Here is a 144,179-nt window from a genome sequence, read left to right as displayed (position 1 = left end):
TCTCTTCATGTGTAAACAAAACAAATGAATGAAAGTTACTTTCAAATTTAACATGTAGTAAACTGGTAATTTTCCCCTCTCAACGGCTCCCCTCCCCCTCCTACAAACCAATGCCAGGCATCCACATTGCAGTGAATGGTTCTACTGTTTACTGAGTCATTCAAGCTGCAAATTGAGGAATCACATTGGATTCCACTCTTCCCCTCCCAGAGACCCCTCTATCACCACTAATTACGCCAAAGTGCCTCCAAAATCAAACTTACATTCTTTCCAGTGTCCTACCTCTCCTAATCACACCAGTCCTCACCACCAACACTAATCTGGCTAATTTTAATAAGCCACTAATTTGTGTCCCCCTTTCACTCTGGCTATATTTCCATACAGATAACATCAATATTTTTATAAGTGTAAAATAAATCTTGTAACACCTTGGCTTAGTGTTTTCTGTGTTTCTCCGTGACACTCATACAGGAATTTAAACTCCTTAATGTAGATTGCATGACCTATCTGATGCGGCCTGGGCTTATTTCTCCAACTTCAAGCCAAGTCGCTCTTCTGCTTAATACCATCCATCCTCATTGCCCGTCTCTCAGTGGAGTCAGACTGTTTATGCTAGTCTCTTGAGTGAATCATTCTCTCTCAGAAGCACACTCATTCTTTTCCATGGGTGTCTCCTCCTCTTGCTCAAGTATCAGTTTAAAGTGCTACTTTCTCAGAGAAGCATTCTTTACTATTCTATCTAATGTTGTAGCTGCACTCTATAACTATTAATCTATTTCAAAATCTTTGGCTATTGACTTCACTGCACTTGCCACAGTATACAATATAAAACATACCAAAAGTCTATTTATATACAATTTTGATAGTTTCCTGTTGTCCCCTTAGACTCTAAGCAATGTGAAAAGAAGGGTCACAATAATTGCATCGTCCACTGTATCCCATGTCTTAGCATTTGACCCAGCAATAAAATAGTACTCATTTAGGAAGGAAGGAAGGAAGGAAGGAAGGAAGGAAGGGAGGAAGGCAGGCAAGAAGGAATCACTACCCACAATCCTTAAATCATATATTTATAAAATGTGCATTATCAATAGATAATTGTAAGGAAAAGAAAATACTAAAGTATTAATTTCAAATATGTGTCAAGAATAAAAAATAATCTTTTTTTGATGTTTATTTTGAGAGGGAGAGAAAGTATGAGCAGGGGAGGAGCAGAGAGAGAGCAAGAGAGGGAATCCCAAACAGGCTCTGCAGTGTCAGCACAGAGGCTGACATGGGGCTCAAACTCATGAACTGTGAGATCGTGACTGGAGCTGAAATCAAGAGTTGGACATGTAACCGATCGAGCCACCCAGGCGCTCCCCAAAATTCATCTTTTGATGAACCAATTTCTCTGATCAAACTGCAGATTTTGGAAAAGAAAGTATCCAGTTCTTACTGACTGTGGATAAGCAGGATGGGAGAAATTATCTGAGTTACACTCAGTCTCCAAGTTATGCTAGTAACATAGTTGCCTAGTTAATTTTTTATACATTTAAAGAATTATGGAAAGATTAAATATTTTCCATATTACATGGATTAGGAAGAAGTGATAGGATTTATTCCTCCAATTTATTTCTACTCTTCTGAATTGTTTGTTCTATTTCTGAGATGCAAAAACAAGAATCAAGGAAAGGATAGCAGATTAAAACAGTATTTTAGAAACCTACCCCTGATTAACTAGGCAACTTTCATTCAGGAAAGTTCAGAAAGCAGATGGTACACCCTCAAAACATCTTCATGAACTAAGGTAGTGCAAGGAAGCAACAAAATAGGTTTTAATGCTTTAGTCATGAGTGTTTTACCAGGAGGTCTTAGACAAACCAAAAGCACTGAGCTTTATGGAGCCCAGAGGTCATGTTTATTAGTCACTATAAACCTTTCCCCAATAAAATGAAGGAAAACTAAAAAAAATTAAATAACACTTATAGATGAATTTAGTGCTCTTCTTATTTATGGATTCTGATCAGGTAAGCATTAAGAATCATGGACAGTGTACTTTTTCTGGAAAAGACTGCTTGAGGTGATCTAATAAGTCCTGAAAGCTCTATTAAATATAGATTCAGAATAAGGTTTAAATTATATAGCTACTAGCAAAACGTCATCTGAAAAGTGAACAAGACTGAGTCTAAACTACTTATCTATGATTTATTAGTGCTTTATTCGATTGAGGAAAAATTTTTTCCTCTGATAGTTTACAGTTTCTACCATTTTTCCACAATTGGAAAAAAATAACTAAAACTACATATCTCAGGGATCCATAATGAATGCAGATTTAATGTTGAACAATGTCAATGAATGGGAAAATGCAATCATTCTTTTTACAGGAATTGCTAATTTAGGTTATCTCCTAACAAACTGTGGGCAATTTCAAAAAATTAAAATACTCAATCCAAAGAATTTAAAACCATCTTGGCATATGTATGGTAATGCTAGACTTTTCCTCATAGCCTTGAAGTTAGAGCTAATTTTCTTAAAATTCTTTATGTTTCTCAGCAAATTGGCAGTGCTATTGGCTTACAAAAATTGCTAAATTTCTGAAAAGACCATGTGTCTATTTTTTTTAATGTTCATCATATGTATCTTTTGCAGGAAAAATAGTTAAAATTTGGCTCCTACACTTATAGAGATGAAGGAAGCTTAGAGGCAATTTGGTTCATTCTTCTCTGCTAAGCAATGACTATTTCCACTGAGCAATTTCAGATTGATAAAAATCAATCCTGTTTTTCACAGAAGTCTATAACAAGTGATGGTAAGCCCTCTTTATCTAATAACAGTGTGCAAATTTCTTCCTTGTATGGAAATTATTTTTCAGTTGATTGCTACCATCACTAAGCCAAAAAGAAATTCCAGGGATAATTTATTCACCCTAGTGTTTTCATGTGAGAAAGTAGCTGAATAATTAAGATCACTTACTGTCTATTCTACTTTTAAAGATCATTTCCTGATAGATTGTGGAAGAAACATCACTCATATCTGACTTCATAAGAAAGTAGTAGGAATTTTAGGACAGACTCTGAAGGCAAAACATTTGAGTCTTACCCATTTTTTTAAATTTTGATCTTGGACAAGTTATTTCAATTACCTGATACATGGTTTTCTTATTTGTAAAATCACAATAATAGTATGCCCCATATGTTTATTGTAAGAATTAACTGTTGTAATTCATGTTGATTCTTTAAGAACATCATGTATATTTATAATATTGCCATAGCCTTCCTAACAAAGATTGCACTTTCTAAAGATATGATGTTACCCAATCTTTTGTATAGGCAAGCTGGGCATTTATCTATGAGATATGATTTAGGGGGGAAAAAGTTGTAGCACTTAACAGTATTTTATACTTAAATCATAGTTGCCACACTATATTCCAATAGGGGATATTAATAGTTTGAACCAGATTAAATTCTGAAAGAGCATATGATCTTGTCTAATTTGTGAAACAGATTACACTTTTCAACATATATTGTATAAAACATTATATCATATGAACATTCACAAAAAAAGATTCTAGGGGTGCTTGGGTGACTCAGTTGGTTATGCATTTGACTCTTGATAACCTGCTCAGGTCATGATCTTGCAGTCATGAGATTGAGCCCCACATAGGGCTCTGTGCTGAGCGTGGGGCCTGCTGGGACCCTCTCTCTCTTTCTCTCTCTCTGCCCCTCCCCTGTGCACATGTACACATGCACATGTGCTCTTTCTCTCTTACACAATAAGTAAATAAACTTAAAAAAATACAAAAAAGGATTCCATAGTTACCTACCTTTAAAAAGCACTATTTCCCACTGGTGATTTGAGTAATGTGTCATTACTCTAAAGATGAGGAGAAGATGTATGTTAAAGTTGCATGATTAACTTTACTCAAATGCCATTTACTGCTGTTATTTGACAATAGAATCTGTTTCCCCTTTAGAGATAATAGATAGTATCCTTTGGAATTAACATTGTGTGGAATACTTCTTATAAATGTTAGTCTAAGTGCTAATTTTAGGCCAGAAATCTGTTTACATATTTTTCTGACAATGTCTGTCCAAACTCTACTTTCAAGGGTGAAAACTTTCAAGGGTGAAAGTTTGCAGAAACTCTAGAAACACATGATTCTGTCTTTTCACAGCTATAAATGTTAAGAAGTTTATGTTGGTATTATTTATAATTTATTTTTTTAATTTCTACTTATTTGTGTTGATTTTAATCCTTTGACATCCTGGTAATCATTCTAATATTTGCAGATGTTGTCATACTTCACTCTCTAGCTTTTTTTTTTTTTTTTTTTCTCTTCAAACTATATCTTCCTAATTCAGTCAGTTTGTACCTCTCATAATTGGAATTCAAATAATCTCATCATCACCTTAATCCATGAAATGTAATCTAGTTCACCAAACACTTGAGTTAGCAGCTAGGAATTGTTCTTTCCTTCTCTGATCCCATTCCCTTCCTCAAAGACAAGTCTCTAGCCCCATGGACTTTATGTTCTATTCTGTGGGTTTAGGCTATAAACCAATCTGAGTTATTATATTAGCTAATGACAAATATAAAGTATGGTGCATCCTAACGGTTATTTGATTTTTCAGGGGAATCTTGATAAGCAAAGCCCATTAAAGTACAAGGTAATTAAATTCTAATGGTGAAGTTATATGAGATTCTATTTTAGAAAGAGTTTAAACCTACATCAAATCACAACTTGAAAAACTTCTGATTCTAACTACCCACAAGGGGTCATACTCTTTTCAAGATTCATTGAGACAGACTCTCAATTTCTCTACTTTTCCATAGAGTTTGTTTTAGATTCAAAAGCCCACGGCCATTTCAGTCAGAGAGCATTAAGAGTATGAGACCTTTGTGATTATCTACTCTACCTTATCTTTTTATAGCTGACAAAAGTAATGCCCAGAGAAATTTAGAAATTTGCACAGGGTCATGCCATTAGTTCACTATGAAGATGTCTCTTACTTAAATCTATTCTTCCTGAGTCTTATGCCCATTTTTTTATTATAACTCCACAAAACCCCTATCAGCCAATGTTTGTGGGGATAAGGTGTTGTTTTAAACGGTAGGAAACTCATTCTGAAGTTAGTATGTAGTCCATGCATAGCATACTTATGCATGGAGAGACCAGTTTTATTTCTTTCATATTTTAAAACACACATTACCAGAAATGTATATGACCTCTGGAATACAAAATTTGCTAATGATATTAGAACTATCCAAGTTGCCTTTGAAATGTGTGTTTATCTTTTTGAGAGTTAATTTCTATGCAATCACAAATTTAATTGGAACTTACAGTTAGTAGGCAGGTGTATGCTTTAGTGAGCCATCCAAATTCAATAGCATTTAATGGCTATTTGATTGGCATCATCCATACAATATGTCTTTTCAAGCAGAGACCTATATCATGCACAGTCATTTCAAAAATTAGCACAAATTACATTTTAAGCCAAAGGGTTAATCATTGTCCCTTCTTTCAGAATACAATTGAGAATAGTTGTTCAGGCAACTGTGAGATACATTGCTTGGTGCCCGCGTTACTGTGCGTAAAACAATGGGCTTCAGTTTGCAGTGCCATCAGCCTGGTACATGTCACTAATACTGAATTCATTTTTTAGAGCAAAACCATATACCCATCTTCCATTGCAATTACTGCAGAGGAGGAGAGATTGAAAAGTAAAAATGAAACATTTCAAGGATGAATGGGCACTGAAAATTGGTAAAGTGGCAGGAAAGTCCAAGTTTGAAGAATGAAGAAGTGAATGTACATAGAAAAAGCAGTTTGGAAAACATGAAAAAAATGATATTTTGCAGAAACATCTGTTTGCTGTTGCTGAAAAATTTTAGCATTTAAATGTTCTCATTTGGGCTCTGAAGTTAGCACTTCCCTGAAGTAGTTCACACCTTTGCTATTGCTCCTGTTCAGCTACAGATCATTTTATGCAAGGCTGATTTTAACAAGAAAATGGTGCATTAATTTACAGTGTGTTGAGTATTTTAGAAGTGGCAAAATCTAGGCCTTTGTGAAATTTTAGAATCTGAAGAAAATAGAAATACTTATGTAAAGCTCTTTAAAAATACCAGAATGGCTTCATGCACAAGAAATTACACTCTGATTAAGATCATTAGAAAATACAGTTGTATATAAAAAATCAACCTCCGAACTAGTGGATTTTCTATGAGTCTGCAGAGTTTCTATTTAATAACGAAGCAGATATAATCTTAGACATGATCTGACAAGACTTTTTTATAATGTTTTTCTCTCTTACCTACTTGCTCTCACTTTCCCTTCCCTTTCTTTACCTTCTGTCTCCTCTCTCTGCTCACTTCAATTCTTTTTTCATTCTGTTATTTGTCATTTTTCTATTTTCCCTTCTTCTTATTCTCTCCATTGTTCCTCTTCTTTTTTTTCCCTGTCTCTAAGCCTTTTCTAAAAATGTCAAATATTTTAAATGTGTCTCTATTAAAAAGAGCAAACTTAATAATGGCAGCCTATTCACTCTCTTATCTCCCTCATTAGAGTAGTTGATATTTTGGAGTCATGTATTTCTGAAATAGCTCAATATTTTATATGCAGTTAAGATAAGCAATGGAACTACATGGGCATTATAAATGTATCTTGATATATGGTGTCTTACAAATACCAAAACTAAAAGGCCAAATTAATTCAAATTTAGAGATTCTGTTTTCATTGTGTAACTGCATAAAGTACTCCAAATTAAAACCATAGATATGAAGTTGTGTCCTTTTATTTAAAACATTTGTTTAATGTTTATTTATTTTCAAGAGAGAGAAACACAGAGTGTGAGCAGGGAAGGGTCAGAGAGAGAGAGGAAGACACAGAATCTGAAGCAGACACCAGGCTCTGAGCTGTCAGCACAGAGCCAGAAGTGGGGCTTGAACCCATGAACTGTGAAATCATGACCTAAGCCAAAATTGGATGCTTTACCAACTGAGCCACCCAGGCACCCCTGGATCTTTTTATTTTAAATTATAAGTATTGAAGCTGTGAAAGAACACTCTTCTGATGTGTTATGGACTCCCTCTTGCCGTAAGTACCATGATAATTGAGTAACCAATGGTTTTATTAATAATCCATATGGATTGATTTTTTAAGCTATTTTCCCTTAGCTTAAAGGACAACGCTCTTATACTGTTATGTAAGGTTGGGATGCTGGAAAACAAGTTTCAGTTTTTCCAGCAGGCTTCTTGTTGGACTCTGCTAACAGAGGGCATTTGAAGGAGGGAGAAGGGACACCCTACTTCCTGCAAAACTCCAGCAGTTCTTTACCCTGACATAGCAGTTTGTCCCTCCAGCGGCCGTAGGTTCCGGGTTGGGATTTTCTTTTATTCTTGGAATAACCCCTTCATCCCCCTTCAGAAGAACAAGCCACAACCCATTGATCCCCTTTCTCAGAAATCTAGCACCCAGCTCCATAGGGCTTCTTGTCCAAGTTTGCAAGGCTTAATAATTCCAACCCCTTCTCACCCCGGTGGTAGTAGGTATCTTTTATAGTTACTACCATAGTGTTTCCTCCTTGTCTGTTCATTTTTCTAATCCTTGGATAAGAATTCCTCATATGAAATTCTCTTTGTTAAAGTAATGATGTCGTCTCTGATCTCCTGACCGGATGATGTCTGATATACCATTTCTTATTTCAGGCCACTAACTCCTAGCTATATGTAGTTAAGTGGAAATAACTAGAGAGATAAAAGCTGGGAGTTCATTTCTCTCCTCAACTCCCCTGCATGTACAATTTCCCCTAGAAAACACTGGATCATAGGACTGATTTATAGTATTTTTCTAAGGTGAAAAAAAAAAGCTGCATCTTACAGTTACCCTACTAGGTTTTATTTCAACATACATCATTGTTATAAAAAAAAAAGGTATCATTTTGATTATAATCTACTTCAAGTAATCGTACTGGAAAAAAGATAGATTCGAGTTTATAAAGTTACTACAGTGAGCTATATTTAAGGACAAAAACTATATAGACCCACTGAATAAGAACCTTAAGCAAAGCAGTATTTAGAGCATTCGTTCATTCAAAAATAAACATTGATTATGTGACAAATATGTTCCTTTGAGAGATTAAAAACATGGTTCTTATTTTCAAAGATTTTATATCCTGTGTAGACAACAGCTTGATACCAGATCATATGAGGTTGAAAATATCTCAAACATACACTATAACTTTTTAGAGTACTAAGCCACGAGGAATACAAAAAATACAGGGGGAAAATTAAAGGAATTTGTGCAGTCATATACACTATTAGTGGAGGCATCAAGCAAGACACAGATCACTCCACAAACGCACACTTTGATGTTTTAATGGTGATAGTAATATCTGAGAATACAGTATAAACATCAGAAATAGCTCTCCTTCATACAGCCTATTACCTAAAGTAAATTGTGTGGAGATTTATTCTGCTAGGATTATTTAATGCTTTATAAAAAACAAAACCTAGTGGTTTAAATAGTTATCAGTTATTCTGCTCCTGAATCTACAACTAAAGACACTTCATCCTTGCTTTAATCAATTTGAGATACAACGTCTCCGCTTGAATTAGAGGACCACTTCTAGGGTGGTTGGTTTGTATAGCAAGTAAATTGGTGCAGGCAGCTCATCTGAAAGTTTAGCTATGGTTAGAAGCAGGGCCTGCGTTCCTTTCACTGGGCCCTTTCACATGGGGAAGCTTGAGCTTCCTCACAAGATGGTGGCTAAGTTCCAAAATATTCTAAGAGACAAGAAATAGAAGTCACCAATCCTACAAGGGATCATCCCCAAATGAGACACAATCTACTTTCCCTGTATTTTTTCTGATTAATTAGTCACAGAGCCTTCATAGATTCTAAAATAGGGTTTGGCACAGACCCCACTTTTCAGTGGGAGGATTGTCCAGAAATGTGAAGCCATCTTTAGTGTACTATATATTCATTCTATAATATTTGTATTTATCTCTTACTTAAGCTAGCATATATTCAGGAAATCAATTTAAAAATGTCAACATCAAGACATGAAGAACAGCTCCTAATCGGGGTGCGTGGGTGGCTCAGTTCATTGAGTCTTGATTTCAGCTCAGGTCATGATCCCAGGTGGTGGCTCTGTGTGGAGCTTACTTAAGATTCATTTTCTCCCTCCGCCCCTCCCATCTGCTCTGTACTCACTCTCTTAAAAACAAAAAAAACAAACAAAAAACAGCTCACAATTAAAAATTATGTCCCGATGGGGCACCTGGGAGGCCTAGTCATTTAAGCATTTGACTTTGGCTCAGGTCACAATCTCATGGTTCCTGAGTTTGAACCCCACATCCGCTTTGGATTCTCTGTCCCCCTCTCTCTGCCCCTACCCTTCTCATTCTCTCTCTCTCTCTCTCTCTCTCAAATAAACATTAAAAAAATATGTCCAGAAATTACATCGCTTATTTAAAAAAGTTTGTTAGATATATCCATGGGAAGTACCACTAAAAAATGGGTATGGGCATTGGCTACTACATCTTGAACTGCAACTTCTGCATCTACTCAAAGATAGATAAGAAGACTTGATAATAAGTAAGGAGTTGGGATTTTTCTCTTTCAATCATCTTGCCTTAGTGTTTTTAAAAGTCACAGCATGTGTTTGATATATAGCTTATCATCATTGCTGTTTTCTTATCCATCTATGTACCTTTCTACAATGTAAATTCCAGAATGGCAAGATTTGTCTTGCAATATATTTCTTAACTACTGATATTAGTAAGTTGCTGAGGTAAAGTTGATAAATTATGGTAGACTGACAAAGTGATAATTATTCCTAATTAGTCATTCTAAGGCAGAGAAACAGCAAGCATTCAGTATATATATACACACAAACTGGATATTATTGTGGAAGATATACATATATATTTTCTTATAACTCTCTTCTTACTGATAGTCCTTGTTATTTGCCATAATTCTAATTCTGCTTAAGCCATTGATTTAAGGAAATTTTATGACATCTGGGATTTACTTCAAATTAATTTAGGGGGAAGAAAAATGGGTGGGGATACAAATCAGACAATATTGGCCAAGAATTGATACTTGAGGGTTAGTTACACTATTCATTATCCTTTTGTATATGTTTGAAATTTTCCATAATAAAAAGTCAAATGCAGAAGTTTTACTCATGGTAAAAGGCTAAGATAGATAAAGAGGGTTAAGAGTACACTTAATGTGATGAGCACTGGGCAATGTATAGAAATGTTGAATCTCTATATTGTACATCTGAAATTAATAGAACACTGAATGTTAATTATACTTCAATAAAAGAAATTTAAAGGTTAAGAAAAGGCATATGAGTAATATTTCTGGGTTTGACTTTCTGATAGAAATTTGTTAAATAGTACTAATCCTGAAAGAGTTTGAGAACATCAATTTTCAATCGTGTTAGTTTAATGATGATCTCTTATAATTAAGAAGCTGATATGTATTGCTTAATCAAAAAGAAGAATCTTTAGACATACCAAAATATTTCATATCCAACAGTGATTTGAAATCCATAGATCCTAACAATTTTCTCTTATTCCTTTCAAAACACCTATGCTTAAATGTGAAATTTTAGTACCATTCAGCAGCAAAAAATAATCTTCACTATGTAAATTGATGCAAGATTGTAACACTAAGCCTGCAGCCAAATAGACTAAAACAATATGACCAAAGGTGATGTTATATTTCACATATTAATGAAGCGTTACTTTAGAAATAAAAGAGGAACTATTTAAATATTAACACTATTAATCCAGTATATCAAAACAAACACCTACCCTTCATACATATTTAAAGACTGGGAAGGAGATAAACTATTTCAACATTGAGTTCTATTCTTCCTTAAGTAGACAAGGATCACCCTTCAGAGAATAGGGCTGTTGAGGTCTTCTCTCACTGCAATTTAGTCAGTTGGTATGTGCTGTAACATTTAGATAGAAAATAATAGTGATTTTGGGGGTTTTTTTTCTAGAGAGAAAGATAATACATTTTTGTAGCCATGCTTAAGAAAAATGTACTGTATTTATGTAGCTACTTGTGTTTATGTACTATTCACACAAATTTACTTACACCTTAGCACTTGGTAGATAAAAATGTGTTGAATGTTCATAGTACTTACAATATTATGTTGTCTTCTTTGGAGAAGAAATTCTCCTTAACTTTATAAAAAGAATTTAAGGTAACAGAAAGGGAAAACATTAGACTTTGTGAAAACTAAGTTATGGTTTCTATTTTGCTGTGTCTATATACTTCCTGGAGCTTCAGATCCATCAAAAAAAAAAAAAAAAGGAAAATTGTGAGATTATATGGCTACTAGCTGTAATAGTTTCTGTGGGTCCTGTAATAGAATAATGATGATTGTTCCAACAGATAAACCCCAGTGGAATTTTCTTTCTCACTTATTGAACATTGCAATGTAGATTTTCAGTAAGCAACCTTCTATGAGGCAATTCAAGGAGTCAGGTTTCTTCCAAATCTTGTCTCTATCATCAATGTTTCCTCAAGTTGCTAGTTAATAAGTAAGCAGGTGGGCTTATTTTTTAACAACTTCAGCCCCCAAATTACACTTATAACAACTACAATACCCCAAATAGAGGTAGAAATTCCATTAGTAATGGATAGAGGAGAATGACATTCCCAAGATGGCAAAGACCCCAGCTTACATTCTTCCACAAAGGTCAATATTTAGACATGTATAAAGAAACAAATCAGTTCTGGGAGAGCTCCAGAGTCCACTTAAGAAGCTTCAGCAATACACTGGAAGGAAAAAAAAGTTGAGAATAACAGCACAGAATGGGAAAACAGAGCAGCTTTATTTTCTCTGTACCATCCCATCCCCAAGGCCAGGACTACTCATTGCAAAAATACATACACACACATTGTACCAGTGTCAGAATCCTGGTTTTGATCCTGTACTACAATTATGCAAATGTTAACACTGGGGGAAACTGGGTGAAGAATACATGAGCTGTTTCCCTGTCTTTGCAATGATGCGTGCACTTATAATTTCAAAATTTTAAAATTTTTGAATGGTATATGTGATTTGCTTTTTTCAAACTGTTCTATATACAGTAACCATACTCAAAGTCCTTTCCTGTACATAATTTTAAAGTCCCTTTTATTATTTTTGGCTTCCTTGCATCCATGTTCACTCACTGCCCTTATTTTGTGATGGCTACTTTAAGTGATCTGAAAGGCTCAAGTCTTTAACAATAAATTCTAATATGAAACAATACGTTTTAATATTTTCTGTGATATATGTCATCTGCTTAAATAAAAAGTCTTACAAAACCTTTGTCCCTCAAAACCCCTTCAGTCCTTAGTCATTAACACTGTTAACACAAGTGGAGTTATTCTGTAATATAAAACTAAAATGTGACACTGGTGTAATGGACAGGCAGTGTGAAGAAACAGATACCAGGTGTTGGAAATCTACCTATCTTTGTTGTGAACTGACAAATTTTGGGGCAACTCATTATTACTAATGACTTGGAAGGCAGACCACATGCCTATTGAGCTTGAAGTTTTATTGAAAATGGCAGTAAAGAGCCAGAGTTAGAGTCAGGCCACTGCTCTTGGTTGAGTGGCCTCCGTGCCATAGATATCAACTAGCATTTGTTTTATTTGGCTTTGGTATTTTAAAGACATCATATCTTATTTGTAGTGTAGTAGAAATTGTTTCTAAAGGTTAATCACCCTATTTCCAAGAGGCTACAGATTATTTCAAGTACTATTAAATACTCCTTAGTGCAATGATCATTTATATGACAATGTAGCCATATTAAAATTACTATTTGTGTCAATTATGTTTTTCCTGCAAATAACAGAATAGTTATCTTTAAGTAAGTCTTAAGTATAAAAGATTTATTATCACAACATAATAGCTATACATAGGTCAGAAGATTCAGAGTTTGTTCTGTGGCTCAATAATGTCAGGAATCTGGGTCAACTTCTCTGCAAAGCTCTTGCCCTTCTCCTCGTGGTTACGAAATGGCTTCTAGCATCTCTAAGCCATATACAAAAATATCCTAAACGAAGAAAGAAGTGTGAGACGAAGTATGGTGAGATAGCTTACATAGCATTTCTCTCTTTCTTAAATAAATAAATATTTTGCAGAAGTCTCTCTGCCAGTAAAAATTCCCCTTATATTTTGCCATATCTGGTCATATAACCACCCTTAAACCAATCATGAGCACAAGAGTTCATCCTCTAGAGATAATTGTTCAAATATCTGACTAGCTCCAGAACAAACACTGCAATTCCTTTAGCCAGAAAGAAGGGGAGTTAGATCATCAACAGTGACTACCACAAATGACAGGACAGAATTAAAGACAGTTATGAGTACTAATAAAACCCAGTGTACCTTAATAAATATAACAGAAATTGTGGGTGACAAATGTATTAGTTTTATTGAACTTGGTTAGAGTTTCACTCAGATACCACTACTTAGTACATATTAAAGATTAGAATCTCATAAAAATATCTGATAGACAAGCTTTTTTTTTTTTCCATTCAGTGTCACTAAATATGACCTTGGTAGGTGGTCCTATCTCCATCTCACTTTCCTCTACTGGTAATGGAAGGTTTGAGGGACAAATTGTCATTTGTGATAAACATAGTACCAAACCTACTTTGATAATCATAACTACTCCATTTTATTAATCCCTAAAATAACAGTGAACTTTAGATAACATATCCTAAATATAGATTCCATAATCTTCCATAAAGATTCTCCATTTTACCCTACCCAACATATGCATGGTATCATTGAGCACAATGATCCTTAAATTCATAAGAAAGGGAAGGAACTACATTGATGGGGAAGCTATATCTTACCACCCTCTTCAGGAAAGTTGAAAATTATCACAATAGTTCAAAAGAAATACTAAGGGGATAAAAAGTTGTGAATATTTATTGAAATAATATATTTAAGCAATAAAGATTTACTTGTTATTTTTCAAAAATATGCTGTGCGATTACTATACATTGAATGGGCACTTACTATGAACAATACAGAGTATGATCACTGAGTAATAGGAAGGTTTTTTAAAAGTTTTTGTATAATTCCAATTAGTTAGCATACAGTATTATATTAACTTCAGGTGTATAATATAGTGAAGCAACAGTTCTGTATGTCACCCAGGGCTTGTTATAACAAGCGTGCTCCTTAATACCCATCACCCACTTAACCCATTACCCCCACTCCCTGAGTAATAGAAAGATTTATCAGACTTTAAAATCATCTTAAAATGTTTATATTCTAATACAGAAGTTAAGTCAATAAAAGCAATTCAACAGTTCCGCCCAATTCACCTCCAGAAGAGGTAAAAATCCTATAAATATTCAGAGAAATAAAAGATATTCCCCACCTTCTGTCTTTCCCCCACTCCATTGAGGATAGTTAGGGCAGAGAAAAATACAAAGAAAATTTCAAGAATCAAGGATATCTCAGTGTTACAAGAGGCACTTTATCAGAACTTTGAAACTCAAATAAAATTTGTATTTGTGAAAACAAAGATAAAAGAACTTTAGGTGGAGAATTCTGCATAAGGAACATAATAAACTTAGGGGCACATTATAGAAGGTCGTAACTGCTAGCCCAAGTTGTTTGGAACCTATGCAGTTCCAAATTGTTTGGACTTAGTTCAAAATTCACATTTTGAATTCATCAGGAGCTAGGTTGAAAAATCTGTCAAATAGAGACACATTATGAGCAATATGTCAGGAGATTAGAACACGACTCTTGTTTCTTAAATACTGATTTTTTTCTCCCCTTTTTAGAGTCTCCTTATTTTTACCTTTCTGCTTTGACATGTGATGTCTTTCATGCTGTTTTTTTTTCTATATTTTTTCTAATTTTTCTATCAGTGACAATACTCAACAATATTAAAAGATAGGTGATAAATTACTTGTGTGTAAGACAGTAAAGTTTTTTAATTTAATGAACAAATGCATAACTCCTTTGCATTAAAAACCCGACATGAATTCTTATGCTAATGATGCTTATTTATTTGGTAGAGTTATAAACAAAAGGTATTCAGAGATTGTATTTCTCTGAACAGTGAAAGTCCAAGCTGGCTTTTTTTTTGTCTCCCCCCATAGAAACCAATTTTCTGACCTGTTGGAGGACACCCCACCTCTCTACTAATAAGTACAGAAGTGATGGGGTGGGGAGATTGGGAGTTGGAAGAGGGCTGACTTCTTCCTCAAAGCAACTGGACAGGCGGGCGCATTCTCGGGCTCATTCTTTTTACTTTTCTCAGCATAATGCGACAGAAGTGCACAGCATGGGGGAGCTGGAAAATAGCAAAATATGAGCCAGGCAGCTGCTTCCCCATCCCGCAGGTTTAGAAGCCCATAAATTGGGGGGGGGGGGGGTGGAAATCTAGTAACAAGTGATTTCTTGAGAAATTTAAGGCGCCACACAGAACTAAACCCTAATCTATAATCGTTACCTCAAGGGAAAGACGTAGTTTATACATTTTTAATGCATGGACTAGTTTAACATGAAGTTGAAAGTAATTGTGGTTGTACTACATACATTTTTTCATTGCTCAAAGTAGGAGAAAAAAAATCGCAGATGTGTCCTTAAACCAACTATTAAAGGTACTATACCATTAAAATGATTTTGATTATTAAGAAAAGAAATAATTTATTTTTGCTGGATTTATTCAAATGTGTGTTTAATTGTCTAGACTTATTTTTATCACGACAATCATATTATTATATATCATGTTGAACACTAACGTCATTTTGAAGCAAACTTTTAAAATGGCCATTTTTAAAGGGCAACAAAATAGTTCCAAAAACACAAAGCAAAAAACCAGGGTTGTAAGCAACAAGGCAAAACCACGGGGGAGTGGGGGCTTTGTAACATATGCTATTTCCAGGCAAATGTTTACCAACTGTCATTGGGAGAACAAAAAAGTTATGTTTGTTTTAAAGTAAAGCCTTTTTTAGAAAAAAATTTATGGTGGTGAATACATCGAGGCATAGTTTCTTGAGTTTTCAAAATGGGGACCCGTGATGAAAGATTTAGTAGCATGGAAAATTATCATCACTCTCCTTTGCATTGATGGAAGTTAACTCATGAAATCAGCGCGATTCAGGAAATAACTGAGTTGCTTTGTTGAAGTTTCATGAAAATACTGACAGAAAAAAACTAGCTGGAGAAAGAACAGAGGGAATGAAATGTCTTCTACTTTGCTTTTCTTATTCTTGTCCTTATCTAATGGGACCAGCCTAAGCATTTGCTGTGTCCTCTTACCAAATCTTGGATTGTCTGATATTAACATTCAGCTTGACCACCCAAGTGTATAAATCTTAGGCTAGATAAGCACTAGCTAATGCAGCTTCTTCGGCCTTCTATTGCTTACTCTGATTTATATCACTGAGTTCAAACATAATCTTTTACAGTCACTAATACTATGTCTGAATGGTTTGAAAATTTTTATTCCTCCATTTCTGATTGCTCAGCCACTGACATTCTATAGAGAAGGTGACACATAGAGGTTTAAGCAGAGCATAAAAATGGAGGCATGTTATCTGAACAGTCACAGTGATCACAACAAATAAAACATACTGCAAAAATAGATAAAGTGTTTAGTCTAATAGCAGCTCAGATCCTAATTCCCCAATGACCTTCTCAGTCGAAAAGGATTACCTTTGGGAGTAAATACTCTGAGACAACACATTCTTACATTCAGTTGTTATTCAAAAATAACAAAAAAAATTTTTTGACATCCCATTAAATAATGGATTTGACTAAAACCTAGAGGCTTATTAGTAAGTCAACAGCATAAAAATTAGATTCCTTTAAACTCTGTTTCCCTATTCTTGTTGAATTTCCTGTTCTAAAACCATAAGAAGTAAAACATTGCAAACAGCTTCCGAACTTTGTTGAAATTCCTTCCACAATTAAAAAAAAAAGTGAAATGCACAGTTACTACAATTTTATCAGAAATATTAAAATGTGTTATCATACAGAGTTATAAAGTTTCATTATATTTTTCAATTAATAATATTGCTCATTTAATGTCTGATATATTAAGGTTTTCTTATAAAGTATTTCAGTTCTTGACCAAGATTATTAGCAGTTGAAATGGCATGTCATGTTTTGTCAACTACAAAGACAGCTAACCTGCTCACACATGAAATTATGGCAGCAATTATTAAAAGCAGCAAGGCAAAACCAAAATAAAACACATAAGTTAGTGTTAAGAATAATTGGCTTGACAAGTCATGATGAAAGAAAATTTATAAATTAAATGAAATTTATTACATGCAAAAAATAGCATATAATTGTTAATAAGGTAATGACATAGTCCTATTGAAGCATTGCTCAAATATATATGAATGATGCCACTTCCCTAAGAAGAGATGATTTTGTAAATCCTCGAGTATTGCTATATTTTTTACTTATTTTATTTTATTAATGTTTATTTTTGAGAGAAAGAGAGAGAGAGAGAGTGGGGCAGGGGCAGAGAGAGAGGGAGACATAGAATCCGAAGCAGGCTCCAGGCTCTGAGCCATCAGCACAGAGCCCAGTGCGGAACTCGAAACCACAAACAGTGAGATCTTGACCTGAGCTGAAGCTGGCCGCTTAACCAACTGAACCAACCAGGTGCCACATTGAGTATTGCAGTCTTTGAGAGCATGGAAGTCTAGCTTAATGAGGAACTTTGTATAAAAAGAGGGATGGGGATAAAGAAAATAAAAACTTTCACAGAACATGTCTCTTTTTTTTTTTTTTGCTATTTCTAAAACCAAAAGTTAATAGACAAACTATAAGCCTTCTAATAATTTTGACTCATATTTTGGCATAATCAGTGCATAGTAAGAACATCTGATGTTGGCCATTCACAAGTCTCATGAATGTGCAGTCCACAGAAGTTGAGAGAAAGAGAGAGAGAAGAAATAATAAATGATGAGCATAGGAAATCTGGAATTCACTTTAGCAGTTGACTGAAAGAAGACATGGCATTGGTGTGTGAAATTGACACCCTTTCCTTTTCTCTGCTGTATAAAAAAATTTCTCCACCCACAAAAAGTCTGGGGTCTTTTGAAGAATGAATATATTAAGAGTACTAACCAAACTCTTGCTATCATCTTAACTGGTTTATTCAGTATTCCATTTTCTTTTGCCAAAATTGAATAGAATATATCATGGTTCACGTTTAGCATCACAAAACTCTGATATCATGAGAGTAACATTTATTTTTACTATGTATAGCTCAAACATTAATTGCACTAGTCTGTTAGACTATTTATATATGGGATATGTGTAGCTTTTACCCAGGGGGTGTTGTAATGCTTCGGTGTATTTATAGCAAGAAAATTTTCTGACACCAGGAGGTTATAGACTAATAGTTATGAGGAATGAAAAAACTCAACTAGTAATCAGGTACAGGGCCTCTAGGTAGTTAGATCATGCTCAGACATACTGGCATATGACTAACATGGACATAAATTCCCAAGGTTTCCTGAGTAACTGTCTCCTATAGGTGTAGATAATAAATTGCACGTCTGAATCAAATCCAGGACTGTGATAACACAGATACTTTTGGTATATTTGATACCTTCTTTTCCCCCATTTACTTTTACATACTTTTCTAATAACATCTCATTTTTAAAATAAAAACACTCATATCATTCAAAAACATTAGTGTTCTTTTTTTGTTTTGTCTTGTTTTTGTTTTTGGTAGAAATGTTTCATTAAACAGATGTTAGAGTGCATGCCAGGCTCAAAATAGGCACTTCAGTTTTATAGTCTTTCTACACTGGTTGTCAGAAATACCAGGAAGTTGACACACTTAGATATCTATTAAATATGAAACATCTCTGTGTTATAATACAGTTTTTCTTTCAGTCTTTATATCCATTGTAAATGAAACTAGGTAAGTCATCAATGAGAATAGAGAAGAACAAGATCTGAGTATCATTATAAGTATTTGCTTTTAGCCTCTTTTTTTAAAAAAAAATTAAAAGGACAAAGCATATTAGACTAGAAGAGCAAAGTATGTATTACTAAGATGACTTTCTACATTCAGAAACTGTAAAACAGAACAGAAAAATGTTTTGGGCAGCTGACAAAGGAGAGGCAAAACCCCCCATAAATTTACAGTGATTCATAAGTAACAGCATAACCAGAGAAGTAAACTTTGTTAATGCTGAGTTCTATATGATGTGTTTTTAACTGTATTTGTTCACTCTATATACTGGTATGCAGATAATAATTGTAAAGTAGAATCCTTTACAAAAGTCAAAATAATATCTGAAAATCTTCTAAAATATTTTGATGTCAAAAAAACTTACCAATAATGTTTGAACATTCTCTTAATTTTCTACAAATTCATTGACAACTAACTATAAATCATATTTAATGACTTCTGTTGTAAAGATCCATTTCCCCCTCCCCCAAAAAATCACTCAGAAACTGTATACTGGTGAAAGTATAGGCTATAATCTGATATAAATTAATTTTGAGTGAGTAAAAATGTTCTTTATCCACTTGACTTTTTGTATCAAGAATCATATAAATATCCATATTATATGCTTTGTTTTTGCACTAATTTATTTCTTAAAAATAAATTTATAAAGTACTAAATCTTCTTCAAATGAGTTTTATGGAAATCCTTATTTCCTCCCAGAATATCCTCCAGAATGTTTCCTACTTACTTTGCAAAATAACTAGAAGGGCTATACAAAGTCACTCTTTCCATGTTTCCTACTTCTCTTTACAAGGGTATTCTGATTAAAAACTGTAAAATTCAGCATGTAAGTTTACATTTTGCAAGAAGCATTTTGTTTTTGGAAGTTCAAGCAGAGACTGATTCCTGTATTGCGTAATTCCTTCATACTCCTTGAGTAATATTTTAAAACTTTTACTAGTAGATATAGCTCTAAACATAGGAGTAAGTTGGTTTTTTTTAATTAATACCCTTAATAATATTGCAATACAAACTTACATTTAAGTAGAATCACCACAGTTTCTCTGAATATATATATGTAATATTTATATTTAAATATAATGTAAATATATTTAAATATAAATATTAGAAATATAAATATTTATAAATATATATTATATATAAATATACATTTATATATCTATTTAGCAACAAAACATGTTTCATTTTTTATTACCTTGTGCCTTTGATCTGTTAGGTTTGGTCTCATAGATACACACATAATCTTGATGTAAACATTTCTATATCTCAGCTGTTCTTCTTTGATAAAACAGGCAGCTTAGAGAAGAAAAATACCAGAGGACAAGACTCCCCAATAGTTTTAGTCTAGTGTAATACTCCTCAAACTATAGTCTAGGCATCAGTATCACCTGAGAGTAAGAAATCCAAATTAATGGCAGGCCTCCAAACCTACTAGAAGAAAATCATTGAGAGTTGAACTCAGGAACCTGCAGTTTAAAATGATCCCCCCTAGTGATTTATGTGCACTTTAATGTGTGAGAAGTATCGGTCTAATAGACTTGTAGTAAATTTTAAATTAAATTATAAAATAATTTCCCATAGTGTTGTATAATAAAAATATTTTATAATCTTCATTTGTCCCAATATGTATATCATAATATACAATAAATAGATACATAATACATAGGAAATACTGTATTTATGTTGTATATAGCATATATAATGCAAACGGTAAAAATATAACATTTTATTCATAAGAATTTAAATTTCTGAAGTCCTAGGAGAGTAAGAGATCAGTTGTTTAAATCTGTTAATCTAAACCTTATAACTCTAAGTTTCCCAATTGCTCTTCAAGTAAATGATGAGTAGTACTTTAGGTAACTATCAAAGGAAAAATTCAAATAAATCTTGTTCAAGTAAGTAGTAAAGTAAGTAAGCAATGGTTTGTTACATTACATGCCATTTAGCTAAGCTGAAAGTAAGAAAGCAAGTGGTTTTTTCTCATAACAAATCTAATTTATATTAGCTGATAGGTGACATGAACACAGGCTATGTCCCATATTTACTAAGATTCAAAAGTTAAATAATAACAAGCATTAATGGATAGTAAATATCTTATTTCAGAGCTAAATATTCATTAAAATTTTTAGTCCATGAAATTCCTTACCTTTAGCTTTTTGAAAGAAAAACATTTCCCAGATTGTGAATTCCATAAGAATAAGGATCAGATTATTCATGTTCTTAATACTAGTCCCAACACTAAACATACAACCTGACATGTTGAAGGTTCTAAATAGGTATCGACTATATGACTGTATACAAATTTGTGTCTGTTTGGAATTACATGTTTAGAGAGTGTCTTATATGCTTGGAAAATGTTTTTGCAAAACAGTAGTTGTTTAATAAATATCTCAACTTGAATTGGGTCTGATTTATGTTACCATATTTGAAAGAAAACGAATCAATAGTAAAATTTGTCAATAGATGGTCTAGTACTTACAAAACACTCACAGTTTCATCCATTAAATACTTATAGCGTATATTATTTTTAAGGGATAAACAATATTGCATGTAGTAATTTTCAGTTATGATTATTACAGAAACCTGTATTTCTGCCTTCGTGACAATTCATGTGCAACACATATATCTAGACGGAATGCATGGACACACACTTTCATTCTAATTGCTTTTCCAAATGCAAAAGAGTCCCATGAAATAAATCAGACTCAGGTAAGAGTAAATTGCTTTTTTATGATAAATTTTTTTGAGAACTGCATTCATGTATGAGATTTGAAATGACATTGTCTGAAAATACACTCGATTTAGTTAATAGATTGTGGTTTATCGAATTACTGACTTATGAATGATATAGTTTGAGAACACTACTTAAAATTAAATAAAATCCAATATATGACTTAAGAGACCATTCCAAAATAGAATCACCTTTAAGTTAGTTTGCTGTATTTTCTGCTTATAAAACAAATACATAAAGAAACTAGAGCAGAAAATCAGTCACGTTAAATTTACTACCATCAGAAAAACCAAGGTAAGCTAAAAAAGCACCTTTAGCTTTCATATGCAGGTAAGTTTCACAGGATAATAGAGGCAAGTAAAAATTATTGCTAGTTCTAGTAAAATCTTCTGCTCAAAATGGAGCTTAAAGATAGTTGAAACATCTTAAATATAGTTATTTACATATATATATTTATTTTCCCATGCTAAAAAAATAAATAAAATAAGCGACCTGGCAGAGTTAGTATCTCTCCTTCTGAAATGAATTATTATTGTCTACATTATATGACATTAAAATGTTAATGATACTTGCAATTTATGTTAAAAAACATAGCATGGTTCAGTAGGCTTTCAATTGCCTGTTTCCTGCACTTTACATATTAGTAAGTACAAATACAGATTTCATAAGCCATACTGTTTCATTTTATTAATGATTCCCATCTTGCCATGTAGACAACTAATGTTTAACTAAAGATTGTTGTTGTTGTTTTTTAAAAAGAAAATCATGATAAACTCTGGGGGTAGGACACTATAACTGTCAAGAAGCAAATGTCTATGATAGTACAGCTGGAAACTTTTGAAAATATTGGTATGGGGAACACCAAAGCAGTCTGACCCTGGTGAAAAAAGCTTGTTATGTAGGCCTTTTCTAACATACAAGTCTCCCTAATAAAGCATAAAAAGTACAAAACAATTTGTTCCAAGCATCAATCCACTGTTAATTTAATCTGTGTTATATTTGAATAGATATCCATCAACACTGTTTTATCACCATGCCAAGCTATTTTACTGTCTTTACAGTAGAATTGCAGAATTTAGATGAAAAATGTTTCAAAAAGCAGTATGTATGCTTTGGTGATTTCTGTTTTTTAGCCATTTTTAAAGGATTCAACGTGTACTGCTTTAGGTGATAATGAATTAGTTAGACTAATGTTCTTGAATATGGCCCACAAATGTTGTCCAATAGTATATAAGAGTTCTTAGAAAAATATTATTTTCTAAGTTTAAGAAGAAAACAAGGCCAAAAGTGGTTGCCAATTTTCTCATACTAATTATCCATATAACTGGATTATTCCCTTAAATGGTCTTGGTGTCAGCTGACTCATTTATAAAAAATGATAATTAGACTAAAGTGACTTTAAGGTGACTAACAGTTCTTTAAAGCTGTGAAATATGTATTATTGTACATCTCATCTTTGGTGGATAAAATTATTCAAGACCTAGTTCCTCTGCTAGAACTCTTGAGGAGAGAATGTAGTATGGTTTCCATAAGAAGAGCTCCTATACACAGAAATATGTGAGATGGGGGTTGAAATCTCTTATGGTTCTCAGCCCTCATAAACTAGCCATAAAATAATTTATTAATTATCAGCCTCTAATGTCAAGTTTAAAAACATCTGGTTTATGTAAACATGTTCTCTAAAATACTCATGCAGTAAAGAGATTAGCATAGACAAGAAATTTGCTCTACTGAATGAGAATTAGTGTGCATAAATTTAATCCAAGGTTAAGGAGTTGTAAAATGGAATGTTCTTGAAAATGAAATGGTAGTCTCTCAAGTTATCTGGAACAGTCTTCCAATGAACCTGAGTCAGCTTTTCAGAAAGGAAGAAATACACCAAGGTAAAGGTCCAGTGAAAGAGTTGCATCTCCTGTAAAAACATGATTTACACAGGGCCAATGTTGGTATTCACCCTTGGCTAAATAAGGTCACATCCTCTTCTCGTCTGGAGGAACCATTGGAGCAGTGAAGGGCCTAGATCATGCCAACAGATTATGTGGAAAGAGAAAACACAATAATACAATAATAGAAAAGACTATGGCGCCAGATATAGAAGCTTACTGTCTGGGAAACTTGCAGTGAACCTCTCTGGGGAAAATGAAAATAGAGCCACTGGGTAGAAAAGCATCATAGAATTTTAAGAGAACTTTGGAAATATTGCACGATATTGAATACCTTTTAAAAAGGAAGGGTTTGGGAACACTACTTCCTTGCATTTCACAACAATCTAGGAAGAGTAAGAGGTGATATAGTATGAACACATTCTCTGCACTACAATCAGACAGTACTGCCTTCCTGGTGTGTACTTACTCCTTGTGTGATCCCTGAAACTTACCTTTCAGTTCTTTCCTTGCAAAATGTGGGTAATAAAAGCTATCTGAGAACATTTTTGTAATGATTAAATGTGGCAATAAAAGCGCAAAATATTCAGTTATTGCCACTGCTGTAAATATCACTGCTGTCATTTCTTTCAGTAAAATGAGAGGTAAAACAATTGGTGCTCCCAAGTTCTATGCAAGAACATAACATTTCAGAGCCATCCAGACTGTTGGAACACCACCAGTTTTCCCCAATGTCTGTTCAGTAACGTGCACTTTAAGGCATTTCCTCTCACCATCATAATATTTATCTTAAGTTTTCAGGCTGGTAAAAATATTAACTAGGTACATGTACATTTTCTAGGAAAATTCATGTAACTATTTCACAAAATTCTTGATTACTTAATCCTCTAAACTAATTCACAGTTTAAGCAAAAGACAGTAAATGTGGATCAAATTACCATATTTCTTGATTTTGCTCACAAATTCCTTAAGGATCATTTACAAGTAACCTGGATTAAGAAATGAGAATCTGTGGGAGCCAGAGCTGACAAACCTAGAATGAGATATGTAGGGGTGTGAAATAGACCTTGTCTTTGACTTTCAAAATCACACTGTTTAGTCTTACTTTTCCATACATCCCACTGCATTTTTTCCACACAAACTTGATTCCAAGGAACTTTTTAAAGTTTTTATGTATTTTGAGAGAATGAGAGAGAAAGTGCACAGGAGGGGCAGAGAGAGAGAGACAGAGAGAGAGAGAGAATCCCAAGCAGGCTCTGCACTGTCAGCACAGAGCCTGATGCTGGACTCAAACTCACAAACCCTGAGACTGTGACTTGAGCAGAAATCAAGAATCAGACGTTTAACCGACTGAGCCACCCAGGAGCCCACAAGGAAGTTTATATAATGTATTTAGACAAAAATGAAAATGACTGATAACAGCTTCAAGTCTTCAAGTATTACCTTTGCTAAAAATACTGAAAAACCCTATTTTAATTTACCTTAATGCTTTAAAGCCATGGTATATAGCCACAATGAAGCAATGGGTTTAGAAGTGGTAAACAGATGGGGAACGCAAGGGGTTATACGCTAAGTGTCTTTTTGCCTGTTTTCTATCTAATCGGATCTGGGTGGAAGATCTCCTTTACACCACACCTTGTGAGGTAGAACTTCCATTACAGCAAAACCTGAGGAAATCCAGCCCGCAAGTGAAGGTATATGTCAAAAGTAACTTGGCTCGTAAGTGGCTGAGACAGTATCTCAACTGAAGTGTACCAGACCTCAAAGCTGATGCTCTTTTTCCACTATTCATGATGCCTCTATGTTCAAAGAGCAAGGATGGTTATGTTTTCACAACCCTGAGGGGGCAATATATTATTTAAAAAAAAAGTTTCACGTGTTTCAAGAATATATTTACTGGCAAAGTTCATTCTTGTGATCTAAGCTTTAAATCTCCAGAAAATACACACGTGCAGCATGAGTAATGTTTCTTTTTTGCCTTTGAGTCATATTCCCAAAGCCTGAAGTGCTCTTGCCCTTCCTCCTGGCCTCCTTTTCATCCATGAATATTCCTATTCATCTTTCAAAGTGGGGTCTAATATTGCCTCTTCTACAAAGCCTTCCATATTCAACCCCTAGCTCTTCTCAACCCATGAGAAACATTGAGTACTTCCTCCATATTTCTAGCAAACAGAACATTGTTGCCCGAGAGCATTCCTTGGTGCACTGTACTCATTTGTTGACACATCCGTCTTCCCCTACTAGGCTGTGACCTTTACAAGGGCAGGTACGTTGGTTTATTCATGTCTCTTTGTCTTTAGTGACTAGCAACGTGAACAATATCTAAGTGCCTAATAAATGCCTGATGATGACTGCATGGATATTTGTTCTGCTTACATAAGAGAAAATACTTAACTAATTCACTTGCTCAGAGATGGAAGCCAAAAACGAATTTGAACTTAGCGGTGCTTCTTTCTTTTTTCTTGCTTCCCCACAATTGGGATGTACCTAAGGGAAATTTTCAACGGAATCTGAGTAAAAATAATTTCAGTTCTGAGTAATCACTTTCTGGAAATGGATCCTTTGTGCTCTTTTTTTCCCCCCTAGTATTTCTAAAAGGAATGGAGAGTAACAACTTATTAAGAATATCTAATTACTTTTATTTTCAGACACTGAGAATGCTTGGATACCATATAGATAGTTTCATTATCTTCTTTGTGGAGGCACGCTGAATGTGAATTGTATCTGAGTCAGTCTATCCTTCCAGGAACGGAATTAGTTTTCCTCACACTCTCGGGGAAGGCGATGCATAACACAGGTTACATGTCAGAAGTGCTCCCCAGAGATGATGTTTTTGATTCAGCATCCTACTGTTTCAAAATACAGCTATATAATTATAATAGTCATTGGACCTATGTGCTGGGAGCAGTTACTGCCTTGAAAAGAATCAGATTAAATAAAATGTCTTTTATTAGAGGTCAAAATCAGCCGCAGGCATTCATTCTTACAACATAAATAATCTTATTTCAGATTTTATGTATTAGATTTATTAAATTGGATCCTTCCTGATAAAACTGCCTCACAGTAAGTACAAAGGATAAAAATATATAAATAAATAAACTTCCCTGGGCCTTTCCTATTATTCAAAGATGATGTTACTGTCAGTGATTGCTATTTGTGTGTGTGGGTGAAGCGGAAAAGACCAATCTGTAACCTCCAGTCCCTTCCACACGGTGCACACATGGAGATTGCTCTTTGATTTGCAGCTGTTATTTGCAGACCTTGTCATTGTGTGCAACTCTGCTTCTGTGGCTCACCTTAGGCCCAGATCCTCTTGCTCTAAAATCTCCGCAGTCCCTGATTGCAACAAGGGGGCTTGCTCTGTCTGCAGTTCTCTCAAAGTTGACTTTCATGACAAAGTACTGGAAACTCTTTTTAGTGCACATTTGTGTGCTGACTTCTTGTACCTCCCTTCACTCCGCCATCCTACAGTTGTTGCAACAGGCTGCTCTCAGTAGTCTTTATACTTAGCTCTAGTATTTTTTTTTTTTCCTTTCAAGGGACAGTCTTTCCATTTTGGTGTCCTTATCACTTGGTTACGAGAAAAATTATTTCTGCTTTGATGTCAAAAACAAGACATTGTCCTAGCTTGACTTTTTCATTTTATTTATTTATTTTTAATCTTTTAAATGTTTTATTTATTTTTGAATGAGAGAGAGAGAGACAGAGAGTGAGCAGGAGTGAGAGAGAGGGAGACACAGAATCTGAAGCAGGCTCCAGGCTCCAAGCTGTCAGCACAGAGCCTACGTGGAGCTTGAATTCACAAACTGTGAGATCATGACCTGAGCCAAAGTTGGTCGCTTAATGGATTAGGCCACCCAGTCACCCCTTGACTCTTTTTTTTAAACCATGAATCATCAGGGGACTCTGATGAAGTAGATGAAAAAGGATAGGCATAATATGAGTTGTATATCCAGGTCCTACTTATTTAATAGGCATTAATAGGGATTCTGCTATTTGTAAGGCATTCTGATAAATTCTGAAGCTATGAAAAACCACAAGGTATAGGCCCTTTTGTGTACTTATCAACATAATAGTAGGGAAGACAAATGTGTAATAACAAATGAAGACAAGGCTGTACATATTATAAGAATAGAGAGTATAATCTAACATGGTAGAATCCCAAAGGTTTTCGAAAGGGGAGTTAAAAGTTGAGACACAATGAGGGGCTCCTGGGTGGCTCAGTCAGTTAAGATCCAACCCTTGATTTTGGCTCAGGTCACGGTCTCATGGTTCGTGGGATCAAGCTCCATGTCGGGCTCTGTGTTGACACTGTGAAGGCTTCTTGGGATTTTCTCTCTCCCTCTCTCTCTGCCCTGCTCTGTATCTCTCTCTCTCTCTCTCTCTCTCTCAAAAATAAATAAATAAACATTTTTATTAAAAAAGTTGACATATAATGATATATTAGTTTCACGTGTACAACAGTGATTTGACAGTTGTTTACATTACTCAGTGCTTACCATGATAAGTGTAGTTGCCCCTGTCACTATAAAAGGTTATTACAGTATTATTGACTACATTCCCTATGTTGTACATTTCATCTCTCTCTCTATTTTTTTAAGTTTATTTATTTATTTTGAGAGAGAGTGCCAGTGGAGGAGGGGCAGAGAGGGAGGGAGAGAATTCTAAGCAGGCTCAGCACTGTCAGCACAGACCCTGACACAGGGCTGGATCTCAGGACTATGAGATCACAACGTGTGCCGATACCGAGTCTGATGCTTTAACTGACTGAGCCCCCCGGGCGCCCCTTTCTCTCTGTACTGTTTATTAACTATACTTCAGTAATAAAGGGTAGTTAAAGGATACCAACAAATGATTGCATGTCATTTTGTATTTGTCAAAACCCACAGGATACGCACCAAGAATGAGTTCTAAGGTAAAATGTGGACTTCGGTTGATAATGATGTGTCAGTGTGGTTCGTCCATTATAACAAATGTATCAATCTGTGGGAGATGTCGATAGTGGAGAAAGGTTGTGTGTGGATGCAGGGAATATATGGAAACTATTTTCTGCTGATTTTTGCAGGGAACCTAAAACTGCTCTAAAGAAAAAAGTCTGTTAATTCTTTTTTTTTAAAAATGCTACATTAGCTCTGATAAATATATGACTCATAAACTTGCAGAATGGTTTACCACACCTAACCCAGAAAACAGTTTTATCTTTTCCCCTCCAGCTTCTTGTGTCCACAACATAGAGAAAGAGAAGGCTGCAATAGTAAATGGCACAATTGTATGCACCGTCCTGGTGAAAACCTTTTGGGGGCAGGGCGGAGGGGGGGGACGTCTGACTAGGTATGACTTATATTCCTTCACTGCATGTTCAAGTGTGTGATATTAACATGGAAGTCTAAAATAATACCACAAAAACAGAGAGACAAAGGGATAGAGAAATAGTTTTTAAGCCCATATAAGATAAAGAATACCTGTTTTAGTGTACGCAGTTACATAAATAATATAACGGTGTGATACAAAAAATTTTTAAAGTGTTATTGAGGTATGGGAGGAGGCAGCTACTCTTCCACAGTTATTAATTTTCAATGGTTGCTCATTATTCAGAACTGATTAATCAAAATCTTTGATTTACAAAATATTTTAATCAATTGCCTAGGTATGATTGGCTTATATGTCTTGTTTATGTACTAGTATATTTTAAATGTGTAATTAACAATCTTAAACATCATCCAAAATAACATCTAGTACTTTGAAAATAAACGATATCTAACCAAATGGTTTTTTGCTCTCATACCAATTCCTCCCTCCACTATTCATTCTAAATCTTCAGCTCCATATATGTCTAAAAAATGTATCTTGAGTTTTCTTTCACTACAAAAGGATATCACTTCAAAAAATTTTTTCACTTGGTGTTATATTGGTAAAATTCATCCATAGTCTTAGATTTAGCTTTAATTGTTGTGTAATATACCATTTTCTGGTTATACAATGATAATTTATTTCTTAAATGTCAGGTCCATTAATGGGCACTTGAGTTGTTTCCAAGTTTTTGTTGTTGTGAACTTTAGTGGTATCATACTTCTGAGCCTGTCTTTGATATGCAGGCACAAAAGAATCTTTTGTGGACATAGCTAGATAGGGTTTTCTGTGTTGCAGGATGTAAGAACAATCAACCTATGAAAATAATGCTGTTTATTTTATAAATCAAACTGTTTTGGTGGTAAATCAATGAACTCTCCAACAAATAACATATAAGGGATTCTGTGGATCCTCTTGTCCCTAACACCTGGTAATGCCAGATTAAATTTTGCCAGTGTAATAGAAATATGACAGAATGTCATAAAGTTGTTTTTGTATATTTTGCTGATCATAGATGAGGTTGTCTTTTTTTTTTAGACCTTAAGTAATATACACATTTGTGTCTTTTGTCCATTTTTTCTATTTTGTGTCTGTGTTCTTTTCATTGATTAGCTGATGTTTTTATGTAGTTTTGATAGAAAACAATTATAACTATATTTTTTCAGTGTATAGGATCCTTTTTCACCTTCTTTTAATGTGTATTTTAATAAACAAGAGTTCTTAATTTTAATAGAGTCAAATTTGTTAAGCTTTTTTTGTATCTTATTCAATAAGTGTTTTTCTACACAATATTCAAAAGATAATTAATTAAAAAATTTACTGACAAATTTAAAGTTTTATATTTTGACATTTCATCTTGAACCTACCTGGTGCCTTATTTGTCTGAGGCAGGGATCCAATTTCATCTTTTCCACTTGAATAACCTGTTTCTTCTTTTAACTTCCCAAAAAGCCCTTGCAGATGTGATGAAGAATTTTCAAGTACTTATGGACATTGTAGCACTTCAAAATCCTTTGAATAGAAAACAATAGTGTTCCCATATCTTAAGGTAGATAATATCTCAGATATGAAAAATGATACTCAAGAAAGACAAAGGCAGAATTAGAAAAGTATTTTAACAAGGATCAGAGTTGTGAATTATAATTTTTTATGAAATAAACTTAATGATCTATATAGTTACTATGATCTATTCAAGACAGTGTTTTCATTTGGTTAAAACATCATGGGAGTTCACCACAAGGACCTATAACCCTGAATACTTACCTAACTTTCAGTTTATAAAATACTCACTACTAAAAGCTTTATGTTACAGATATTGAAGAAAGCAATTTGTGCTAAAAATATCTACCCTGAACGTAATTAGTGTTCCTTAATCGTCTGGAGAAAACCCTATTGAAGAGATATAGAACATATCATACGTATTCATTTTGTCAGATAATGAGAAAAAAATTGCTTTCTTTGGCAATGTCATACCTGAATAGAAAAAAAAGAACAATTTTTTTAACTCACATAAATATAAATGCTAGAGATACAGCTTTAAGAAAGTCTTTGATTAGCAAATAAAATAGTAAAAAAAGTTGGTTGCTTCTTGTTTGTTATTAATTTAGCTCAAAATATTATTTCTTGTGTTTTATTTTTTTTTTCAATACATGAAATCTATTGTCAAATTGGTTTCCATACAACACCCAGTGCTCATCCCAAAAGGTGCCCTCCTCAATACCCATCACCCACCCTCCCCTCCCACCACCCCCCATCAACCCTCAGTTTGTTTTCAGTTTTTAACAGTCTCTTATGCTTTGGCTCTCTCCCACTCTAACCTCTTTTTTTCCCTTCCCCTCCCCCATGGGTTTCTGTTAAGTTTCTCAGAATCCACATAAGAGTGAACACATATGGTATCTGTCTTTCTCTGTATGGCTTATTTCACTTAACATCACACTCTCCAGTTCCATCCACGTTGCTACAAAAGGCCATATTTCATTCTTTCTCATTGCCACGTAGTACTCTATTATGTATATAAACCACAATTTCTTTATCCATTCATCAGTTGATGGACATTTAGGCTCTTTCCATAATTTGGATATTGTTGAGAGTGCTGCTATAAACATTGGGATACAAGTGCCCCTATGCCTCAGCACTCCTGTATCCCTTGGGTAAATTCCTAGCAGTGCTATTGCTGGGTCATGGGGTAGGTCTATTTTTAATTTTTTGAGGAACCTCCACACTGTTTTCCAGAGTGGCTGCACCAATTTGCATTCCCACCAACAGTGCAAGAGGGTTCCTGTTTCTCCACATCCTCTCCAGCATCTATAGTCTCCTGATTTGTTCATTTTGGCCACTCTGACTGGCGTGAGGTGATATCTGAGTGTGGTTTTGATTTGTATTTCCCTGATAAGGAGCGACGTTGAGCATCTTTTCATGTGCCTGTTGGCCATCCGGATGTCTTCTTTAGAGAAGTGTCTGTTCGTGTTTTCTGCCCATTTCTTCACTGGGTTATTTGTTTTTCGGGTGTGGAGTTTGGTGAGCTCTTTATAGATTTTGGATACTAGCCCTTTGTCTGATATGTCATTTGCAAATATCTTTTCCCATTCCGTCGATTGCCTTTTAGTTTTGTTGGTTGTTTCCTTTGCTGTGCAGAAGCTTTTTATCTTCATAAGGTCCCAGTAGTTCATTTTTGCTTTTAATTCCCTTGCCTTTGGGGATGTGTATTTCTTGTGTTTAAACAACAAACAAGATGTTCATTTTCTATAAAATTTACAACTTGAAATCACAGGATATAATGTATTTTTTACTAACAGTTTTATATATAGAAGGCACCTCATCAGATTGAAAATTAGTGTGTTATAGTATTGCATATGCTAGATCAGAGATTTTAACTTATGTACCAAAAAAGAAAAAATGCTAACAGATAAAACTTTAAATTTCTATGATACACCCTTATTCTCAAGAACCAGAAAACTCTGAGGCTGTTTATGCAAAGGACAGCCAAAGAAGCATATAATGTATATTTTATCCTGTGTTTATGTGACATAATCTATTACTTCGTAGCACAGCAATGTATCTGGTTTATCACTTTGAAATTTAGTGCTAACTGCCTTAAGAGTTCCCAGGTGCTCATGGAAGTTATTTTCTGCTTTGAAACATCAAGGTATGGAGGGATATATCTATTTCTTTCATTTCACTTTTAACTATATGAAATGAAGTGTTATAAGTCAACCTTATTATCTGGCTTTTAAGATGACTATATCCACTCTTATGTTAAGGAAGGATGAAATTGTTTGTCTATAATTAACATTATTTTCACTATCAAAGCAGAAATATTTCACTTTTCATTTCATAATTTTTGGCCAGGTGAGTAATTTATAACACCATTATTATTTGCATGATTTTTATAGCATATATTAGAGTTCAGGAAAAAGCAGGCATTCAAGTTTCAAATTTTACGTAAGACAATGCTTAATTGTGAAAAAATAAAACATAAATTGACATCATAGCTTAAGTATAAAAATTAACCTTAAAAAATGTGGACCAAGAGAACAAAAAGACAATGCAATAAACACTGTAATTTAACATGCCTGTCATAAAAATATTACCCGTTCCATGCTTAAGTCTTAACGCCCTCAATTTGTTGTTGAGGCTTCCCTGATGTTACAGTTCAGTGTATTATTTCCCCATTTGATCTGATGTTATGAACAACTTAGTTCAGTTACAAAGTCAAAATCCTTAGCTTCACCACAGATAGCTAAATAAATATTAATATCCAGGTGTAAGGCTTGGAATTGTATCATTTAATACATTCATCATCTAATTCTTATCAGGGAAGTTTGATAATGTCTGTACAAATGTATTCTCAGTCATGATTGGTGTCAGCTTTGAATTCAATTTTTTTTAACATTTTATTTATTTTTGAGACAGAGAGAGAGACAGAGCATGAACAGGGGAGGGTGAGAGAGAGAGGGAGACAGAATCTGAAACAGGCTCCAGGGTCTGAGCTATCAGCCCAGAGCCCAACGCGGGGCTCGAACTCACGGACCACAAGATCATGACCTGAGCTGAAGTCGGATGCTTAACCAACTGAGCCACCCAGGAGCCCCTAAATTCAAAAGAAGCTATACCAAGGAAATGTTTTTACATTTCCCATAGTTTTTGGTCCTAGTGAGTATCCACATTTGGTTTGAAACTACTATTTCAGATAATTCTAGAAAAAAAATATATAGACATATTTAATTTCCAAAATGTTAAACATAAGAAAGCTAAAATATACAAAGAATATATTTACCACAAACCTTTACTGATAGAATTAAATCTAATATATTCATTTTAAATAAAGTGTAATACTCCATTGTAATATACCACAATTTTTTTTTTTACATATTTCCCACTGATGCACATTGGGCTGTAAAATAAAAGCATTATACATGTCTATTTTTCCATAAGTGGAATACATGTTTTCTGTGCTTGCTATCTTCAGTGTTCTGTAAGCCCTTGTTACCGTATTCTGAAGTGTTGCAGGTAAGGGATGCAATCCATGTCCAGAGTTTTTGTCAGTTTCAGTAGGGACAAAATCATCATTCCTTTCAAGGGAGAAGGAGCCTATGTAATCAATCTGCTGGTAAATCTCACTAAGTAATAGTGTGAATCAAAGCTCAGCCACATTCTCTGCTACTGACATTTGGATATCCATCGGTGACAGCAGCTAGAAGATTCTTGGCAGGGTTAATTCCATATTTCTGAGCCAATGCATAATATCCATCCCTGCACCTATGTGCCTATGCTCATGTACCTACTGCACTAGCATTGGGATGACCAAGAAGAGACATTGGTTGTCAGCCCCGGGACAAATCTGTTTGAATTGGTCAATGTGTTGGAGCAGGATTTCTATTTTTATTTTTTTGAGCAAGATTTTTAAATAAGATAAATGTTGCCATGGCAATCCAAAGAGGTCTACCAAAAGGACCAAAACTGAGAGTTTTAGTGGTACCAACTTTCAAGATTCAAATCATTTTCATTAAGTTTAAAAGATATGTCTCAGCAAGACCTATATCATTGGATTTTACTTATTTAGCAGACCCCTGAACCATTGAAGTATTTATCTTATTGCTGCTAACAGGCATGTTTGTTACTAGGCTACCTAAAATACTTACTAGTTCCTGCTTGGCAGGTCCAATTATTTTGCGTGTTAAAAATATAGCGGATCAGTTGGTGTTTACTGAATACTAATATAATTAAAGTATCTGTAGGTGATCAGGAGAGTTAACATGAAAAATGGGCAAAAAAGTAAATGTATATTTCTGTCCTTGCCATATGAGAACTAACAAGATTTTCTTTCTTTCTTTCTTTCTTTCTTTCTTTCTTTCTTTCTCTCCCTTCCTTCCTTCCTTCCTCCCTCCCTCCCTCCCTCCCTCCCTCCCTCCCTCCCTCTTCTTTCTTTCTTTCTTTCTTTCTTTCTTTCTTTCTTTCTTTCTCTTTCTTTCTTTCTCTTTCTTCCTTCCTTCCTTCCTCCCTCCCTCCCTCCTTCCCTCCCTCTTCTCTTTCTCTCTCCCTTTTTCTTTCTTTCTTTCTTTCTTTCTTTCTTTCTTTCTTGCTTTCTTTCTTTCTTCTCTTAGCCTTCTGCCTCTTCCTAAATAAAATGCCAAAGAACTTCTAGTAATTACATCATATTGATATAAATCCATCATCATTTCCATGCCTTAATAAAAGAATGCAGACAAATCATTAGAACCACTCAAATATCCTGGCTAGACCAGTGAATCCAGGGTAAAGAATAACTGCCTCCATATCTTTAACTTTTCCTTATAACCTACAGTCCACTCCCACCCATGTTCTCATGATTCCCACTGATACTTACCCAGAACCTGCAATTTTTTGGCATACACTATTTTCTTCTATCCAGGAACTCTTTTCCCCTATTCACACAACTGAGACACGACCAAAAGTAATACACATAGAGTCAATTAGAAGTGGCAAAGGTAGGGGGCGCCTGGGTGGCTCAGTCGGTTGAGTGTCCAACTGTGGCTCAGGTCATGATCTTGCAGTTTGTGAGTTCAAGCCCCACTTTGGGCTCTGTGCTGACAGCTCAGAGCCTGGAGCTTGCTTTGGATTCTGTGTCACCCTCTCTCTCTGCCCCTCCCCAGCTTGTGCTCTCTCTCTCTCTCTCTCTCTCTCTCTCTCAAAAATAAATTCACATTAAAGAAATTTTTTTTAAGTAGCAAAGGGAAGTATTAGAGAAAACTAGCATCATTTTTTAAGTAATTGTTTTGGTTAATTGTTGCATGGGAGCGGTGTAAATTGGAGGTTCTAAGAATCTCAGGCTTATTATACACAAAACCATCATCTCAGATCTCAAGGATGTACTCATTCCCAATTATATCAGAGATTTCCAATGCTGAGAAGAGCTTCACTAATTCCTAGGATATTTTTTCAAGTTACTAGACCTTGAAAAGTCTTCAGAGGATCAATCAATGTCCAAGAAAGTAAAGTTTGTGTAGCTTGACTGGAGGTTTGGATGTCAGAAATTATCTAGAATATATGCATTTTGTACATCATCAGAACTCAATGATGAAGAGTGTTTCCTTCACTTTAAAAAAAAAAAGTATTCATACTAAAATAAGTTCTCTTAACTTTAATTTTATTGTATATATCATATAGAATGTTTCCTTGGGGCTATAAAAATGTCAGGTTTTTGTTCTCTCAAGAAGAATCTTTTTAACTTTTCATTATGAACTCCACCCACAAGGGCTCTTTGGCAGATATCAAGAAATACCCTAAATTGTAGTGTTGAGATAAAGATCAAACATTTATATTAGAAACAAAAAAGTTTTTTGTAGGATATAAATTCAAACTGAGAGATTTAAATTCTGTATACCTGATATATGTTAATAGAAGCAGGGATAGATGCCTCTGTTTTGTTAAGAATTAGAATGAAAATAGGGGCACCTGAGTGGCTCAGTTGGTTGAGCGTCTGACATCAGCTCAGATTAAGACAAGATCCCATGGTTCATGGGTTTGAGCCCCACACTGGGCTCTCTATTAGTGCAAAGCCCTTTTCAGACCCTCTGTCCCCCTCTCTCTTTGTCCCTCCCCAACCTGCACACACGTTCCCTCTCTGTCTCTCTCTCTCTCTCAAAAAAAAAAAAAAAAAAAAAAAAAACATTAAAAAAGAGAATTCAAATGAAAATATACCAGTATATTTCAACTGAATAGGCAGTGGCATGAAAATCTACAACATGCCTAAACTATTGTTAAAGAGAAAGTAATCTCCTGGGGAACCTGGGTGGTTCAGTTTGTTGAGTGTTTGACTTTGGCTCAAGTCATGATCTCATCGTCTGTGAGCCCAAGACCCGCGTCAGGCCCTGTGCTAACATCTCAGAGCCTGGAGCCTGCTTCAGATTCTGTGTCTCCCTCTCTCTCTGCACCTCCCTCACTTGTGCTTGTGTGTGTCTCTCTCTCAAAAATAAATAAACATTGAAAAAAATTATAAACAAAATAAAAAGTAATCTCAAAAGTTATAACAGAAACTTTATTCAATTGATTAAAGTAGTCCCTAAGAGTAGTTTTGTTGTATTTCGGTTGAGTTTTGTTTGCTAGTTTTGTTTTATGGTATAACAGAATAAAAATGACATTATAAGGAAAGGCAATATGTTGATTGATAGGAGGAAAAAGTGAAAAATAGACATGAGAAAAAAAGGAGGGCTTTCTTCAAAAATAAAGTATTTTCTGTTAAGCCTCTCTTCTAAGCCCTGATCCTGTAAAATACTACCACAATATAAGCGGGCCTCAAATTTTAGGATTCAACCCCAGTCCCCGGGCCTTATTTAACAGAAAGTGCTCTTTTTTACCTCTTTTATTCTCACTTCTTGGGGGTCACCCTTGACTGCACGTGAAGCAAAGAGCTCTAGAAACACTCTAACTTCCTTTACACTGTTGTCAATTCCAGGGGCCTCTCCTCTCTCTCTTGCCATTCCTGGGTGTGGTTTGCAGAGTCCATTGCGGTTTTTTGGCAAGAGTGTGAAGCTTCTGCAGTTTTCATAAAACGAGAAGAAACAAACATATAATATTGTCTGAAGAAGACAAGAAAAGAGAAGCCAGAGGGTTTTTTTAATCTTTTTTTCCCCCACTACTACACTACAGTTCAGAGAAACATTTCTTGAATATAGTAGGTACTCAATAAATATATCCAAGGGAAAAGATGCACATTCATACTTCGCACAACCCTCTAATCGCTAAAATACAGGTCACAAATGGTTGTACTCTAAGCCTGACATTGTTTTGACATCAAATATCTTGATATTCTTTTCATATCCAATAAGGTGCTAAACACTAAATACAAAGCAAACAAAAACCCATGAAAAAACTCAACACAATATTTCTATATATGAGATATATCTATACAGTTTCATGTGCTTAATACAAAGTCATTAAATCCCACTGAAAAGAATTACCTACAAAAAATTAATTCAACTCTGCTTAATCAAGACTAAATAGCTTTCTCCCAGCTCACATCCCCGATTAAGTGAAATCTCCATTCCTTTTATACCTTCTTAGATTTTTATATTTTGTAGATTAAGCCAGTTTATTGCCTCTATAAAATCCAATTATAATAGTCGTCAGTGTAATCTTTTCGAAGGATTCCTTTTGTGAGCAAATCTTAGACCACTACCATCTCTTACAAACCAGAAGGGAGGTATTTGAATACTGTGATTATTTTAAATTATCAGGTAAGGTAGCAGGAAGGTAACGTGTGTTACTATCTTTGTAACGATAAAACCCTTTCCTTAGCTAGTATGGTGTAGAACAAATGGGTTACATATAGCCAGACTGTTTTCTGTCCAACTGCATGTTTAAGAGAGGAGGCAGGGTCTGTGCCAGCAGGAGGGAAACCCCTCAGCATAGATTTCCCAACCTAAGACTTGTTGTGAAGGTCATGTATGATGTTATATAATTGTCACCTTGAAAACTTCTTTGATAGCTTGAACTTTATGACTTGCAAGCAGTGCTGGGCTGCCAAGTAGAGCACATTTTCCAGGTTTCTGAGTCCATGCTTGAGCTAAATAAAGTGTGACAAATCCCCTGAGGCCAGCCCAGGCTTTTCATGCCATGAGAACCTCTGACTCAAAAGTTACACACTCTTAAAGTAATATAAGACTGCACAGCCAACTACAGAGGTTGCCTGCAGTAGGAAAGAAACTCTCCTGAGACCATGTCTACGTGATATCTCCAGAATCCTTCAGAAGTGACCATAAAATAAAACCTCTGATGTTTTCTTCCTAAAAAAAATAGCTAATTAAATAAAATGAAGAGAGTGTGATGGTCTGGATTTTGAATTTTTTCTTTGTCCTTGCCAGCTGACTTACCTGACATTTGCAGGAAACCAATTTGAGATGAATTGATGACTATACAAAGCAAGTTTTAACCTTGAAAAACCAGCACTGAACCAGCATCTCCTCATATCCTGGGGTGCTCGAGACATGAACTCTTGACTGTAAGCCTTCTCAACTCCCAGTAAAAAAACACAAAAACAAACAACAAACACAAAAGCTTGTTGCCTTTTGAAATGGTTTTTTTAGCTACCATAATAACACCGGTGGGTTTCTTAACATTTTTTGGCCAGCTTTTAAATCTAGCTTTCTCTGACAATTTGTTATGAAAGTGAAATGAGGGTGTGGCTAGCATATCCATCCATCACCAAAAAACTTTTTTTTTCATATTTCAAATATCAAAACCCAGGAAGAATTAGCATCATTGCAACTAGCTGGTTAAGAAATGTTAATAAAAGTGGTGACTAAAAACGTACATTATTGGTTTTCTTTTAAAAGGGAGCTACAGCATTCACGCACAGTCTCAGAGGCTGGGACAATGAAATGGCTCAATGTGAAGCCAATTTTTGATACCACATTTTTCTACCCATTTTTCACATAACACATAATAATTTGGCAATTATTTTCAGAGTCAACTTCAGGTGTAGCCAGTGAAATTAACAATTATGCCGTATAACCACTGGGTTTCTAGGTAAACCTCCCACCCCCTTCCCACTTTAGGCCCATCCAAATAGGTGTTGCATCAGGAGCCCCATGTCTCTCAGACCTGCCTGAAACCTCAGGAGTTTATTCAGAGGAGAAAGTTCCATCAAAGCAGGAATGGATATGAAGATTCACCATGTGACAAATAGAGAGCCAACTGTACTTTATATATTATTTAATTACATTAGACAGGTATTAAAAAGAATATTCTGCCAGCAAATAACTTCCCAGACATTTCCAGAGGGTGGAAAATGCATTTTTTGTTGAAGTAAGTTTGAAAATGTATTGTTATTGTTGTTGATTTACCAGACACATTTACATATTAAAGGCTTTGGAAAATTTGCAGTAAGAAAAATTGTGTAATAGAGTTAAAGCAATCATTTTTCCAAATGCATTTGACAAATTCATCTATCTCATTATTGTTTTTCAAACAATACTTATGAGCATCCTATTGTTTCCTGTCCCATGAAGCGGGAGCTGGGAAAATCAAGAAAAGAATATTCCTGACTTCTGCCTGACTTTTGGAATCACTCCATCCCCAGGACTTATTACAAAGTGACCAAACAATACTAAAGAACACTTACAAGCTAATATTTTCTCAAATTTAAAAGGAAATAATCCAATTCCAATTTTATTTTTATTTTTTTTCTTTATCCAATGTGGGGCTTGAATTCATAACCTGTATCAAGAGTCACATGTTCTACTGACTGAGCCAGCCAGGGGCCCCACTTCCAATTTACTTCAGAGATACAAGGAAATGAAGAGTGTCACTTCCCACTGTTCCAAAAGAAAACACTGGACAATCTTCAAACTAATGGTTTTCTGAAGCTCATCAAAGAACTGAGGTCGCAGAACAAACTAACCTGAAATCTGGAGAGGGTGCCATGAGGTAGAAAGAAACTTAAGCAATTCCTTATGCAGGTCAGATGCCACTGGCCATCATATAAGTAGGAAAGAAGATTCAGTAAGAATTTATTTATTTATTTATTTATTTATTTATTTATTTATTTTAGAGAGAGAGAGAGAGAGAGAGAGAGTAGGAGCAGGGGAGAGGGGCAGAGAGAGAGAGAGAGAGAGAGAGAGAGAGAATCTTAAGCAGGGTCCACATTCAGCATGGAGCCTGAGGCGGGCTTCATCTCACGACCCTAGGATCATGACCTGAGTTACAATCAAGAGTCGGACATTCAGCCAGCTGAGCCAACCAGGTGCTTCCAGTGAAGAATTTTTAATAAATTGCTAAACCTCTAACTGTGGGCTCTCAAGACAGTGTAAGGCACCTGAGGACCACGGGCATAGGTAGGATTCCCAGCCACATTCAGGCTTCCTCTCTCAGGAGCTCCACTAATTGATCAATGAGAATATCAGGATGAATCCTGAGAAAGCTTTCTTCATGGTGTTGGCTGGATGAGGGGACACATACCCACTACAGATACTCTGTCCAGATCCAATCCTTATGCACTAAAGAAAAAAAAAGAAGAAAAAGAAAACACCTTAGGAAGGAAAACAAAAACAGTAGCCTGTGGGCTCTGGTAGAAATCTTCAGTGGCTAGAGGAAAGGAGAGAAACCCTGTCCATACCCATTTGTCTTATATCACCTGAGGCACAAAAGCCTTAATCTACAGGAAGGAAAGAAACGAAAACTGAAGGCCTGGCAGACACTTAACTGCTGAAAGAGGGGGATATGAATAAAAAACTCTCTATCCTTGGGGGAAGAGTAGTGGTATATGTTGGGTCCAAGCCTACAGTAGAAGAGAAGTAATGACAGTTGTGCAGGCTTTACCTGGAGACCCAGGTTCAAGTTCCAGTCTAATGGGTTCAATAAACTGCCCAATATTAAGGCTCACTCAAACAAGAGAGTGCATTCCTCACTCCCATCACCCTTCCACGCTAACAATTATTAGGAAATAATGGCAGTGGAATATGGCTGAAAGTGCTGCAAGGCATAGAATCTCTCTAAGAAGCAAAAAGACTTAAAATCAAGTTCAGTGCAAGCAGAGAGAAAAACATGTGACACATAAATCAATATCATAAACATAAGATAATACTGGAATAATTTGAAGCTTCTGGTGCAGTGATGTTAAGTATAACAATATGCTTCAAACCCCACTCCTGATCCTATTAGCCACAATACTCCCAAATTAAAAGTTTACAGGAAGGAAAGGCATATTCAGCTCCAAACATAAACATGAGATACATCAGTATAAATGGTCCTATACACCATGTCTGGCATGCAAAAAAAAAAAAAATATGTTGCATATAAAAAGGCAAGAAAAAACACAGTCTAAAGAAATAAATCAACCATCAGATCAAGACTCATATAGGACAAAAATCTTGGAACTTTCAGGTAAGGAAGTTAAAATGCCACAATTAACAGTTAAAGATTTTGATTAAAAAATGTAAAGATATGCAAGAACAGGCAAAGAATTTCAGCAGAGATAGAAACTTTAAGAAAAAGTCAATTGGAAATACTAGAAATCAAGAACATTAGGTGGAGGTAACGAATGTCTTTGAAGTGCTCATCTGCAGACTAAACACAACCAAGAAAATAACCAGTAAGAATGAAAATAGTTCAGTAGATATTATCCAAACTGAAGACTATAGAGAAGTTAGTGGAATGGGGTGGGGGGAGAAAACACAACAGAGCATTCATTAACAATACCATATGATCTAAAGAATACATCATCAGAATTCCAGAAGGAGGAAAAAACAAAAAAAAACAAAACAGAAAAATTATCTTAAGAAATAATGGCTGATAATTTCCAAAGTTAGTAATAGTGTTAAACTTCAGATCCAAGAAGCTCGGGTAAAGTCAAACAGGATAAATACAAAGTGCACACACAAGTATATATCTTCAAACTGTTGAAAACAAAGACAAAGAGGAAATCTTGAAGACAGCCAGAGAAAAGCATATTTACAGGTTCTGGGGATTAGGAAAGGGACATCTTTGAAGGATATCATTTTGCATAACACAGTACTCCTCTCTCCAGGAGGTGGATCTTAATTAAATCCACCCCTCCTTTAAGGGTGGGCTCAATTCAGTGATCAATTCATGCTAATAGTGTGGAAATGGAAAAAAGAATAATTATGCAGTGGAGAAATCATGCAGAAACCATCGTAATCAAGTGATCAAGTTTAACACCAACAGTAATCAGTTATGTTGATATCATGTACCCTCTGATGTTATGCAATGAGAAGGTAGCTTCACCTCTGTGGTGGTCTTTTTATTTATTTCTTTTAAAAAATTTTTAATGTTTATTTTTGAAAGAGAGAGAGAGTGTGAGTGGGGGAAGGGCAGAGAGAGAGAGAGAGAGAGAGAAAGAGAAAGAGAGAGAGAGAATCCAAAGCAAGCTCCAGGCCCTGAGCTGTCAGCCCAGAGCCCAACACGGGGCTCAAACCCACGAACCATGAGATCATGACCTGAGTCGAAGTTGGATGCTTAACCAACAGAGTCACCTAAGTGCCCCGGTGGTATTCTTTTTAAAAATCTATAACCCCAATCTAATAATGAGAAAATCCAAATGGAGGGCCAGTCTATAAAATGCCTCATGAGTACTTTACAAAAATGTCCATGACATTAAAAACAGAGAAAGATTTAAGAAATTGTCCTAATTTGCAGAGATTAAGGAAACTTCATGAACACAGGCCATGCAGTAAACTAGATTGGATTCCTTGGAATATAGGAATGACATTACTGGAAAAACTGATGAACATTATACAAAGTCTGTAGTTTAGTTCACAGCATTGCACCAGTGTTAATTTCTTAGTTTTGATGAAATGTTTTTTTAAGATGTGAACTTTAGGGGAAGCTGAGTAAAGGTGTCTAATAGCTCTCAGTACTATCCTTGCGAGTCTACTGAAAATCTAAAGTTACTTCAGGATGAAAAATTTAAAAGAAGAGAGGTAATCACTTACTCCCCTTCCTGCCATATCTAATGGAACTTTATAAAAAGTCACTTGCATTTCTATTTCTCTCATATCTTGTTTAGGATTACAGCCTAAGGAATGATGACAGCTATGGGTGCCTTTCTTCCTTTGAGACTTTTATATTTTACAAATGTATCAACGTGCTGAATCAGAAAAAAAACCCACAAGAGTTCATAAGCTCAATTAATTATGAGTAGGATCTTTTTTCTCATACCTTATTCATCTTCATTGCAGTACATAAGCCCAACATGATGTACCCCTACCAAGAACATGTTTCTTTTCCACTCAAATGGATTTTTACAATTTGACATTTCTCTTTCCTCTCTAGTCTTCTCTTCTTGTCATATTTTTAATATTGCATGCTTTTTTCCAGCCTCTATACCAGTGCTATTTAAAGAAGATTTTCAGTGAAGTAGTAGTTTGACTGCTCCTGAACTGTAGTGTATACTACTAGAAGAACCAAAGGTGTTTTTTCAAACCTTGCTGTACTTTAAATCTTAAGACTTGTCATAAAAAGACAAAACTTGGTGACATCGGTTTAAAATCTATGCTTGGACTTTATTGTCACATCATTTCTCGTATTCTGTTTTTGGAAAATGCCTTCCAGATTGATGAATTCAAGGGAAGTATTACAATAATCATATTAAAAATATAAATATTTGAAATAGGCAATATGCACACAGACAAAGCCAACATCACCTCAACTTTCCATGACATCAAAGGACTGCAAACTAGAATTTAAGTTAAATTGACTCTAAAGCCCAAAGATTTCAAGTCTGAAAATTAAAATTAGATCTATTAGTTTAATTGATATGTATTAAAGATCATAAGGTCCCATATAGATTCTCATATGGAACAAAGTGTGGCTAATTGACCACACTTAGCATCATCTGAGAGTTTATTAGAAATGGATACACATTTGCCACAACATGGACAGACATATATATATATATATATATATATATATATATATATATGACCTAAAAAGTAAAACAAAGAAACAGAAACAGACTCATAAATACGGAGAAAAAACTGATGGTTGCCTGAGGGGAAGGGACGTGGCGGGGAGGGGGCTGGGTGAAATAGGTAAAGGGGATTAAGAGATACAAACTTCCAGGGGCACCTGAGTGGCTCAGTCAGTTAAACGTTGGACTTTGGCTCAGGTGATGATCTCACCATTCCCGGGTTCAAGCCCCACATCAGACTCTGTGCTGACAGCTCAGAGCCTGTAGCCTGTTTCAGATTCTGTGTCTCTCTCTCTCTCTCTCTCTCTGCTCCTCCCACACTCCTGCTTCTATGAGCCTATTTTAAATTCTTCAAATAGGTAAAACAATGCAATATTTGTCCTTTTGTGACTGGCTTATCTCACCTAACACGATGTTTTCCACGGCCATCTATGTTGTTGCAAATGGTAGCATTTCCTTCTTTTTAAATGCCAAATAATATTCCATTGTATGTATATATTACATTTTCTTTATTCATCTGTCAATGAACATTAAGTCTGCTCCCATATAATATCTTGAAATGCCATTTCTCTAAATTGTTTTTTAGATTTAAAAAATCACCCTATCCAGACTAGCCTCAGTTTACAAAATGGTGGCTTTGGGGAAAGGTTATAAGTTGATTATTTAGAATTTAGGATCCATTTACTTTACATGCAAGGTTTGTGTTTAACTTAGAATTTAAGACTGTATATTTTTAGTGAAAAAGTTATCAACATTTTAACATTATAATTAAATGAGGCAGAATGAAGCAGAATGACAATTTATATGGGTAATAAAAGTATTAAAGCAGAAATAAGGAAGGATTTTGCTACAACTTTTAGAAACGTTAAAGGAATGCAGAAGTTGGTAACACTCAATGATTATTCTTCCTAATATTAAGGTAAGGGTAATATCTTTTTTTTTTTTTAATTTTCCTGGAACTATATTTACACTAATTAGCCATGATAATTAGAATTCTCTCTTTCTCTCTCTATGTGTGTGTACGTGTGTTTATGTGTGTTTACTCTCAAAATTAAGAGGAAAAATAAAAGGCTGACCTTCCTGAGGTAATGGTGCTAACAGCCGTTATTGACCAAGCAAGTTAGGTTGGGGGGCACCTGGGTGGTTCAGTCGGTTGAGCGTCCAACTTCAGCTGAGGTCATGATCTCACAGTTCATGAGTTTGAACCCCACATTGGGCTCTGTGCTAACAAGCTCAGAACCTGGAGCCTGCTTTGGATTCTATGTTTCCCTCCCTCTGCCTCTCCCCTCCTCACATGGTCTCTCTGTGTCTCTCAAAAAAATGAATAAATGTTAAAAAAATTTTAAAAAAAGTTAGGAGGAAGAATATATGAAACTATGTGAAAAAGAAACTGCTTTGTGATGAATTTACCTTTTCTGGGAGAGGTAAAAGGCAGAGAGATAGGGAAAAGGAGAAAGAGATTACAATACAGTAAGACTCCCATTGTGGCTTGGGGAGAAGGAAACGAGGGCAGTCCATATTAGAATCTTAGAGGAAGGTCTGTGAAGCTTGAATACACACTTTAAATATTTTGTATTTAAAATTTTTAAATGTAAAGAGATAGTTTTCTGTCACAGAACTCCCAATATCAATGCCCAACACATGCTTCATGGGTAGCAGTAACACTATTCTTAGTGTCACAAATAACCCTTAAATCTTATATCAGCATCAGCGGCAGAGGCAGAGGGTCCTTGAGATATATCTTATTTATTCAAGAAAGGCATGGATTCTAAAAGGTTGAGATAGACTTCTTTAGATAATAAGGGAAGAGTAAGCTTTGAAACCAAATTTCAATTTCAGCTACCAGGAAAAGCTGTCAGCCTAAGTCAGGGAGCTGTCTGGAATGTGTCCGGGGGAAAAGGCCTATCCACCTGGCTCTCCATATGTATCACCCGTCCCAGAGCTACAGGACTTAGCAGAAATTGAACTGGGGGAAATCGAACTGGAAGAAAGGATGAGCCAGACTTGGCTGAAAACGGTGTCTGAAGTGGGCAGCACAGTGAGCTCCGGACTTCTACAGAAAGAGGTACTGAGAACAGTGTCAGAGAGGACTCCAAAATACTGAACCCTGTGAAAACTGGGTGAGGAGCCAGCCAAATACTTCAGATTAGGGCAGTGGGGGATCGGGATACAGAATTTCTGACATTTTGCCCAAGTCTTCACTGCTCACAGGCAGCTCCTCTTGGCCTTGCTGGGGTGCTTATCTCTAGTGTATTTTCGGGAAATTGAACATCCTCAAGAATTTGGAGGACGTAGTATAGGAATCATACAAGGCTTCCAGGGTCAGTAAAATGCTGCTGCATTGTTCATGAATGTTCTATTTGAAGTAACTTTATTGAAATGATTTCCTTTTTCACTGTTTCAACCATAACACGCATATGGAAAATTAATGAAATGCTCTCTTTTCCTAGATAAAAACTGCATTATTATTGTAAAACACGAGCCTTTAACAGTGCTGTGGAAAAAGAGCTGGACCAAGAGCCAGGAACCCGGCTCTGCCATTGTGCTCCTGGGCATTTCACTCACACTGTCTTAGATTCGGTTCTCTCAGCTGTAAAATGAGCAGGTTGGGCCAGATCATCTCTGAGGCCTATTCCACATGCATAATTGTACAGATCCATCATTATTATCACTACTTAATGTGAGCAGCTATCTTGTCAGCGTGTACATATTCCAATTCAAAGCTGTTGGCTTAATATAATAAGACTTTTTAAAACATCGATTTAATTTCCATGGGAAGAAAACTGAAGTAATTGATTAAACAAATTTTAAAATAATATAATTTAGCTTGCTGATCCTTTTCTTAGAATGGAAAAAATAGTTTGATTTCCTATAAAATCTATTCAAGTTGCACCTTCTTCCAATATTTTGTTACAGATTTTCCCTCTGCCAACAGCAGTCACCCATTTTAATTGAATGGAGGAAAACAGTTCTGATTGTCTATGTCATTCTATTGGATTTTATATCATTGAATTTCAAGCCGGTTTCACTGGGACCTGCCAAGAGTGGCTTATGCCAACCTCTGAGTCTCCTTGTTACACTTCTATCCTGGGTAGCATTGTTTGCCTTTTTGTCTGCTCTCTGATTAAACTGACATCATTTTGCCTTTTGTGACTCTGGTGTCATTTTCTGTTGACAGTGTCTAGTAATGGTAACAGACTTGTGTCCTTGTGGAATGGGTAGAAGTCATTGATTGGTTAGGTGTATTAATGCAGGCCTGTTAAATGACATGCAGACTTGTCTTTGTGCTAAGTGGCAGCTGAATGGGTGCCAGTGAGAGAGGTTATTAAGCACAGATAAGAAGCAGCACCTCTATTCACTGGCAATGTCACTTTCTCCCACTTGAGGAGAGACATTTGTTCAAGACATTTTTTTTCTCCTCTCACTGACGATATTTAAGGCAGAAAGTTGCTAAGGTGCTGCTGACTGCAGAATAGATTGTTTTGAGAAGGTGAACTCTAGAGAAAGATCCGTTTAAAACGGTTATTCTTGAAAACTATATTGCATTGAATGGAAATGTTTAAATAAGAACAATTACATTGTTAACACTATCAGAAAACAAACAAACAAGCAAACAAACAAAAAGCATAGAGGCCCAGTGACAAGATGTGCCATCGATCATTGCTGTATATCATTTGGAAATGAAAATAATTTTAAAACGATTTTATCTTCTGGGGTCTTCAAAGAAATAAGAAGATAGCAAAATCTAGTCAAGCCTGTGAAATTTTTCTAAGTAATTAAATTAGAAATAAAGTGATGATGGGGCGCCTGGGTGGCTCAGTCAGTTGAGCGTCCGACTTCGGCTTCAGCTCGGGTCCTGGTCTCGCGTTCTGAGTTCTAGCCCCACGACGGGCTCTGTGCTGACAGCTCGGAGCCTGGAGTCTGCTTCCAATTCTGCGTCTCCCTCTCTTTCTGCCCCTCCCCTGCTCATGCTCTGTCTCTTTGTCTCTCTCTCTGTCAAAAATAAATTGAAAAAAAAAAAAAAAAGAAAGAAAGTGATGAAAACTATCTTTATTTTTGTTTTATTGTTTAAATATCCAGGCATAGATTGCATATGGTCTAAGTTAACTAGGGATGTGATAGTATAGCATTAGGCTGTAAATTACAAACTTGTGAAAGTCTTTCTATTCACAAGAAAACGTCTTGACCGGTCTTTCTTTGTAAATTGAGAAAGGCTGACATTTTCTGTGCAGCTTTAACTGATATTTGCCAGGCTTGTTATTTGTGGGTTTTTGCTGTACTTTGAAATATTCCACAAATCCTAACTTAGAATCAATCACACCCTTCAGTAGTTTAGCCTGTTGCAATGATTTACCGCTTCTGCTGTCTTCCTTCAGTCTCCAGCTTCACGTATATATACACCCTTTTCTGTCTTCGCACAAAGCAGTTGTAAATGTTTGTTTATAAAATGTATCAAATTTAATTGGTAAGTTCAAGTCACTCTCTTAGGCACTAGAGGCAGAGACAAATGCACAATATACATCAATCCTCTATTTCCATTATGTAACCTCTTTGAACTTCCATTCTATCTTCTATAAAATGAGGATTACAATAAATCAGAGAGTTGCTCTATGAATTAGCTGAAAAAGTGGATAGAAACATCTAGTTCACTGCCAGCCACAGAGTTGATTATTAATAAATGTAAAAATATCTTTATCTCCAAATCATTATGAATGTGTGAAATCACAGCATCTTGGTTCTACTCTATTTCACCCTGAATCAGATTTGCCCAGTAACTATTCCTTACTGATAATAAATGAAAGCTCAAGATAGGAGAGAAGATCTCTGATATGTTTATCTTTTTGTTCTACAAAAGGCGGAAGTCTAACATAAGAACACACATAAAAATATATGCCTCTTATTTACTCGGCGACTGATATTTCAAATGCACTGCTTTGTTTCATGTCTCATCTCAAACCTTTGAAGTATTATCTTTATTTTAAAAATAAAGAATCTTAGCTGTGAGATGTTAAGTAAATTCTGTAAGATATCCTGCTTGGGAACAAACCTGAGCCTCACGTCTCCTAATTTCAAGCTTTTTATTACTTAAAAAGTCCTTTTGAACTATGCTCCAGCATCAACCTCTAAAGACATTACAGCTGTTTGATACTGAGCTATCAGACAGTATTAATAATTTCAAGGAAACTAGCAGAAAGGAGGCCCCAAGAAAACAATGAGAACTGAAGACACAGACATTAGTCATGGCTCCCAGGTCTTTCCTTTCTGCGTCTGACATTCTTTCTCTGGGCCAAGTAATAGAAATTATTTCTAAGTGAGATTTTTGTCACCTCATACAGCAACAAGTGTTTACATTACCAATGTTTCCATTGTATAACCCAGATAGTTGTATAACTTATGTGACATCAGAGAGCCACAACTCATAAATCCATAGATTTTAGGATGGGTTACTGTAAACAATCCTAAACCAAGGACTAAGGGCTCCCCTCCTGGCAAATAGAATTAGTCTATTTATAAGAAGGTACAATTACCAGCGTGCTTACACAGATACTAGACAGGATGACTTATCTTTCTTCCCCCCCCAAGTGTGTCACCAGATGTGTATGTTTACTTGCTCTCCAACCCAGTTTATATTATTGAGAATATTAATTCCCTTTCAGAGAAATGATACAAAATATGTGTGTGTGCGTAAAATAGCTTTTTAAATATATTTCTTACAGAATCATAGGATTGTAAGTTTGAAAAAAAAAAACATTAGCTGATCTGCCCTTTCATCTTATTGTTTTGAGAAAATTAGAATAGTTATTCTTTGGATCAATTTTTTCAGCACTAAATTCACTTTGCTTTGTATTGCATCCAGGTTGTTCATTTATTCATGCAACAAATATTATTCTGGGCCTAATATACAGCAAATCAGACAAACATCCCTGCTCTGGAGATATTTATATTCTACTGAGGAAAACAGACAAAAACTCAAGTAAGGTAACATCTATCTATACATAATATAGCATGTTAGATACTAAGTAATAAGAAGAATACAAATTAAGCAAGAAAAGTAGAGAGTAAGTTGGCAAGGGCCAGGATGGGGAGATAAAATCTAGATACATTGGTCAGGAGAGGTCTCTGTGAGAAGATGGTGTGGTGTCGAGAATGGAAGGAATGAGGAAGTGAAATGTGTGTCTTACTGGGGAAGAGAATCCCAGGCAGGGATCAGCATGTACAAAGGTTCTGAGACAGGAGAACCTCTGTTCTGGAGGAATGGCAGTCTAGTGTGCCTGGAACAGATTCAGGTGATAGATCATAAGGTCAGACAAATAATGGGGTGCTATGTCATGCAGGATGAGCACTGAATATGTATCTGTATTCTTCATTTAACTGAAGTTTCTAGAAGTCAGTGTCTTTTTAGCATGCTAAATCTATTCACCCAACGGTCTTGAATCTATATGCCTAACATAATGTCTTCCTTATAAATCTCAGATCCAAGTTTATTGGTTGAAAGAACAATGTTTTAAAATCTAATTTTTTTGACCTATTGAAATGAGATTCCATTAGTTCATGCCGAAATTTTAAGACATAATAATTATTTGAATAAATACATAATTATATCACTTTCAAAATTGTTAACTGCCTTGGGAACTACTTTATGATTTTCTGCATATTCTCTTGAGCATAAAATTTCAAAAACTTCTTGGTCATAGAGGCTCACATACATGTCCAAATTACAGAAGCTACTAATTATTTATTAGCCACTACTCTATATGCAACTATCTTCCCAGTTCTATTCTCATTTCCCAAGATCTCAGATTAAATGCATGTTTGGGAGTAAAAACTAGTTCTCCCCAATTCAGTTGGGATTCAGCATTTTTAGGTTTGATTAACCATAAATCATAATGCTTCTCAGAAATTGATATTAATATATACATCTCTTTATACTATCTTAGATTCTGTAGTATTTTCCAGAATATGCGGTATTGTTTCTTGTACTTTTAAAACTTACTCTGATAAATATAAATGAACACACGTCTCTTTTCTAGCTCTCAACTATATTGTGCTTCCTAACGACATAGTTTACCATTATCTGTAATAATAAATCAGGCTTAAAGAATTCTGGCTAAAACATTGCCAGAAACAACAGAATGCAGAGAATGGCAAGATGCCATAGTGGGCCATATGACTTACAGTAAGTTGTCTGAAGAGCAGTTTTTAAATATTCTTACAATCTCCTTATGCACTTTCTCCTTTGATGCAGAGGAATGAATACTTACTCTGAAAAAATAACCTTTGTTGAATGTTTCTTCTCACACATTCTGACATCTGCCATACAGCTATGGTGCTGAAATAGGATTTCACATCAAGTATTTATATAATAATATATAACAGTAGAAAACATTATTAGAGACCATTTACGAAGACCCAAATTGCGTAACATTTTCGTTTAAAGAAAGCTTAGCAATTCTATGTAGATAATATTAGTTATCTTATCTCTGTAATAAAAATGTACTAAAAATTAAATTTTACATCCTGTAATAGAACTATTAACACACACACAAAAAAAATTGCACACCAAAAATACATGAAATTGAACCTGAGTTGTTTCACTTGGTGCGTGTTACTCTACTTCATACATTTCTCCCAGTCTGGCACATTTGAGAAATGCCTAGAAAATGTCAAATTAAGAAAAAGCCAATGCGGCATCTTCATGTTATTCCGATCCCTGCAATTCTCATGTCTGGGTGACATAAATGGAATGGCAGCTGTTTCTTCAGTGCATTTGATATATACTCTCAGAGTCATTTCCTGATGGATATTTTGGTTGTTACATTTCCAGTTGTTGCAGCAGCGATGATGACTCTGACACTCTTCTTTCGAGGTAATTAAACTTTCAGCCCATCTGTGCAGTAACTTTCATAATATTTTCAAAGGGCACAGAATGCTTTTAATATTTGTACCACTTCACTGTTACTTGCTCAGGGACCTATTATCTAGCTGAACATTGTTGAAACAAGTTTTTCAAAACCTGGCTAGTGAAAGGGGACATGAAAATGTCACATGAGCAGGAAAGTAATGCAACTGATCCTGAATTTTAAAATAACCCGAAGGGTACCTTGTTTACCAAAACCGCAGTTCGCAGTTAGGCATTTTATCTTTGACTCTCTATGATGTCGAATCGTCAAGTGAAACGACGAGTTCTGAGTATGATCTTTCTTGTTCTGGAGATACTGTCTGCTTTGAGAAGTTTTTAGCTTTTATGTACTACAGGAAGAGAAGTTAAATTACTGTTAAAATAGTGAAGAAATGATGAGGTAAGTAGACACAGAAAGACGATATGTTTATAAGACCGGAGTGTTTCAAAATCATATACAGCATAAAAAAATAATGATTATTGTCTCTAGAAAGTAAACTTTAATGCATCAGTGTCTAATAACAACTTAGATGTAAACAAGGTCTAATAGAGAAGAGGAACTTTTATATTTTGAAATGTGCTCTTAATTGAGTCACTTTTTTCTTGTTATCAGTATTTATTGTAGGAAGTTTAAAGATAAAGGTATGAAGGGGCACCTGAGGGTCTCATTCGGTTGAGCATCCCACTCTTGATTTTGGCTCAGGTGTGGTCTCACGGCTCCTGAGGGGAAGACCCAGGTCGGGCTCTGCACTGACAGCACGGATCCTGCTTAGGATTCCCTCTCTCCCTCGCCCCCGCTCATGTGTGCGCACTCTGACTCTCTCTCTCAAAAGAAATAATAAAATAAACATTAAATAAAAGTTATTAAAAATTCGAATTTTAAAATCTTCCCTAACTCCAATATTCTCATTAATTACTATTATCAATTTAATTTTGTACATACTTAAGTAGACACAAATTAGCAGTCCCCTAGGCATTTTGTTTTACTGCCTGCTGTTTTATCATTAACATTTCGAAAGATAAGTCACATTTCTTTCAATGTCAGCATAGACTTTCATCAATTGGAAATAACATGTATCATTTAGTGGATCCCTTTTTATTGTTATACAATGTCTATTTTTGATGACCTGTCCTTTTCTATGACTTTTCTTATTTTATATTTAGAAATATTATTCTTTTATAGACAAAAGATATATATTCATCCATATTTTCTTCTGTTTTTAAAAATATGTTATTTAACTAATAAGTATTTAATTTATTTAAATTTATTTTTGTGAAAAGAATAAATCGGTAATTTCATTTTTTTCCCTAAACTGTCAGAATGATCTAAATGCCATTTATGTTATTTTTTATTCTTGCCTCTAATTTTCCAGTTGCTTTGTTTATTAGCACTTTCACACTTTATCATTCTTCTTGACTCATTTTCAATGATTTATAGATCATTAGCATCAAAATAGAATATCAAAACTTTTATAAATATGTGACTAAAATCCTATGATAGAACATTTATAAATACTAAACACTTATAAATAACTAAAATCCTGTAATGGAACACTAAATCGTCTTTATAAAAAGAGAACACAAAGAACTTTAAAATGTATCATTAAGTTTTTAGATAAATATTAGTATGTTACAAGACAGTGAGATCAAAATGAGTGAATTCAGTGTATATGTTAGCTTCCTGGTATGTTCAAGCTCTGCTGTGTACATGTGTCCCAAAGGTGAAGAAGATATAGTCCTTTTCCTTAAGATACTTTCAAGGAGATAATGCCATTTGGAAAGGTTGTGATAGAATTGATGTACATGTAGGTGATGTGCAAGTAGTTCATTCAACTCACCTTGGCTGTCAGGAAAGAACTCCTGGAGGAGACACATCTGAACTTAATGATAAAGGATGAATAAGAATTTTCCAGGAAAACAAAGGTAAGCCAGATACCACATGAATAAAGCCGTGGAAATGTATAACAAAAAGTTTAAGGGAACTGGAAATAGCAATATTGTAAAACCACGTGAGTTCAGCTATTCTCTGATAGTTTGGTAACCAGAAGCAGAAAAGAAAAGCGTCATCATACCCAAATGCCTGTCTGGCTATCATCTGTCTGTCTGTCTGCCTCTCTGTCTATCCAGCCACAAATCTTATTTTTGGCCAAAACAATAATTGCAGAGAGAATAAGACAGAAAGAGAACCTATAAGAAAAAGAATATGAATAAGAAGCATTACAATGTTTGCTAACACAGAGTTGATCAGCATAAACTAAAATGATATTTTCTTTTAGTTGTTCCTCTGCTTACTACTTACTAGATGTATAAAAGGAAGCTTACTGAACTTTGTAGAGTACTGGCAATCCAACATTACAGGAATAGAATGGAGGCAAACCAGCAAATGCCCTCCTGTAACATGGTATATGCAGCAAGAGAGTGTTTTATTCTAAAATTTTAAATAAAATACTCTTAATTTATCTTTAAATCAAAATGCAAGAAAAAAGGTCACAAGAATAGAGTAGCTTAAGTTAGTGTTAGTCATTCTATATATAATATTATACTGGGTTTGGTGAGGAAATTGAAATAGGAAATTATTCCTGATCTTGTGGAATTTACAATATGTTCACTTATTATACAAACGGAAAAATAGTGAATATTGTCTTTATCAATGTTGGCTTTGTTAGGAGACACATACCACTAGTTTCAAACAAACTCCATAATTTGTAATTTATTAGAATTTTGATATTTAATTTTGAAATTCCAATGAGTGCTTTCATACTTAAATATGAAATATATGACATATATAGTTAATTTCTATCATAATGGCTGCATTACTCTTAAAAAAAAACTTACATGAAACACCTTATGTTGACCATCTTATTACTCTAAATTTTTAAATTTACTCTAAAAATTACTTTGAATTTTTGTCTTTATTTTTTAAAATATCATTAACTACAAAGTGATGCCATTATGTAGGTTTTGTCATTCTAACTTTTTGAAAGAAGTAATAAAGATACAGCCCAACAAAAGTAAAATTATGCTGTGGAAATGGCTTATTCTCCTACTCTTTCCTCTTGATTTGTGGGTAGATTAGCTCATTCTAAATCTTCTCTCTCTCCTCTGACATTTCTCCAAGGTGTCTATATTGTAAAGGAGACTGGCTTTTCATTGGTCCCAAACAATCATGACATAATTTCTTACTGCCTTATCCAAACCATCTAAAAACACTCCAGTTAATTTTCTTATATAGAAAGAGATAGAATGAAAACAAGTGACTGTTATACACACTCTGATTTTAACATGAAATTCCACTGCATTTTAGGTGAGTTTCATTGAACTGGAAACAGATGGCTACAGTAAATCAGGTTGTAGAGCAGTTTGCACTATGCAGTACAGGATTTGTAGCACGAATCTCACAAAGATAAGACATTGTTTTATAATCAGATTCATGGAAAGTCACTATTCATCCCTTATCTCATGAGGAAAGGGGATAACGTGAATTAAACAGTTGATTTAAAATATACATCTAGAGAAACACAATCACTAAATATTTGAATCGCTTAGTGGGCTGACAATCAGCAGGCCCGTTCTTCATGAGGAATGCAGCAAACAGGACACAGTTACTTTTCTAATAATGTGGATATACTAGTGACATGCTATCTGGGGAGTAAAGAAAAGGCATTTGTCCCTGTTCTTTTGAGAAGTAACGAGATACATCTTACCTCCCCTCTCAAAAACAGACTTCAAATGATTAGGCACAAAATGTCATAATAGGCATAATGAGTATTCGCTTTACAGAATTTCTTTAAGAATCCTATGTTACAGGGGCGCTTGGGTGGCTCAGTCGGGTAAGCGTCTGACTTTGCTCAGGTCATGATCTCACGGTTGGTGAGTTCAAGCCCCTCGTCGGGTTCTGTGCTGACAGGGCACAGCCCACTTTGGATCCTCTGCCTCCCTCTCTCTGCGCCCACTTGCACACATGCTCTCTCTCAAAAATAAATACAAACTTTTTTTTTTAAAGTCCTGTGTTACAGAAACTTAACATTAATCTAGACTCCTTTTTAAGTATTCTTTACTTTACTTCCTGAGTTAACACCAGAAAAGACAAACTATATTTGTCAAGAATCTGGTATTTAAATGAGTACAAATATTAACAAAATTTACTTTAATTACCTTAACATGTTTTCAGCATTAAATGCAATTCATTATTTGAAACAATTTTCAACCACATGCTATTTTTGTAGCTTATTCACTAAATTTTACTTACTACATTTGGCCAAGTTGACAGAAAAGAAGTTCACAGCAGTGGCTTTCTTCATGGAGGGAAATTCACTTTATTTCTCCCACAGGGATCTCACTAGAGGTTCAGCATTTACATTTCTCAGGAATCTTAATATTCTCAGTGGGGTCAAAATAATTGTTTTAGGCATTTAGTGCTTGAATAAATCAAGACTGGCCCAAATTATCTGAACACGTACAGAAGTCATGCCAAAACAGCACCATTCCATATTTTAGAATACATAGTTATCTATAGTCTTCTCTTGTTCCTCCCACAAAATCTAAAAGCTTGGTTCAGCCTAAATTTTACACATTGGCTTAACTTAAACTTCCTGTGCAAATATGAAAATGTATACATTTTAACTAGACATATTTACAAATATTTCAATGAAATATTTCAGGGATTGCTAATCAAAAAATAAATTATGTAATGTGGTAGCTTATTATTAGAACTATAGAATATTCATAGGAAATCTGAAAGTAAATATCCTTTCTCATAACCAAGGACGTAGCCAATATTCAAAATTTCTGATGGTCATACAGCCATTGAAAGAGGCACCTCAACTGGTGAGCACTATTATTAACAGCTTTATATTCTTTATTTATGTCAAGTAAAATCCACATTGTTCATTACTATGATGCCTGTATTGGTGCCTGTATTACCCTCCTGAGCACACAGTTTGAGGCACTGCATGTTACAACTGATAACTCTTACTGAAAGAGGAAGAAGAGGTGGGGGCAGTTTTCAAGGGACCCTACCTCCCTTGATATGGAAACTAAAGGCATAGTGGAAGGCAAAACTAAAAACTAGGCAGTAAGGGATGAGGACCATTCTCTTCCATGGGGTGACAGATGGGATGTTAGTGACGGGTGCACAGCCACATTTGGCAGTTATATGGGGAGGAAGCCCAAGAAAGTTGGGATCATAGGGAGAAAGGAGGTTTCCAGGCAGTTTCCCACAGAACTCAAGACACATTTTGGATTCATTGTGACTAGGTAGGCAGGTGGAACTAGAAATGTGGATTAACCTAGTTTAAGGAGACAGTGATAGAATGAACATACTTGTGCTTTCTCCTGTTCAGCTAAGGTCTGCCATTAGTATAAAAATATCCTTGTGACATTTGCTAGTGTGTCTCTTTACACAGAAAATGAAGTGTATAGAGCTAGATAGAATATTCCAAATGTGAGCCGATTCCCATGTAGTGCAGTAGGATTACCATATCCTTTTGTATTAATAAATACATTCAATTCTCTATACATGGTCCTGGGTGCTTTCTGTATATAGATCCCTTCTGTAGTTCTGCAACCCATAAACCTCTGAGAAATGAAAGCTCTTTCATATGTGATGCAAACTTGTTTGCACAAAACCTGATTTGACTCATGAAGAAGTATTTTATGGTCTTTATTAATCCCATCTGATGTGAATATTGGCAGCTTTCACTACAAAAATGTCAAGCTGCCTTGTAACTCATTGGGAATATTTCAGTATAAATACTATTTCACTCTTCTGAAATTGGAAAAATTGTGAATTCTAAAACACTTCTGCGTCTGAGGGTTTTAGGTAGGTGATTATAGATCTGAACTCACCCCTTTAAAACTCACAAAATTAAAACATGAAATAGGTACCATTTCTGCATTACATATATGTTGATGAATTGCTCAAGGTAATAGAGCTAATTAATAAACTTTCTAGAATGTAAAACACAGCAATCTGGTTTCAGAGTCCATTCTTCTCCTTCTGAAACTTCATGATCACCTGACATGACCTTATATAAAGGTCAATATCCAGTATGATAACATTCTGTTCAATGGACATCATTTAATGTGTATTTTCTTGGCCAGTGAAGTCTTTCATGTGCCCCAAGCATTTGCATGTCTTTTTTTTTAATGTTTATTTTTTTATTTTGAGAGGGAGAGAGTGGAGGGAGGGCAAAGAGAGAGTGGAGGAGGGGCAGAAAGAGAAGGAGAGAGAAAATCCCAAGCAGGCTCCACACTGTTAGCGCAGAGCCGGACACAGGGCCTCGATTCCACAGTGTGAGATCATGAGCCGAAATCAAGAGTGGAACACTTAACCGACTGAGCCATCTAGGCATCCTAAGATTTTGCACCTCTAATAGCCATTTGTCCAAGGATTTGATTTCTTTAAGCCTTACTGGACATCCTAAAGAAATGTTCAGATGATGTAATGAGGAGTCCTTAATACTATGATTCTATTCTGGAAGCAATAAGTAAGACAAAGAAGGGCAAGGTGTTCTTGATTTGTTTGTTTGTTGCTGTTTTCCAAAACATCTCACTTAGCTATGTGGGAAAATAAAAGTAAGATATTGGAAAATCTCTTTCTCTTAAACCAACAGAGAAGAAAAATATTATGCATTCATTTTTAATTGGGAGAGATCTTATTATATTTTATTTAGTCTAAGTTGCTTTTTAGTCCAAATTTTGAAAAGCTCCAAATCTCCCTTACTAGAGGTAAATTCTTAACACCACCGACATCATAGAAGAAAATAATTTCATCTCAAGTCACATATTATATTATACATATATACACATATGTGTGTATATATGTACATATTACACATATATTACATATATATGTATATATGTACATATATATTACATTATATATGTACATATATATATATCTGCATATATTCATATATATATTCTTAGTGCTGCCACAAAAATATCACGGTGTATATAACAGCACGATAATTACATAGTAAGCACTTAATCTTTTCAAGAGCTAAATTTGAAGTATGTAACTCCTTATGGAATATAACTCAATAATGCATTAGTTTTACATGTATTTCTATTAACTATTCTATTTTTTTTCTTTCCAATTATTAAGCTTCTCTTTCAGCATAACTTCAGGCTACAAATACTCTTTTGTCTATTGCCTTTAGTAGATAATTTATATTCTTGTGATTTGTTACATTTGCATGTTATGCATTTATAGTTACATTACCCACTAAAAAAAGATTAGATTGTTGGAGAAGTTAACAAGGTTATGAAACTAGTGCATTGATTAAGAGGTGTATTCATTTATTCAAGAATTATTTATCAATTTTTCTACCATTTGCTATGTCCACCGTCATCACTAGGAATAAACTAAGAAATTAATACAAAATGTCCCCTCCCCTCACACAGCTAATGGTCATTTCCCTATTCCATCAAAGACACCTAAATAAAACAGAACTTCTTAATAATTTCTGTCTTTTTCTTCCTAAAATAAATTTCTCATTCTTAAACCTCTGAGGTCTCTTTGATAGACATATTCATATTGGCTTGTTATAAGAATTCCTATTCTTTTAAAGTGGACACCAAACTGTCTTGATTATTACAGCTTTGTAATATACCTTGAAATCCAGAATCATGATGCCCCAGTTTTGTTTTTCTTTTTCAGGATTGCTTTGGCTATTTGGGGTCTTTTGTGGTTCCATACAAATTTTAGGATTGTTTGTTCTAGCTCTGCAAAAAATGCTGGTGGCATTAAATGTGTAGATTGTTTGGGTAGTATAGACATTTTAACAATGTTTGTTCTTCCAATCCATGTGCATGGAATGTTTTTCCATTTCTTTGTGTCCTTTTCAATTTATTTCATACATGTTGTATAGCTTTCACAGTATAGATCTTTTACCTCTTTAGTTAGCTTGATTTCTAGGGATCTTATTGTTTTGGTGAAATTGCAAAAAGGATTGATTCCTTGATTTCTTTTTCTGCTGCTTCATTATTGGTATATAAAAATACAAAAGATTTCTGTGCATTGATTTTATGTCCTGCGGTTTTGCTGAATTCCTGTACTCTAGTAATTTTTTGGTGGAAGTCTTTCAGGTTGTCTACATAGAGTATCAGGTTGTCTGCAAACATTGAAAATTTGACTCCTTTTTGCCGGTTTGCATGCCTTTTATTTCCTTTTATTTTCTGACTGCTGAGGCTGAGCAGAGAAAGGGGAACCCTCTTGCACTGTTGGTTGGAATGCAAATTGGTGCAGCCACTCTGGAAGGCAGTATGGAGGCTCCTCAAAAAAACTAAAAATAGAACTACCCTACAATCCAGCAATTGTTCTATTAGGTATTTACCCAAAGGACACAGAAATACAAATTCTGAGGGGTACATGCACTCCAATGTTTATAGCAGCATTATCAACAATATAGCCAAACTAAAGGGGTGCCTGGGTGGCTCAGTCTGTTAAGCATCTAACTTTTGGTTTTGACTCAGGTTGTAAGTCTGAGCCCCAAACTGGACTCAGGGCTGTTCATGGGGCCTGCTTAAGATTCTTTCTCTTACTCTCTCTCTCTGCCCTCCCCCTTGCATGGACACATGTGTGCTCTCTCTCTTTCTCAAAATAAATAAATAAACTTAAGGAAAAAAAAACAAAACAATAACCAAACAGTGGAGTGAGCCCAAATGTCCATTGACTGATGAATGGACAAAGATGATGTGGCATATATATATGTATATAATCATTATATCTATCTATCTATCTATCTATCATCTATATGTATATGTATGATCATGGAATATTACTCAGCCATCAAAAAACAATTAAATCTTGCCATTTGTAATAATGTGGATAGAAATAGAGTGTATTATGCTAAGTGAAATAAGGCAATCAGAGAAAGACAAATACAGCATATGATTACATTCATATGTGGAATTTAAGAAACAAAACAGATGAACATATGGGGGTGGGGGGGAAGAGGAGAGAGGGAAATAAATTGCAAGAGACTCTTAACAATAGAGAACAAATTGAGGGTTGATGGAGGGAGGTGGATAGGAGATGGGCTAGATGGGTGATGAGTATTAATGACGGCACTTGTGATGAGCACTGGGTGTTGTATGTAAGTGATGTATCAGTGAATTCTACTCCTGAAACCAATAATGCGCTGTAAGTTAACTAACTTAAAATTAAATTTTAAAAAATACACCCTATTGGAAGAGGCTGAAAAATATTCTTGTGACAACTATTCTTTTTTCAGTTTTGTCAATGTTTGCTATGTATATGAAGTGATATTGGGTAAATTCATCTTTTAAACTATTTTGTTTTTCTGAAGAATTAATCATTTTATAATTATGATCTCCCTCTTTGTCTTCAGCAATGTATTTTGGTTTGAATTTCATTTTGTCTAATATTACAATAAACACACTTGCCTTCTTATGATTAATGTATGCCTAATGTATTTTTCCAACATTTTATTTCTTTGGTTTTCTTTGCCATATTTTTTATTTTTTAACAAATACCATTGATAATTTTAGTTTCAATTTAGTGTTTGCAATTTTAGGCAACTCTTGGCATTATACCACATTCCATTTTATCAGTCATTAGTTATCAGTTCATTAATTCCTTCCTCAGATATGATAGTGTTTCTGTCACCATAATCTCCTTCATTGGATTCTTTTAAGTTTTTAATTCCAATTAGTTAACATACAGTATTGTATTAGTTTCAGGTGCACAACATAGTAATTTACCACTTCCATACATCAGCTAGTGCTCTTGTACACTCTTTAACATCATCATCTATTTAACCCATCCCCATACCCACCTACCCTCTTGTAACCATCAGTTTGTTCTCTATACTTAAGAGTGTTTCTTGATTTGCTTCTCTCTCTCTCTTTTCCCCTTTGCTTGTTTGTTTTGTTTCTTAAATTCCACATATGAGTGAAATTATATGGTATTTGCCTTTCTCTGACTTCTTTTGCTTAGTATAATACACTCTAATGTCATCCACGTTGTTGCAAATAGCAAGATTTCATTCTTTTTATGCTGAGTAATATTCCATTTTACATATATATGTGTGCACATATACACACACACGTACCACCTCTTTTTTATTCATTCATCAGGCAATGAACATTTGAGCTCTTTCTATAATTTGCCCATTGGGGATAAAGCTGTATAAATATTGAGGTGCAAGTATCCCTTCAAATTAGTTTTTTTTAATTAGTATTTTTATATTCTTTGGATAAATATCTAGTAGTGTAACTGAAGGATCTTAGTTTAGTTCTATTTTTAACTTTTTGTGGAACTTCCATACTGTTTTCCAGAGTGGCTGCATCAGTTTGCATTCCCACCAACAATGCAAGGGGGTTCCCCTTTCTCCACATCACTATGTCGTACAACTGAAGCTAATGATGTGTCAACTATACTCAAATAAAAAACAAAATAAATTAATTAAGTGCTAGGCTTATTAAATCAGCAGGCAATATTATGAGAAGATATTGTACTCCCAGTTCCTCAATTTATTCATTAAAGACATCACAGTATATCTAGCTTTTGTGTTTCTCCTCATTGTGAAAATATAGATGTGATACTCTCTGTACCTGTTTACATGCTGCTGAAATTGAAGTTATTGGATAATATGATAGCTTAAGTTATTATTCATGTCTCAGGATAAAAAAAAACAAAAAAACAAAAATTACATTTTAATCATACCCTGTCTTATATGTTGCCGTTGGCATTTTAAACTATTCAGTATATTACCATTTATTAGCACCTCCTATGCAACATACTAAACAGAAAAATAAAAATATAAATTATTTTCTCTTCCTAAAAAGTGCACAAACCAGAAGGGACTAGTAAGTAAGTAAACACCATGAACATAATATGATATGCTAAAATACAGATACAAATAAATTACATTAAGAAAAATTCCACATGGAATTTCCTAGGAAGCTTTTCAAAATCCAAGAAGTAAATATTCCTATTTCTACTTCTAACATTTCTTAGCAAAGTTGTTTGAATATGGTAGGAGAGAAGAACCCAAATTGTAGTATAAATGCCTTAAGATTTGCTATTCTGAAGATATGCTGTGGGTTACTTCACTTTACTGTTCATATAACTTTCATTATTTTCAAAATCTCTTTTCTCTCCATCCTATTCCTTGTTCTTGCCTTATTTCCTTTTCTCCTCTTTTCCTTTGTCTTTGCTTTTCAAATATGGCAAAGGCAGTCGCTTTTTTTTCCTCAGTGATAGAAATCTTGTTGACCCTTGAACAAGAACATTAAGTTATTCCAACAAACTTTGAATTGGGCAAATAATTTTACCATTTTTATTATTATTTGGTACTTGTTTTACAATTACGTAATGTAGTCAAAAGAAAATTAAATTCTGACTTTTGAAAACATTTTTTCTCAAGTGTATAAACAGATGAGAAATCACCACAGGACCCAATTAAATATTGCAATTAGTTATTGCAATAAAAAGCTTCCAGGCTCCACTATTGCAATAAGAACCTTAACAAATGTGTAGTTTAATAAATATTTGCATAAGTAAAGTTCCAGAAATTTTTTTAGGAGAGTGGCCCAAAATAACTAATAAAATCATCATCATATTTTTTTTTGGAGGGGGAACAGTAGAAAATGAATAGATTTACTATTTTATGAAAGTTGATGTTGGGTTTTTAGGATTTTTTTTAGCCTATTAAGGAATAAATTATGCAAATTTAGAACTTAGAGCAATATCTACCAGGTAGCAGTAAATGTTTTAAATAATAAATCGGTCTATACTGATTTTTACCAACTTCATACCAAAAAATAATTTAATGTAAAAATTTTTTTCTGTTACAAAAATATTTACTTTATATAGTTACATCTTTTAAATTTTCTATAGTTCCTAGCATGAGTCTAAACTGATAGGAGGATTACATTTAAAGAAAAAACATTTAGAGATTATCCTACACTATTCCCTCATACTACTGTGATGGAAAATTAGGACAATGGAACACAAAAATATTATCCATGACTTTTATTAGAGGGAAAACAAGAATGAACACATACTGCTACTGACTTATTTATTTCTTGTATTATTTTAATTTTGTTTTTATTTTGTACATATATTATTAACATTATATTGAGTATTCTTAGCTCATTTTTCAAATATTAGTTGACCATATATGTGTAAGTTTGCTTCTGGGCTTTTGCTCCTTGTCCATTGGTATATGAGTCTGTTTTTATGTCAGTGAGAAACTGTTTTGGTTACTATAGTTTTTATATTTTGAAATCAAGAATTATGGTACAGGTTTGTTCTTCTATCTCATTATTGCTTTGGTTTTCAGACACTTTATGGTTCCATACAAATTATAAGATTTTTTTTCTATTTCTATAGAAAAATGCCATTAGAATTTTCTTATTTTGCATTGAATTTATAGGTAGCTTTGGGTAATACAGATATTTCAGCAATATTAATTCTTTCAACCCATGGATACGGAATAGCTTTCCATTTATTTGTCTCTTCCTCAATTTCTTTTATCATTGTCATAGTTTTCACTGTATGGGTCTTTCACCTCGGTTAAATTTATTCCTAAGTATTTTATTGTTTTTAATGTTATTGTGAGTGGGATTGTTTTCCTTATTTTTTTCAGATATTTTGTTGTTAGTATATAAAAATGCAACTGACTTTGTATGTTCATTTTATATCCTTCAACTTCACTGAGTTTATTACTTCTAAGAAATTTTGATGGGGTCTATAGGGTTTTCTCTATGTATACTATCATCTGCAAACAATTTTTACTTCTTCCTTTACAGTTTGGATGCTTGCCCTTCCTTTCTTCTTTCCTTCCCTTCCCTTCCCTTCCCTTCCTTCCTTGCTTCCTTCCTTCCTTCCTTCCTCCCTTCCTTCCTTCCTTCCTTCCTCTCCTCCTCCTTCTTCTTCCTCTTCTTCTTCCTCCTTCTCCACCTCCTCCTGCTCTTCTTCTTCTTCTTCTTCTCCTCCTCCTCCTCCTCCTTTTTCTGCTGCTGCTTCTGCTTTTTCTTCTCTTTCTCCTCCTCCTTTCTTCTCCTTTTTCTTTTTCTTCTTTTTATCCTTCTTCTTCTTCTTCCTTTTCTGCTTCTTCTGCTTCTGCTTCTTCTTCCTCCTCTTCCTCCTATTCTTCTGGTTCTTGTTTTTTTTAATTTGTCTTGTATGTTTTGGTTTTGGTTTTGGTTTTTGGGTTTTGTTTTTGTTTTTATTTTGTTTTGTTTTGTTTTTTTTTATGATTGCTCTGGCAAGGACATCCAGTGCTATGTTGAATAGGAGTGGTGAGACTGGATATCTTAGTCCTGCTCTTGATGTTAGAGAAAAAAATGAGCCTTTTAGTATTGAGTGTAATGTTAGCTGTAGGTTGGTCATACATGGTCTTAATTATGTTGAGGTGCATTCCTTATATACCCAATTCGTTCAACATTTTTATCATGAAAAAATGTTCAATTTTGTCAAATGCTTTTTCTACATTTACTGAGATAATCATATGATTTCATCTACCAGTCATTAATGTGATGTATTACTTTTATTGATTTGCCTATGTTGAACCATTCTTGCATCACTGAGCTGCTATATCCTGCTAGATAATGGTGTCTGATCCTTTTTTATGTGCTGTTGAATTTAGTTTGCTAATATACAATTAAAAATTTTGTGAATTTTCTAGCTTCCCACTTGATATTGGTTTCTCATTTTATATCTTGTGGTTAAACAAGATATTTGATATAATTTCTATCTTCTGTAATTCATTGAGACAGGTTTTGTTGCTTTTCATTTGATCCATCTTAAAAAATATATCATGTACACTTAAGAAGAATGCATATTCTCATGTTTTTGGACAAAACTCTGTGTATATGTGTGTTAGGTCTGTATATGTGTGTTTGTTTGTTTGTTTGTTTATGTTTATTTATTTTGAGAGACAGAGGGAGCACAAGAGGGGAGGAGTAGACAGAGGGAGAGACAGAACCTCAAACAGGCTCCACACTGTCAGCACAGAGCCCGATGTAGGATTCTATCCCACAATCCATCAGATCGTGACCTGAGCCAAAATCAAGAGTCAGACCCTCAATTGACTGAGCCACCCAGGCACCCCTGTTTGGTTAATTTAATATTATTCACGTCCACTATTTCCTTATTGATTCTCTGTCTGGATGATCTATTCATTTTTGAGAGTTGGGCAATAAAGTCCTCAACTGTTATTCTATTGTTGTTTATTTTTCCTTTCAGTTCTGTTAGTATTTGCTTTATATATTTAGGTGCTTTGATGTTGTGGTACATGCACATATTTACAATTATATCTTTTTGATGAAGAGCTCCCTGGTCTGGCAGGGCTGGTGGCTGTGTTTCACAGTCAAGTGGGCCACTGACTGGATTCTGCAATTACCTCCAGTCAGGCAAGTTCACAGGCTCTCTTTCCTTGTAGGGTAGTGCCACTGGTTGTATTAACTATTTGGCGGGGTTGCAGACTGTGCTATTTGTGTAATCACTCCTGGTTGGGTGGGCTGAACTCCCTGACCAATGTTTCTACTGACCTGACTCTGTTCAAGAGGGGCCTCACACTGTGCCTTATGATTAGGCTACACTTTAGGATGTGTCCCAGAGTTTGGTGGCTGTACTACACTTTGGGGTAAAGTCACTGGTCTTTTCTGTAAAGTTTATTATCAGTTATGCTGCTAGACATTGTGATATAGAAGCATAGGTCCAAGTTTCTATTCTGACTTTAATTCATGAACACACACATATTTTTTTTATTAAAAAAGAATTTGTGCCAAAACATTATCTAGTAATTCTTTTTTTAAAGTAATCTCTTCACCCAAATGTGTCTCAATTTCACAATCCCGAGATCAAGAGTCACAAGCTCTACCGACTAAGCCAGCCAGGCACCCTGATTAATTCTTATGATTAGGAAACTATAAATTCATTGCAAAGATTAGTACTTCCCTTAAAATAAATATGGATTTAAAAACAATAAACACGTTTTAATTTTATCCCGTGCCTTTAAACTTATTTTTTTTAGACTAGTGTGTAAGAAGTAAACAGTTTTAATAGCTGTATTTCAAAAACCACCTCTTCCAAGGAGTGTATATTCTTCCTTAGCTTTTATGCATAGACAAGCAATGTCTCCACTGTTAATAAAGAATTTCAGGTGTGTCTGGGTGGTTCAATCGGTTAAGCATCCAACTTTGGCTTAGGTCATGATCTCATGGTTCGTGGGTTCCAGCCCCTCATCGGGCTCTGTGCTAACAGCTCAGAGACTAGAGCCTGCTTCCGATTCTGTGTCTCCCTCTCTCTGCCTTTCCACCACTAGACTCTCTCTCTCAAAAATAATAAACATTAAAAAAATAAAGAATTTCAAAGGTATATTGATTTTATGAAAAATTGTAGATACAGAAAAATATGATTTTTATTTTATTAAATCCCATTTAGGTTTTTCAGAAATGCCATATGCACAAAAAAAATAATAATACAGGAAAGATCATCCAAAGTTCTCTAAGTATCTTTCTCTTCCAATAATTTTACAGCCACTACTCAGTGACACAAGTTGTCATTCATCGTATTCAATATATTCAGTTTCTTCTGATGCAAATGTCCTTATAGCATTCACAGAAACAAAGATGAAGTCCTCATTGACAAAATACAATAATAAATCCCATCTTATTTTTGTAGCACTTTAGAATTTGCTATTTGATTTTATATATGTTACACCATTTGATAAGAAATTTCCTGTTTTTAAGGCAAATTGATTCTCTCTCCTTCTCTCCCTCCATCTCTCTCTGTCAATCTCCCTCCATCTCTCTCCCTTTCTTTTTCACCCTTCTCTTCTTCCCCCCTGCATCAAATTTATATATGTGAAGTTTGTGCCTATGAATTTCAGATGAAAAATTCCCAGAACTATTCTTTAATACCATGCAGAACATTCTTTAAAGTTGAATAAATACACTTGCATGGCATTGGAATACAAATGACTGACATTTCTGATACTTTGCCAATATGTTAGAGTGTAATATTTATTGAAAGCTACCTTCTTCTAACCTAACCTTGTAAGCTTAATAACTAAAATGGAAATGGAAGTGGAATGATTAAGCCAATTCTGGTGTTCATGGCAATGTAGGAAACTCCCTCAATTTCCTATGTATTTATGTAAATATAGCTTACTTTGTCTTGTGGGCCTTATCATAAAAACAACTTTTGACAATTGTTTGTGTGCAATGACATTTTTGTCTTGTTTAAAAATAATCAGAATTTTTATATTAATATTTTCTGTAAGTACAATTTTATCTCTCTTTTTTTAAGTTTATTTATTATTTATTTTTGAGAGACAGAGAGCAAGAGCAAGGGAGGGTCCCAGAGAAAGAGAGAGAGAGAGAGAGAGGGAGGGAGAGAAAGAGAGGGAGGGAGAGAGAGAGAGAGAGGGAGGGAGAGAGAGAGAGAGGGAGGGAGAGAGAGAGAGAGAGAGAGAGAGAGAGAGAGAGAGAGAGATTGAGAATCACAGGCAGGCTCCGTGCTATCAGCACAGAGCCCGGCACGGGGCTCAAACCCATGAACCATGAGATCATGACCTGAGCAGAAATCAAGAGTCTAATGTTGAACCAACTGCGCCAGCCAAGTATCCCAAATTGTCTCTCTTTTTTCATAAAAAATATATCATATAAACTACTAAAAAAATTACTATGTAACTTTCTGTCTTATGTAGCTCCTTAAATTTTTCAGTCTTGTAGAACTTGACAGAGAAACAATGAGGAATCTGTTCTGCTTGGTAGGAAAATGTTGATTTCTTTTCATTGAAGTTCATTCATCTCACAGAGTTAACTCTTCCTTAATATGTTTGTATGTTACAAAAAGGCTGATAACTCCATTTACAAACAGATATACTTTATGAGTGCATACTTAAGTCTAAACTGACAACCAACAGTCTATATTTTGTTGAACTTTTTCAGAGACCTTGCCATATTTGAGATTTTTTTCTCTACTGAACTCAGTTTCTAATCTAGATCTTTTGTAACAGACTCCTATCTGACTTCATATATGAGCTTGATACATCCACAATTACCATGAGTAAGTCAACTTTGTCAGCAAGTTACTCTAAAAACAAAAAAGCTTTACTTACATTAATCCATTGCTCAAAAAATTGTGATGGTTTCATACCAGACATATCTTCCCTATAAGTCAAACTCATGGAATCCAAGACCCCCTACAGTCAGGCTCCAACTAATCTTCTAACACTTACTCCATCACACTCCATTAGACAAACCCTCAGGTCACCCTGCTTTCTCAAAAAACAGACATTCCAGATACAATTTTTGTGATTCTTTTATATTTCTAACCATATCAAATTTTTATAAAACCTATCAGGACATTTTGCACGAATATCCACAGGAAAAATATAAAACAATTGTGCAGAAAAAATGAAGATTTTTTGCCTTTATGGGTCATTTCTCTTATGGATATGAGCTAGCTACTCAATAATGCTTGCCTACTACCAATGATATTAGCATATTTACTAGACAGATTACGTATGAGAGAAAGTATTTGATATCCTTATTATCTGCCCCAGATAATGGGATCAATCCGCACTCAACAATACATAGTCTGAGCTCAGAGTCTTTACTATAATTGGAAAATACGTGGCCTGCTTGCCAAAAACTTAGGAGCCTCTGACTATATGATGTGATTTAATGAGTATTTAATCCCACATCTTACCACTGAAGAGCTTCAAATTCCCTTGATTAGTACACATTTATTGTGAACTGGAATTTTAGTTTTCCTATTTAGCTGTTCCCAGATCTTGCATAGTATTTGTCATATAGCACTTAGTCAACACATATTTGTTAATAAAATTCTCCTAAGGTGTTTTTAATCTGCATATGCATTTCAATTAGATTTAGTTATTATTGCCTACATTGGTAAAACTTGAAACTAATATATCCTCCCTGGCCAAGGGTACTGGGAAAGAGGGTAGCTAATTCGTGAAAGTTAGAAGAGGGACAGGTCTACATTATGGAAATTTCTAGGAGGTCGTATATTGGGGTGGAGGAACCTTAAAGCAAAGCAAGGGAGGCTGAGAACAAAATGAGTAGCCTTGATTCAGTGGGAAGATGCTGGGTTCCTATTTTGAAGATAGAGTAAAAGGGGAAAACTGAAATTAGAATTGTGCTATGGACTGAATTGCATCCATTCAAAACCCATATGTTGAAGCTCTAACCCCTAGTATGACTATATTTGGAGACAGGGCCTTTATAGAAGTAATTAAGGTTAAAAGAGGCCCTAAGGGTAGGGTTCTGATCCAATAGCATTAGTGTTCTTGAAAGGAGAGACAACAGAGACTTTCTATCTCTCTGCTGAGTGAGGACTCAGTGAGAAGGCAGCCTCCTGCAGGCCTATTAGAGGGCACGCTCTAAAACCCAAACATGCTGGCATCCAACTCTTGGAATTACAGCCTCCAGATTGTGTGAAAATAAATTTCTGACGTCAAAGCCACCTTGTCTATATTTTGTTATGGCAGCCAGAGTCGTCTAACACAAAGTGTAAACAAAGCCAGAGGTTTACAATGAAACACAGCAGATTAAATTCATTTATTTACCTCAAATGCCTTCCAAAATGGAAACATTCACACACATGTGCGCACGCACACACACACGCACAAGAAATATCAAAACCTGTGGCAGGAAAGCCCAAGTGCTGGCTGCATTTCCAAAGCTATGCCCCAGAGAACAAGGAGGGAAAGCACCCTGACATGGAGAGAACTAAGAGAAACCTCACCACGGCTGTTGTAGGCAGGCGTGTGTACAGGGGAGGACGTATGTGAATGGAAGGCAGCCCTGCCTCCTTGTGAGACAATAAAAATAGGAAAGGGGTTGTTGGAATTTGGTTTCTGCTTCCTCCCACTCTGCGTGGGACCAGCAATGCCAGAATCCATACCAGCAGTGACTCAGGTCTCTGGGCCAGTTTTTTCGGGAGTAAGATCACAGCCACACAAAACCATGGATGGATGGGGAGCTGAGAAAAGCGGGTGTTGGGGATCTAACATGCTTTGGACACGGGCTGCACCACCTCTGTCTTCTACACACCTCCAAGGCTGGTAAGCCAGAGTGAGGAGGGCATCCTTTTTATTCTGTGTCTCTTTGCTTAGCTTGGGAGAATGCCTTGATCTGAGGAGTTGCTAAGAAATGATTATCTCTGGTTCTCTGGTGTTTCTGTGCTTCAGCCTATTCAGCACAAACTTAAATCAGTCGGGGTTCAAGTAGGAAAGGTCAGCAGTTGTTATGGCACAGGAGAACAAGGCAATTGTTTTAGGAAAGTTACCCAGAACCGTTGTGGAAAGAGCCGGGAAGTGAAGATCTGAAAGGAAGAACTGGAGGGTCAAAGTTACTGAGTCAGTCATTCTGAAGGGGGGCTGCAAAGGAGGAACATAGTTCAGAAGCATATTGGGTGTATGTTGTTACTGAGGATCCTCAGCCAAGTGTCCAGTGATAGGCCTAGAGCTATTGTTGCTCAGCAGAAGCAACATGTTGGTAGAAGATCTGAGAACAGAGCTAGGGAGAGCAAGGGCAAGCTAGACCCCTGGTGACCTCATGTGTGTCTCTCACGTCTATCTGTAAGGATGTCCAGAGAGTGATGGTGGTTCCTTCACTCCCACCTTCCAAATCTTGCATAAATTCCTCTTTTGACCAACTCTAATCTAGAATCAAAGAGAGCAAAAGGTTCAGGGAAATGCAAGTTTGACTTAGCCAAATGGACAGAATACAAACCACTATGTTGCTCTTTGAGATCGCTGGACTTGGCACAGGTTAGGGCCTTGCCTGACTGAATACTAAATAAGCATATAAGCTCATAAGTTGGTAAAATCTTACAAGTCAAAATAACCAGGCATTTGCAGAGCACAACTATTTCAAATGAGAGACAACATACTATGTTTGATTGCATATAAAGTATAAGTATTGGATTAGAGGGACTAATGATTCAAAAATAAGCCAAATAAACATGAAAAAAGGGGCAAGAAAGATATCAGCAATATGAAACTAGAAAAAAAGAAAACAGAAAAAAAAGGACAAGCATACCATTAGACTGAAAAATGTAATGATTGAATCAAAGAAGACATTTGTTAGATAAATAGTGGAGAAGAAGAAAAAAAGAATATACAGTGGAAAGATATGCCTGAAGAATAAATTTGTGTATCAAAGGGAAATTTGAAATGATGCATTGCTGAAGTATTTGTTGAATCAGGGATACAGTGTGTTTTAATATGATGAGAGAGAACCTGACGAAATGTGCTGGCTGTCCCAGACTTCTCCATAATTTACCCGTATCTCACCATTACCTGTGTCCTTATAAATTATTAGCAAAATTTGATTTCTGACTTGTGGGTCTCATTTAGCAATCCTATACTTTATAGTATTTTGTGATAAGCCTTTTTATTCTTCTCTGACTTAAATATATACATGTATTTACCATATACATATGTATTATAAGAAATATACAAGTTTGGATGTGCATACATATGTACAATTGACCCTTGAATAATATGGAGGTTAGGGTTGCTGACCCTTCATCTGCACAGTTGAAGATTCAAGTATAACTTTTGACTCCCCCAAAACTTCTTAATTGATAGCCTCCTGTCGACTAGAAGGAGATAGATGATAGAAACTGATGATAGAAACGATTGACTAACACACATTTTTAAATGTTATTTGTATTATATACTGTGTAACAATAAAGTAAGCTAAAGAAGAGAAAATGTTATTAAGAAAAATTGTAAGGAAGAAAAAAGACATTTATAACACTGCACTGTGTTTATTGAAAAAAAATTCACCTAGAAGTGGACCCATGAATTTCAAACATATGTTATTATTATTCCCTTTAATGCAGACTATGTAACTATCAAAACTAGCATTATGCCTACAACTTAAAAATCTTGAGATATTAAGTGAGAAAAGCAACTTACAAACCAATATATTTAGTACATACCAAATTTTGAAAAAAAATCTATATGTGAATATTCTTATGCATGTGAGTATTCTTATACATTTTATATATTCATTAAAAATTTCTGGAAGTGCAAATATTTTACTGTTATGAGTCATGGGTTTGGGAGGAGGAAAAACAGCTCTTTATTTTTATTTTAAATAATTTCAGGTTATTTTAATTATTTACTTATAACTATTATTTATATTTGAGAATATTCCTATATGCAAACAAACAAGGCAGAACAAATAAAACCTTCTAAATTGAGGGTCAGAATTTCAAGTTTTACCTGTCTCATATAGCTAAAATCTCTGTGATTTTATTTATTTTTATTTTTTATGTTTATTTGTTTTTGAGAGAGAGACATAATGTGAGAAGGGCATGGGCAGGAAGAGAGGGAGACACAAAATTTGAAGCAGGCTCCAGGCTCTGAGCTCCAAGCTATCACCACAGAGCCTGATGGCAGGGCTCGAACTCACAAACTGTGAAATCATGAACTGAGTTGAAGTCTGGAGCTCAACCGACTGAGCCCCCAGGGGCCCCTCTGTGTGATTTTAAGCAAGGTGATGTTCCTTCTTGAGTGTTTGTTGTAATTCTTGCCTTGAAAGTTTTTCAAGGGTTAATATATGTGTACTTTGCAAATAAAAAGGCAATTCACCAGAAATGCTCATTTCTTTACAAAGTAAAAAGAGAAGGAGGAGGAGGAATAACTCCTTTCTCTAGGATATTTTTGCTTAAAGCCCTTGAGGGAGTTAGAATCATTCCAAAAAGCAGATTTTAAATAAAAGCAAATTAGTACAGTGCTAAAGCTATAGCTTTACTCGCCACCCACTATCAAGTGTTATTTGTGGAATTCTATTGTATAAAGATTAACAAGGGAGAATACAGATGGGCAGAGCTGCAATTTTATATAGATACGAAAAATGAAAAAGACCTGTGAATCCCAAGTTGACTGAACTTCATTCAAGATTATTTTACACTTGGGCAGAACCGAGTGGATCAGGGGGACAGTCATTCCATGGAGACGCTTCCCTATTGTTACCTCTCTGTAAAGCACTTCTGTCATCAATTCCATGCTTAGAAATAGTCCCTGCCAGTGGAAATTAGGAAAGTAATTTTAACAGTGGGAATCAGCAAGTAAAACTCATCAATCAGTAGTATTAAAAGAGAGAAATATAATCATGGCAGAAAAAAATGGGAGTCAGACCCCTGAGGGCAGTGGGAGTTTGGTATAAAGATACATATGATGACTTGGCAATAAGGACGTCGTTGTGCAAAACAATTCTAGATTGGCTGTCCTTGTCAACTCAGAGATGTCCCTAGCCTGTGGTCTTATAATAAGATCTCATTTACAACATAAAGATATTCAAATCATGGTGACTGATAAACAAGAAATCCACTGTATGACTAGATGTCTTTTCTGAAGTACTCCTGAGGATATTTACTTTGGCCCCTTAAACAGTTTGCTTTGCTGTACCAAGAAAGCAGAAATTCTTACGTGACCACTTGCGCCAAATTTTGTAAATGCTGGCCTCTGGAAAGTCCACTGTTTAAGCTGCATCCACAGCAGCCACGGTGCCATCTGTCACATGGAAGTCAGCATATGCTGCTGGACCTGAATAAAAAAAAAAAAAACTATGGCTGGCCCCAGCTCCTGTGGTCCCTTGGTATACAGCTTTCTCCAACACCAATGCACATTTCTGCTGATTGACCCAGGTGGCTTCTTCCTCACCAAAGAGTGGATAAACCTTCAGTGTTGAGCCCAATCTGTGAAAAACCAGAGCAAAGGCTCAGGGCCAGAAAAAAAAAAAAAAAAAAAAAAAGTAAGTCAGAGGGAATAACTCTTAGGATTTCCACATAGCCATTTTCCCAAAGGCAGAGGAACAGCGAGCAGGTGCAGGGAGAACAGGGAATGAGGAGAAGACTTGAACTGCATGTCCAGAATCTATTGTCTTCCCAAATCCCCTGTAATTTCTTTACATCCAAAACGTCAGGAAGAATTTATCTGACTTCTTGCCAGTGGGTCTAGAACTCAGATGTGTTTCAAAGTGGAGCTGGATGTTATCTTCCCAAGAATCACTGCTTTTCCTGAAAATTAATTAAAACGCGGCCTTGCTGCAACTGCAGACACCATTGCCAAAAAGAAAAAAAGTATCCTATGGGCCCACTGTTTCCCTTGCTGATCTGATGCCTCTCTCACCACCAAACCTGCTGTAAATTTCGCATCCTTCAGAATAAGAAGGGAGGAAAGAAACAGCCTCTCCCTTCCAGTATCAAGTTACTTTTTTGTGTGGCTTCAGGAAAATGATCCCCAAAATTGATTCACAGTAGGAGTTTACATGCATTAAAACAAAACAAAACAAAAAACAAAAACCCTGCACCCAACACATTAGAGGGGATTTTTCACAAAGGGACTCAATAGATCATTGCAAAAATGTCAGGAAAATTTACTATCGTGCTTAAGGGCCAGAATCCCTGGTTTATATCTTAGCTCATCATCTATTTATTAGCTGTGTAAACCTGGGTAAGATCCTTGCCTTCTCTGTGTCTTGTATCTTAATCTGAGAGCAAAAGGAGTGTTAACAGTATAACACAGGCTGTCGTGAAGATGAAATAAATTAGTCAATTAAAGATGTAAAAAAAAACACCTGCAAACGGTGAATGTTCTATGAATAGTTTTCTCACTCTGGGATAGGTTTATTTCACAAGTTTGTCATGTTCAATTTTATCTATGGGCACCTTGTAATAGTAGCCACCATAAGCATATCATATCACAAGGGGTGACAAAAGAGGGAGAGAGTAGACAGGTTATGCAGAGGAGAAAAGAAAATGTAGACAAAAACTTGACACTATTCTTGAGACGGTATTACCAAAATCTGGCACCTCTGGGTCACAAAAAGCATTTTCCCCAAAAAACAGATTACAGTTCTCCATCCCTTCAAGCACAGTAGTTACATTGCGGCATTTTAAAACTAGGACTGTTGCACAGTAAAAGAATAAAATGTTACAATCTTATGTGTGTTTTGGTTGCGTGGGTGGGTGGTAGTTATTGTAGCCTTCCTGAGAAAACTGATAGAGACACAAATGCATTCAGTAGCTCAAGTCTTGCTGAAGGACCATTCTGCCCACTAAAGATCTCCAAAAATAACTCTCTAGCAGAAGACTTTCAGAGAATTTTTCCTTTTTCTTTGTATCAGGCAACTCTTCCCAATTATCCTTTTGTGCTGTCATTTATAAACAGTGAATAGCTATGAAAGAAGAGCTTTTCAGCAAAGGAAAGCAGTGACATCCAACCCTTAGTTGCCACATTCTATTTTCTGACTTCCTTATTTGAGACAGTCATGAAACTGCCACGATTTAAACTATGAGAGTTTGGGGATTGTACTTCAATAGGTCTCAGGAAAAGTTTATGGATACTTTTATTCAATTCTTTCATTGAATGATAAAATGTTTTATCTTCATTGCACAAAATGTAAAATGCAGAAGAGTGGATGGAAGAATTAAGTCACCTGCAGTTTTATAACCAGATGTAATCACTTAAAAATTAGTGTGTTTGTGAGAAAGAGAGTTTATATTCATACTACACATTATGTTTAATGCAGTACAACTAGGTTAAAATTAGATATGATAGATGATAGATATATAGATAGATAAACTAGAAGATTGGTAGATAGATGAGTAGATTGACAGAATGCATTATATGTGTATTATAAATGGGAAGAAAGAAATTGGGATCATTCTAAAAATCAGGTTATTATTATCTATTTGGTTTTCCACATATCATGAGGAGTTTTCTACATATTTAGGCATGCTTTGAACATTAATAGCTACAAAAATGTTATCATATTAATATACCATCATTTACCTGAGCTGAATTAAATGACTTAATTTATTAAACTATTTCTCTACTGTTGAATGTTAGGTTGTTCTATTATTTTTCAATCTTAACTAATGCTTTGAAGAAATTTCTGGAGCATCAAACACAGTTTGATTCTTGATTATTTATTTAGGATTTATTATTGAAAGTAAAAATATTGATCAGAGAGCCAAATTTCCCTCCAGAAAGCTTGAACCAATTTTCATTTTCTCCCACAAGGATATGAGAATACTTAAGTGTATTAATTACTAATTTTAGGGTTAGCCAGTTGGGAACAGGGGACATATCATCTTATTGTTTTCTTTTTCTTAATTCGCATTTTAAAAATTATTGGTGAAGCTAAACATTTCTGTTTTAGTCTTTTGCTCTCTTTTAAAAAATTGAATGCCATTATACTTTGGAAGAGTTCTTCAAGATTTTTAGAAGAAAACAGGTTTGAAAATGTTTTTATTAATCAATTGTCTGTTAGTTTTATCTGTGATGACTTCTGAAATATCAGCGTTAAAAGACCAGGTAAAACATGACTCAAATAATTTCTGTGTGTCTGGAATATTCACCTGTATTTTCTGGTATTTGTATTATTCTGTTTTTATAAAAAGTGTTATTTAACTTATTTTAAACCTCTGGAATTTATTTGGGTATATGTTGTAAGCAAATAAACTAACAAAAACTCCCCAGATACCTACTATTTTGTGCAACTTTTTATGTCTAACCCGTCAGTACTGCTCAGATTACTGTTGTTTTTGAGGCTGCATTTTCTGCTCCATTTACTTATCTGCAGATTTTTACGCAAGCTGATTTTTTTTACATTATTCTATTTTATACCATATTTTAACATTTTGTTGGGAAATCATATTTCCTTATTTTCCAAATTCATCGTTATTTTCACTGCTTTAACGACACTAGCCACCATCCATCTGACAGTTCCCTGCTCCTTCTACTACAATAATTACTGATTACTCTGAAGTTGAGAATTATTTTGACAAGTTCCAACAAAAAAAAAAAAACCCGTGGAGAAGTGATATATATGTTTCATTACGTCTATAAATTAATTTGGGAAAATTGGAAATTCTTACACTATTTAGTTTTGCTTATTGTGTCTAATTTACCAAAAGACAATTTTCATTAGAACACATATCTACTGATGCCTACGATGTACCAGATACTGCTCTAAATTTTGGGAATACAGAAGCTGCAAAACAGATTAAAATCTCTGCCATGGAGAGTTTTACATTCTAAAGAGAACAGAAAGACAGTGAAAAAACTAGCAACAAGAAAAAAGTTAAAACATACTATGCCAGACGTTTGTAAAAACCTGTGGAAATAAAACAAAAGCTGTGTGTTGGGTGAAGAGGAGACACATCAGTGAGGAGGCAGCATTTTCTTGGGGGTGTGAAGCTGGGAAAGGCAGAAGTTAGTCAAATATTTGGGGAGGAGGCATTCCAGGCAGAGGGAACCAGTTAAAACTTTTTTATTTTTAATGAAAGTTTCCTTCAAGCTTTATCTTCTTTGGGTGGTCTCCAATCCTTTCTTGCAGCTATTTTAACGTATTTTATATTTTTTACTGCTAAGAAATATAATTGTTGTATCATTAGTATTACCGTTATTACATCCTCTAGGTTACCGCCATTTATAGAACAGAACTTGATTTTTTACTACTTTCTATTTATTTTGGGGGGGTGTATTAAAATGCATTGGTATTGAGGCACCTGGGTGGCTCAGTCGGTTGAGCGTCCAACTTCGGCTCAGGTCATGATCTCACCGTCCTTGAGTTCGAGCCCCGCATCAGGCTCTGTGCTGACAGCTCGGAGGCTGGAGCCTGCTTCAGATTCTGTGTCTCCCTCTCTCGCTGCCCCTCCCCGCTCATGCTCTCTCTGTCTCAAAAATAAATAAACATTAAAAAAAATTTTAAATAAATAAAATGCTTTGGTATTAAAACACTATTTCAAATACATTTGCATGATAGCTAAGTAAAAATGGTGGTTCTTCCCAGCCTTCCTTATCCTCTACACTTCCAGAAATAGGAACTTACCACTGTTACCTATTTCTTTGGATGGTTACATCCATATTTCTAAATAATAGGCTTCTAGTACTATTTATTGAATTTTCAGTTTTAGCTACTTAACAACCTCCTCCCATTCCCACCCTTACATGTACTTCTAACAGTGTCTCCAATATAGTCATATTATGGTTTTTGTTAAACCAATATCTTGTGATTTTTGTTATGACTCAAGAACTCTTCTTCAGATCTATACAACTCAGTTACGATGCTTAAATGTTTTTCTTGTCTGACCTCTCTTTTTCTGTTTGTGTGTTTTAACATATGAATCATTATCTAATTTGTTTGTTCCTTTTTTTCTTCTGTAACCATCATGATTCTTTCTCTCCAAGACTCCAACAAACCTTTCACATTCTTTTCAATACAATGGACACATTGGAAAGTCTATCATTTTTGTTTTGTTTTATTTTGCTTGGGTTCAATTTGTCTTCTGGCTCAAATCTCCCCGGAGCCCTCTGTCCTCCTGTTCCAGCCTCAATGGTGGTGGATCCTATCTTCGTAGGATCTGTCTTCACCATCATCCTGAGGATTCAACTTGCCTCTTTTCTATGTTGGATCCTCTATATTCTTGCATTTATAACTTCCTCTTTCTTGGTTAATTCTGGCTGGGGGAAGCTTATCTTCAAATAACCAGGAGTCAGCAACCTGTGGGCCTTCAGGCCAAATCTGGTTCTCCATCCATTTTGTACTAGACAGAAGTGGAAATAATTTTTACATTTTTAAATGTATAGGGACAAGAGAATAATATTTCATAGCATACATGTGACAGTTTATGAAGTTCAAATTTCATTTTCCATAAATAAAGCTAATTGGAACACAGCCATACTTCCTCATTTATGTATTATCTATAGGTCGTTTCACACTACAAGGGCGGAATCCAGTGGCTGCAACACAGATCTGATGGTCCATACAAAATGTAAATTATTTGTTATGTGGACCTTTAGACAAAAGCAAGTTGTTGACCATTGCAACAACCTAAGGATGGGGCATGATATTAAGTTGTTTTGGAAGTTTTGCATTTGAAAATGTTTCTATGCTACCCTCAGACCTAATTTATAGTTGAGCTAAGTACATATTTTTAGCTTAAAATCACATTATTTCTTCAAATTTAATTTTTTAAATGTTTATTTATTTTTGAGAGAGAGAGAGAAAGAGACAGAATGAGAGTGGGGGAGGAGCTGAGAGAGAGACACAGAATCTGAAGCAGGCTTCAGGCTCTGAGCTGTCAGTGCCAAGCCCAACAAGTTTTTTGTTTGTTTGTTTTAATTTACTTTTGAGAGAGAGAGACAGAGAGACAGAGAGAACACGAACAGGGTAGGGGCAGAAAGAGAAGGGGACAGAGGATCCAAAGCAGGCTCTGTGCTGACAGCAGACAGCCCGATGTGGGATTCCAACTCACAAACTGTGAGATCATGACCTGATCCAGTCAGATACTAAACCGACTGAGCCACCCAGGTGCCGCTCCTCTCTATGAGTTCTTAAATTATCAAGAGCTCTGAATTTTCAGAATAATCTGTCTTGCTGTGGATATTCTTAATTTATTTTACTGAGACCTCAAGGGTTTTTTTAATCTAGTAATATATTTCCTTCACTTCTGGTGATCTTCTCTGAAATATTTCTTTGATGATTTTCTCCCTTACTTTTCCCCAGTTCTCCTTTCCTACAAATCTTTTCATTCAGAAATCAGGCCTTCTGGTCTGATCTTTTATAGTTTTTGCTTATTTTATTATTCAGCTCCTATTATCCCTTCCTCTATCTTTTTGTTATCTCTAGAATTTTGCTTCGACTTTATTTTCCAATTCTCCATTCCTTATACATGCACGTAGAGTGTATGTAAATATATATAATATATGCCACCTATATAGTATACATTAATATTCAATATCATTCATTTAATGAATACTTTTTTTTTAAATATCTTTCTGCTTTCCTTTATGGCTTCACTCTCTTATACTCTAAGGGTACTTGTAATTCAAGTTTCCCTCTACTTAGTTTTTGCCTTTTTTTTCTTTTGCCTGTTAGCCTCTGTGTAACAAAGTACCCAAAACATAGAGGCTGTATACAGACACACACACACAAATATGCATATATATACCCAAATATTTTATGTATTGTTTGTTTGTTACCCCACCGTTTTCACAGGTCAGGAACAGTTTAGGGGGTGCCTCTGGCTCTGTGTTCCTCAGGAGGCTACAATCAGGGTGTCTGTAGTGGCTACCACATCTCAAGAATCAATTGGAGGAGAAGTCCCCTCCAAGCTCTCTTAGGTACTCACATATTTTTAACTTTATAATATACCCTATTTCTGAATTATGTAATATTTCAATGATTATACTGAGCTTATTGTTTTATTATCAAACTAACAAATTTTTTTAAATGTAATTTACAACAGCTTATGAGTATCAGCACTTCATGGTCACCCCTTGTAAAGCCCTTTCCGAAATTTTGAGTTTTTAATGTTAATTTGTTCTGCAGGGAACCGAAATATGCATTCAGTTTATATATTTTTTTCAGGATGGTAACCACATGCTATAATGATCATCTTGTGTTTCTGAGAATATCAATATGTGTAGGCTTTAAATATTAATTAAAACTTACATGAACTTAAAATTCTCAAGTAACATTTATATGTATATATATTAGCATACAGTATTTCAGAAAAGATTATAAGCCAAAATGAAATTTAATTCTTCATAGATATATTACTTTGCTTTTTTTTTAGTTGAATGAAGGGCTTTCTTTATGCTTATAATTAAAAATTTGTACATGCTTGAACTAGGGTGAAAATCTATTGATTGATTTTACCTGATTCACAATAAAACCATTCAAATAGTGGATCTATGTTATTGTTTCTTTTCCAGAAAATTTTCTTTATTTAATTCTAATGGGTATTGATTCTTTTTCTTTGAGCTCCTGGAACTTTTAAACTGGATTGCAGGCTTTGTCTCCCATACTTACCAACTTCTCTCTCATATTTTAATCTCGATTTCCTCTTTCACATTATGAAATTCTTTCTCAGATTTGTCTTTTACAATGCTATCATGATTCAAGAGATGAATTTTATTTTTCACTGCCTCTATTGGAAGTTTATATTATTGATTTATGTTTTTAGATTCCTTCCAATGTAACTCTCAATGAACTCACATTCAGTATCAATCCTTTACTTTCTGGTAGGATCCTATTTCTGTTTATAGGGAAGAGGTCTTTTAAGGATTCTAAATAATTGTTTTAAAATTCAAATCTATTTATTGTACAACTTTCAGAGGCATATTCTCCCCTGGAATTTTTAGTATGGCATTGTCTTTTCTTTACTCTGAAGAACTTTCTATATGCCCCATGTTGATTTTTATTATTAATCATTCTTGGATGAGGATTGATAGCTCTAGTCATGATCTTTGCCAACCAAAAGGGTATGGAGGCTGCCCTTGTGGTATTTATTGCCCAAGGGTTGCTGGTTGAATCCTATTCCTTATCCATATCTAGAAAACTGATTAGTACATACATCTCTTGACAAAACTCTCAGCATTGAACAAAATTAAATAGTGTAAGTTTCCTTTGCTCTAATACCAGTGTGTTTCTGTGATGATTTGAAAAATGATAAAGAAAAAACTGCTGCAATTCCTAGAAAATAAATTTCTCTTATAAAACCCTTTACTTGCATCAGAGCATCCTTTCCTGTGAAATCTGTACATCCTAAGATTCACTACATCATGCCTAGTCATCCTGGACGATCTATTCTTTCTTTGTAATTTCTCAATGCCCGAGACATTGATCATATTGTGTGCATCCTTCTATGACTCCAGGGAAATGGAATGATATATATCTAATCTCTCCCTTTGTCTATGTCTCATACCTGCTTTCAAACATGTGCAGTGTTATTAGCCAAAATATTTTTCATGTCCTGGCAATGAGTTATCAGCCAGTCTCAGTTTCCAATGTTGTGAGTTTTATGCTTTCCATGTCTTGATAACTATTTAGCATGAAGAGATGAAGTCTGAGAACTACTAAGACAGTATCTTAAACTGAACATTTGGGTTTAAATCTAATATCCAAATATCTCTACCATATTGATAGAATATACATATTACTTTTATTTATATATTTATATACATATATACATACATATATATATATATATGTATGTATATATATATTTCTGATGCTGCTCATTTGGCATCAATACTGATTTTCCTCAAGAATAAGAAAGTCTATTTTTGGTGTGACTGCGTGTGTTTCATAGATCCTCATCTAGATTGTAATTTAAAAGGTGACATTGTTTCTTCTTAGCATAACAATTCCACCAATTTTTGTCTTACTAGGAATAGTAAAATAAATGCATCTAAATAGAAAAATGTTGTTTGGATTTTTTCACTTTAACATATTATCACTTTTATTTCTCAACCCCCTACCCCAAATTTTAACAGTTAATTAGCACACCATGTTACTTGTGAAGAGGAAAACATTCTTTAGAATGACAGGTGGCTGGGTCCCAAGTCATTAGAAACTTATACCATTTCTTTTGGAGAACAAAAACTAACAGATAAAATATGCAAATGATAATGCCGGTTTAGTATTCCATTTCTGGTATTTTTTCTCTCTTAAATCAAAGTGTACTTATAAAATGTAATCTTACAAAAAGATTGTCTAAATTTAGCAAACAGCACAATGTTAAGCTATAATTATTATTATGAGTATCATTTCAAATTCTGTGTATTCACCTTGGTCAAAAACTATAATACTGGCAACTTGAAAGTTATGTTTTTAAAATCATATAAATATGTTTTAAACTTTATCCACAATCATCAACATTTTAGCTTGCTAGTAATATGCTTTAAAATAAGATGTATGATAAAGAAATTAGAAAACAACTGATATCAATGTAAAAAATTAGTTATTTGGTAACATAAAGTTATTGACATAATGTGACGTTCTACTGTCTTAAAATACACCTATGCCTCAAGGTTCCTGCCAGTAACTTTCTACAGTTGAGGAAACATCCCTGATTTGCATTGACATTCAATAGCTTCCCCCAGGCAAATACCTGCAGACAATCAGCTGTTGATGCCTGTCTATAGGCAGAGGAAAGCTTTAGAACAGTAGCTCTGTAAAATCAATTATTCCCTTGACTGTTACAAGAAGGACATTAGAGAACCCTGAAGATTATCAGCTCCCATTTATACAGTTCTTTTCATTCCAAAGATTTTTGCAAATGTGTCGTTGATTTTTAATATAATTTAGAAGACAAATTAGTCAATATGTTACTAAACTCTAGGTTGAAATCTTACTTCCTGGTATACATGACTTTCTCAGTTCTAGTATACCAAACTCCATTTATTAGGCACTCAGCATGCACTGAGCACTGTGCTTGGTCCAATGGGTCTACACAACATAAATTTTTATGAATAGCTTTGAAGTTAGAAAGAATTGCAATAGAATCCTGTCTGCCTTTTGGCTGCATTCCCTTTACCAAATTACATAATCTCCTTAGGAGTTAGAGTCTTTAGCATAAAGTGGAGGTATATTGTCTAATTCCTTGAGTGGTTATGATGATTAAATTTTATAATCTATTTTAAGGTCTCAGCCCAGTGGCCAAGTAATCACTGTAGAAAAGGCACTGGATGAATGCAAGTCATTACTATTACTGAACTATCAAGAATCTCTTAGTATCAACTGTGAAGATACAGTTAAATAGATATTACTATTCTTACCTGACGGGTCCTTAAAATATTTCAAAGGAAAAATTCAGAGAAATGTATCTCAAAAGTTTCTTAGTAATGTTAAAATAGATTACAAATTTGGACTGACATTGATAAAGAATTTATAAATACATTCTTGTATGATTCCTTTATTAGATGGTATTTTCAATGCTATTGAAGCATTTATGGGAAAGTATGTTTAAGAGTAGAATTCATTGAATGAGACAGATAACTACACACAGTTAAATCTCTGAGATTAGGTCTTTCTTTTAAGGGAGAAAAAATATACATATTTTAAAAAAGGTATTTCTCATTCATGATATAAACCAGAAAAGGGGAGAATAATTATAATTATTAAGAGTCACAAAACGTTATTGCCAAAAGCTAGTTTGTGTCAGAAATAAATATTCTCTGGGGTGAAAATGATACCATTAGCTAAGTGAGATATTCATCATCTATAGTCTCCAGAAACAGACTTGGAAAATGTTTATTAAAAAATTAACTGAAGTACTAGATCAAGACTGGTAAAACCCATAAAAACTTACTATATGTTACTTCATTTAAATTTTGTTTGAATGTCATTTTCTTTATATATAAATATATTTTCATCAAAATTATACTATATTTAATAATAGTAATTCATCCTAAATGCAAAAAATAATTACTTTAACATGTATAAATTATTTTTACTTTTCTGATACCCTTTGTGAATAATGAAAATAATGAGCCTAATGTACTGTAACATTCAAAAATTTCTACCTGTCAAATAAATTCCATTAAGATAGACATGATTCAAAGTAGTTTAACCAGCCTTGAGAAGACATGATTAACAAAATCATCTTTATTAGATGCATTAGTAAAATTTAGTATCTTTAGAATATAACATAAGTAATGTTGATGAGATTTTAGGAAATAAATAATTACTATTTGTTTCATTTTCAGTTTAGAACTAAGTGAAAAATAAGACATATAGGAGATCCACAAACAGAGATGGAAATGTCAACTTTTTTTTTTTTTTTTTTTTTTTTTTTTGGGGTTTTGCCATTTTTTTTTTTTTTATTTTTTAATATATGAAATTTACTGTCAAATTGGTTTCCATACAACACCCAGTGCTCATCCCAAAAGGTGCCCTCCTCAATACCCATCACCCACCCTGCCCTCCCTCCCACCCTGCCCTCCCTCCCACCCCCCATCAACCCTCAGTTTGTTCTCAGTTTTTAACAGTCTCTAATGCTTTGGCTCTCTCCCACTCTAACCTCTTTTTTTTTTTTTTTTTTTCCTTCCCCTCCCCCATGGGTTTCTGTTATGTTTCTCAGGATCCACATAAGAGTGAAACCATATGGTATCTGTCTTTCTCTGTATGGCTTATTTCACTTAGCATCACACTCTCCAGTTCCATCCATGTTGCTACAAAAGGCCATATTTCATTTTTTCTCATTGCCACGTAGTATTCCATTGTGTATATAAACCACAATTTCTTTATCCATTCATCAGTTGATGGACATTTAGGCTCTTTCCATAATTTGGCTATTGTTGAGAGTGCCGCTATAAACATTGGGGTACAGGTGCCCCTATGCATCAGTACTCCTGTATCCCTTGGATAAATTCCTAGCAGTGCTATTGCTGGGTCATAGGGTAGGTCTATTTTTAATTTTCTGAGGAACCTCCACACTGCTTTCCAGAGCGGCTGCACCAATTTGCATTCCCACCAACAGTGCAAGAGGGTTCCCGTTTCTCCACATCCTCTCCAGCATCTATAGTCTCCTGATTTCTTCATTTTGGCCACTCTGACTGGCGTGAGGTGGTATCTGAGTGTGGTTTTGATTTGTATTTCCCTGATAAGGAGCGACGTTGAGCATCTTTTCATGTGCCTGTTGGCCATCCGGATGTCTTCTTTAGAGAAGTGTCTATTCATGTTTTCTGCCCATTTCTTCACTGGGTTATTTGTTTTTCGGGTGTGGAGTTTGATGAGCTCTTTATAGATTTTGGATACTAGCCCTTTGTCCGATGTGTCATTTGCAAATATCTTTTCCCATTCCGTTGGTTGCCTTTTAGTTTTGTTGGTTGTTTCCTTTGCTGTGCAGAAGCTTTTTATCTTCATAAGGTCCCAGTAATTCACTTTTGCTTTTAATTCCCTTGCCTTTGGGGATGTGCCGAGTAAGAGATTGCTACGGCTGAGGTCAGAGAGGTCTTTTCCTGCTTTCTCCTCTAAGGTTTTGATGGTTTCCTGTCTCACATTCAGGTCCTTTATCCATTTTGAGTTTATTTTTGTGAATGGTGTGAGAAAGTGGTCTAGTTTCAACCTTCTGCATGTTGCTGTCCAGTTCTCCCAGCACCATTTGTTAAAGAGACTGTCTTTTTTCCATTGGATGTTCTTTCCTGCTTTGTCAAAGATGAGTTGGCCATACGTTTGTGGGTCTAGTTCTGGGGTTTCTATTCTATTCCATTGGTCTATGTGTCTGTTTTTATGCCAATACCATGCTGTCTTGATGATGACAGCTTTGTAGTAGAGGCTAAAGTCTGGGATTGTGATGCCTCCTGCTTTGGTCTTCTTCTTCAAAATTACTTTGGCTATTCGGGGCCTTTTGTGGTTTCCATACAACACCCAGTGCTCATCCCAAAAGGTGCCCTCCTCAATACCCATCACTCTTCCAAAACTCAATCAGGAGGAAATAGAAAGCTTGAACAGACCCATAACCAGCGAAGAAATTGAATCGGTTATCAAAAATCTCCCAACAAATAAGAGTCCAGGACCAGATGGCTTCCCAGGGGAGTTCTACCAGACATTTAAAGCAGAGATAATACCTATCCTTCTCAAGCTATTCCAAGAAATAGAAAGGGAAGGAAAACTTCCAGACTCATTCTATGAAGCCAGTATTACTTTGATTCCTAAACCAGACAGAGACCCAGTAAAAAAAGAGAACTACAGGCCAATATCCCTGATGAATATGGATGCAAAAATTCTTAATAAGATACTAGCAAATCGAATTCAACAGCATATCAAAAGAATTATTCACCATGATCAAGTGGGATTCATTCCTGGGATGCAGGGCTGGTTCAACATTCGCAAATCGATCAACGTGATACATCACATTAACAAAAAAAAAGAGAAGAACCATATGATCCTGTCAATCGATGCAGAAAAGGCCTTTGACAAAATCCAGCACCCTTTCTTAATAAAAACCCTTGAGAAAGTCGGGATAGAAGGAACATACTTAAAGATCATAAAGGCCATTTATGAAAAGCCCACAGCTAACATCATCCTCAACGGGGAAAAACTGAGAGCTTTTTCCCTGAGATCAGGAACACGACAGGGATGCCCACTGTCACCGCTGCTGTTTAATATAGTGCTGGAAGTTCTAGCATCAGCAATCAGACAACAAAAGGAAATCAAAGGCATCAAAATTGGCAAAGATGAAGTCAAGCTTTCGCTTTTTGCAGATGACATGATATTATACATGGAAAACCCGATAGACTCCACCAAAAGTCTGCCAGAACTGATACATGAATTCAGCAAAGTTGCAGGATACAAAATCAATGTGCAGAAATCAGTTGCATTCTTATACACTAACAATGAAGCAACAGAAAGACAAATGAAGAAACTGATCCCATTCACAATTGCACCAAGAAGCATAAAATACCTAGGAATAAATCTAACCAAAGATGTAAAAGATCTGTATGCTGAAAACTATAGAAAGCTTATGCAGGTAATTGAAGAAGATATAAAGAAATGGAAAGACATTCCCTGCTCATGGATTGGAAGAATAAATATTGTCAAAATGTCAATACTACCCAAAGGAAATGTCAACTTTTAACTGATAAGTGCATTTGAAAGTGTGGCTTTAGACCTGTTGCTCAAATGGCTTGATGATGGCTTGATACAAAAACACATTCTACAGAAAACACTCTTACCCATTATTCTACCATATCTGCTATCTTTTAACAGGTTAACTGCACTAAATCAAGAAATCGAGACTGATATGAAACAAGCATAGAAAGCTAGATAGCCCCCAAAAAAGGCACATTTCTAAGAACTCATCTCAGTTGTTATCAAGAGAGTAGAAAAGAAAGAACCTGCTGGAACCTGGGGCCAAGGGTCACAGAGAACAGTGGGCAAGGGGCTATCTCCCTGAGAGCAGAATCAGGGCTTACTCAAAGCACCTACCTCATCCCTAGTGCAATATTTTCCCAGTGGGATTTAAAAGTTACTATGGATTTATGACGGTGGAATGTTTTCTGTTTTTCTTCCTGAATGAGAGTGTTCGTTGCAATCTTCCCATCCTTGTTTCACCACCGAATGCTTGGTGTATGTACAAAGGGAGATAAAGTGATGGAGCTACATACGACTTGACACAGAGAACACTGTGTATTATCAGAGATTCTGGACTTCTGAGCCTGATGCAGTGATGGGATAGAACCTTAGAATTGGTTCTAATCCCCCTCATGGAGAGGGGATGAGTGTTTTCTTTGATGGTTATAAGGTAGAAAAGGAATATCTGATGGTCAGAATTGTTACTAATTCTGGTCAATGGATCATGAGTGGAAGTAATAAGTGTCACTTTCAGGTTGAAGCAATGAAAAGACTTCACCATGTACCAGGTTCTGTGTTCCTTTCCTATAACAACTCTGGACCATTGTGGAGGCACAAGACAGACAAATTCTTTCATCGCAACTAGGAGCTGTCCTAGAGAGTCTCAAACTCTTTCAGAATTTCTTTGAATGAAAAACCTCTGTTTAGGTAAAATCCTGAAATTTGGTGATTTAATTTTATCTTATCTATATAAGATTTATCTTATATAGCTATAAATGTTATCTGATATATCCATAGATTACATATATAATAATTTAAATAAAATTAAGCTTATACATATAAAAAGATGGATCAATGGAAAGCACTGGTAAATTGGATGATTCACTGTTTCTTTGTTTTTGTTTTTGTTTTGTTTTGTTTTGTTTTGTTTTGTTTTCAGAATGAGAAATCAGAAGAGGTATTCTTGTAGAAGCCTTGATATCTGGGAACAAGATGTTAGGAGGAAGAAACTTCTACACACAAGCTTGGGATATATTATTATATATTAATTGGGACATTAGCTTTACAAATATATCTATTACTTACTTAGATAACATTTTAAATATTTAAGTAAGCAATGTTTAAATTTGTGTGTGTGTGTGTGTGTGTGTGTGTGAATGATCCATTAATTTTACGCTAAAATACATAGACATGTTTCTATAATTAGTGGCCATATAATTTATTCTCTAAACCTTGACATTTTTTAATGTTAAACAGGACATAATTAATAATTATGCCAGAATAATGGATGTAAACTGGGACTCTTCTGGGAAAACTAGGACATATGGTCATCCTACCTGGAAACAATTTCCAAGCCCTAGAAGGTCCTTCGACCTCCCTCTCCCCTTCCTCCTCCTGGAAAACTAAACAACAAAAGAACTTTCTTCCTTTCTTAAAATATATTGGCTAAAACTATAGACTGTCATTCCACTATTGGAGTTTAGACTTAAAATGCAAATACTCTTGGATAACATATGGATTAGTACACACATTCTCAGAGCGGGTTACAATGGGTTGTCATTGGTAAGATGGAGGGGCATGAGAGGACAGGAAGGTATCCACAGACGAAAACAAAAGGTAATGAGTAATGACTGGATGCACCAAAGATACACTTCACTTACTTTAGTCTTGCGAAGAGCCAGCCCTGTCTGAATATATAGTTCCTAAAACTGAATTATCATTAACCTTGAGAGAAATTTCATGGTGCATGTTTTATTGTTCTCATTTTATTCCTAATTTCAAACTGAGATCTACTGCCAAGCAACTTTTCTTTCTCCTTCAATAATTACCTGAAATCCAAACTTCTACATGAAGTTTTTCAGTGATTAAGTCATTTAAAGAAATTAAACAGTCTTGAGCAATAATCAGTCAGAGCAGTTATCCATTTTAGATGAGTCATCTGAATAATAAATGTTTAAAAAAATTCTCTTCAATGGCACTTTTAGCCTGCATTTTTTCTATAATTGCCTTAATCCCTCAGCACAATTACTAAATGTCCACACACTTCTTTTACGATTTTACTACCCAAATCACTTGCTCTTTCTCATCAGCTTTGCAAATTAATAGTATATTAAATGCACCAGGGTAGCTTACTTGAAAGGAATGCTAAAGTGAATTTTTCTAAGTGGCTAATAAACGCGACTTAAATGACATTTAGTAAGTTTTAAGATTTCTTATTCTACAGTAAACCTGTATTTCTTTCTAAATTGCATTCTTCTTATGACATTGAAATTCATTAATGCCAACAATTGTATTAATAATGATAACAATAACTACCCATTCATTTAGTCCCTAGTATGAGGCAGGTGCTGTGCTAGGGATTTTCTGTACATTAGCTCATATTTGGCTCTTAAAATAAGGCTGTAAGCTATTTTCATCCCTATTTTAAACTTCAGACCTTATACACAAATCAGGAATCTCCTACAATAATGTGCTTTTACGTATTTTCTTTCAAAATTCATAACATATACACAAAAACTCGATGGAGGCATAGAACATGTCTGTCTATCATAGTTGCTCTGCACTATCTTTACCTCATTCAAGGATTGTAAAGGTATCACGTATCAGGAAATTTTCTTAATCATAAATGTTAAAATTTCAGGAAATTACTTTCTATGAAAAAAACATATAAACTAAAATGTAGAGTAACAGAGCTAACTCAAAATAAACAAAATTATGTCTGTTTTAATTTGGTAATAACTGTTGTGTGACTTCAGTTATTTATATATCTCCATGCTTGTATTTCCTCATCTGCAAAAGCATGAGATTACTACTCAATTTTCATTTCACTCCATATGGAAAAAAATGTAAACTAGAAGAAGAAGCACAAACGTACAAATGAAGAGAATAATTCTATGACAGATACTAAAATGGACTATCAGCAGACATTTCACACTCAAATTTCTCGCTAATAGAACCCCAGGTTTGTTCTGTAACATTCTGACTGGTTGCAAGGAATAAGCCTTGACTGGATATGAGCCAATCTTAGCCGATAGGGTTTTTTTTGACAGCTCTTTACTTTCTCAATCTCCCTTGCCAGTTGGAATGGCTCTGGGACCCATCCCCGGTCCATTATATGTTGTCATGTGGAAAATAGCCTTCATGCAATGGTAGCCTCTACATACACTCCAGGTACGTTACTCTGAAAGCCTTGGAGCCAAAAGATTTACAAACCAAGTCAAAATGCTTAAATCTCAGGGATTATCAAACACAAGCAAAACAGGAGGACCATATTACCTGAATCCTATATATGAAAAGTTTGTATGTCTTGTCTCTTTCTCTACCACATCAATCTTCTCTGCCTATGGTATAGCTACAGGGACCAGAGTGGATATTCTAGCAGCTTCACCAAAAGACAGAAGGTGTCCTGGGCCTGGGATACTTGCTCCATTGGAGACTTAGGGAAAAAGTACACTTGGACACTGGGCCAAGGTGATAGCTTGACAAACTTCTTGAAGAATAGCATAAGATGTATTTGTGTTTCTTTTAGCAAAGAACTCATGGGGCCAGAATGAGTTTTACCAGTAGATGGCCAAATAAGACCTCATGAATATTTAGTGTCTGAATATTTTGAGACACTTGTATATCGAGTCACATACATATTTAGTATATCATACATATTTAGTATGCAGGTGCCTCATGAAGATTAGGTATCTCTTGGTCCTTCCATCCTTTTCTATCTATGTTTAACACACACCTGCTGTACTTATTAACTATTTATCTTGTAAGTAACATATCTTATGAATTCTGCCTATGTCTAACAAACTCTGCTTACTGGTTACTTATCTATAATGAAAATGACTCAAAGAGTTTTACCTATGTTTATAAACTACAGACTTACTCATCTGAGAGAATTGAATATTTTCCAAAGGAAATGCGTATTTCAGATGTAGGGAAAATTGCTTAAGGGCATATGGGGAATGCGGTTCTTTTAACGGATAATATCGGACCTCACTTTTTCTGTCTCCCCACTTCCTTTCTGCTTGGGATGCTGGTATAAAGGCATGACTCTAGGAACTGTGAGGGCCTGGCTGCTTCTATGTTGTTGAAAGCCAACATGCTGGAGAACAAGTTGTCACAGGGTGGAAAAAATTGTTTCTGTGTCCTTAACGTGTTTGAGCATTGAATGAAACCTGGGAGTGCTTCTTGTAGAGTTTTTGTGGCATAGCACCATGTGCCCTCAGGATCTAAGACACCATTAGATTTTCTTTGCACTCAAACACACCAAACTGATTCAAAGGCCTATCATCACCCTTCACACCAAAGTTCATCAGGGAAACCACAGCTATAAGTAACAGTGTTTTGAGCTTAAAAAAAAAAAAAAAAAAAAAAAAAAAAAGCAAGCAAGCAAGGCGTGAGGAAAAATGCAAAGGTGTTTATCAGGACATTTCTCATAAATTCATTGCCACACATAAAGTTTTTAAAAATTTTTTTTTTTCAACGTTTATTTATTTTTGGGACAGAGAGAGACAGAGCATGAACGGGGGAGGGACAGAGAGAGAGGGAGACACAGAATCGGAAGCAGGCTCCAGGTTCTGAGCCATCAGCCCAGAGCCCGATGCAGGGCTCGAACCCACGGACCGCGAGATCGTGACCTGGCTGAAGTCGGACGCTTAACCGACTGCGCCACCCAGGCGCCCCCACACATAAAGTTTTTAGAGGCATCCAGTTCATCCTTTCTAAAGCAAATATAGAAGAAAAGAAAAATTATTTTATTCTTTGGTTTTACTTATATGCATGCGTGTGTGTGTGTGTGTGTGTCCTCATGGCATGTTAAAACTATTCCTGTTACTTTTTTGTCCATCACACACACACACTATCTCTCTCTCTCTCTCTCCATATATATATATTTATATTAAAATAAATAAATATAATATATTAAAATAAATATATAGTTATATATATATTAAAATAAATATATAATAATATAAATATTTTTATATAATCTGCAATAAAGATGTAACCTCTGTATCCAGTTCCTTGGAGATATATATATATATATATATACACAGATCTACATATCAATCTATATATATATATATATATACACACACTAACACTGTTTCAACTATTTTATTTCACGTATATATCTATATCTATATTCATATCTATCTCAATTAATATATATTTCATGTATTATGTACATATATATCTAAAGAACAGTAAACATATATATGCATGTATGTGTGTGTTTATCCATTTACCATTGGAGATATACAGATACTGATATAGATAAACACATACACACACACACACACACACACACACACACAGACATTCATCTGTGGGTATGTGTTTGTGTGTGTATCTCTTCATGGCAAGCTAATACTATACCGGTTATTTATTTCATACATGTATGTGTGTGTGTTGTGTTAATAAAATAAATAATCAAACTAGCATTAGCTCACACAAAGAAAATATGCCTTCTTTTCTTTTATCTTAGAACACAACACAGTACTTGATATAGTGGGTATTCAATTAAGGGCATATTTGAGTGATATCATTGGATCTTTAAGGAAATATTAAGGTCAATTTAAGTATAATTATTAAGAAAAGGTAACAACGAATTTGAATAAAAAATAAACCTATATGAAAATTCAGAAAATAAACTATGAAGAAAATAATGCCAATTACCTGTAAAAGGTAGTAAATGTTTAGCTTTTGTTACATACAGTACTGTGTAACACCAAAGATGATATTGGAATAATGACAGCTGGTTCCACAAATAAGTAGCTGTAACAGAAGGATATCATCACTGTTGAAAACTCATAGTGGTCTTCCAAATGTTCAAATGTTCTCTTTTTTTTTTTTTGAAATTTGTTCCAAAAATTCTTAAAGAAAATAGTACAGTAGGATACAGCCACTTTTTAAAATATAAAACAGATGGTGATATTAGACATACATGGAAAAGATTTTAAACTTTGTGTTAGAGATTAATGCACTGATAAATTGAAGAGTAAATTAAATAAAAGACAGTAAATTATAGGAGTAAATGTGCACCAAGGAATGTAGAAGACATTATAAGTTGAGTAATAGATTAAGAATATAGAAGTTTGTGAACCAATCATGGCACCAATTACACATGAAACCTTGTTGTCCTGCCTTGTTTTGGTTTCTTAGGAACTCCTTTTTCTCTTCTTTATTTAACAGATGTGACCCTTCAAGTAATATTTACTAGTATAAGGTGGGCACCTGTCTCTCACTAGACCAAAAGTAATCCATCTCATGATGGGAGAGACAGTACAGAGAAATAATTTAAAAGGCTCTGAAGCCAAATTTTCCAATTTCACATCTGCTCCTGATACATACTAGCTGTCTGATTTAGGGCAAATAACTAAACTCTCTGTTGCTTGGTTTCTTCAACTAGAAAGTTTAAGTGAGCTAGTCAACAATAGGTATATAAGAGTATCCCTTTAAAAAAGGATTCCAGTGGCACCCAGGTGGCTCAGTCCATTAAATGACCAACTTTGGCTCAGGGAATGATCTCGTGGTTCATGGATTCCAGCCCCCATCAGGCTCTGTGCTGACAGCTCAGAGCCTGAAGCCTGCCTTAAATTCTTCTCCTTCTCTCTCTGCCCCTCCCTCCCCCCTCAAAAATACACATTAAAATTTTCTTAAGGATTCCATAAATATAAACAAAAATACATAAAATAAAATTCCCAACTTAAACTCTTGAAGCCAGACTGCTATTTTAAATGATAGAAAGATAAAAACATAATTACTTATTATGAGAAAACATAATTTTCCTATTCTTCCTGCCAAATACAACTAATCCCCTAGATATTATATATATAAAACAAAGGAAGACTGAAAACTAGAGAGAAGAAAGTAGACCAGTTAGAGATCTTGGTATGAGAAACATCCTGGGGCTCCTGGATGGCTCAGTTGGTTAAGTGTCCAAACCTTAATTTCAGCTCAGGTCATGATCTCATGGTTTGTGAGATGGAGCCCCACATCAGGCTCAGTGCTGTCAGCACAGGGCCTGCTTGGGACTGTCTCTCTCCCTCTCTCTCTGCCCTTCTCTGTGTTCTTTCTCTCTCTCTCTCTCTCTCTCAAAAATAAATAAACATTTGAAAAAAGAAGAAAGGGCACATGAATGGCTCAGTTGTTTGAGAGTCCAACTTTGGCTCAGGTCATAATCTCGCAGTTCATGAGTTGGAGCCCCACATTCGGTTCTCTGCTGTCAACACAGAGCCTGCTTTGGGTCCTCTGCCCTCCTCTCTCTCTGTCCCTCCCCAACTTGTGCTTTCCAAAAAATAAATAAACATTTTTTAAAAGTGATAAAAAAAAAAGAAACATCACAAAGGTGAGTTTCCAGGATTTTTGTTTCGTTTTGTTTTATTTATTTATTTTTTGCCTCATATACCCTAGACTGGAAACTGGAAAAGCTGGTAGCCCAGAAATGCCAATGGAAGAAGAACAACTATTTTTTGTAACCAAGGGGAAGGAAAGGAGCAGCCTCAAAAGACAGAAAACTGGGGCTTCTAGGTAGCTCAGCCAGTTACGCATCTGCTCTTGATTTTGCCTCAAGTCATGATCTCACAGTTCATAAGTTCAAACTCCACATCAGGCTCCACACTGACAGCATAGAGCCTGCTTGGGATTCTCTCTCTCTCCTTCTTTTGCTGCCCTTCCCCCCTCTCAAAATAAATACATAAAGTTAAAAACAAAAAAAGAAGACAGTAAACTTTCAGCAACTACCCTGCTTTAGCCAATGCCACAGGAAAAAAACAAAAACAAAAACAAAACAAACAACAAAAAAAACAAAACAAAAAAACTGTGGCCTCACCCTCATCCACACCAGAAAATTCTGAATGGTTGCCTAGAATTCCATCCTGCAGAGGCTATAGGGGAGGTACCCCAATACATCTGCCATGATGGTGTCAAAGAAGGCTAAGTAGAGAGTTGGGAAAACTTCCTCCCCTCCAAATGCTAACAAGCCCCCTTCCCACCATTCAAGGTATGAATGGAGACCACCCGAGAAGGTCGGGCTTCCAATGCCACCCATTAGTGTTGAGGCAACCCTTCTCCTGCCTGCAGGTATGGTGTCAGAGGAGACCGACTAGAGAGTTAGGACTCTCACCATCTTAGCAGTAACCAGTCCATGTCCCTTCCATGTTGTCAGTGGTGGTCACATGGAGAGCAGGAACAGGGAGGGCCTTCTTAGCCCCTCAGAGCCTGAGGCCTCAGAGGCACCTGGGTACTTCAGGTATTTCATACTGTTAAAGCAAATAATTTTTTAAAGTGCTGAAGTATTAGCTAAGGGAACTATCAAGTGTAATAGGGGTATTTTTTCTATTCTTCAGGGGTTTTCATCACTTTCTTCAATTCAGTGAACTTCCTATTCATCTTTTCAGTAAATCCCTCTTATATTATGGATGCTACAATGCTCTACATTTTCTACACACACTAACAGTTGTTTTTTTTTCCCCATGTGATCCAAGCTCCACCAGTCATTCACACAAGATGTAAGAGACAAAAATGAGCAAATTTTGAACCTTCCTTAAGGAAATCAAGGCCAAAGGAAGAGGCATTTAGCCATTGTATATATGTTCGTAAAAGAATATATATAGTTTTACACTCAAGTTCAAGATATTGTAAAACATCAATGAAATAGGATCCACTGTCAACTTCCTAAGGACATTGATGTAAAGAGGAGGGCAGATGTCAGTATAGATGGGAAGATACCTTCCAGAGGGATGCCAAATTCTTTTCTTGCCCAAGAAGAACAATCCTGGGCTGTGGATGGACATTTGTGCTAAGTATATTATCTTATGTTATCATTCAAGTTCTAAGACACGCCTAGAAATTCTGTGTACTGCCTATTATTTTCTTCAAAATTGTATCTATCAAAATTGAATTCTGTTGCCTACAACTAACAGTGACCAATAAGTAATTGGTAAAAGAAATGGTTGCAAGAAAAATAAGCTAAAATACATGTGACTCTAGTGTTTTTCTGACCTAAAGTTTGAAGGCAATGAAAATCTGGTTTACATAATCTGAAGAAACACTGATAATCTCTGGCACACAATAATGAAACATTATTTAAGTGATTAAATATGGGTAGTTGGAATGAAAAGCCAATTGAAAGCAAAACTTTGAGTGACTGTTACAATAGACACTTTTGAAAGACTGTGATGTGAGCTGACTGCTTCTAAGCTTGATGGAGAACTTAAAGAAAATGACTCACTTAATTAAATTGTTGAACAAAATCATGGTCAGAGAGCCACTGGGTTTCTTCTTGTAGAAGCAGAGCTCAATGGCTGAATATCAGATGTTGAATCTGCACTTCAGTGGTACTGAAATATACTATGAGATATACTCACAGCATTTCCAGAGGGTTTTTTTTTAATTTTTTAAATGTTTTTATTTATTTTTGAGGCAGAGAGCATGAGCAGAGAAGGGGCAGAGAGAGAGGGAGACAGAATCTAAAGCAGGATCGAAGTTCTGAGCTGTCAGCACAGAGCCTGATGTGGGTCTCGAACTCATGGAGTGTGAGGTCATGACCTGAGCTGAAGATGGACACTTAACTGACTGAGCCACCCAGGCACCCCAGCATCTCCAGAGTTTTTATAGGAAAATGGAAACATTGCTTAGGAGTGAGTGGGAAATTAAGAAATACACTGGAGACATTCATTTGCCTTTGGATACACTAAATGAACAAATTTACTGAGCTTCCCTTCTCTGTAGAAATGGTCCTTCTTCAATTATTGGATGATTCTCTAGCTGAAAAGTCTGTAATGACCATACCTGTTATTTGACAAAAGAAAATAAGTTTTCCTCATGTCCCACTTATACTGCTGTGCATAGTCACCAAGCTCATAACCATACCTGGCTGCACATCGGAATTACCTGCAGCAATTTAAAATATCCTGCTGTCTTGACCAGTTAAACCAGATTCTCTGAGGCAAAGCTCAGGTATCTGTCTCTTTTAAATGTTCCCCAGGAGAATCTTACTTATCCCTTCCCCCCAAATTTTATATTTAGAATATATATAAATATGTTTTATATATTATATATCTGCATATACATTATATACAAATATATACATATGTATGTATCTATATATTATATGTGGGTATAATATGTATACACACTCTTCTTATTTATTAATATTGTTAAAAACATGAAGAAATGCATGGGTATATATTCTAAGGATGCCGATGTTAAATTAGGAAATAAAGAATATAAATTTAGACCTGGATGAATTTCTTGATATGAGTACACTTAGAGGTTCTGGATTTCACATATTAAATAAATTATATAAGAATAGTTTTAACCATTTGATTAAGTGGCTATTTTGTGTAAACACGGATGAAAATAAGAAAAGCTGCCATTGATAGTCTCAATTTCAATGTTTTTGGTAGTATTATGAATTCACAATGATCAAAAAAACAGTACCTAATCACCAGAGCAAAATTAGTGGCAGAACTGGAGTGTTATTTGGGATGGTTGGTTAAGTAAAGATCTTCGGTGGTAGCTAACTCATTAAGATTTGATTTTCTTGGGAAAAAACTGTTAAGACTAGAAAGAATGACAGCCTTACTTGACCCCCAAAATACAAAGACAAGGACCTCCATGCAATTACAATATTTGAGTTCAAATACACAGAGTATATTAAATGAAATGAATGTTAAGGTGTCTTGAGGTAGGTCTCAGTAATAACCTCTCAAGAATATCTTAAAAATCTCACTTCTAGTAGTCTCCAAAAGAATCTTTAGCTATATGTTAAGAGTAACTGTGCATTGGGAAAAGAAAATATCCAGAACTCTGCAAGATTATTGGATACTTGCTCTGAGTTTATCCTAATCAATCAGGATCACAAATGCCTATGTTGATCTTTTGGTCAAAGTGGGGACTTCTGGATGTCAGGTTATTAACTCAGTCTCACGGGGTCTATAAAACAATCTTGTGGTTTTGTTCTCCCCAAATTCCAAGTGAATAGTAAATTATACACACACACACACACACACACACACACACACACACACAAACACTGAAAGAGCCCTCACTTTTACCTTCCTGATCTGTGAGTGAACATTAGCATGGTGAAAAGAGTAGATTTGACTTTTCACACTGAACAGTAAACTAAAAGCAATGTAGTAACCTTGGTAAGACAATTAAAGTTCATGTCGCCCTTGAAGATTTGAAATAAATAGTAGTGCTGATACGTATCACATTTTATATAAAACTTTGGCTTGACTTATACCAAAGACAAATGAATTTAGAAAATGACAGCAAATTATTGTAAGCTTAATCAGGTGGTGATTTCTGCTGAAGCTACCATTAGAGATGTGATTTATTTTTTTCTTTTCTGGAGTAAAAGCGCAGAGTGTCTAGAACCAAAAATTTTCTTCATCTAACAGATTATGTTTACCTTATTACAAAAGAAGAAACATCAAATGGAGTGTTCTTCCACCTGGAGGAATCAGCAATATATCTGTATCATATATTCTGGGCCATGTGGCATCTCTGATGCTGTGATATAATTCCTTCTGCCAAGACACTGACCATCTACCATTTCTTGGTACATCACTACAGTCCAATATAGCTGGTATCCTGAGTATAAGATCACATAAGCATGAAGCTGGTGGTAGCTCTCATGCCTCGCACAAAAGATAAACCTTGAAACCTTAGGAGTCTGACATCTTAGTAAAAGTTCTGAGTCACATGGAGTGTGGCATGTTGGAATGAATACTTTATAAAGATCGAAATGAGACAAGTCATTGCATCATGTAACCCACTTTCTATGAAGATCCCAGAAGTGTAGGTAGAAAAGCTACTGTAAAACTTCTGCCTATCTAAAAGTCAGAATGCCTTTGGAATTCATGGGTCACAGTTTGATTTAAAACTCAGACGTAAAATGGATGGAGTCCTCATCTCATCTAAAAGCAGGAGTAAATATCCTTCCCTACCTCCACTCACTATCATCTTTTAAGGATTATCTTCTGTCAATACAGTTTGGCAAAAAAAGGATTGTTTTCTTTTCTGGCTCTTTACAGGTCCCAAATTTTAGTTGTCTTTTGTTTGTTTGTTTTCCTGCTAACTTGTCCCTTGTTACTACTCTGTATACCAGCTTAGACTTCCGCTTTCTTTCCTGATGATAATGGCATAGAATTCCCAGGCTACCAACTTCTTTTGCTATTCCCCGAAGTACCACAAAAATAAGAATTTGGGGAAAAACATATTTGACTGAAGACTTGGGATAATGGCAAATGTATTAAAACTGTAAGTTATGATGTTAAGTCTCATTGTTGTGACAGCTTCCAAATCTCAGTGATTTTACACAATAAGCCTCAGTTCTCTTCACAATTGTATGAGTTGGGTGACTCTTCTGAGTGGCTCTCCAAGAAGTAACTCTGAAAGTCAAGTTCTGTTTACATCATTGTTCTATTGCCCCCTGGAGCACCATCCACAATTCAGGGAACCTTTGCATTCAACTGTCCAAGAAAGCAAATTAAGTATGGAGGATGCCATAAGGCACTTTATAGCCAGGACAAGAAGGGGTGTATTTGACTTGCAACTACATTATACAACCAGTGACATCCTCATCTTCCATCCAAAGAAGGCTGGAAAATGTAGTTACCATGTGTTCCCAGGAAGAAAACCAAGATTGATAAGCATCCAACTAGAATATGCCCTGGAAAGTAACTATAGTAAATACATGAAATGGGAGAATTTAATATTAGATAACATTATTCCATAAAATAAGGCTCTCAATTCAATATAGAATTTCTTGAACCCTGGTTCCCCCTCATATTTTTAGGACCTTTCTCTTTTTTACCTTCTTACACCTCCTTACAACACCACCAGCTACTTCCAAAACTCATGTAACCATATTTTGCAAATTATTTTAACTCTTATTTTTGCTTACACATTTCCCATCTACCCTTTGTTCTCACAACCATGCCTTTGTTAAATAAATAGAACCATTAATATTTTTCTGAGGCAAAAAGAGACATTCTCCCACAGAAGTATTTTTTCCCTAAGCCAACCAGCTCAAAATGTAGATAGCTTTTAAAAGAAGCAATTTTTCTTGCTGTCATAGAATTTTTCAAAATCCCTATACCTTCTCTTCATATAGGAAAAGCTGTCATCAACATTAAAAAGTGGCCTGCCAAATGAGAGATATTGCTAGAAAGACAAACTCATAACAGTTGTATCTGCTACTCAGGGATGCTGTGCAAATTATATGAGAAAATATATGTAAGTGCCATGTCACAAACTATGTGCTCAGTCAATTTTTTTTTTCTCTTCTTTCTTCTCATCCTGTTCTTCCCACTTAGACCCTTTCCGCTTGGCTCTGACCTCCACAACATTCACTTCTATGGTTGACTTCTTCAATCTAATATTTATTACCTTCTCTGGAATGTAAGTGGTCTGGACTTCTAAGAACACTGCAAATAAACAGATAAACCTTAGAGATATCCTTTTCTCAAGTCTGCTTCTATTTTAGAGAAAGGTGACCACTTTTTAAAAATTCTATTCCATATGACAGCTCCTTAAATATACTTGCTTCTCTGACTTATTTTGTTGTTGTTGTTGCTGTTCCTTGATGGGTAACAGACACCAGAAACATACCCCAGTGTGACTTTTGTGCAATAAAATCATTTCCTAAGATTAATACGGCATACAATGTTGAACAGTCTGCTTTTCATCACATCTCCATACTGGTTAAGAAACAAAGAGTTGAATCTATAATTTTACATTTTACTACTATTACTTATATTTTTAAAACAACTACTTAAAGGGCACCTGGGTGGCTCAGTTGGTTAAAGCATTCAACTCTTGATTTTGGCTCAGGTCATGATCTCATGGTTCATGAGTTGGAGCCCTGCTCTGTGCTGATGGTGCATAGCCTGCTTAAAATTCTGTCCACCTCTCTGTCCCTCCCCTGCTTTCTCTCTATCTCTCTAAAAATAATAAAAACAAATTTTCTAAAATAAAATAACTACTTAAAATAAAGACCACAATTTTCTTTTATTCAGTATGGCCTCAGCAACTTACATAGTGGCTGGCAATGATCACAAATGCCTTCTTTCTTATCTATCCTGCATTTGTTTAATAAATATTTACAGAAAAGGGAAATTCTGCTAAATTATACTACAAAGAATATTGGTAGAGGTTGTTAGACAGTGATGTCTACAAAGCTCTGTTTATAATTAGTTATGATAGCGATCCCTCCAAATCTGTATGAACAGCTCAAATTGTGCACATCACTTACAGAATTTTTCCCTGTATAGAAAACCTTTCCCCTTTCTAGCTTCACAAAAGTGCTCACCCTTTTTCTTGAAAGACAATCTCCAGCTGTATGCAAAGATTAAGCAAGCACTTGTTAAGCCTGCCTACCCAACACCAAATTTCTAAAAATAATTTAAAAAAATTCAAAAACACCGACGTGTGTTGGGAAACAAGAAGAGAAGTTAGTGTCTCATAAACTATGCATGATCATTCATACAGAGAAAATAGGCAAAATTAATATGAAGAAGAAATCCAAAGCTTAAAATGTGTGCCAATGTATTACTTCTGTAAGTAAAGGCTAGTGGAGAGAAACTGCAGAGAAGACAGGAGGTGATGCAGTGGCAGCCAAAGCTGTCATTAGTTTGATTACGCCCACAGAGGTGGCCAGGAAAAATCTCCCCTGTCCATTGCTGACTTGTGTCAGGCAATAGCCATGGAGGCAGACACCTACAGGCAAAAGAACAGGGTTAAGGAATTTGAGCAGAAATGGGGTACTCACTCCCAGAAGATTTGGTCCTGACCTGCGGTGCCCACTGCCTCTCCCACCCCTCTGTCACTTTCCTGGAAAACAGATCAAGCAAAAGCTATAGTTCCTGCTGCCAGGTCTTTACCTGCAAGCAAGCTGTGTAAAGGATACTACAGGCAAGGCAGTCTAATAAATGGAAATCTCACCTAGGAAAATGAGAATACCCGATAGCCAGCACTGAGAAACAACTCAACCAACACAAGAACTAACACTTGAGGAATCAAAATTAATAGAGCAAGCAGAAAAGATGATGATTTCCTCAAATTACAATACTTGCAGGAATTAATGACGTTGGGTAATGTTCTAGTTATAGAAGAAACACTCAGAATCAGGATTTGGAAATGTCAGTATATACAATCAATCAATTTCATGGTAATATATATATATTTTAAGTATAAATATATGTATATATATATGCATATACATATATATATGAAATTGATTAGCAAGAATAAAATTTAAGTAGCCTCTTGTAATGACATATTAAAGAATGTGCCATTTTATCAGGAAAAAAAGTTTCTGTGGTTGAATCTGATCCAATTTTTCCAAATTATAGATGATGGCCAAGTCCAAGAGAGAGTTAGTGTTCAGAGTAAGAGCCCTCTCTGCAGGCCATGATCACCAGGCATCAAAAAGGACCCCTCATGCTAGATGGGGTCACCTCTCTGCAAAATCAATACTTCCTTTGCACATCTGTCTACATCAACATTAGCAGAAGCCAAGTGGAAGCCTGTATCTCTTGCTTATTCTAAGAGCCTTCCCCAACTCAGCATTCATACTCCCTTCATCACTGTCTGTGTCCCTTTTGTCTAATCATGCCGCTCCTCCTTGTTTATGACCATCACACAAGTAGCTCAAGACCCTCAGATTTCCCTTCATCTCCCAGACCTTAATTCTACTATTTCTATACAACTGCTCCTCTGATCTCCTAAAACGCTCACTATATTCTCTGAAACTCGAAGCAAATCGTCACCAAACGCCTCTTTTCTTCTCTTCCTTCTCTTTTTCTTCTTGGAGTAACTGAAGTTTGGCTCCCTCTGATGCTGCTGTTTGTCCTCAAGCCTATCCAAGATAGAATTTATTACTCTCCCAAAGCTCTCACACGGCTAGGTTGCAGGTCAAGTAATTACGGTTCTTATTCTCCATTATAGCATCTAGAATATTTTGGCTTTTGCTTCCTCAGAATATCCAGCCTAAACCTCAAATAATCAAACTACACCTCCCATTACAGCTTCTTGAATAGCTAACTGAGTTACCGCCTCACGTTCCTAGATTTTAGCTCCAGGCTTAACGTCATATTCTCCAATACTACTCTTATTATATAATATATGGTGATTTCAATCCACATACATCTTCCTGTTGATGTCTTCACAACCTGATGGTTGTGTGTGTGAGCCCCACATGGGGCTCAGTCTTACAAACTGTGAGATCATGACCTGAGCCAAAATCAAGAGTCAGACACTTAACTGACCGAGCCACCCTGGCGCCCCTCAATACCTTTCTAAGCACAGTTTAAAATATTCAGCTCTTCTGTTGCCATTTCATGTCTTTCTAGATTATTTCCACTAACACTCCAACACCAACAACTTTGAACCCACTTTCAGTCAACTTATCTAACTTAATCATGATGCCTCATTCTCCACATGGCCTGTCTTCTCACTTTACCCAACTTAAATTCCACAGTAAATCTCTTTCGCATATACTACCCACTTCATCACTCCTCTCTGTCTTTGTCATCCTCTTTTGGTGAAACCACAACCCTAGCTAAATCCATCTTTCTCCGTACTCCATGCTGAATGTGGTTGAGGAAATTCACACTGTGATGAGTGGTCTCACTTTGAATGTAGCATGTCTTTAGGTCTCTCCAAGGGTCTCTAGTCCTAGTCCAGTTTCACACCTACCCACTGAGACGACTCTTTCATTCTTTCTTCTCTTTTCTCAATTTCCAATATCTTCTTTCTCATTTTCATTCTCAATCAATGATTATATTGAACAATGTCATGCTTCTCTGAGAAACATTCTGATCCATTTTGTTTGTTTGTAGGCCCTTAACTGCAGAATGCTTTCATGTCACACAACAAGCACCTGGGGGTTTTTTTTTGTTGTTGTTTTTTTTTTTTTTTTTTTTTTCCAGAGGACTACCTGAGAATAATGGAGCCTGTTTTGTAACAAAAGTACTGGGAATTTGCCACCTTTGGAAATCTTTTAAACAATGACTGATGAATACTGTTGTATGAAAGTCCAGCTCACTTGCCTTTGATCAGGACAAGTCTTAGGCCTAATTTACACTCCAGAATTCCCCTACAAGATCGGGCTGAATATTTATGGGACTATACCTGATTGATTCTTTTTTTTTTTTTTTTTTTTTTTTTTACTTTCGCTCTTTCCCTGGCCTCCTCCCAGCTATCTCTTAATGGTCTCTCCTGAGAATACTTCCTTAATAAGTTGCTTTCACAAAAATCTTCAGCTCAAGTCTTCTTCTGGAAAACAACAAACAAACAAACAAACCTAAGACAATGGCTTTGAAGAACTCAGAGGAGTTCTACAAGCTATCACCCCATCTACTTATCTACCCACCAGTATATCTTAGGATTTTTCCCATTAAAATGGGAGGACTATCATGTACTCAACTCATGCACTAATTCTCATCTCCTCTTACTTCCTCAAGAATATCAATTTTTAGCAGATATCTCCTGCATCAGCAGTTTTTCCCTCCCTGATGCACCATTTCCATCAGTATCTGTTGTGGGTTGAATGATGCCCTCCAGACAGATATGTCCATATCCTAATACCCAGACACTGAGAATGTTACTTTATTTGGAAAAAGAATCTAAGCTGATGTAATTAAGTTGGGGATCTTCACCTGAAAGCATCATGGGTTCACCAGATATGCCCTAAATCCAATGGCAAGTTTTCTGAAGGCAGGATGTAGATACAGGAATGGGAACAGGCAATATGACCAGGGAGGCAGAGATTGGAGTAACAGAGCCAAGGAGGCCAAGGAACACCTAGAGCCACCAAAAGCTGGAAGAAGTGGGGGAAGGATTTTCCCCAGAACCTCCCAAGGTAGTACAGTTCTGTTAACACCTTGACTTCAGACTTCTGGCCTCCAGAACCATGAGAGGACAAATTTCTGTATGTTTTAGACCACCCTGTTTGTGACTATTTGTCTCAGAAGCTAGAGGAAATGAATATAGTATCCATATATGTTATTTATTTCTCCCATGAAAAAAATACAAAAATGACAAACTTTATCTTAGCCCATTTTCTGTTATAGTTACTATGCCATTTTCTTTCCTTTTACTATGAACACCCTTGAAAGAATTGTCTCTACTTGGTACTTTTAATTTCTTTCTTCTCTTTTTTTCTAATGAACCCATTCCAATAAGGTTCCCACCCCCACCTCCTTATCACTACAAAGAAACTGTTCTTATTGAAGTTACCAAAGACCTCACTAATAGATTCTAAATCCAATTTTCATTTCTCAGCCCTTATCTTTCTTGACCTATGAGTAGTAGCCTTTGACAAAGAGGATCACTCTCTCTTCCCTTAAATAATTTTTCCACTTACTTCCAGGGGATCTCACTCACCTGTTTTCCATCAACCTTACTCTTGCTGCTTACTTCCTGTCACCGCAACATCTACAATTTAAATTTCTCTAAGACTTACTCTTTGAATTTCATCTTAAATATTAATATAACTCTTTGGGTAATTTCACCCAATTTTGCAGTTTTAAAAAATACCTATATGCTGATTTCTAATTTATATTTCTATTCCAGTCCTCTACTCTGTACTTCAAATCCATATATTAAACTTTTTACTTAATACCTGTACTCAGAAGTGTAATAATTATGCTAACTGTAACATGTCCAAAGCTGAGTTCTAATATTCATTCTTAATTTCTTCTTACCTCCTAATAGTCTACATCTTAGCTAATGGCAACTTTATTTTTCCAGTTATGTAGGCCAAAATATTTAAGTCATTTTTGAATGTTTTTAAACGTTTATTATTATTGAGAGACAGTGAAAGATAAAGCATGAGCATGGGAGGGGCAGAGAGAGGAGGAGACACAGAATCTGAAGCAGGCTCCAGGCTCTGAGCTGTCAGCACACACAGAGCCCAACGCGGGGCTTGAACCCACAAACTGTGAGACCATGACCTGAGCCCAGCTGACTGAGCTATGCAGGTGCCCCTATTTAAGTCATTTTTGACTCACCTTTTACTTGCTCCTCAAACCCAGGAACTGATAGCACTTAACAGTTCTTCAAATGAACTTCAAATGAATAAGCTCACTTTTCACATTACAACTGCCAATATTCTGATCCAAGCTAACAACTTCTCTTATGTGGATTACTGAAATAGCCTTCTAAATTGTCTTTCATCTTCTGCCTTTTTCAGTGTCCTCTAAAAATGGCAGACACTGTGATACTATTTAAATATAAGATAGCTAATGTTATGTCTCTGCTCAAAACCATCCCACATCTTCCCACATCACTCAAAGGAAGGAACAGATTTCTTCAATGACTTTGGAGTACCTACATGATTTTCCTGCTGCCTCTTACTTCTGGGATCCCATCTCCTACTACTATCTCTCTTGCTTACTCCCCTAAACTGTGATTATTTCATAGTATATCAAACAAGCCATGCACACTCCAACCACTGAGAGTTTCTTTCATACCCCTTCCCTTCCCTTCCCTTCCCTTCCCTTCCCTTCCCTCCCCTCCCCTCCCCTCCCCTCTCCTCTCCTCTCTTTTCCTTCCTCCTCTCCCTTCTTCTCTTTCTTCTTCTCTCTTCTCTTCTCTTCTCCTCAGTTGTTCATCTCCATATTAGTTCTTTATAAAAGGCACTTTCTCATACAGAGCTACTGTGGGGTCCTTATCTAAAATTTCAGTTCTCCTTCCTGCATTATTTTTCCTTCTTAGCACATATCAGCATCTAACATTCTATATATTTAAATTTTTTATATTGTTTGTTGTTTGTCCTTATCATAGCTTTTAAAATTCATGAGGTCAGTGATATCTTCCAGTTATTTTTACTTTTGTATCCCCATTACGTGGTATGTTGTAGGGACATAATTAATAGCTACTGAATGACTAAATACAGTGATAGAAAACATTAGCCTTGAGAGGTGAAATATCACAGACTAAAACATCAAAACAAAGTCACCTTATTTACACCCTTTTGTAATTTCTGGCAATAATAGGAGATTCTCAGGAGACACAAATATTACAGATAACATTTAGGTAAATTCAACTGATATTTTAGATTAAGCATTTAATGCCATAAAGTATTTAGATCCCCAGTATTCATTTATAACAATCTACTTCATTTTGACTCAGGATTTTATATTTTTCTAAAATAATTAGTATTAACTCCATGCCAGAACATACCATACTGTATAGTAGACAATTGAAACATTTCTAATAAAACATTTTTCAATGTTTGTCACTTTTTTGAACTGCTAAAATTATTATGATTAATGCTTATTACTTTCTATCAGAAAATATATAATATTTATTTCTCTTTAACAAAAGTACAAACAATATACTCATATTAATGATTTTACCTAAATCATGCTATAAGCAAAAGATATCTTTCTTTTAAAGATTTTAGGAGAAAAATATTTCTATAGCCCTCCTGATGATAATTATGTTTCAATATTAGCATCAGTGTCCTATATCATTAACAACTGCCTCTGGGTTCAGTTGAGGTCTCTTTCCAAGAGCTATACCTGAATTATTTTATCACGTAATAATTTATATCAAAATATTTCATTAGATACCACCACTTTCTTATTATACAATATAACTAATTCTAAAGAAGAAATACTGTTAAAGAACTGGGGAAATCTCTGAATGTCAATATATCTCGATTCTAGTTTAGATTCTTTCAGTAACTAGTTATGAAACTAGTCATGATCTCACAGTTTGGGTTAGAGCTCCACGTTGGGCTCTGTGCTGACAGCTCAGAGCATGGAGCCTGCTTCGGATTCTGTGTCTCCCTCTCTCTGCCCCTTCCCCTACTCTCTCTCTCTCTCTCTCTCAAAAATAAGTGAACATAAAAAAAAGGAAAGAAAGAAAGAAAGAAAGAAAGAAAGAAAGAAAGAAAGAAAAGAAAGAACAGGGGGAAAAAGGAAGTACCTAAAGACAAATACAATTATCTGGAGAAAGTATGCGTTTTATAGATTCAATGCACTTATTGTAGAGATAGTCACCCTCAGTTTTTTAGTTTTTGTTAATTTTGTTAATACGTACTTAGTTTTTGGGGTACCTGGGTAGCTTAGTTGGTTAAGCATCCAACTTTGCTCAGGTCATGATCTCTCAGTTCCTGGGTTCGAGGCTGCGTCAGGCTCTGTGCCGAAAGCCCAGACCCTGGAGCCCGCTTCTAATTCTGTGTATCCCTCTCTCTGTCTGCCCCTCCCCCGCCTCTCTCTTCATCTCTCTGTCTCTCAAAAAATGAATAAACGTTAAAAAATAAAATAATAACAATAATTACTTAGTTTTTCATGGAACAAATATTTGAGGAAAGCTTGGATACTTGTCATGCAGGAAGCATTCTGCTTGACCTCAAAGGTGCAACAATGGAATGGATAGACATGGTCAGTGCTTCGAATATTCCAGTGTCTTTACAACATGAAATTAATTTAAAAAAAATTAAAAAAAGGGAGAGAGAAAGAAAGAGAGAAAGAGAAAATATTCTTCATTCTCTCTCTCTTACTACTGGAGTTTTCTTAGATTAAGGAGAAAATAAACCATCCACTATTAAAGAGTTAAGGGCTTGGATCTATATAGAAATTAAGCAGTTCCTTCAGGAAAACAATACTATCATGGCCTCTGAGCCACCTAGATCTGACTTCTGTTCCTGATGTTTCTTTAATGATTTTTTACATAAATGTTTTATTTTAGAATAGCTGTGGACTTATGGAAAAATTGCAAAGATGGTACAAAGAAATGTCATGTACTCCACACTCAGTTTCCCCATTACTAACATTTATATTAGTATCATATAGATGGTACATTTCTCATAATTAATGAACCAATATTGATACTACACATTAACTAAAGTCACTACTTAATTCAGATATTTTTAGTTTTGCTCTAACCTCCTTTTTTTTTTCTAGGATGAAGGACACAACACTACATTTAATTTTCATGCCTATTCAGGCAATCTTCTTTCCTTTGCAGAGGACTCCTTTGTTAGAGAGAGGGCTCAGGGTATATTTCACAATGATTACTCTTACCCTCCTGTTGGAAAACATGTACATGAGAACCGGGTTGGTTTCTTGAGTGTGTTACCTCCCACAAAGCAGTCCCAGGATTTTCTCACTCTTCAACTAATGTCAAGCACTCAGCCTCGTGCATTTATGGAAAATCAACATTGAGCATTCTTACCAGTTCATGACTTCAGCAGCTTCTACTCCTGGTAGGCAGATCTTGACAGTGACTTCAAAGATTTGCCTGTCTCTCCAAATTTCAGGGTGTCAGTTTGCTCTGCAACCTCAATTTTCATATGGGTCAAGGAGAAAGTGTTCGTTTTTCAATTTGTTAAGAGTGGGAGTGACAACATCCCAACTGTTTACATGATGTAGCTGATATCATGTCTTTGATTTTATGCAGTGTCAAGGCTGAATATGTTTCGCTGACTTTTACAGTTCTTAAAGATACATCCTAGAGGTGACGGTTGTAAGAAACACTTAAACTTTAGCTTCCTTCTTGTAGGAACATTTACTTCTTTTCCACTGTTTAAAGTAGCATTAGTTTCTTAAAAGACTTCTGCTAAGGAGAGTCATTCTATTAGTAGCTATTAATGAAAAGTCATATCTAGATTGATGATATATGTATAAATAAGCAGAAGAATGCTCTAGTTTTTTGAAAAGAATAAGCAAAGAGGATGTTATTCCTGTATGGGGGGGAATGGGGTACAGAAATGCTTTTTTCTCTTTTTACAACCATTCTTTCATTGAGAAGATCTTTTTTTTATTTTTTTTATTTAAAAAAATTTTTTTTTAACGTTTACTTATTTTTGAGACAGAGAGAGACAGAGCGTGAACAAGGGAGGGGCAGAGAGAGAGAGAGAGACACAGAATCAGAAGCAGGCTCCAGGCTCTGAGACATCAGCCCAGAGCCCGACGCGGGGCTCGAACTCACGGACCGTGAGATCGTGACCTGAGCTGAAGTCGGACGCTTAACCGACTGAGCCACCCAGGCGCCCCTGAGAAGATCTTTATGAATCTGGAAGGACAAGGAAAAGAACTCTATTTTTGCTGAAAGTGCACAGACTTAAGAATTCTGCAGCTTAAATTTCCCAATTTCATGTGTGAGATGAAGGTTTCAGCTTTATCCTCTGTATACTGTGGATGATAGTTGTACCCCACAGCCTTCTTGTGATTAGATTACGAAATGGGCGTATAGCTCCAGAATCGGTACACGTAGTTGGTACTCAATAATTAGTTTCTCTTCTTTTTTTTTTTTTTTTTTTAATTCAGTTGGCTACCCTTTCCATCCTATTTCACATCTTTCTGAAGGGACATGAGTTCTTACCGTCTAACTTGACCTTTAATTTGCCCTTGTGAAGAAGGCAAAGTTTGCCAATAGGGAAATGATACTATTTTGAGTTATTAATATAGTCTGGCAACTATGCTACTGACTTAATATTCATTATCTTATTTACTCTCACAATATTCCATGTTTATTTTTTGCAGTTTTGGGTCCAAAGACCAAGAAATGTTAACTGTTTGTCCATGATCACATAATCTAAAAAGTGGCTAAACCAGAACTGCAATCAAGTTCTATCAGAAAACAATAATTATGGTTTCATAAACAATCTAAAATTTCATAAAATAAATCTTTCATATGTTAATGATGTCCATTTTCAGGAAATGGACAAAGAAAGCCAGACCTGCCTGAAACATGAAGACAGAGAATTGTATTTTCTGAGCCCAGATAACAGGCAAATGCAAACTCAAGAAAAAATTTGAACAAAGTACGTTTTGCCTAATGCAATTGTTGTGAACAAGTGAAGAAGAAAAAACTGAAACTTGAAAAAGAAGCTGATTGCATTTTTTCGTCAGTGACATCTTCATAAACAATTGAACAGAATTATTTTCAATGGCACCTGGGAAATAAATTTCTGAAACAAAATTGTAGAGTCTCCGTATAATGTGATCTTCCAAAATGTCTGACCTTCCTGAGCTAGCATCGAGACTAAGCTTAGTCAGCTTATAGGCTGCTGATTCGGTAAGCCTTTTTAAACTAACAGAATAACTAAAATGATAGCTTAAAACTATCTAGATACACAATGAGTATGAGATTAGCAGTTTTCTTCTAACAGGTTAGTTTTAGTTGGATTTGACATTTAGCTAATACCTCTTCTTTCAGCCAACTGTAATTAACACTTGATCTGTAGTCTTAATACATGTACCACAGATGCCACAAGGCCAGAGTGGAACTTTGTGGATTGATGGACGGCCTGCCAATGGAACATCTTATTTTAATGACGATAGGCCTAAGTAAGCTTTCTTACTGGACTTATTGGGGTGTGTATTTTGCAACTTGGCTACATTGAGGTTCAAATTCTCCTACCCTGAGGTACTATATATTTTAGCCAGTTATTTAATCTCTTCAAGTTCCATGGATTTCTGAAAATTTGAGTAAGATAACATTTTCAGGTCTATTAGAATGTCATAAGACTTGATTTTCTCTTATATGAGAAGTTAAAAAAAATAATCTTGGGGCCTGTGCTTTTCATTAGATTGCAGAAATTTTCTTTTGAAAAACCCAAGTTTTGTGACAGAGATGAGATTAATGTCATAAGCACTAAAAGCACACAGACTCCAAAGTGTTTAAATCCGGGTCTGTCCCTTATAAACTCTATGTCAGTGGAAAGTTGTTCTAACCCCAATGAACTTCAATTTCTTCACCTGTGAAATAGAGATAAAAGCATCTTTCTTATATGGTTATTGTGAGGAATGTTTTGGGCTTTTTTTTTTTTAATGTGTGTAAATCATCTGTACTTATTAAACCATGACCAGTATTATTATTCAATTAAAACAAAACAGCTTTCTTCTATCCTTACTATTGCTAAGAGCACCAATGTAATTCTATTATTCTCTTATGACATAATGAGAAAGAATGCAGTATTTCTGATTTCAAATACCTACAGAGGCAAGCAATATAAATCGGGTGAATCTGAAGTGCAAAATGATATAAACAGAGATGAAGAATGTGTAAACTGGAAAGTGTATGCCCATTGAGAATCTTTTCCAATTGAAAAAGTTTTAAATGCTACTTTGACCAAACAAATGAAATCTGTAGGATTAATCTGGCCCATTGTTCCCATTGTAAGTGGCTTAACATGTTGCATAAGGGAGTTAGAGTGTAAAACAAATAACTTTGTCCTCTATAGCATTTTATTTTCTTTTTTGGCCCAGGGAAAATGCTTCCATGTGTTAGAACTTATATTGTATATTCTTCAAAGATGTGTGGCCCTAGAGGTTGTAAAATAATTTCAGAAATCACACATATAGTGATTCTAAATCCACATAATAACTTTTAGAATAACTGTTGTTGGTAGGTGACTTATACCATTTTTTTTTTCTGCAGTGGGAATTAAAAACAAAACAAACATATGAGAAATCCATATACTAGTAACTTCAAAGAATTATTTGTAAGGTTCTCTGAGGTCAACCCTAATTCGAGACCAAGGAAAAAGGGTAGAAAGCAGCAGAAAGACATGCCTGTCCTGTGATGAGGACACATCATGCTCCATATACTACTCAAATATCAAAAGTAGGTTATCTATTAAAATACAATTTTTGATGTTGCCTTTATTATAGGAAAATGAGTTTGTTCCTAGTATTTTCTTAAACTGATCCATTTCTAATTTAATCAACTCCCAGGTAACTTTTCCTTCTACTGGATAAACCTGGAAGTTTTTTAATCTTCAATCAGTCTTTTGTTTTATACAGTGGGTAAGTTGAGAGCTGTGGGGGGAGATCTCCCAACTCAAAAACTAGCCCCTCAGTGTGGCCCAGGAGCTCTTCCATAGTTTCTTTGCCATTATATCCAAAACCCTTTTCAAAACCTCTCTGCTCTCATCAAATCTCCAAACCCATTGCTCTACTCTGACTTAAGATTTTCACCTTCTACTTCACAATGAAAAAAGAAGTACTAAGAATAGTCAATTCCACTCACCCTTAATTAGGAGAATTCATGGAGCTCCTTCTTGCCACCTGACGTACCCTCCAACTCACCTCACGACATAAACAACCCAACAAAAACAACTAACGATAAAGAAGGGCTCTGGTTTCTAAATAAACTGGTCATATTTGCAAATTGTGTAAGATGCCTCTTATTAGACATTACCCTTGTCCTATCTGTCCCTTGCAATTGACAAGTAATTCATTTTGCTTCTCTAATATCTTCTGTGCTTCTCTCAATCATGGTGCCTCATAAATGCTTGACTGAAATGATTACTATTCAAGTATAAACACCAGAAATACTTAGATACATTTTGAAGGATGAAAATTTACAAGAATCTTTAGTCATAATTCTCTGAAAATGACTTGAAAAAGAATATTCTGAAGTTTAAATCTAAACTGGGTAGCTTAGAATTAAAACATCGAATGTCCCCTTAGACATAAAGGAGATGCAATAGCTACTCAATTGTAGAAAAGACTGTACTAAAGATGAAAAAAAAATTGAATTAGGTTGTCTGTCTTTGTCCAGTTGAGTTACTTTTTTTTTTTTTTTTTTTTTTTTTTTTTTACTTTACTTACTCTTTCTCAATTACATGGGGAGAATTACTCTTTCTTCAATTACGAGTAACAGAAGCTCCACTTCCACAAATTCCTTCTGAATTCTGCCATTTTTGCTCTGGGTAACAATCAGAAAAACAAACAAACAAACAAACAAAACACTAGGCAGTTTTCACAACAGGAACATTATTATTCAAGTCTTACTTAAAGGATGGCAAGGGGGTGAGAGAGGAACCAGAGGAAAGAAATAAGATAAGGAAAAATGGAAAAGGAAATCAAAAGGAAGTAGAGGAAATAAGGGAACATAGAAATGCTAGAATAATGGAAGTAGAGTCAGCCTGGAAGTTGGGGAAAGGAGAGGTTTACACCTAAATTTATTTACAGACAGATCATGTGTCCTTGAGGAGTGGCAGCAGATGCCGTCTCCCTTTTTCATTCTAGAAGCCTCCACTCTGTTCCATTTAGTGTGGTCACTGACAAATTATATTTACTTACCAACTAAGTAATCCAGCAGTATATGTAGAGGTCTTCCCTCACTGAATTGCCTTAAGGTATGAATTAAAATGTACCTGTGAAGTATCAATAAAGCTGACATAAAACTTTTTGTTCCCAAAGATAGAAAGCAAAAAGAGCATGGCCTTAGGGTAATATACTATGCCTAAAGGCTAACCGCGTCTCCTGCCACACATTATATTGGAGTGTTATTACATTTTGTCTATTAAAGGCATAGTGCCCTTGGGATTTTACAGGGTTTTGAACATAAATCCTTCTGCAGCTCGAATTTAGTTGATGCAGAAGTATATACCATGGCTCTAATGCTCATGAGTGGGACAAAATACCAAATCATATCTTGAGATGCCTAATGTGAGTGTCAAATTACCAGCCTCCACCAAGCAAAAGGGAACGCTAATTAAAAGGGTAGGACATGTTCCAGTTGTTCTAATCAAAGAGAGCTTAATCCTTCCATAAGCTGGCTGGCTTTGTTGGAGGAAATTCTGAACAACCTTGTTACTTTTGATAACTGTAAGCCACTGACTCATGGCCCCTTGACAGCTAGCTGAGCATGTAATAACATTTCTCTGTATTTGGGGACTGGCTTAGCTGGCTTTATAATAGATTATTGTGGATGTTAAAGTGAAATGTTAGTCTTTCTTTAAAGCTCTGTATTCCCCAGTAATTAAGGTTATAAAAAGGGCACTGAGCACAATATAGTTTCAAGGTCGCCAAACACAGATATAACAGCCTTCAGTTTGTGTAAATAAGGTATTAACCATAGGTTTATTCTGCAATTGTGTCATGAAAAATAGGTTTTTCAAGAGCAGTTTGATGGGAAAGTATTTTGAGGTGAATTTAAAAATGCTTTTTTTCTCTTTTAGTTCCAAAGAAATTAATGAATAGAAGGGAAAGCAAGTGACATTACAGAAAGACAAGAAACAGAAAAAGAAAAAAAATATATATATATATATAATTTTAAAAGTTGAAAGCTATCAGTTAAAAAGAAAAAAACAGATACCTGAGCAGAGTTTCATCCCAAAGCATTTGAGGTTATGGGTATAACAAGAACCTTGAAGAAATCACCACCTTTGGCATGAAATGTCTACAGAGAGCACACAAACAAGGATTTCACTTTCACTTTCAAGGCAGTGACAGTTATTGGCTATTTGTGTTTCCAATTCATTGTAAATGGAAAAAGTTAAAGAAAAAGTTCACCCAAGAGAGCCATTTAACCACTTATTTCAAAGGAAGAAATTGATATAGTTTCACTTAACTTTACAGTTTTGATACTTACTCACCATTTGAATCAGATCCTTATGTTCATCATTAAAATAAAGAGAAACGTTACATCGCGTGTTTCATAGGAAATACTTCTTTGTGGTGTTCAATTGCCATATAATTTGAGATGAAAAAAAAAAAAAGGAAAGATTTTCTATTTAAGTACTGTAAAGGTAAAACAACTTCCTATAGAGCAAAAAAGTCACACTAATGGTGTAGATTACTATTGCAGAAGGGTCCTCGAGTTGGGAAAGCATAATTTATAGTGTCAGTAAGGCAATCATATTTTCATTCTACCAGATAAGATCAGGGCAGGTACTCCCCAAGGAGCGAGCCTCTTTGCTTCAATTTTAAACTGATGAAAGGGAGGATGTGCAATGCTTTATAGTGCAGACAAAAATGTCACATCAGTAATTGCTATGCAGGTGCGTAAGTACATGCCAAATAAAACCATAAATTATATTTCTCATGCATTAGGCGTTAATTGTGTCAGTAGTTAAAAGAACAATTACCACATAATATGTACCTTTTTAAAAGATAGAAATACTCAGGAAAATCATTCGGATAACCTTTTGTGAAGAATTAAGACTTCCTTTGAAGGTATTTTACATTTTTGTGCCTATCTTCTAAGCAGAAATCTTTATTTTAGTCAAATTCCTGCCATCAAATGCCATATATAATATATCGAAGGCTTCCAAAATGTATCAAATAAAACTATAATTAGGGATATAATGAATTCATTTGAAGTTACATGGTAGAATAAAATGAAGCTTGCATAATTTTCAGGAAATTAAAGCCATCGTAGACATCACCAGCCCCTTTCTCTCTCCCCACACAAATTTACTCAGTTCCTCCTTTAGATGAGACAAGAATTTTAATAGCTGTGTACCTCACGCCTGTAAACCTGGTAACCTTGTTTGGGTTGCTCCTCCCATCTGCTCTTTCCTAGGCATGATTTCTGTCCCACATTCACCCAGTCTTTGCCAACCAGAGCCTTTTTCTGGTACTGTTCAAACACAACTTAGGGAGAAGAAGTGTCTTGTTCCTCTGTGGCCATAAGGCAATGAGGATACAAGCACTGGGCTGATAATGCTGAGGTTCAAGTATTGCTGAGAAATGAATGCACAGAGGAAAGCAAAGACAAGAGCAAACAATGGGAAACTGATGGTATTAAAGTTTCCAACATCCTTAAGGGCATATCTACCACTGACTTTTCTGGAGTTCAGTTTGGTGCACTAATTACCAACTCCTTTTGGTTTATGATACTTTGGGTTTTTTATACCCATAAACAAAGGAAATGTGGGAAACACATCTGTGTTCCCGTTGGACTTTGTTGTTGTTGTTAAGCTATTTTATATTAATTGCCTAAGATGCCTAGAACTTGCATTTGAATATGACTCAACCATTTCCCAGATAGATCTCAGTCAAGTGTCTAAACCTCTCTGTGATTCAGTCCCCTTATATTAAATTAGGTAATAAGTATACCTGACTCATGGGAATGTTATGAAGAGAAATGAGTTAATATATGTAAAGAACTTAGACCAGTAGGTGGCACAAGATAATTACAACAATAATAAAATAATATTAGGTTTTATCAAGGCCACTTAAATTGATTATGACTTTTAATCATAACAAAAATCCATATCAGTTGCTTTCAGTCTTCTCATTTCACAGATAAGAACAGTGATTACAGTCATAGTCCTGGCACTGAATTCCAGGTTTCTCTGAATCTGATTATTGTGTTCTTTCCCTTTTATGAGGCTACCTCTCATAATGTTAATATGAAACTCATTTCATTATATTATTGTTTATTATATAAAAGTCCATTTCTTCTGCTAGACGATAAATCTTGTGAGGATGGTAACTATATTAAATTCATTTTGCTAAACGAAGTACTTAGCAATGTACTTGTTCTTCCTCCCTCTCCTTCAATACTTTTCCTTCCTTCTCTTCTGTCCTCCCTTTCCCAGGTCAAATACCTATGCCAAAGGGCCATACAATCTACTGGAAATGATTTGGACTCAGTCTCCTGGCTCCCAAAGTTTCCTTACCTCCACAGAATATTGTCACCCAAACAAAAAACATATTTGCTTATTTTCCTGTGACCTGTGACTGCCCCCTACTTAACTCTCACAGGTGCTATTTCATGAGGTGATCTCTTCTCACTGGTCTGGATTTTGTATGGAGTCTCTGCTATAACTCAGCTTTGCATCTATAGCTCATTTCTCTCCAATCTTCATTGCCCTTGATATGTTCCACAAAGATCACCTTGCCTTTGATTCTAAATTCCCAGCATAGAACTACTATGAATCTCTACTGTGGACCTGTTATACTTGATTACTAATGACTGATCACTTTCACTGTTAAGCTGTATTCCTTCCTGCTAGCCCCAAGATAACACTTCCTGCTCCAGAGAGCAAATCCTCTCCCTAACACACAGCACTACACATACCTCAGAAGGCCATGTTTTTGTCACAAAGCCATGAATTCATAACACATGTAAAGCTAGAAGTGTTGAGGTCAAAGACGGCTCGGTAATATAAAGCCAACATGTTTCTCAAAGGCTGAGGAAAAGCCTAGAAAGTTGCCAGTGACAATTTATAAGTGTCAGATCACTTACAATTGTACTCAGTAAAGGTGGCTTATATTGTAGGACATTCTCCTTTACTTTTAGCAATATACTTTTAGAAATATCTTTTCGCCAAACCAACTTTCCTAGTGTTTGCAACATCTTTCCAGTTAGCATGTATGATGTGTTGAAACATCTATTATCTAGTACTCTGAAATTTCTCTAAATTTCTCTAAACTCTAAATGTCTTTTAGTCAAGTCGTATATTTATTTGCAAAAATATATTTACTTATAACAAAAAAAGCTAAAATATCTGCTAGACAGGGGCACCTGGGTGGCTCAGTCGGCTGAACATTTGCCTTTGGCTCGGATCATGATCTCATTATTCATGGGTTTGAGCCCTGCGTCAGGCTGTGGGCTGACAGATTGGAGCCTGGAGCCTGCTTTGAATTCTGTGTCTCCCTCTCTCTCTCTGCTCCTCCCCTGCTCACACTCTGTCTCTCTCTCAAAAATAATTAAACATTAAGAAAATTTTAAAAAATAATAAAATATCTGCTAGATAATAACAGACCAAACTAAATAGCCTCAGAGCGTCCAGAAAATTACCTAATTCATTTTAACTTATGAATTTGGAAATATCTTTAAGAGTTTAACTAATACATTTTTTTTTCACTGTAACATTGTGACTATCATCATCACAGTGGAATACTCCAAAAGTGGTAGGTTAGAAACAAGTAAATAGAAACGATGTACCCTTTCTCAATACATTTTAAGTGATAAGGAATAAACACAAATAATATCTAAGTTAGCTTGCTGTAGGACTTCATGATAAACAAGTAACAGAGGACTACTTAGAGACTGCTGGTAGGCGTGTAAATTGGCATAACCAATTTGAAACACTATTTAGCATTACTACTAAAGATAGACATTCCTATAGCCTATGAACCACCAATTCCACTTCTGGCTACACAACAAAAAAGAAATTAACACATATGCCAAAGATTGGTAAAAGAATGTAAGTAGCAGCACTATAATACCTCCAAACTGGAAACAACCACAATGGATTATCAGAGTAAAAATTTTTAAAAAATAATAAACTGGAACATAATATACTAGAAAATACTATAAAGTAATGATAACAAAAAAATAAATGCAACATTCAAAAATATAAATATGCTTCACTTATGTAATATTGAGGGAAAAAATGTAGGTTTAAGAAAGAGTATGTACAGTATAGATCTATTTATATAAAGTTCAGACAAAACCAATCTATTTTGTTAAAAGACAGGATAATGATTATCCTTTGGTGGCATGTAGATATTGAAGTTGATTACAAAAAATTCTTCTAGAGGATTGATAATAGTTACACGAGTATATTTGCTTTCTGAAAATTCACTGAACTGTGCAATGATGATATCTTCACCTTTCAGGTTTTATGCTATCCTTCAATGAATAGTTTACCTGAACTAGAAAAACAGTCACAAAGTGAAATATTAAAAATGGCAACTTCTAAGGGCACCTGGGTGGCTCAGTTGGTTAAGTGGCCGGCTCTTGATTTTGGTTCAGGTCATGATCCATGGTCATGGGATCAAGCCCTGTGTCAGTATCCAAGCTGAGGGTAGAGCCTGGTTGGGATTCTCTCTCACCCTCTCTCTATGCCCCTCCCCTGCTCGCATGGGTGCACTCTCTCTCAAAATAGATAAATAAACTTTTTGAAAAAAATTAAAAATGGCAACTTCTACATGAGTTTACAGAAGGGTTCACTTAATCCCAGAGAAGTCGAGCAAGGGCTTGTGGAAAATATGAAGACTAAATGGAGTCTTGAAAAAAGTATAGGAGTAATTCCTTGTAATTCATCTTGATAGTAGTATCTGTTAGAATGAAGTTTAACTAAAAATAACACAGCAAAAAGAAAAAAAAAAGAAAGAAAAGAAAAAAAGAGCAAATGAATCAGTGTAGCTTAAGCAAGATAAAAATGTATTTCTCTCTCATTAAAGAAGAAATTGAGAGATTGAGTCCAAGTGAGGTATGGCATATCCAACATGTTTGCCAGACACCAGCTCCCATCTTGGTTGTATCACAGTGTACAATGTTGGTGTATGGCTGGATTTCCAAATTCCTCATGATCCAATATGACTGCTGGAAATACAGCTCTCAGAGTCTTGATGCTGAGTGGGCAAAGGAAGCAAAACAAAAGGAAAAAAAATGGACTCTTCAGTTGAATAATTTCCCTTTAAACCTTTGTCTAATGGGAGCTACATTCCCATTTATATCTCATTAGACACATGGCCACAATTATCCCAGGAAGAAGTTGGAAAATGCAGTCTTTCATTCTGAGAGGTAAAGTACTGAGTTAAAAATGAGTCTGTTATTAATTGAAACAGGATAAAAGAGTTTGCGATAGGTAGATAAAGTTCTCTGCCACAGTTGAAAACAGTAAATTGGTATCACTAAGGACCCACATTGTAAAACACCAGTTTTGAGGCATAGAACTGATTTTGAAATAAACAAATGGCCATCTCTGTGACCTTAGAGGAGAGTAAAGTGTGGTACCTGTCTGTGGAAGTGTAGAAGTAGCAGGATTTGCAGGTTTTATTTCTTTCTCTTTTTCTTTTCATTTTTCCTTTATATAGCCTCATCCAAAGAAAAAGATAAATAGCTAGAACAAAAAATATTTTCTTACATGATTTCATATTTAAACATTTGAAAGAAGCTTTTGTAAATGTTTTGAAATATCTCTGCGTCCAAAGTTAGCCCTATGTAAGGAGGGACCACTATTAATGATAAGATTCTTTGTTTTTTGAAATTCTGGCCACATCTTTTCATCAGAGATACTGATCAGGGCAATTTTGTCTTATAGGCTTTCCCTGAGGTCAAATGCACTTAGAGATAACTGTAAATGGTATTCGTTGCAGTCAGACTGAGCTGCTCTAGCAAAAATACCATAGACTGGGGGGCTTATTAACAACAGAAATTTATATCTCACAGTTCTGGAGGCTGTGAGTTCACGATCAGGGTGCTAGCATGGTCAAGCTCTGGCGAGAAACCTCTTCCAGGTTAGAGATTGCTGGCTTCTTGTAGGATCTCCACAAGGCAGAGTAGAGAGAAGAAGGAAGCTCTCTCGTGTGTGACTCTAATAAAGATACTGGTCCCACTCGTGAGGGCTCCACTGGCATGACCTGATCAGATCCGAATAACATTCCAAAGGCCCCACCCCTCCTAACACCGAGGGTAGGGTTTCAACATAAGTATTTTGGAGGGGATGCAACCCATCAGTCCATAGCAAGCACTGAGAAAACGTTTACACTAACCAAGCTACAGAAATATTTCAAGGTACTCTGCCTAGTTTCTTCAAGTACAAGATTCTAGTTCACAGGAATTACCTGAGATGGGTAAAAGCCCCTACTAGACTGCACATCCCTCAAAGTCAAGAACTGTTCATACTTGTGTATGTCTAGAATCTAGTAGAGTGCCCAGCGCTTAATAGGCTTTTAAAATTCGATTATGGAATAAGTGAATTGGATTCTGGTAACAAAAGTCAGCTGTACTCACACAAAAAATGTATTCTCTCCCTGTATAAAGTGAAACTAACTGTGTATGAAGCAAAATGTGTCTGCTCAGCACATCTTGAATCCAGGTAGAGGTAAGTGACCATTTCTCGCCAATGGAATGTGAGCAGAAGATGATGAGTAAATCCCTGGGCCAGGGCTTTTGAAAAGCAGGTGCACTGTGCTCTCTTCTTCTTCAAGTTTGAGGTAGAGATTTTGAGATATAGAGATGGTGCAGCCATAAAATGGAGCAGAGCTAGGTCATTGTATCACCACATGGAGTAGAGCTACTCCAAAATAAGAAAAGCCACATTGGATTCATTGCTGAGCAAGAAATATTCTGTAGGATGAAGCCATTGAGATTTGGGGATTTATTTGTTAAATCAACAAACATAACCATAACAAAGGCAAAAATCACTCCCTAAAAGATAGAATATATAAGTTTGTGTTCTAAAATAATGTGACCTCTGAACAAGGGAAAGAATATAGGCTGAAACCTTTCATGTACCAGCATCTGCACTTGTAGCTTGTATCGGCCATGCTGCTTTTTTTTCTTTAGCGAAGATATACATATATGAAAATGTTCTTGCTTAGTCACTGCCATCAGTACCTGTAAAAAAGAACTATTAAAACTCTATTAAATACAAATTCTTATATTCCCTACTTTGAGGTCCCAAATCACGTGAATACTTCTGCTAATTCAGGATTTCTCAACCTCAGTATTATTGACATTTGGGGTCAGATAATTCTTGGTATAGGGGATTGTCTTGCATATTGTAGGATGTTTAACAGCATTCCCGACCTCTACTCAGTAGATGTCCATAACACCCTGCCATTTGTGACAACCAGAAATGTCTTCAGATAGGAGGTATTGCCAAATGACCTCTTGTGGGCAAACTCCCTCCTGATTGAGAATCAGTTGTGATCTGAACCATCATATGCCATTCCAAACCATAAGTATGTATTGTCAGAAAAAGACACCTGTTGGATTGTTATGCAGCATGTCTCATTTATTCAAATTGAGTAACCTCATGCTAACATATCTTTGTTGCTTTCTAGTTAAAAAACTACAAAATACAAAAATCCATAATAGTGAATCTGTTTAATCTAATTTGGGATTTGATGAGAACACATCTTTACATTATATCAATGTATGGCACATAGTATACATTCAAAAAAAAAGACCTGTTGATAATATTTTAACCCCCTCCTGAGCTAAACATTGTACCAAAATACATATTTGATATGGAGAAATACAGTTCATTCATTTATTCAAGAAATACTAAGTTACTAAAGACAAGTTTTATGCTAGGAGCTGGAGTCACGTAGAAAATTTGATAATTATGATAGTCACTTGAAACATTTTCCAGAAAGACTGCATTGCTCCATCAAAGCCTTACAAGGCAGACTGTGCATGTTATGTCCACATATTTAAATCTATAAAAATAAAGGTTTGCAGTTGCTTTTCCCTAAAAGTCTATATAAATATTATGCAGCAAGAAAAACATCAATTTTTGCATTTTATAGTCTTGATATTTAATTAAGAATGTAAACATGAGTATTAAATCAAATTCCTGAAATATACGTTTGCATAATGGTAGAGCCATCATAGTGTATGTAATAGAGATTGAAATGTAAAACTTTTTAAAAGTTTATTTATTTATTTTGAGAAAGAGTGAGAGAAGAGAGAGAGAGAGGGAGAGAAACCCAAGCAGGCCCTGAGCTGTCAACATGGAGCCTGATGTGGGGCTAGAACCCACGCACTGTGAGATCATGACCTGAGTCAAAACCAAGAGTAGGGCGCTGAACCGACTGAGCCACCCAGGTGCTCCTAAAATGTAAAAGTTTTTATAGGATTTCATATCTTATATTTATCACTCACATCATGGTATTTTGAGAATAATTTTATCAATCAATTTGATTGATTCTTTTTTTATTCTTTAAGCTAAAATGATTACTAATAGAATGCATGCTCCAATAGTTCAAAATAGGAAAAATGAAAGAAGACTTAGATCAATATAGATATGTTTGAAGTCTTTGATATGTCCCTTTCTTAAGATTTTGAGAGAGTTTCTGATCGTTTGTTTTACTTGTTTTTAAAATGAACTGAAAATAAATTTCAGGTCAAGGCTTAATGATCACAACTCGTAGCCTTTTTGGAGTAGAACTTGCATTTCTTTTGTACCAACACATTTTCTAACACTTGTCACTTCCTACAATGTGTTTAAAGCTAACCTAAGGAGTTTCCTATTTGTGAAGGTAGTGTTAAGAGGTTCCGGCTGACCTAAGTTGTTAATATCTAGGCAATCTCTAGAGAGGTGAAACCGTTGGGGAGTTTGCCCCAAATGCCCCTGTCCACTCCCAGAGTCCTTCATAGGACACAAGTACTTAGATAATCAGCCATAGGGGAGGAGAAGCAGTCAAACCCACGTAATGAAATCCTGCCTAGGTGGCAGCTTAGGAGGCAGGTCTGGCAGTGACAGCAGTGTCCAGAAATTAGTAGGTCCTCAATTAAAAGTTGCTAACTGAAGACTGAATGCTTGAATACTAGAATGGGACCTTTCTAAAGTGGATTCTGTGGACTCTATTAGTACCTGGCCCAGCTAGACACATTTTGAAATAGACACATTTGGTAGCTTCAGAGCCTGCTTTGCTCATGAGTGATATCTCGAGAATGTAGGACTGCGTTTAGAAATCATACTGCTAGTGGCAAATATAAAAGTACAAGTTAGAAACTAGTTCTTAATTGTTACTAGAAATAGAGCTTTCCCTTTAGAGCAACATGTTCCAAAACAGCTTTTGAAACATTTACCTAAAACATGAGCAAATAAATAGATTTTACAACCTTTGGGGCATTTTCAGTCTGTTTATATTTTTAGCCATTCCTCTCCCATTTAGAATAAGAACACCGGTTCCCACCATTCCATAACTGCAATATTTACTCTGGGACTTAAGAGTCGCACACAGTCCTTTAGCTGCTGGCAGTTTTGTTGATAGATAACCTCTGGTGTTTCATGACTTGGAAGCCTCAGTATTCCTGCACTTGAGAGCTTGGTAAGACTCTGCCTCCTTCCACTACACATGAAATTGTTAATTAGCTGATTATCCTAACACCTTAGCTAACACTCTTATCTGAGAATACCTTCTGCTTACACTGGCATGATACAAGGGACAGTACCTTGCTCCCGGCTTCTCTCTGCCAAGCCTTGATCCTTCAATCCTTCTCCTTCCAGACAAAGCAAAAATGATGGAGAACAGGGGTAGAAAAGATGAAAGATCTCCTTACTCTATAGTTGGTGTAATCCTGAACCAACTTTATGGTTTTCCCCTACTGATCATGATCATATTATAACATGAACAGTATGGGAAAGAGCTTCTGCAAAAGCCTTCAAAAAAGCTGATTTTTCCCTCTCCTTTTGGGGAGAGGGCGAAGTGGCCAGCAAGTACATCACTTCAATAGCGCAGGTAATTTCAATCAGTGTTACTTTGATCGTCTTCCTCTTCCAATGTGATTCTCTTCCACGAATCTTTTCAAACCTGTCCCTAACACAAACATACATATCTATGTATACATACACAAGTATGTACTCATACTGACAAATCCTGAACGGTGAACAGTGAAGTTTTCTCTTCAAGTACCTTCTAACTCACAACTTCTCTTTCTTAGAAATGCCTCAGGTAATAAAGTGACATAAAAGAGGCAATTACATGGCATTTACCACATAAATACTAATCTGGGGGAAATAAAGAACTATTAAGAGTCTATATTTGGAATCTTTGAGCCTACATTTTATCAAAGTAAGATGCAAGGACTTTAAAAGAATGAGATATGTTTTTATTGGACAATTGAACATTCATTTTAAAGAGGAAAAAATGTATTATCCTTAACATATCTATAAGAGCTAAAGTTTAGGTCAACTTTATCCAGCTCGTCAAGGTCAGTTATTTGATAAACAGTGACTGTTTCATCCTTAAAAATCCTGCTTTTGATAAATAATCTCCAGGTAATAATTGTTACTTCCACTACCTTATAAAGACTTTTTTTTTCTGAGTGTGGGGTCAAACTAACCTTTCACTAAATCAAAGCAGTGAACCAGATGCTTAGAATAAGGATGATAATTAAACCATGGCCTTGTAAGAACAAAGGATCATTTGAAGAAGGCATTTATATGCCGGAGTCATTTCTTTTGTTCTTGTTTTGTTTTGCATCTCATGGTAATTTAATTCATAAGAGGTTTGAAAAACATATTGATAATATTTATTATGTGACAGCATATCAACATTTCAGAAAATCTTCCTGTACCTTGGGATCAATTTACCTTTGTTTCCAGTTTTGTGGCAGTTAAATGTACTTAAATTTTCAATCTTATCAAAAGATGGACAACAAACTATGTAGGTTTCATCGATTTACAATGATTGTTAATAAGTGTTTCCCTGTAAAGATATTAAAGATAATTATTGATGTGAGTTTGGATAAATATGATTAGGTCAAAATATAAAATTCCACACATTCATGTTAATAAAGCCAAGATTTAATCATCATTTAATATTTATGTATAATTTTTGTGTATAAAAAAAGGAAAACACATTTTTGTGATATGTTCTCCTTTTTACAAAAGTACTATAGTCCTGCTTATATTCTTTTATTCCTATTGGACAAAGAAAGAAAATAAAGCATAGCATATCAAAATAGTCTGAAAAGCACAGTTCCTCATATACTTAAAAGAAAGAACCTCATCTCTAAAATATAACCTTAAGCATTAGAAATTTTCTGAACCAGATTGTCATTGAACACAGTGAATCCTAACAGATGAAAATAATCTTTATTTAATTATTCAACAAATATTTACCATGCACTTCCCATATGCTAGGCACTGTGTTATTTAATGTAAATGTAGCAGTAGATCTTCTGCTGAAAGTGAAAACATCAATGAAAATTCCAAAAAAAAAGTCCTTAGAACATTTACAGAATGCACACAAAGAGTAGCCCACAAAGGAAATTAGGAAATAATCAAAAAGAAAAGAAGACAAATAATTCATTGTATAAAAAGTATCCAGCAACTTCAGATATTGCCAGTAGGTCAAATGAAAAGAACATTAATTTTTATCTATTGGAAATAAGACAGAGTGGGGAATTTACTGAAAGAAATTTTCCTGCTATGGCGTGGCAATGATGGAGTTGTCGTGGTTTGAGTGAGGGACATAAGGAAATGGAGAAAGCCAGTGTTGCAAACTTTTGAGATGCCTTGAAGAGAAGAAAACTATAGTAAGACTAGAAAGCCAAAAGATTGAGGGGGTTTAATGGGAAACCTTGGTAACTTGATGTTTATAAGCTAATGGAAAGGAGTCAGCAGGGAGGGCAAGAATGAACATATAAAGAATAGAGAAAGAAAGAGCATAAAACTGAGAAGTAGTGTTGCGTCCTTTGGCAAAGGAGAGTTAAAGAACAGTCTAGATGCAGATCAGTATATTAGTCTGGTGGCAGAAGTAGAGACTGATCTATTAAATGGGAAGACATTAATTCAATAATTATGTCTTCTACACTGTTGTAGATATTACTGAATGTAGGAGAAAAGGAAAGAGGGGGATGTGAGGAGAGTTTCGGGAGATTTATGGGGACTTATGCAAAAATATTTAAATAGCTATTTTAAAGAATGGGAGCAAGGAGTGAAGAAGGAATTGTGAAAGTTACAAGTTGTGATTAAGGTTCAAGGTGAGGTTGGGTGCCATAAATCTGTAGTGTCACAAATCTACCTCATTTTGCAAGCATCTCCAGTAGTGCTCACTGACTAGGTGTGTGTGTAGAGAAGGTGGGCACTTTTTCCCCCCAGGCATTGTGATCAAAACATCATAGAGAAAAAGAACTGTTAAAAAAAAAAAATCAGAGAATGTTTGACGTGATGGGTAAGGAATCTTAGATGAGGAAGAAAAAGATCATGAGAAGGGAAAGAAAGGAAAAATAGAGGGTTTAAGCAACAGGAGGACTTCATAACAGGTGAAGAAAATGTAACCTGATACTAACTGAGATGAATAAGCTGATTTGTGATTTGGGAAAGGAACCATTCAACTCAAGTGTTAATTGGTTGGGAATTTCCAGGTGATGATAAGATGGAGTGTAGGAGAATATTGAGTGAAGATAAAAGTCACTAAAGGCTAAAAAAGAATCACAAAATGGAAAAGGTAGGGCACTGAGTCCTGAAGTCAACCAAAAAGAATTTATATTGTTTCTCAGTGTGTGAAGCACTCCAAATAAAGTGGATAACCAAGGGAGGTATTATAACCCATCTGACAAAATTGACAGTCAAGAAAACACCCAAGAAAATAAACACCCAAGTGTTTGAATAACACTTCAAAGTGGATATAAAAGAAAAAGGAAATATTTCATAATGGAAAGTGTGTGGGATTTGGAATCTGATAGACTGGCATTCTAACCCAGCTCTACCATTTACTAGTTCTGCGCCATTGTCTAGCTAAGCATAGGCTTTATCAGTAGTAAAAAGGGGATTCACTTCATATATATCTGTTGGTCTATTTCTCCATGCCAGAGAATGGGTTAAATGCTAAAATAATTGTATCTTGTGCTTCAGATTGTTGTCAGAATGAAATAAGGGAATGAGTGTAAATTCAGATGTGTTAATAAATAAATATTGTTATTGTCTCATTATTGTTCTAATTTCTAAGATCTTTTAAAACTCATGTTTCAACAATAATAATAAAAACAGTAGTTAAGTACATGTTTTATTGCTGCCATATGAAGACACTTAGAGGTCGTTAGGATAATCTCAATATTTTTATCTTTGAATAAAGTATGCATTTCTAATTCTGTTGAGCTTATTTAACAATTGGATTGTTACCTACTCTTTGGAGGGTAACATGCCCCAGGATTTTACTTAATTAAGTGATTTATTTGTAAGAAATTAATTTGCAATTATGACACTATATGGTTATAGCATGTCAGTCTCTTTGCTACTGAAGCATAATCTACCCTATGATTTTTAAAAAGTGAGTAATTAAATATTATTATATATTTTGTTAATTTCATCTCAATATAAACAAATATTGAGTTATATGCTCATATAACTATGAAAGTTTAAGAGATATATGTAATTCTTTGCAAAGATTGCGATTCAAAATACTGTGTGGGTCTGATGTATCTATAAAAATGCTTTGTAATTACTTTGAAATTTAAAATAATTTATTGTTTAAGTGGGAAACATGCAGATTCTTAATATTTACTGAAATTACACAATTCAAGTGGGTTCATCATCTGTTTTCAAAACAATTATCATTGTGATGGTAGTGACTATAACATTGTTAAATCCTACTACATCCCAATGGTACCTTGTAATGAAAAACTGGCTAACATTTTTAGATTTTTTTCTGGCTGGATAGGTTGCCTACTGGGAAAAAAAAAAAAACATAAAAATACTAAAATACTTCTGAGAATAATCTGTTCCTTACTAAAGCAATTTTTAATTATTGCTACATTCAAGCAATCTACCCATGCTTTCTAGGCTAATTGGAGTTATAAGGATCCCCTTTCAGTGTTGGGAAAAATCCTTTTAATCGTAATTGGTCCTATGACCTCTGGTCTAGACCACCACTGTGTGGGAGCTGACACTTCCTTCTCTGACTAAGCACCAGCAGGTCTTTTGATTGCTTGGTGCAGATGGCTGGGAATCACAGCCGGTAATAGAGGTAGGCTGCAGAATTTATAATCACTTCTTTTCTTCTTTTAACCAGCACACCTTTCCACATTTGTTCAAAACCTATTTCCTGCAACGTGGAGACTATGAAGCTAGTATGAGAATAGATTATCACACTTTGGGTATGTTCTCCTTAATTATTCTCAAATTTCTTTTCTAAATCACCTACTTTAGGGTTTACTAAGAGTGACGAAATTCAGAGTGTGGATTAGCATTTTAATTTTACTAAAGAGCACTGGCAGTTTAACACTGGGATTCATAATACTCCTCCTTCTCACAAAGAGCCTGTTTTTAAGCCTAACATCAATCTACAAAACATAACAAGCAGGATTATACAGAAACACACATGCAGAACATTTTCATCATAACAGATGAGTGGCTCTCAGAGCAGACAAGAACTCATAGGGTATTCACTGCCATGACTCACTTGTCTTTTCAAAATCCCGTCTCTACTCTACATGTACAATTTTAGATCTCACTGCTTCCCAGCATGAGCTGAGATAGAGCTGCTTGCTCTTTTTAAGTATACTCTGTTCACTTTCTACTCTAAGCTCTTTTTTGTACCATTGCCCCAAATTTATGGGACTACATTTCCCTTCCCACTCTCTTTTCGTATCTTAACTATTTTTTTTTAATTTCAGTTTTATTGAGGTATAATGGACAAAAAATTTAAGATATTTAAAGTGCATATCATGGTGAGTTGAGATTGTGAAAGGAGTCTCCCCAACAAGTTAATTAACACATCTGTCACCTCACAACTTTTCTGTTCCTTCTTTCTTTTTTTCGTTTCAGTGAGAATATTTAAGTTCTACTCTCAGCAACTTCAATTACACAATGCAACTATAGTCACCATGTTTTACATTATATCCTCAAACCTTACCCATTTTTTAAAGCTTTATTTATTTATTTATTTTGAGAGAGAATGAGAAAGAGAGAGAGAGGTAGAGAGAGACAGAATCCCGATCAGGCTCTGTTTTCACAGTGGGGCTTGAACTCACGAACCATGAGATCATGACCTGAGCAGAAATGAAGAGTCTGACGCTTAACTGACCCAGGTGCCCCAGACCTCATCTTTTTTTTTTTCCATCAATGTTTGTTTACTTTTGAGAGAGAGACAGAGCATGAATAGGGGAGGATCAGAGAAAGGGAGACACAGAATCCGAAGCAGGCTCCAGGCTCTGAGCTGTCAGCACAGAGCCTGACACGGGGCTTGAACCCATGAACTGTGAAATCATGAACTGAGCTGAAGTTTGATGCTTAACCGACTGAGCCACCCAGGCACCCTGACCTTACTCATCCTATAGCTGAAAGTTGGTATCCTTTTACCAACCTCTCCCTACATTCTATCCTCCTGCCCCTAGCAACTACTTATCTACTCTCTGTCTCTATGAGTTTGGCTTTTTTTTTTTTTAAAGATTATACATATAAATTATGCCAAGCAGTATTTGTCTTTCTTTGTCTGGCTTATTTCACTTAGTATAATGCTCTCACGATCCATCCATGTTGTTGCAAATGACAGGATTTCTCTCTTTCTCATGGCAATATTCCATTGCATATGGATACCACATATTCTTTTATCCACTCATCCATTGAGGAACACTTGGGTTGTTTGCATATCTTGACTATTTTTAGAGAACTTTTTGAGGTACCACTTCCACCAATGCTTTGATGATCTTTCCTACCGGGATTTCTCATTGCTTCTTAAGTATTTGTTTCAGCAAATAGACATTTTTTTTTTTTCAGTAGTAGTAGGAACTATTACCTTCCAGGGCAAGGGGAATCCTTGGCTAATTCAGAAGTAGGCATATAATATATTCTTAGTTTTAAAAAGGGGGTGGATATTTCTACCCTTGTATTCCTTTTTCCAACACAACCAGCAGGAATGAGATAGATGCATCCTTTCAAGCTTTTACCTCTCTTTACCTCCATTGTAATGCCGTCACAGAGAGCTGCAGTTGTAAGTAAATCTCAGCATGCCAACTGTTAGGTCCCAATTTTATAAAAAGAAATTCTGCACTTAAGGATGATACCATTCTGTGAGCCGGCTCATTTCCATTTTCTGTAGCAAAGAATGTGAAATATTCTGCCTTCCCTGGACAAATGTAGGCCATACATAACCACTTAATTTCCTGGTCATAGAGGCAGAAGCTTTTGTCTTCTGCCATGTAAGTAGTCCTGGACTATGCTTGGTCCCATTGACCTGACTTGTCAGTTCAGTTCCTCACCTGTATTCCCTCTTGCTGAGGCAAACTGAAGTCTTCCTCTGAGGGAGAAGGGGAAAATATGAAAGAGAGGAATAAACAGCTCATCTAAGTCTCCAAGCCTAAACTCACACTCAACATTAAAAGCCAGAGAAACTCAAAGTTCAGTGAATGTCATCAGGTCTTCATATAGTTCTTAACAAATGAATAATTTCCTTTCCTATTGTTCTTTTTGCACAGATACCGCTTCAGAGAACTCTGAAAAGGAAGAGGAAGAAGTCATGGGGTGCAAGCAACAGTCATGTTCAAATGGGAATAACACTTAACTTCTTAAAATTCCACGTTTAAATACTACAATGAAAAGGGTTTAAAATACTTTCTACAAGTTATTTTGAATTAAAAAATAATTCAAGCCACAGGGACAACCATTACAGTAAAGATGAAATACTGCTTCAATACCTATTCGGACATGGAAACTAGCTCAAGTGAGAATTTAACAATGATTTTTTGCTTTTATTGGCCCCTATTTACCTTGACTTCTTTTCTCTTCTGTTCTCCCTATTTTGTTTCAAAATATTAGATGCCAATGGTGAAAAAAAAATAATTTTGTAATGAAAAGTTTTCTCATTTCAAATAACATCCTACACCCAGTCTAGTATCCTGTGTAAGCACTATTTACATGTTCGTTTTGTTTTATTATGTTGTGTTGTGTTGTGTTGTGTTGTGTTTTTTAGGGTGGATAAGGTTATAGCTCTAAAAACATTATTATAGCAATGATTGTGGATTTAACTATCGGTGCTTTATAAGGAAAAAAACACCTAACTTCTGGTTCATCCAAATAATAGTCTTAATTGATTTTACATTTTTGACAAGCACATTATTATACTGTGGTATGATTTTTACATGTTTTATTGATTATTTTTGTAACAATACATAGTATTCTTAAAATTCAGTTTCTTTTTCCATGAAGTTTATATTACTCTTTTTATTTCAGATTACCTGTCACTTTTTTCAGTCAATAAATATTTCTTGAGTATCTACCATATTCCAGAATCTGTTTCAATCAAAGAGGGTTCAGCAGAGAGCAAAATAGGTAAACAAAAAACCAAAAATAGTCTTGTCCTCAAGGGCTTACATTCTAATATAATAGCTCCAAATTTCAATGGCATGAACACCATGTGCCTGACAAATATTTCTAGCATCAAGGTCAAATACAATCCCTTTTCCTGTTCCCCATCAATTGCTCAAAAATTCGCTATACTCCAATTTATTAAATACTAATTTTTCTTCAGTTATTTGTTTCTGTAGAAGTGTCTATTTTTTATTGGTGATGAAAGAATAATGTGCCTTCAACAAGTATTAAATTTAGGCACCTCACAGTCATCCTTTGTACAAAATGAAAGGCCTTCCCCCCTTCAGCTGTTTTCAGAACACCTTTCTAAGGTGTTCTCATTATTGTATAGGATTCTATAGGTGAACTCATTATTGTATAGGATTGTTGCTCAGATATCATATTTTTAGAGTCAGTATTTCTTGAATTCTCATATATTTAGAGTCAGTTTTTCCTGATACCCCTATATGTATCCTTTGGAAAACTAGATAGGTCTTTTGTCAGCTTTTTTTTTAAAAAATATAAACTATATATATACATACATATACTTATATATACTTGATATATGTGTTATAGATACTGAGAGATATATGTCACATTACTGGATTAAAAGATTAATGCAATGTTATTTAGCAATTATGTTATATATATACATATATGTGTATATATATGTATGTGTGTATATATATATATATATATATATATATATATATATATAATTTGCCCAAGACATAACAATTCATTAGACTTACGTGCATTTAATTGGAACTTATAGGTGGGTTGACATTGATTTCACTATTCACACTTTAACATAAGTAATTTCATATACTTTATATTAAGCGTGCTTCGTTGTGGTGGTGGTTGTTAACATCCTATATATGATTTTCAATCAGCATGAGCTAGTTGTTCATGAAAATCTTGATTTGGCTGTAGTGGTAGTGTTATTGTAGCAGGAAACAAATAAAAGAAGAAAGAAATGATACCTATCTTTGTGACAGGAGTAGTTTTGCAAACTGCCCTGAGCTACTCAAGAAGTTCAGCTCCTAATCTTCCACAGAAACTGGAAGATAGGGATGCTATCTTCCTTGATGTTTACATTTCAAAGAGGTGGCTCTCAGGTCCCTGAGAAAAACATTTCTGGGTCATAAAGCTGACAAAAGACCAATATAGTTTTTAACAGGACATGTAGATATTTCATGGAGAGAAGAAAGTACTTACACATTTTCTACAGTCATGCCCTAAGAAAAAGGAGAGGAAAGTCTCTTTCCTTATTTTTCAACAGAGAGAAGTGAGCCTGTTTATTATTTTATTTTATTTTTATTTTTTATTTTATTTTATTTTATTTTAAACGTATATTTATTTTTGAGAGACAGAGAGAAACAGAGCATGAGCAGGGGAGGGGCAGAGAGAGAGGAGACATAGAATCTGAAGCAGGCTCCAGGCTCTGAGCTGTCAGCACATGAGCCCTACACGGGACTCAAACCCACGAATCTTGAGATCATGACCTGAGCCAAAGTCAGAGGCCTAACTGACTGAGCCACCCAGGCGCCCTGAGCCTCTTTAAATTTTTACTTGTCCTTACATTTATATGAAATGTCTGTTTGTATATCATCTTAAAGAGACCTCTCAAAGTTGTATAAACTTGAGGCAATTTGCAAACCGGATATACCCTCAAGATTGTCTCATTGCTTCATTTTTCTTAAATGGGTACAGGAACAGTCCAAGTGATCATAGAGAATATCTTTTAATAAGTGACAAGAGAAGAAACACAGTTACCTTCTTTTTTTTTTTTATCTCTTTATTAAAATAAAGCTTCCAGCAAAAGACTATGTCGATTTTATAAAGCAGTGACTAAAATGTTAGCTATAAGTGTTTTCTTCAGGAAAAAAGAAGAACCTATAAGGTTTATTCCAGGAAGTGTGAAAGTCAGATGAAAGAAAATACATGGTTTAAATAGTAAGGGAAGTAAAACACTGATTAGAAATGAGAAACCCTGTAAATAAAAATGGGAGGTTTAATGATTTTTGCCTTAGTTACTAAACCCCTTATAATGCATGTCATTAGAAAATGATTTAAATATCTGGTGAAGACACACAAGGGGGCAAATTCCAAAGGTGGTTTTGGACCCTTATTAAAAATGCAAGGAAATTGTAACTCTGCAATACAATAGTAATTAACTATGGTTAAAGGCACCCTGTAGAGATGCAATTACCTTTAAAATAATTCTGCAATTTAAGATGTATATTTAATGCATTTATTTTTCAGTTAATTGATAATTTGCCAGTTTAATTAATGTGAAGTCTCCCACTACAAGATATAGGGAACATTTTTCATTCATTTGAGAATATTGTATTGCTATTTCTTGCAAATAATACTTATAATGACCATCTTCTTTGGTGAAGCTAAATATAATATCTTTAGAAAGTAGGTGAGAATAAAACAGATACTACAAGGCATCTTCATTTATTGAGTCATTTAAACTTACAATAGTTCATAAGGACGATAATAATTCTCTTTGAAACAAAATAATTATCTCCACATTTTTAAAATAAATTGACTGTAGTTACTTTATAATGGGTGGAATGTCCGGAAATAGAAATTTATAACAAATTCTAAACATACTTATATTTCTAAGTGGCTTACCCCAGGCTCTATTAACAGATTAGAAACATTTCATGATTGTTTAATGGAGGGTGGATTTCTATTAATCAAATCCTGCTTTACACCAATTCCTATCATTAAAAAAGAGGCTCATTTTGTCAAAAGTAAAAATTGCTGCTGGAAAATTTAAATGATAAAATTAAGGGTAGAAAATTTAAATATGTATTAGAGAGAAAATGATAATTATACATTTAAAAATCTTCATAGCAAAGCCATTTACAAAATAAATATCAGGGTAAGCACATGCTTCAATATTTGAATTATTTACAGTAGGATTACTTGTTTTCATTGATTTGAAAATTGTAGAGCATGTAATCCCTAACACTTCATCGACTTGGTTAAGTTTTTCACTAGCCTTAAATTATTTTATTACTTCTACCTTTGTACCTTGAGTGACAATATTGCTCTTCTTCTCTCCTCCTCTGTCACATGAACTCACTGACCTCTTTTGAAACATTTTCACCTAATAATATCCATAGAGTCTGAGACAGTAATATTGGCGAGAAAGCCCAAAAGAGAGTACAAACCATTTCAATTATTTGACAATGGAGGGGGTAGGCTGAAGGCTCATGTTTACGTGGATCGCATAAGAAAGTAGCATGGTCTGTAGCTATAACAATATTAAAGAAACCATCAAAGACTGCTAAAATAGCTATAATCTCTCAGTTTAAAGGGATAATTACTTAACATAAACATCTGATTCAATTGTCTAATTACTTAAATACAGTTTTTTGTTTTTGTTTTTGTTTTTCATCTAGCATTTAAGTTCCATAGACGGATGGAAACTGAGAGATTCTGGGTTTTAACCTTACTCTCTACTCCTTGCAAAGATTCTGTGAGTTTCAAGACATTCTTTTAAAAATTATTTTTGTAGATATCATCAAGACAGGCACAACAGAAGAAGGAGGTTTAGGGAATAAAAACGTGATTATTTAGTGGAAGTCTATTTAGTAAATGGCGACACCAATTCAATGTCAATTCTCAAATTGAGAGAAAAATTGAGGGATGTTCCAGACAAAATCTGAACAGATTACCTGTGAAATTAAACAAATTGTTGTAACATTTATATGGAAGTTCAAACAGTCAATTAGAATCAATACCTATTACGGAAGAAGAAAGAAGTGAAGAGACTTCCGACAACAAACTAAATATTACAACATATTACAAAACTATTTAGTCAAGCCTGTGACATTGGCACAGAAATAGAGTAATAAAGCAATAAAAAAAAATACAGAGAATATAAAAATGGGTTTACAGATATATGGACACTAGACTTACGACTTGTCTTTACAGTGCAAAGGGAAATTAATAAATAAATAAAGGAGAATAACTTCATGACATTTGTGTCGTGAAAAATGTTTTAAACTGACAGAAAAAGCAGAAACTCTAAAGAAAATAACTGACAAGTTTAAATACATTAAAACTAAGAACTTCTTACAAACAAGAGCTATTAAGAGATTGTAAACAGCTATAGGGAGACTGAGTTGATGTTTCCAACTACTGACAAGTGGATTGTATCCAAACTATACACAGAACCCCCCAAAATCAATAAATGGAAGACACACAAGCCAATAGGTGAAAAACAACTTAAATGCAGATTTTAAGAAATGAAAATTCAAAAGACCTATAAACATAGAAATAGGACACCCCTTATTAGTTATCAAGAAAAATAAAAATAAAATCACAATGGCATTCAATTGCATGCACACAAGTGTGGCTAGTCCTGAAAAGTGTAACTGTTAACAAGTTTGTTGAGCAAAATAAATTCTCCTATACTATTGTAGAGGAGGGCTTTTTTGTGTGTGTTTATTTTTGACAGAGAGAGAGACAGAGACAGAGACAGAGCTAGAGCATGAGCAGGGGAGGGGCAGAGAGAGGAAGACACAGAACTGGAAGTGGGCTCTAGGCTCCACGCTGTCAGCACGGGGCCCTGCGTGGGACTCAAACTCACAAACTGTGAGACATGACCTGAGCCGAAGTCGGGAGCCTAACCCACTGAGCCATCCAGGCACCCCTGTAGAGGAGTGTTAATTGGTAATGTTCACTTTGGAAAAGAATTTGGCATTATCTGGTGACAAAAGCTCTTTGACCAAATTTTAGTCAGGATCCTTTGAGCCCAGTTCAGGACTAGTCCTAGAACTTGACGTGCAAGTATCCTCTAAATAATTTTCATGAGAATCTCCTCACCCACGATATATGACCATCCTTGATATCTGATCCAAGTTCTCATTCTCTACTCTTCATGTTTAAGTCCCTGGTCAGCCCTTACCAAGAATCCTGATAGGTCAGTTTAGCAAGAATTCCCCTATGCTTGATGTCTCTTGTTAGAAATTTTTCATCCACTGACCCCATCACCCTGTTTCCTGGTTATAAATTCCCACATGTGCTTGTTATATTTAGAATTAAGCTCAAGCTCTATTCCCCACTGCAACAGAGTTGACTCCTACTATAGTAGTCTTGGATAAAGCCTTACTGTTTTAACAAGTATCGTGGTAATTATTCTTTAACATTGGTCAGGTAAATGATCTGCATACCCTGTGACCTTGACCATTCTTTTTTAGCTGTATACCTTGTAGAAATGAGTTCTTGAATGTGCCAAGATACTAACATCCAGAAACACTCATAGAAGCAGTGTTTGTGATTACTCCAAATAGAAAGGTACTCAAATATTCATTAAACATAGAATAAAGAAATGCAATATTTTCAAATAACACAATAAAAACAAGCATCAACTACAAGCAATAACATAGATGAATCTTGAAAAGCAATATTGTGTGGGAAATCAAATAGCCAATTTCTGGGTTAGGAGATTATAGGGAACGCATTGCAAAGTAGAACACTGCTTTCTGGCCTTGCCGAAAACAGCAGCCATGTATATCCAAGGGTTAGGTCCTGTCTGTGTTCATAAGTTCCTTAGACCATGTTATCCGATGAAATATCTTAGCCTGTTCTCTACCCTGTTTTCTACGTCTGCTCTTCTGTAGTCTTGGGAATGCCTTAACTTGTTTTCCTGCATGTTTTCAATACATTCTTACTGGAATGTAGCCCACTGACGTATTCCACATTGTTTCTCTAAATGTATGCTTAATAAATATGGGAGCTTGAGAGCAGCTAAGGGAGGCTTCCCTTAGTCTCCCTCTCACCTCTCTTGACTTGTATAGAGTCTGGAGTAATTCTCTCTGCCGCCCTCAACTTTGCAGGGCAAAGCCGAGAGCCAAACCCACAATACTGAGCAAGAGAAGGTAAATTGAAAGGAATGTTTTCTGCAAAAGTAATTCAAATAAAGTTAAAAAAAATAAGTAAGACTAAACCACAGTAGGGTTACCTACTATGATGGTCCTTTGAAATGTCAACCTGCTTAGGCAACAGTCCCCAGTTACTCATTCAAACAATATTTTATAGATGTAGTTAAATCCATAAGCAGTTGATTTTCAATAAGAGATTATCCTAGATAACGTTTGTGCCCTGACTCAATCAGTTTCACAGTCTTAAGGACAGAATGGAGGTTTCTCTGATAAAGAAGAAATTATACTTGTGGCTCACAGTTTCAGCTCACCCATCCTGCCCTTCTTAAATGGCCAGCCCTATATATTTTAGACTTACCTACTCAGCTCCCACAATTGCATAAGCCAATTTCTTGCAATTAATCTCTTAATGCATATCCTATGACTGGTTCTGTTTCTGTTTGAACCTTGACTACTACATACATATATAATGCAGGCATAATTAGGTAAAAAAAAAAAACAACAACAAAAAACTATAGAGAAGAGGACAGAATTGATAAAATTAAAGGCCAGTATGAATTTCTTATGATTAAGAAGAGATTCACATAAAGATCTCTGAGTGTTGGTAATACTCATTTTTGACTTGAGTGGTGGTAAGAAGTTATCGTTACAATCATTTATTAACCTATTCATATAGTTTCATCTATTTTTCTAAGTTTCCAGTTTTAATAATTTCAAAACTCCAACTTTTGTGTATCTAATTTATGCTGATACTATATGGGAATCCATATTTCTCATTTAATTTACTATTGGGCAATGATCTGTGGGATAATATATTACTTTTTTTTATTTCTTTCCAGATTTTTAAGTGTTTTTTACAGGGTACATTATGGTGCTTCTTTTTTTCTCCATCCTGTGAATGAATCACTCTAAGTACATGCTGTGAGACTGAGCTGTTATATTTCTATAATGTGTATGAAATGTGGTTAGTGAATATTCTGTTTCAATGTTATGAGGTATAGTGACCATTTTGTCAGTTTAGTTTGTTGTATTTATCATTTTAAAAAATGTTGAAGCTTTTTCCTGAGGAAAAAAATTCTTTGAATAAAAAATTGCTACTTTTGCTCTTACTGACCCATATCCTACAAAGCTGATCTGCATTTCAATGCTCTTTGAAGTTAGCATTTACTTCTATCATATATATGTGTATATATATATATATATATATATATATATATATATATCTTGAGGGAGAGGGGAGAGGGGGAGAGGAAGAAATACCCTGAAAATGAAGAGCATACAGATTTTAAAACTCACTTGAAGTTTAAAAAGTATTTAAAATAGTTCTAAAATAGCCTGCTTTCTATAAAGTATATTTTGAAAATTTTAACAATAAAATATAGAACACATATTTGTATGTTGTTTTTAGAATAGACTAAAGGAATAATCTCACAAACATTCAAAACAAACTATAGCAGAATGTCATTTTGAAGTTTCCAAAAAATTCACTCACTGTAAACTAAAAATAATGTTTATATTAATTTATTATTAGAACTAATGTATTTAGTTACATTTATATTCAGATTCCAAACATTCAGGAAATCATTCAAATTCCAGGTGTATAACTCACATCTGTCACTAGATTCTTAGTGTCATACTGTCAAATTCAGAAAGGCAGTCCTTGAATTAAATACTCCAGTTCAAGCTTTAACATAGGGATGAAAGTTGATCTAACTTGACAGTTCTCTAGAAATAATCATTCTGACATGTCAAAGCTGGTACATGTCCAGATCTCTACATTATTCAAAAATGATGGGATCTAGGGAAAGGAAAAGAAATGACACAAAGGCCTACACCCAAGAATTAAATACTTCAAAAGCAAAAAATGGTATAATTCATATAGGGTTGGTTTCAGAATGGAGGATGAGAATATAGAAGTATACATCATTACACTTACTCAATATTTTTCTCAACCTTTTCCCACACTCAATAAACTTTATAGATTTGAGAAATTATGGGAAAAGGTGGATAAGACAGACTTTTAACATTTAACTTCTATAGTCAGTGACCATTTGATGTAGATTTGTTGGTAATTAGTAAACAAGCAATGGTACGAATAGATTAGAATGCTAATCATCTTGCATCTAAAGTTTTGACTTAACTGTCCTTTTAAAAAAATTTTGCCTTTGTATTTTGGTCCAAGATATTTTGAGGAACCCCTGATTACGCTGTATTGTCTATCTGCTTTGTTTCTTTGGTTATTTATGTCATGGATCGATTGGAGCTACCGGTTGTTTCTCCCATTTGCCCCATTCATAACAACAATGACTGAATCCATTTTGGAATTTGATGCGATAAAATATCAGGTCAAAGGTTTTTATTTCTATTCACAGATGGAGTTAATGATTTCTCCAACTACACCATTTGAATTAAGACCTTATCTGCAACAATCACCTCTAGAGTTGATATGGTAGTTCAGATACGTTTGCCCAAATGAACCTGAGATGTCTGTGACGAGTCCACCATAACGGCACTGCAGTCAGCCTATGAATAACAAACTAGTTGAGCTGAGTCAGCTGGGTCATCTATTGCTCTCTGCTCACAGAGGAGAGCTGGAAGTGATAGATAGCTCCATTAACTCCGCCTGACTAATGCACACTTGGGGAACACCAAATTGGGAACATTTTTTCTATCTTTCTGAGACAAACTGCAGGGATGCAGTTGGTTCATTCTCCACTTGTAATGAGGACGATATTTGGAAACATGAGTAATAGCAAAAGAAAGCAGTAAAAATAATGTTTGATATCATGGAATGGCATTTGATTTTTAATGAACACATTTCAGTCTAGACTATCAAAATATTTTCTCAGCATTATTTACAAATATCTGAGAAAACTGACATACAATGTCACATATCAAATAGTAAATAGTTTTACCTTGACTAGAATGACAATTTTCATAATATTAATATGTATATTATAGGTCCCATCTTATAATGGTTTAATATTTATATGAGAGTGTTATACCGATCAAGGAATAAATAAAAATTTACAACAGAATCACAATTCCTTCCTAATTTCCATTATTAAATGTACAAAGATACCATTTCTTTTTAGGTTCAAAGAGAAAAATTAAAAGTTGAAGATTAAATACACTAATTCCTCAAATTATTTATAATGGTTTTATTTGAGATTGGTGTTAATAAATAGGCTAATGAGCATACAAGGCAAAGTTGCTTCCTTACCACTTGCAGTTTGAAATGAATTATTTACAAGAGTTAAATAACAGAAATTGACAAGATTTCTGTGGGGGCAATTCCTTCTTTTATTCACATCACCAGCCTTATGTAAGTTATTGAAATTACTTCAGTAATTAAAAATGGTAATGGAAAACAAATCAAAGTGCAAAGCACTTGTAAAAACAAAGGAAAAAGGGAGTCATTTCAAATTCAGTGTTGTCCTATTAGATGTCATTGTAATTATAATAAACAATTAACATTTTCTGAAGGATTTATAATAACTCTATCTCATCTTCCCCAATACATGATTTCCCTTACATTTTCAATCTATTCTCCTTTATGAAAAAAAAATCATTTTTTTTCTTAATAGATTTGAGGAACTATTTAAGGCACTGAGAATTCTAAGATGAATAATTTCATCATCTCTGACCTTAAGGGGGAAAAGAGAAAGAAATAGAAATTAAAAATAGAAATTAAAAAAAAAATAGAAATTAAAAATAATATTCATTCAACAGATGGAATTGATTACCTAATATATTTCAAGCACTATGCTTGGCTCTTGCACTTGATAGAGAATAAAGTTAGATATATTCTATGGCTTCATGGAGTTTAGGGTGTATAGAAAGAAACAGACATAAATTAAATGATCACACAGAAAAATAGAAAATGTCAAAGGTGTAAGAACCTTGAAAAAAAGAGACATACAGTAGCCTCCCCTTATC

At 35.2% G+C, this 144,179-nt stretch overlaps 3 long non-coding RNA genes across 5 annotated transcripts; 1 reads left to right on the top strand and 2 right to left on the bottom strand.

Annotated features, from left to right (window-relative positions):
• Window positions 1-46,597: 46,597 nt before the first annotated feature.
• LOC132681996 (uncharacterized) lies at window positions 46,598-52,072 on the bottom strand. 2 transcript variants are annotated; one of them, XR_013554350.1, is made up of 4 exons: window positions 51,930-52,072; window positions 51,610-51,677; window positions 48,702-48,838; window positions 46,598-48,340 (listed from the first exon to the last, which is right to left on the bottom strand). It is a non-coding gene; the product is annotated as an uncharacterized LOC132681996 (long non-coding RNA). The 2 variants fall into 2 exon arrangements; XR_009611380.2 differs by lacking the exon at window positions 48,702-48,838.
• Window positions 52,073-79,526: 27,454 nt separating this feature from the next.
• Window positions 79,527-117,258, bottom strand: LOC132681998 (uncharacterized). The gene is made up of 3 exons (XR_009611382.1): window positions 116,940-117,258; window positions 115,448-115,544; window positions 79,527-79,827 (listed from the first exon to the last, which is right to left on the bottom strand). It is a non-coding gene; the product is annotated as an uncharacterized LOC132681998 (long non-coding RNA).
• On the top strand, window positions 115,925-137,950 carry LOC132681997 (uncharacterized). 2 transcript variants are annotated; one of them, XR_013554346.1, is made up of 4 exons: window positions 115,925-115,977; window positions 131,060-131,144; window positions 133,464-133,708; window positions 137,754-137,950. It is a non-coding gene; the product is annotated as an uncharacterized LOC132681997 (long non-coding RNA). The 2 variants fall into 2 exon arrangements; XR_009611381.2 differs by lacking the exon at window positions 137,754-137,950 and having other exon boundaries at window positions 133,464-134,047.
• The last annotated feature ends 6,229 nt before the right edge of the window (window positions 137,951-144,179 follow it).

Source organism: Panthera onca, chromosome A1, assembly GCF_046562875.1.
Source record: "Panthera onca isolate mPanOnc1 chromosome A1, mPanOnc1 haplotype 2, whole genome shotgun sequence".
NCBI classification, from domain to species: domain Eukaryota; kingdom Metazoa; phylum Chordata; class Mammalia; order Carnivora; family Felidae; genus Panthera; species Panthera onca.
The sequence above is the reverse complement of the archived record's forward strand: the minus strand, read 5'-3'. Positions and strand labels throughout refer to the sequence as shown.